Here is a 130,544-nt window from a genome sequence, read left to right as displayed (position 1 = left end):
ACTGAAAAGTGTAGAAGTATTGGCCATTAGGGGGCAGTATGTGACCTGACATCAAGAATGTGAGCTTTCAGATTCAGTTGCTGTTGAGGAACATAGAGAAAAGAATGAGAGAGAAAAATGAGAGATGGAGAGAGAGAGAGAGAGAGAGAGAGAGAGAGAGAGAGAGAATGAGACAGAGAGAGGTTGAAAAGAAGAATAGTGAGTGATGACCTCATGATGAACTGCAAATCTGGAAAGATCCCATCAGAACAGAGCCCAGTGTCTAAATGCCACCATAAACCTGATAATTAGAAAAAGAAATTGTGTACTGCTCTGTCTGTGTGTGTGTGTGTGTGTGTGTGTGTGTGTGCAAAGATACAACGCCTGTGCATTTCAGTCAGCATGTTTTGACAGCAGTCTTTGTCTATCAGGCCATCATGCAAGTTCTTCAGCTGTAGGTCTCATTGAGAGTGGAGCAGCAGGGCCTGGGATGAAGGTGGTCTCTCCCAAAACCAACCTCAAGCATTTTCTGTGCAGATTGAATTAAGACTATTTGAACTTGCCCAGCCAGATCGCCCCACAGAACAATCCACTGGCTCAGGTTCCTGTTGGACTTTTTTTTTTCCCCTTTTCTTTTCCTCTCTCCTCCCTTGCTCTGGCTAACGCGAGCCAGAGCTGGGAGGCACATGATTAGGCTGCAGCTAATTGGGTGCAGACCCGATTTCTTGGACCAAAGCTGAAAGTGCGGGAGCCAAGCATGCTCACATCTACATGCATGTCTCAAAACTCCTTGCCGTTCCTGCAACAGCAAAAAACACCCAGCCTTTTCACAGACGCACACACTCTGAAAGTAAAAAAAAACAAAACTCCACTTTTAGCCCATTGTCCAAGGTAATTAGAGTCACTTTACTGACTGTCAGGCTAGTGGGTTGAGTGGGTGACAGACAGGGCTGGGTGGATGACCACGACACCACAGAGCAGCGAGAGCTCTGATCTTCGAGTTGGGTCACAGAGACCCACGAGCCCTCTGGCTGGCTGCATGCCACTCTTCCCATGTCACTGCTAATATGCCTTGTCAGCAAGCCTCCTGTTTTTATGTTTTTGAGGGTTTTTGATTGGCCACAAGGCGAGCTTATTTTGGCATTGCACACTCAGGGTTATGACTTGTCATATAGATGCAATCCATCATGTTTATGATTTGTGTTGATATACTAGCGTCACACTGAAAAGGAAGAGGGTGGAGTCCATGTATATGTGTGTGCGTGTGTGTGTGGCTAATCATCTGCAGCACCTATGCTCTTATGTAATGGTCCTCTGGACGTTTTGGACTGTGTTTTCATTCTTCACCACCATTCGATAACAAACTCAAATGTGTATGTATCAGAGCAGCTGATTTAGAGGGTAAAATGATCTGGCACGGTACATACACTCGTGTTCAGGGGAAATAGAGTGGCAACTGATGTAAACCTCTCCTCCAGCGTGATGTGATTAAGAAAAAGAGAAAAGGCTTTGAAAAGGTTTTATGGCAACCCAGACCAGTGACAGGGTGAATCCCTGGCACCTTCCACCCTACAGCATTTGATCCACAAGCTCAAGCACAACATCTACCTCATCCACCAAAACAAAAAAAAAAAGAAAGAAAAAAAATGCATATCTCAACTTAACAGACAGAGAGGCCTGGGAAGGGGAGCAAGAAAACGTGATTGAGAGAGAGGAGATGGTAAAGTCTGCGCAACTGCAGAGATATCCTGATAGCTAACGGAGAAGCATGCACTGCCTCTAATCCTGCCAGGAAACTAGAGAGAAGAAGAAAGAGACCGTCCTCAGCCCTGAAAAGCTGCAATAATAAGTACTGCCGGCTGATGCTAGGCTAATCCGCCACAGGCCTCACGGCACACAGGACAAGTGACGGCCTGGGTCTGGATCCACTTAAAGCCTCATGGGGGATCTGAGCAGATGGGCCCTTATCATTGGCGGGGATCACGGCTCAGCACACATTCTTAGACATGGTGGTAATGCCAGTATTGTTAGCTAATGCTAAGTTAACATTAAATTACATGCCAAATTTCTAAAGAAGAGTGTTCGTTATTCCATGCGCTTGGGGTGAAATGTCCAGCCAGCCCCAAGGCATGTTCTTCCCAACATGCAAATCTTTTCTCTGTGACATGACCTGCTCAAGGCTTCTGTTTATCTGCTACTTGCTAAGGAGAGTCTGCTTGAGCCAATGGCTACAGTTAAGATACAGAGTGCTCTGTTAACAATGAAGGTATTCTAGCACTTGTGAATATTCACCAAATCATTACTCTTTCCTGACAAGGAATAAAAAAAAAAAAGAGAGAGATGAAGACCTAGGAGCCGCTGGCTTGGCCTGAGCTCATGCTCTTGACAAGGACCCAAGAAATTCGTTAGCAGACCCTTAATAATAGAGAATTATTTTTACATGTTATTAAAACCTGTCACTCAGGGAAACAGCAGGAATGCTTGGCGTACTGGAGGTTGTGGTGAGTGATGGGGGATGTAGGGGGAGCCAGCAGTGATGGGAGTGGAGAGGCAAAAGTACAGGGGCTGGACGTGGGCCAGGCATCCCTGCGACGCACAGCGGGGTTAGGAGTTCATGGGAAGGAGCTGGGCTGGGCGGGCACTGCCCGGCACACACCTGACCCAGCCGCTGTGGGGTGGTACTTCCCACTGCTGTATATGGCACCTGAATTATTGCAGTGCAGTGCTGGGTCAGGTGTGTGCCAGGCAGTGTGTGCAGTTACAGCAAGGGAATAAGGCCTGGTAGGAGAAGAAGTATTTTTACCCCAGACAACAAAAATAAGAAAGCCATCATGAAAAAGAGCATACATGGAGGAAAAACATATGATTTTAAATTGCATTTGATTTCTTCTTTTTCTCCTCCTCCTCTTAATTATTATTATTATTATTATTATTATTATTATTATTATTATTATTATGTGATAGATAGAGCTACAACTACCAACCACTGTCTTCTGAATGATCTCACTATAAAACACCAGAATGAGTCTTTACTGCAAGTATATGTCACTGTATTTAATCATCCCATAATGCTGTGGACTATCTCCGTGCCTGTTTTTACTGCTTTATGAATACTTTAAAGTCTTTATCAACCTCCCCTGGAAAGGAAATTTCTTTATGTAACTTAAGTGTCACCGTGTTTTCATAGATTCTATCTTTAAAGCATCAGAATGCCAGAAATGTAGTAAAGTCACCTGATGAAACTCCTGCAATGTTCACAGAACAATCTATACTCTATATAATATAAATGAGTTAAACCTGTAAGAGTTAATTCTACACTGGCGATTTCACCATGTCTCATCCTTTGATAAATAATTCTTAGGTTCCACCTTTTGGGTCGACTCACCTCTCACTTGCCTTGCGTTTAAAAGACATGTTAATAATTCTGACAAGAATCTCAAGTTTGCATGACCTTTGACCCTTACTCTATAGATAAAAAGGGAGGGTGCTGAATATGTCTCAGTATCTTTATCTACCAGTGTTTTCCAGCTCAGTCCTCAGGGATCCACAGCACCAAACCACATTTTTGCTCTCCCCCAGCTCCCAGCATAACTGAACATGGACTCAGCGAATTTGACTGCTTGTTTCAGGTGTTTTGGGAGCTGGGACAGTGCAAAAATGTGGCCTGTCTGAAGGTTCTTGAGAAATGGGTTGGGAAACATTGCTTTATACAGAAACCAAACAGTCCCGGAACAGTTTCAAATGCTTATTAATCTTTCATCCTGTAACTTTAAAATATGCTGTAGCTGTCAAATGGTTTTGAGATAATTGCTCCTGAACTTTTGACTTGGAAACCAGCGCTGATTTTCTGACCTCTGATTTTAAGGAATGGCAGTGGTAGTGTGTCTGAATGAAGAGAGCTCTCCACAGGCCAAAACAAAATGAGCAATGTTTATTATAAGCCAAAGATACAGCAAAGAAAGCAAGGTACCTGGGTTTATTTACATTTACATTTATGGCATTTAGCAGACACTCTTATCAAGAGGGACTTACAAAAGTGCTTGGTCATTTACTCATAGAATACATCCTAGCCAGTACAGCAGGTTAGAGTCCAATATACCAATGATCTAGAATACAAAACACATAAGGTCTTTCTTAAATAATGATAAGTGTAATAAACAACAAGTGCTAGAGTTTTTTAAACAACATCAATCAATAAACAATACTCTACAATAAGTACTAATTTAGTCAGTTTATATTTTGAGATGTTGAAAAGCTCTCTATTTTTCTTTCTCAATATCTATCTATCTATCTATCTATCTATCTATCTATCTATCTATCTATCTATCTATCTATCTATCTATCTATCTATCTAGATAGATAGATAGATAGATAGATAGATAGATAGATATCAAGATTGTAGTAAAGTATACAGCTGATGAAGGACCTCTGTTTGAAACATTCTTCTCTGGAAACTTTGTATACTTTACTACCATTTTGAATATCTCTATGTCTCCTACTAGAGTACACTGCAGTTAATCACCTGGAATCTTCTTCAGATTTATATATAACACTAATCCATCTCACCAGGATATATAGCAATGACATCGGAAAATCATTCGGACTGGATAAGTGTGGGCGTATGGTTACAAGGAGAGGGAAGGTGGCTAGAGGAGAGGGGATCACACTACCAAAGGGTAATATAACAGATGTTGAGAACAACTACAAGTACCTTGGAATCTCACAAGCAAATGGGAATCATTACAAGGCCACAAGGAAAGCAGCTACAGCCAAATACCGACAAAGAGTGAGGCAACTTGCCTCACTGAGAAGACAGATGAATGGGACAAAGAAGATCCAAGCTATCGACACCAATGCTCTGCCAGTCATCAGGCACCCCACTGGCATTTTAAACAGGCCTAAGGAGGAGATAGAAGCCACTAGACAAGGAAACCTCTTACAATGCATGGAGGGTTTCAACCCAAATCCAGCACTCTGAGACTGTACACTAAGCGGAAATAGGGCTCCGAGAACAAGTGTGTGTATCCAGGATGAAACAACCAAGATCCAGGAATACACCAAGATAAGGCAGGACTCCAGATGCAAGCTGTGCAAAGATGCCCCTGAGAAAATCCAGCACGTCACAGTGAGATGCAAGATGCTCGCAGGCAAGGGTGCATATGGAACACCATTACCGAGTGGCTGGCATAGTATATGGAAACATCTTTGCTGAGTATGGGCTGGATGTTCCAAGGTCTAAGTGGGATATACCCCCAAACTTGGTGGAAAATGACCATGCTAAGGTCCTGTGGGACTTCCAGATAAAGACAGGATGATAATGGTTAATCAACATAGTAGTGGAGGACAAACAGCAGAAGATGGCTGTAGTGATACATAGTGGTGATCATAAGTGACAGCCACATCAGGAAAAATGAACATGAGAAGCTTGAGAAATAGCAAAGGCTGAAGGAAGAGATAAAAAAGATGTTGGGGATAAACCCCCAAAACGGAAGAATAGCTCCAACAATTACCAAGAACAACATCCGAGATCTTGGTCCAGAAGAGTGCAGTCTTGGGAACAGCTAAGAGACTACTCAGGACTCTCAGGCATCCAGTCCTGTGGTAGAGGGCGAGTGGGGAATTTATATATATATATATGCCAGAACACACTGACCAAACAAGCCCAAATGGTGGATGTAGTATTGTGCCTGTGTGTGATTGTTAGAATGGCTTAAGAATTATCTCCCTGGTTCAACATTTTTGGTAAGGAAAAAAATATGTGCTTTCTCAGAATGGTGACATTGATTGTTTTTCTTGTTTAAGTGCTGAATTTAGTTTTATACCAGTTCTATCCTGACAAAACACAAACTACTTGGTGTATTATCAATCTTTCTAACAATCAAGCCCAACAATAATACATTTCTTATTCTTTTTTATTTACTTTTTAAATGGCTTTGAATCGGGTGGGCTTGGATTGTCTGTGGATTGTATGCTGACATGAAAACTCTCTTACTATTGTGAAATGTGTGTATTGTAAATAATGTTTCATACTGTCAGCAGGCCCTTGTTTATTGGAATCTGTGCAAGAGGACACCTGTTGTGCATCATCGGCACTTTTTACATTCAAGCTGAAAGACTGGGCTCGCTCAGTATGCCCAGAGAAAAACATAATGTCATAGAGGTTTGTGTTGGCTGGGGAATAACAAAATTGAACTAATAATAATAATAATAATAATAATAATAAGAAGAAGAAGAATAAGAATGATAATAATAATAATAATAATAATAATAATAATAATAATAATAAAATAAAGAGCACACAACAATTTTCTCTTGGTGCCACTGTTCGCTTCTCACTATGTTTTTTTATGAGAAGGCCCACATAAAAATGGCATTGGAATAATGATCTAATTATCATAGCGTCATTTGAGCAGGTTAAAGAGAGCAGTGCCCATGGCTTTGGCACAGTGCAGTCAAAGCAGCTGTTTTTTTTTTTTTCTTGCTTCTCAAGCAGCTTAAGTTAAAGATTAAAAGACAAAAATGAGGCAGAGCTGCATAAAACCTTCTTATTTCCATGTTTTTTTTATATAACTTTTTAAATAATGATATATTCCCCATTTTATCATCTGCTTATCTCTGGCAGTGACAAATTAAAGTAGCGTTAAAGTTTGAGCTCGTTGTCACGTTTTGCTAACATAAACTGTGGTACTGTATCTACAGTAACTATGAGTACAGCCCCCAGTAACTATGACTACATTGCACAGTAACTGAAGAGGCTCTCTAGGAGAACACTACTTTTACACCACCAGCAAAATCGAATGCGATGTTGATTTGTTTTGCTAACGTGGTCGCCTGCCTATTTTCTGGCTGGTCATGCACTGTCATGTGTGAAACTGCAAAATATGTTAGCCATTTTTGTTCAACTTTGTGTAAGAGCTTTTCTGTCTGAAGCATACTGTATCTTTAGTGGGGAATATCAAGCATTTCTGATATCCTGGTTGCTGTTTAGAACATGTGTGCTATGAATGACATTTAGCACAGAGACTTGCCTGTTGATGATCCAATGAACACAACGATCTTCAAACATGATTGAGGTAAAAAAAGAAATGCATATAAATGTCTGTTCTGATATATTCTAAGGTCATAGACACTGTTTGCTTGTTTGCTGGAAGCAGAGTGGGCTTTCACATTGCACACACCTGGATTAGAACAGATTAGAGGACCTATGTAATTTGGCACTGTGCATGTGTATGTGTGTGTGTGTGTGTGTGTGTTATTCTCACAGTATCCTCATCGCTACTGTTGTTCTCCAAGCTTTGCCTGGATCTGCTGCCAACATACACATGCTGCAATGGCATCCACAGAGGCTGACTGCCACTCAAGACATGGCTATCAGCAAGCAACAACTGCAATAGTAACAAAGCTTAATTCAAAAAAACCCACTGATAGAAACATACCACAATACCTTTCATACTCTTCAAGGAATAATAAGAACATTTCAATACAACCACCGTCCAATAAATGTTTCTTCTAACAGTGATATTCATGTGCAAAACATAGAGCACACTGTTTAAACATTCTTCAGAAAACCCAAACTTCGAGCTGGTTTGCTGCACCTGTGTGTGATAGTTGGAATGGTTTCAGAATATTTTGTCTGATCCACATGGTTATTTGGGATTTTCTGTTCTTTTTCGTAATATTCTAATGTCTGTATAATTGACGTTTGTTTAGAATGTTGAAATTTGTTGTAAAATGTTGGGCCAATATTTACTGGACTTCTCTGACAGTGTGGCAAAACCTGCATTATATGTGACGTGTCTGATGTGTTTGTGTATGTGCAATGTGTGGCACTGGACATGTGTGAGGTTTGTGTGATGAATGTGCATGTTGTATCTGTCGTGAATTTGATGTTTGTGGTGTGTGTGTGTGTGTGTGTGTGTGTGTGTGTGTGTGATGTGTGATGTGTTTTTTTAGGTGAGTGTAATGTCTAGTGGGAGTGTATATATGTGTGTGTGTGTGTGTGTGTGTGTGTGTGTGTGTGTGTGTGTGTGTGTGGACACTGTGGGTGGGGTGCCAGAATGACCTGTGTTGAAGAACAGATGAGTGAAAGCAAAAGCGAGTCACACACACACACACACACACACACACACACACACACACACCTCCCCCACCACACACAAAGCCTGGACACACACATATACACACGCATGCATGCACAAATGGCTCAGACTGCAGAGCTCGTGCAGCTGCCACTCATTGCCTCAGATGATGAGGCCCGAGGGAGAACTGAAAATCCTACTGCAGACACAGGGACGCTGGCTGGTCCACACACACACACACATACACACACACACACGCACACATCTTGTGCGAGAATGACAGAATTTCTTCTGAATACTTTTCTGTGCACAATAAGTGAGCATATGAGAACTGTACTGCTTTAAGTTAATAAGGCAGAATATATTCAACAAAGAAAAATATATATTAGTTTTTAGTTTTTCATGTTATGTTAACTCCACAAGAGTTTAACAGATTTTAAAGAAGGATCTTGTATTTTTTACAGAACTCAGCCAGTGGATGGCTTGAACCAGGGCAAACTGTGGATGGCTTGAACCAGGGCAGACTCTTGCCTTCAGTAAACCTGAGTATAAATAAACATTAAATTTCCAATCTTCAGACCCTGAATTAAAGCATGAATACAAACAAAGCTGTTACATCTAATTGCTCTCTATGTAAAACCTAGATTTCTTGGATTTCTTTGTTTTAAATGTTTGATTACATTTTTAAGTGAAGTCATTTGTTCATGTTTATTTTTTCAATTACTACAATATGCAATATTTAATGTTGCTTATGGTGAAATCATTTAAACAGCTTTCTTTTTAGATATCAATATCAAAAGACTTTGGCAGCTTGACAGCATACACATAGCATCCTCCATTTAATTTCTTACAGATATTCTGTTCAATTTTATCTTCTTATTTAGTTCAGCCACTGTGGAGATTATGGGCAGAACTGGAAAGAAGTCGTTAGTGTCACGGACAGTCCTGGACTGTCCGCCGAACAATCCCTCAGTATCACTTGAAGCTCTTTTGACGTTTTACAAAGAGTGGTTCTGCCCGAAACTCACATGCATGTATTTGTGTGTGTGACTGAGCTCCAGAGGGAGAGATATAGAGAGAGTACATACTATAAAGATGTTCCCTTGAACAACCTAGCCCATACCAGCCCAAACCTTTCTGTCTGGCCTTTATCATGTGATGTCAAACCTCTGGCACAATTACACCTCCATAAACACACAGAGAGCTGCCAGCGACAGTCTGGATGACATTGAGAGATGTTCATTGGGTCCCAGCAGCGTACAAACTCCAGAGCTCCATCAGTCCTCCCCCACAGACCAGCCAGGCTTTAAACACACATACACACAGTTGACCTTCATCTCTGACCTATGACTCTATGGGGCAACGTTCGTCTTTCTCATTCCTGGTGGGCCACAGCTTTGCACAGTGTAGAGCTCTCTCTTCATTGGCACACCTGAGTGAGTCTATCAGGGCAATGATGATGAACTGCTGAGCTGAATACGGCGAGAACACTAAACTGAAAGTTCACTTTTTGGCCTGGTTAATGATGCAATAGTGTTGAAATGATAGCCAAAGTTTTGGGGGTTCATTGTCATAATGATAAATTTATTATGTACAGACATTTTATCACTTGACTTAACCTGACATTAAAGACGTTTACAAAGAAACTGATGATAGCTCACCTTAATCCTGATTTAGGTTAAATACAATTAAAGTAGCACAGCTATTGTACTAGTGAATTGAACTGAATGATGCCTTGTAAGCTACAGAAAAAGCACAGAAAAAAGCAGTACTTTGCGTGGGGGTCAGCACCATTGATTTAACTAACTTCGAATCTAGGGACTACACCCTAAGGCTTATCTTTATGTCTTCATTAGAAGTGGATTAATTACTTCACTAGTTATAGAATAAAGAGAGGAAAGCCAAGGATTTACAGTAAATGATGTGTCCATGTTTGCATGTGATGTCCCTCAGTGCTCCTGACCAGTGGCACCAGCAGATGAGAAAATGGCCAACATAAGTGGCCATATTTCAGCTGCTGATGGACAGGTGACCCTCGGCCTTGTGGGAATGAGAGCAACCACTGAGGTATTTAGAGGGAGAATCCAGACAGTGTGTTCATGATTAGACCTCTCTCTCTCTCTCTCTCTCTCTCTCTCTCTCTCTCTCTCTCTCTCTCTCTCTCTCTCTCTCTCTCACACACACACGCATGCACACATGCACACACACACAGTTTCACTGTCCTGGGGTGGTGAGAAGCCGAAGGGCCGAGGTTCTGCTGCTCTCCATGGTGTGTTTGTTCTGCTGATTGCTGCTGTTTTGTCTCTAGGCTGTGTTAAACCAGGATACATGAGGGCTCTGCAGAAACTGGAGCCAACTCAAAATCTCTCAGAACAGACTTTAAAAGAGCTCTGAACTTTCTTGTGGAGCACGCCGGGTGACGTCAGCAAAATGCTAATCCCATCAAAGGCGAGCTGGAGTGGTGGAAGGGTGAAGTTGTGGGGTGGTAGGGAGATGGAGTATAAGGCTTTGTTTCACACGTGCTGAAGAGAAAAAAAGCACATATGGTTAGTGCTAGATATGGAGTGTGATGTGGCACACTGAAAAACATATAGAGAGTTTGGATCCTTTGATGATCAGAACTCTCCCTTTCTTTGCATGTATATGCAGAGTGGTGGTTAAGGTACTGGCATTCTAGTCATTTTCACCATCTTCTGAAGTCCAATAACACTAGAAAAGCATTTGACTTTAACGTTGTCAAACATTATATTGTCTGCACAAACATTATTGGAATCCTAGATTTGTAATTTCCTTGTTAAATCTTTCTCTTTCTGATTGATTCTGAACTTTCTGTACCTTGACTTAAAATGCCAGATTACTTTCTTCAGCCTTTTTTGATTTTCTCAACAGAAAATGCTAAACGCCTTCCTTTTTAAAAGCAAACAAAAAGTACATAAGGCCAAAAATGATTACATTCATTATTTAAACCAACATGAGCCTCCAATATAATCAACAGCCTTATTGTATAGTATGTTGATCAGTTAGCTTCTATTCCATATTAACTCCATATACATCTCACTGCATTAGTCTGCATTTCTTAAACTCACTTGGACATCATGTCTCTGAAATCCTACACCTCATACAACACATACACACACTTTTCCATTTTCCACTTTTTTTATATGCTGACATTATTGATCGAGCCCCTTTGTGCTGTAAGTTGACTCATGAAGTTGGCACGATATGTTCTGTTACCCCTGCTGCTCAGACGCATGCCATGCAAACCCTCATTACTGAACTCTGTTATCCCAGTTTCTCAGAAGCAAGCGGTACATGCCCTCATTACTGTGTTCTCTTACCCCTGCTGCTCACATACATGCTGTACAGGCCCCCTTTTGCTGTTCTGTGTGCACCAGATGTGACTTGCCTTGCAGTTCATTCAGCACAGCATATCAGCCCCAAGGCATGGCTGGATGTGCCGAGAGCTTTCTGGCTCTGGCTGCTGTCCAGCCATCCCTGAATGAGCCACAGTAAATCATGCACGTTCTTACTAATGTGCATGTATGGAGCCCGGTAAACAAGAACTCAATTGCCATGGCAACCAAACACAAAGGTGAGTAAAACAACATGGTCAGATTTAGAGCTCAGTATTGACCCACCCCTTTCTGGCCCCACCCACTGCAACATACACACATCCTCCTGGCCCCACCCACATCTTCACACTAAGCAAACTAAAGAGGGTTTGCTGTTGAGGAGAAGCTACACACAGGGGAAGGAGGAAAGAAAACGGATCTTCAAACAGCTCAGGCTTCAATAAACACTCAGGGGTCCTGGCCTCATCTCCACGTCATCTGCAGAGCAGGACAGTGCGTGTTTATAAAAGAGCTTGGAGAAAGAAAGAGATAGAGAGAGAAAGAGAGAAATAAAAAGCACACAGACTTTACACTGTGCAGGCTCACACCATCAATCTCTAGACACAAGGCTTCCAGACTAGCTCTTCTCCTCTCCCCTGCAGACCCCACCAGCTTAAAAAAAAACAAAAAAAAAAAAAACAAGAGAAAGACAGAGAGATAAGGCATTCGTGAATTTCAACCACTTTTATTATTGTTTTCTCTTTGCTCTGTCAGTGAATCTTGATTTGTTGGCTCTACACATTTTCTACAGCTTGAAAAGTGAACGGGTGGTCAGACTCTAAGCATGTTCACACAGACGTCAGGAATGTGCAAATGGATAATTCCCACTTTCCCAACATCTCCAGTGTACTCAAGTGTTTAGTTTTCCTGGGGTGGCAGGTGGCCCGGACGTCTCCCCTCTGCCCGAGTGTGGTGCAAATCCCACGAACCGGAGCAGCTCTGAATCCCCCCTGGAAACTTTGGCCATGGACCTTCCCTCCCAGCTCACGGATGTTCGGTTTCACTGCGAGGGTTTGCAGGGCTGGAGGCCGGGTTCGACAGCCTTTAAATTGTGTGGAGTGTTTGCGGTGGGGACAGACACCGCAGACTGAAAAGAAAGCTTGAGCCGGACACAAGGAGGAGGGAGAGGACGAATGGCTGTTTTTCATCCAGCCCAGACATAATCTCTCTCTTACCTCACAATTAAAATCCTTTACTGAGCAAGACAGCACACTGAGCCACTGGGATGCTGTACACATCAGAGGCATTTTTTCACACTGTCCCGTTTCATTCCCCTGTTCTAGCACATGCAGAGAGGAGCTCTCTGCTTGCTCCACTTCCCAACCTTGAGCAGTGGAATTAGTCAAAAGAATACATTTTCAATTTCTCCAAATAAGCCTTTATTTAGCTCCATAAATGCTCTAAAATTAGAAGGCTACTTTAAACTACTCATTTGGTAACTTTATTAGCTGTTTGTTGCAATTATTATTAATTTATAATGTGCCTAAATATTCCCAGCCTGTGTCTTAAGTAGATACAGCATATAACAATAGTTCTGAATGGCTCTAATATTGTTTTTCCATCAGTTTCCAGTGCATCAAACACAACATCAGTTCTGCAATCTGCATATTCCAGATCACAGAGCAAATAAGGAAATGAATTACAGCCAGGTCTCTGCCATTTTACTCCAGCATTGTAAAATGAATTGCTTACCTTATAAAAAATGAACTGAAATTACTTAATTTCACAAAGTGTAAAATCCTTCAGTATTTGTATATCAGTGTAAATTCAGTATTTATTTTCTATGTTCTTTATGCCATTAACCTTGCTCTCTGAAGCAAATATAACACACACACACACACACACACACACACACACACACACACACACACACACACACACACGTCGAAGAAGACTTGTAAATATCATTAAGGAGCTGTGGAATGTAATGTTCAACGCAGTGGTGCTTTAGTGCTTAAATAATGATCCTGATATGACAACACTAAAACCCCTCACTCTGCAATACAGAGGCTTATGCTCTCGCTAAAGCTCTTTGTGTAAGCATGCAAACGCCAGGGAGTAGTTCGCATTAGGCAAGTTGTTCATCATGATAGCAGATTTAATTAATGTAGTCTGGAAAAATGTTTAGACAGAATGTAAACAATGTAACAACAGTAAAATTGAACAATATTTCTATATTTATAGCCTTGTACTTAGCTAATTATGAAAACTGCACATAAATACAGGTTTATGCTAAAAAAGACAGAACGAAAAAAGAAAATATCAAACAAATTGAATAAAAACACAGACATTCAAAAATAATACATCTCTTTATTAGAATGAAATTGTGAATCCTAAATTGTCTATTACTAACATTTTGAAGTTAGTTTTGCATATAAGTTTGTCTAGCTCCCCATATTTATTTACTGTGGAAGATTCAGAGTTAAAAAAAAAAAAAAAAAAAAAAAAAAAAAAAAAAATATATATATATATATATATATATATATATATATATATATATATATATATATATATATATATATATATATATATATATATATATATAAAGCAGTAGGTGGAGAGCTCTTTATAGCATGAAGACTTTGATCTTATTTGTACCTGCCAGCGTTTGAGTGTGGCCACCGCTTACTTATCAATATATTCACACCCTTAGTGCCGAAAGGCCTTGAGAGGGTCTTGAGTTCAAAATGTCATCAGGATGAATATTGTATATGTAATGAGTAATCAATAATTTACACAAAATGGTACATAATGTACAGCTGTATAAAATATTTATGACCATGTAAATCTTATGGATGGACTGCCTGCTGAGACCAGTCTCGTGGTTGTAAGCCAGCACTGCTGCCCTAGAACTAACAGCCAATCACTGCTCATTAAATTTAATTTTGCATCATTAAAGGCTAAAGCTCCATAAGCTTTGGTAACTTAAAATAATGATCAGCTAGAAAAAATGATAAACTACCTGATTATTAATGTTGTTTGAAAAATCTTCATTTCATAATAATTTGAAAGGAACTAAAAGTTTTGCAAACACATGCAGCTTTAAAATATTAAAATTCCACTTTGTAAATTTGTTAGTCATTTTTAGATCGATTTTAAAGTGCCACTTCTGTATTTTTATTCATCTTTGTTGTTCACAAAAGTCCCCAAAAATCCACATTAAATAGGAAAGCCACTCACACTCTTTACATCTGTTCTGTGTTTCATGTACCCAAAATGCTAATCCCCCTCGCTTTTTTTTTTTGCCTTTGTTTTCCTTCATACAATAGATCTCCTCAGCATCCTTCTGTTTGAAGTTGGCCATGAAAAGGGAAGCCTTCACCCCTCTGTCACTGTTTTCTTTTGCTTTCATTCCCCCTCATTATTTATTTATTTTCTCCCCGACTCCTTCTCACTCATCGCTCTCTCCCTGAGCTGTCCCCTTGCTGGCCTTTGGTGAATGGAGATTATGGATCTCAGTCAACACCTCCCACTCTCCAAGACCCTCAACACTTCTCGTTCTCTTGCTGTCCAGCAGACCTCTGTACAGGACAGTCTGCTCCCAGCTGATGAGGATCTACATGGACAGCAGCCCCAGCTCACATGGTAATAATGATATGATTACACCTGTGGACCAAGTGACATTTTCAACATCCTCAGGACATTCAGAACTGAATGTAGCAGGTTCTAGTTGCAGTTACAGAAGCAAACATTTTACACAGATCACAGAGCCTTTGATAGAACATCCATATATTTCCGGGCAAATTATACATTTGTAACACTATTTTTTCTAAATATTTAGAATAACAATAATAAAAGGGGGAAAAAAAACATGCAGGTTTTCAAGTAAGCCTGGCTCTCTCTGTAAGTATAGATATGTGTATAGTATGCCCAGGAGAGAAAGAGGGCCTATATAGGGAAAATATGACAGCATATTGGTTTTGATGGCAGGATTTTTTAGAATGCAGCATCTAGTCACAGCAAAGCTCCACACATTTGGCTAGTCAACTTACACACACACACACACACACACACACACACACACACACACACACACACACACACACACACACACACACACACACACACACACACACACACACATGCTTGTGAAGACAACACACATGCATTTCAGAGAATCTGACCCATCTCAAAGGACATTTCCTCTACAGACTAGCCATTAAGTCTTGTTTCCATTAAAGCTGATAAGAAGATGAGATAATGCAGTTCGTGCTACCTGACTCATGGTGCCCTTAGCGGAAAGGGGAGTCTGACTGCTCCCTTGAGTTCGCCTGAGCCCTGACTTAGTCCTAGTTTGATTTATACCTCCCTCCTCTCGCCAAATCCAAAGACATATTTCATTCTCTTTCCTTTCTTTCAGGCAGTTCCTCAGAGGAGACACACAGTGTGGACAAACACACACACAGAATGTGTTAGCTGTAAGTGATCACTGATTGGACAGGCAGGTGTTGCTCTTCTTTTCTGACAGGTGTGACATGGCTCCAGGTAAAGAGGATCTATGTTGCAAGTGCTGACAGTGGCATCTGAGGGCATATATCCATACATCTCACCTGGAAGATCCACTAGGCCTACCCTCACACTGCTCCACTCTGGCCAAAGAGAGCAGCAGATGGTGAGCTCTGTCCAAAGTCAAACAGTCCCAAATCCAGACTCCACTAGTGACAGCTCATCGACACAGTGTCACAGCAAACTGCTGTCACACTTTGTCATAATTAATGGCAGACTGAGAACAGTGAACACAGTGGAGAAGAAGGTTCATGGCCACAACACTGACTATCCATTCAGGAAGAGAGCCGTATGAACAAACATGGCTGCGTCTCTGGCTGGTGGAAAGGGGATTAAAGTCGTTCAGGTTCTCAACACAGCACTCTAGTCAGCAAAGCTTTTCGTGTCCTTCATAAAAAAACCTGTGGGATCATACTGACTATATTCTGCAGACCTGTGCAAGGGTAACCTCATACATCAACATCCTCTGGTATTCCTTAGAAAAAAACTTATGTGGGCGTTATTAAAAGGTGATGAACTACAGGTACAAAACTTTGTAAATATATTTTTAATTTGGTGAGTGATTTTGATTTTAGTGCCCTCAGGTGAGTGGTTGGTCCTGCACTGCTCCAACAAAAACAAACACACGGCAGCCTTGCCTGGCCCAGGCGAAATGCGTACTTACCAGTCTTGAATTGGCATGTTACTACAAATAATGTTACCCTCTCTCTCTCTTCTCTCTCAGGCTGGTGCTGTACTGTTGCAGAGCACTGCTGTGGGATGAGTTGCCTAATTCACTCACTCTGTGAAGTGTGGCCAGCTCTCTGAGACTCACTGGCTCCCCATAATCGGGATCGAGGGTCAGGGTCACGCAACTATGTGAGAGATAGCAGAACTATACTAGTCGCCTGTCATATCACATACTCTGCACCCTCTGTTATGAACAAGTTGTTGGCAAATTATTCTGCCGAGGGAGACAGGATACAGCCGTCCTCCATTTTTTCCAGCTTTATCTTCCCTTATTTCTTTCTCTTTGCTCTTATTTTTTTCCATGTTCTGTGCTCTGACTGTCTCATACACCCCCCCCCATATCTTTCCTCTTGTGAGCAACCTCCTCTCCTACCCTTCACTCTCCATCACCAGCGTAACACACACACACACACACACACACACACACACACACACACACACACACACACACACACACACACACACACGCATCTAATGTTCTTTATATTTCCTCATATGGCCCTGTTTATTCATCTTGCTTTTTGAAATGATCCTATTTGAATTGGATTGACTGTATTTATTTGAATTAGCTATGTGTAATTCATGGTTAAACGCATATGTGGGCATATGATCCACAGTGCAGTTGAAAAGTCCTTTTGCTGGAAATAGATACAGGCCACTTGTGTAATAACTGGAGTCATTCATTAAAAGTAAACTAATGCCAGACTGTTTCAACTCCCTTGATCTCATTTTACGGGAGAAATGGGGAAACAGAGAATTCTGACATTCAGCTATGAGCTGAGGACTCGGGTTGAACTCATTTTTGAGTAGTTATATTAATTACTGCTTTTTATAAACATAGTAGTTCACACACACACGCACGTGCACACGCATGCACACGTGCACACACACACACACACACACACACACACACACACACACACACACACACACACACACACACACACACACACACACACACACACACACACACACACACACAAATGATGCACATGGCTTCATGAACCTTCTGGAGTAGATTTTCCGGAAATATTTTGTTCGCTTTTCTGTTCCTCCTCTAACAGTTGGCTGCAATATCATGCCTCTCTCTGTATTGGCCTTTAAAGGCTCCTTGGTGCCTTTTAATCAAAGCTTCCAGAAAAATGTCAGGGAGGAAGTAAAAAAACAACCCGCAACCAAAGATTAAAAAATAAAAAAGTAAAAAAAAAAGTTCTCAGATAGAAGAAAGAAAGTAGGAAAAAAAACCCTTTTCTTCTTTATAAGCACTTTTACAGAAGAACAGGTGAGCCAGCCCAAAAACAACAGGCTCACTTGTGCTGAAGTGTGAGCTCTCCAGTGTCAAAGGGAGTCTAACAACTACTGTGAAGAAGATGTATTCTGAATGTAGCTTCCAGCAGATTGGAAGGCTTTGATCTTTGTGCGAGGGACTTGTCTGTACTGCGAGACCTGTTTTAGGCAAAGCGGTTACCTAAGAACAACCACTTTACAAGTCTGAGTGTTGCCATTTTATTTTACAGCTGACACCCACATTCTGGAGCAATTTGTCATTGTAAAGTATGAATAATCGCATTGGGAACAAAGCTATCGATGTTATTTTAGATTGTGAATGGCTAATTATGTAACGCATTAATGACTGGTGAGCACCACTCTGTCACAGACCTTGTGGATTGATTTTGGAAGATCTCTGACAGAGACGCAATGCTACTTCATAAGTGTTGATGTCACTTGCCTCAGCTTTTCATAGCCACAGTTAGGAAGGCCTTGCCTGTAGTCTTTGTCCTGTAACATAGATACCTGTCTCTAGGGGGAGCTGCAGGATTGCAGGTCCAAACAATTCCTGTCCCATATCAGTATCTGATCAAATGCTGTCTTCCTATCACCATGCAGTGACAACAAAAATAACTTTAAGAAAAGCCTGGCTAAACTGCTCTCATGGAAAAAAAACAAAAAACCCAAACCAAACCAAAACAAAACAATACAAAAAACTACTCTCTTCTTTTTGAATGTATGCTTCCAGCTGACCTGGCTTGTGTTAAAATTACTGTGGTCCAAGCGCGAATAATAAAAAGCTGTCAGCTGTCGACATTTTCAACAATAAAAATGGTAAAACATGATTTATTATTTATTTAGCCATTATGTGAGGGAGAGTTTGAAACTTTTTACACTCAAAAACATGAATGAATCATTCCCATATATAGACTGTCTTTAATTTAATTAACGTTAATGAGGTCGTTTAATGTGTAATGTTCACATTAATAGACATGGATAGTTAAATTCTGTCCTCTGTATATTGCATAATGAATGGAGGAGATCAGAAGATCATTTAGGAATGAAAGATTAGAGGGACAGAATAATTCCCACTGACTGTGCCTGCAGGCTAGAATGGATGAAAGATTTTGCATTTATGGACACATATCTGGATAAATGTTGGTTCAGCCTTTGCTCTCAGGGCAGTTATTGGGGAAGCACACAGAAAGCATCAAATACAGGATAAGGACAAAATCTCGAAACAGATGCAAAGAATCTAGAATTAGTGTGTTTTAATATAATTGTGTTCATTCCTGAATGTGTGTGTGTGTGTGTGTATAGGTGCTTGTCTGTTTATTTTTTAACAAGCAGAGAGCTGATAAACCTCTAATTACCAGGTTACAGTAGGAGTGTGCTCATATTGATGACAGGCAGTGCCCGATGTGTGAGATCCTCAGTGCTCAGGGAGCTCTGACGGAGATCAGCAGGGTGCTGTGAGAGGAAGCTGCCGATAACACCCTCCAAACCTTTCAGTTCCAGTGGTTTGGCTGCACCACTCTGCTCTTTCTGCTCAGTCTCTCTTTATGGACCACCCCCGACACTCTCCCTGCTATCTCAGCCAAGGCCGCTGTTCTCTGTCTCTCTCTGCCTCCTCTGCACCACCCCTCACCTCCACACCCAGCAGTGTCATCAATCCACCCACCCTGCACTTCACTGCCAGCTAAAGTTCTATTAACCCCTTGCCAAGCTCTATATTGCTTTTAAATAATTGACCCCTCCCCCAACACACACACACACACACTATGTGGTAAAAATGTGCTCCATTATTAAAGGAGTGAGGACCTCCATTTTAGCTGGAAGCACCAGCTAAATAATTCATAATGAAAATCGTAGTAAGGACACCTGTTAGACTGCCCCGTGCCTTAACACTCACTGCTCAGAAGGGTGGTGGGGGTGGGGGAAGTAGGTTTCATATACTGACCTCTCCTTAGAGAACACCTTGTGTTCTTTGCTGAACCTTAAAATGACTCTATTAAGTACCTTCGACATTCTTCACTTTTAAGAGCTGGATATATGAAATTAGAAAAGTCTCATTTGAGAACCGTACCTTTTTTCATAGAATCCTTCATGAAAATAAATGAAACAACAATGGGAAAAAAATGGTTTCATATCATATTTTTTTAAAACATTCACCTCCCAAGGACAATCAGATGCTGATCAACCTCTTTTTTTATCCTTCCAAAGCTGATGGCACTGTGTAATTAGTTGAATGGTGACAGATGAGTAGGAGACCTGTTTTTTTGATGGGATTAAGGTCAGGACTCTGAATGGGCCTCTCAGTGACACCTGCTTGTTTCCTGGAACCACTGTCCTGCTGGAAAACAAACTCTTTTCCTAGTTTGAGTCTTCTGGCAACAGAGGAGGACAGGATGTCAAGATGTGCCCTTGTTGCCTAGTTACCAAGGGTAGAGGGGCAGCCTGATGGAAAGGCATGCTGATAGAGATACATTTTATCCTTACAGATAAAATCAAAGCAGGTCATTCACTAAGTTTGCATTAACAAATTGTGTGACTTTTTGAAGTCATCCATCAGGCCTACATCATGTTGCACATATAAGCAGTCATTTACAAAGAATATGAATAGTTAACTGTTGAGTTTCTTTGCTGTGACTTGATGCTCAAAGCATTTCTCAAAACCTTACACACATTTTGTATATTTTTAGATATCTGTACATTGTAGGCAAAATTAAAGATTGACTTAAAAACATTTTCTTCAAAATTAAGTGTTCACACAAAAATGCTGGACTTAGCAAATGAATTTCTACAACAAACTTTTTTTTACAATACACCAAATTGGAAAATTATATTTTTACAGTGTATATTTTATTATTTTTTACTGCATTCATTGAGTGGAGACTATAAACATAATGCATGTAAATAATTTGATCAAATTATTTGTGTATGTGTTATGAATTCACTATATTTCAGACAGTTTGAATTAATTGTACTATGTATAGTCATTGCATAAATGTTTAGTCTAAGGACATGTATAAATACTGGCCATGAGGGAGATAGCATCCTAACATCAAGGTAGCATGAAAAAAGCAAACAAACAAACAAACCACTTAAAACAAACAAACAAACAAACAAACAAGCAGACAGACAGACAGACAGACAGACAGACATTTATCTGGTAACCTTGTGCTCCTATAACAGAATCCTGTAGCTGCCAGTGGCATCCTATAACAGGGTGATTACTGGAACTTACAACAGCAAGAGGGGAAAACTGGACATTACCTCATACTCATTGTTGATGACATGTTCAACTAGTGAAGCCCAAACTTCATTTGAAATTTTGTCTTCTTGGCTAGGGTTTCCCTTACTGGTTCTTATCCTATAACTCTCTCATCCTCTCTTCCTCTGTCATTTATAAATACATCTTTAAATATATTATACTTTTAAGATCTAATTTTAAGATTTAAATGCCTCTTGTTATAGAATGCTGGTGATAGAATTGTATTGGTTAATACAGAACTCTGTATAGGGAGTAAAGGTCATCAGATTGATTTCAGTTTGTTTACTGCCTCAACTCCTGCTATAAAAAAGTTTGACATGTGAAAATTATAGTTTTGATATTAAAAATCCAATTTCTGATATAATCATTCAAATCAGAAATATAATTTTGACATGTGCAAAATCAGAAGTTTATTAGAGTAAAATAAATAAACAAATGAGTGGAAAGACACTTTTGTAATGAGGGCCATTTTAACTTTTATTCCTATTTTTCTTGATATTAATTCAGTTTACATATGTGAAAATTTAATTTCCACTAGTAAAATTTGAATTATTGATATAAATAATGTAATGAAGAAACATAGGACTAAAAGCTAAAACATCTCCATAATGAATTCAATTCTTGATATCAGAAATTAAATTTATACATGTAGGAATTCAATTCTTGAGATCAAAAATGTAACTTGTACATGTGAAAATTTATTTTTTACTAGTTCAGATTTGTTCAAATTAATTCAAATTCAAACTCTTGAAGTGTCTGTTTAAATCTGTCCAATAGTGCCCATTGTTACTGCCCACTGTAAATAATGGTTAAATCATCTGTTTATGAGTATGTGGAGTGAGTGTGGAAAAAAAGGATCCAGCATTAGTTCACCAGATGTGGAAATAAACAATGCAGTACATTTCTGAATGTTTTGGACAGAAATAAACCCACTGATTAAAGGGCTAAAAGCTAAGAGTGGAAAACAATGGGAGTTGCAAAACAGATATCGCAAGTGCTGTTTGTGTTACACAAAAATAATGAGATATACAAATTGTAAAAAATGTTACACCTTAGTTTTATCTAGGATAAGAGGGCCATGTTGTCTATAGGACTACATGCTTGTAAGGTAAATGATATTTGAAGAGTTCTCCTTAAATTGAGAAATGTAGCATTACAATATTCAGTTAATTCAATTATGCTGAAATCTGATGTCCACATTGCAGTTAATATCTATACACATGCAACAGACATTTGGAAGAATTCTTATAGGTGTCCCCCAATGTACACTTCAAAATAACCTCCAGTGCAACATCAGCAAAACCTGATGTTAATATGACAGACCAGTTGGGAGTATGCTACTCACATATATTATTATTGTGTTAATGTGTTTATGAACTGAAGTTGACAAAATGCAACAATGATGTTTGGTACAGAATGGAACTAATTCTGGCTACATATACAGTGTATTGCTTCTATAAAATTATTAACAGTAACATTGAATGTGTTAAATGTAATCCAAAGAAGGCTGCAGATCCTGTAACAGTTTTGGTTGCAGATCCTGTAGCTTTTGTTGCTGTTTTTGAAGGGGAGACAGATGTAACGCAATCTTATATCAAGAAACCTGAAGAGCAAACTCACACCTGTATCTTCTGTGTGAACTCACGTGGACTTGCTACTGTGCTTATCAAAGATCAAACACAGCAACTGGAAATGGCAAAAAAATTGAAACCAAAACCAGTCCTAACTCATGCAAGACTTAAACTCTTGAATTAGTTGAATTAACTAGAAAATTGCATGGAAACTCCTTGCCTTAAACTATTTCAATTTTTACACAAAGTGAAACTAAACAGGTCAAGTTGTATTAAATAGAACCTCAGTTAGATGCAGTAGACAAATCAAGTTTACATTAGTAGTCTTGATTCAAAATCATTATTTCACATAAATTAACTCTTTTCTGAGGTCTTAATTGTATAAAATAACTGTTTTATGGTAAATAAAGAAAATGTATAACAAATAAATATATTGTTTATATAAGTTTTATAAGTAATATAATACATTGTTTTTATAAGTAATGCTTTATTTTAATTATGTTTTTGATTTTGCGATTTCTGTATTAAATACATTATGTTTCAAGAACAGTGGAAGGGAAGAAATTAAACAATATATTTCAATGTTCCAATGTATTTTCTTGACAAAACATTGCAAAATAACACTTCAAATGTATTACTACACCAATAACAATCCTGTCGACCAAAAGGCAAGTAAAATAGGCATCAAAACTGCTTGGTAACAATTCCAAATTGTTTGGAGAAGGAATATGTATGCACGGCATTCAGAAATATCTGCTACATCCTTGTGAATGACTGGACACATGAAGACATATATTAAAACTTTATATGAACCTTTAAAACTTCAACTTCACTACCAAAACTTCTAAAACTTCACCTAAGCACTAATATGCAGTCCTAAGAATAAAGTTCTACGTCTTGTACAGTAGAACCCAAGTGGCTGGACATTCCTATCCCTCATTAAACTTAAATCAGTTCTTACATAATACAAAATGACCAGCACCTGTTCAACATTTCTTTTGTATCATTGGTGACAAAAGGGATTGAAACCATGCAAGACATCTGTGTCGTATTTTATCAAACTTGCCATGGCCTGAAGTGGCTATTAGGGTCAAAGAGGTGACAATAACAATATGGTGAATATAGAGACATGAGGCTGTAGTGAACAAAAAACCCCAGAAATTAAACCCAAAAAGGTAGACTTAACAGCTTTTCTTTACAGTGCAAGCTGGCTTTTAATGTTTGCAATCTGGGTCTTAGTTCACTGTGGCCTAATGTGAGAAATACCTGATGAACTGGAATGTGTTCTTTATAGGCTTGGGATACTTGCTTACGTAAGTCCAGACAGAACACACATAGCTTTTGGCAGGTCTTGAATGTTGTCATGATTCCCTCAGAGCTGATTATCATTTACAGCATTTATCTTATGCTTTTAAGCATAAGGTGACTTACAATTCTGACTGAACACAACTGGAGGGTTAAGGGCCATGCTCAGGTGCCAACAGTGGCAACCTGGCTTGAACTGGCAACCTTCTGATTACTAGTCATGTTCCTTAACCACTGAACTACCATTGCCCTTAACTCTTGGTAAGGCTGGACAGAGACGGATGGACAATGAGTGCGCAGCACCTTCATGCTCAGTGAGGAAGATCCCAATGTAAAGGTGGTGGAATGAGTCATCAGAGTCCTAAAAACATGATAGCACAATCATGACATTTTTCATTAATTAGCCACCAATGATGTTAAGTAATGCAGCCTAATCTCCAGAGAGTCAGACACATGTGAATTGGTTATGACTGATGGAGTAGATTAAACAGGCAGATAGCCCAAAAGAGCTTGGAAAGAGGTGTTGCTATGAAATTTTCTTTGTGTACATTTTTTAATGGTTTGGGTAAAACAAACAAACAAACAAACAAACAAACAAAAAAAACCCTATCCAGCCTCACTGTATTGGGGTGCTGGGAGATAGTGGACATTGGACCTGAAACATCATAAAATCTTACATAAACTGGATGGACAAATTTTACCAGTGTAATTTTATCTTATTCTTCTTAGCATTTGTGCATTGTGCAATATTGTTATCCAATATTTTACAATGTGCATCACTATTGTTATCCAATTTCTATAATTGTTCTAAATTTTCCTATTATTTTTCTGCCAGATTTTCACTGCTATCTTGATCTGCAGATTTTGTCCCAACTCCAGTATATTCTGTATGGGAATGTTGTGCTTACTTTTTGATCCAACATACGGTTTTCATATTATTATTATTATTAGTTACATTTATATGGCGCCTTTCTCAGACTCAAGGACGCTTTACAGACAGTTCAACTTTTACTATCACTCACACCCCGATGAGAAGCAGCAGCCAATTTGCACACAGTGTACTCTCTATCGGAAACCACAGCCCCCTGGGGGACTGCACAATCTTTGTTAAATTCTATATATATTTTTTTCCATAGGAATGAATGGGATACAAAAGTTGCAAGCTGATCTACTGCACTGCACTGCAAGCCGATCTACTGCACAATCTACTGCACGTGCTTGACTGCAAGATACCATGCATCTCAGTGCAGGCCCCTAAGCACAATTTCAATGTTGTTCTGACCTGTAGTCATCTGTTTGTAATTTTTTCATACCTCTTTCCTCCTATAGAGACCCATTCATTTTTTCCCCACCGAATTATTTCCTTTGCCCAACAGCCACCTAACTGCATATACTCACTCAGGGCAGGTCTTTTAATCCACAGCCATACTGACCCACACTTCTCTATGGGTCATTTTTTTCATCCCTTGTTCCTTTTGTAGAGTCCCATTCATTTTCACCCACACCCAAGCCATATTATTTCCTTTGCCTGACAGCCACCAAATGGTGCAGGTCCTAAAACTCTAATCTAAAAGCATACTGATCTGCATTTTTTCATCCCTCGTTCCTTCAATAGATATTCATTTTAAACAACACCTAGCAACCACTTGGAAACCTCCTAAAAACTGGTCAGTAAACACCCTGTACAACTTGGTAACCTCCTAGCAACACCTTAGCAACCAACTCTTATAGCATAGCAACTGCCAAGCAACACCTTAGCCTAGCAAGAAGCTTAAGATGAACAATCACTCTGCATTTTGTTCAGGAAATTCTAGTTGCTTAAAATTATGCTCACGAGGTTTATTAAAGAGAGGAACTATCAGATAATGATGAAAATTCTAAATACCATATACCATCATGGGTATTTTTGATAATCTTCGAAAAAGTAAGAGGTTACTTACAAGCCTGATAAGTCAAAGTCTGTGTGGTTGTCAGCAAGAATAATAGGATACCTTTTGAGGACCAGTGTCTGAATATCAGTTGGCTCTTTAGTCTTTTAGAGAGTAAAATGACAACACAAAAGTTACATAGCTAAAATGACAAGAAATGAATGGTGTATAAGAAAGCTGAACCAACCAAGCACACTTTTGATTGTATTGCACAACCAATATAGTAGCACTTTCTGTGACATGTTGTCATTACCTAAGCTGTGAAAAACAATGTATGAAACAAAGTTTATATAGAAATACAAAAATATAGAAAAGCTTTGTCTCTGTCTTCAATTTTCCACTATTTTACAACACATTTCATCCTGTTATACAAGGGAATTTAATTACGTTATACTCTGATCATTACAGTAATCCAAACGAGATGAGACTGATGTAGGAATCACCTTTTTCAGGCCTGCTAGAATGGTTTACTCTTAGCAAAAAAAGATTAAAAAAGCTACTGTTTGACTATGGTGGAGATATGCTTATCAAACTGGAGTTTTTTTTTTTTTTTTTTTTAACCTTTGGTTTGACATAGGATACAATGTGACCCAATTTTCCAATGTAGTCTTTGGTCAAGTCAGAAGAGCAAAATAAAATAACTTCTGATTTACTCTCATTAAGTTGTACATAATTATTAGCCATACAGATTGGAAAAATTGGAAAAAGCTTCAGGTTTTGCACTTAAAACAGATGTCAAGCTCATTTCATGTTTCCCATTGTAACGAATGCACACACGTAGAAGAAGATCCAGTTGCAGAGGTTTTATTTTAGCAACCAAATTAATATGTGCAGTCAGACAGGTAAGCATGGTCGGGTCGGTCCAGGGTCGATGCACGGGGTAGCGTTCAGGAGGTGTCCGAGGGTCAGGCAGGAGATGATGTTTAGAAAGCAGGCAGGAGTCAGTAACCAGGAAAACACAGAGGATGAGGAAACACTCGGTACATCACATAGGAGCAATACTTTGCGACTAGTATGTGGGGAGGAGAATCTTATAAAGGTGTAGGTAATGAGGGGAATAGAAATCAAGTGTGTGCTAGAATTCCGGTGAGTCAGATCGTGGGTGTGTGTGAGTGGGCATGGCTGAGGATTATTCCTGGGGTTCGTAACAGTACCCCCCACCTGACGGGTGGCATTTGACAGCCGAGAACGGGGAGCCCTAGGCCTACCACGGCCCCAAGGGCACAGACAATTAGGGTGAGACGAATAGAAGTCTGCAAGCAAAGAGGGGTCCAGGACATCAGCCCTGGGAACCCACGATTGCTCCTCGGGTCCATAGCCATCCCAGTCGACGAGATACTGAAGGGTCCCGTTTCGTCTCTGGGAATCCAACAATGTACGGACGGCATAGGCCGGTTCTCTGTTGATCTCGACAGAGGCAGGAGGGTTGACGGGGGTCATAGCTGCAGACACCGGACTGTAGTGCACAGGTTTCAACAGGGACACATGGAAGGTGGGATTCTTCCATGGGGGGGAAGCTGTAGCTTGTAGTTCAAGTTCAAGTTTGGCTTATTTATCACATACATAGTCATATAGTCATACACAGTAGAACTCGCAGTGAAATGAGGAACTGAGGAAAAAAAACAGGGGTGCATAGGGAAATATATATATATATATATATATATATATATATATATATATATATATATATATATATATATATATATATATATATATATATATATATATAAACAATGTATTTATAATATGTTTATATACACAATGTACAATGTATATATGGATATGTATATATGTATGTACACAATGTACAGTTCCAGCTTACAGTTGACATATTTACAGTTACATGGTGGTGGTGGTCTCCACAGTTTATCAGTTTCCCTGATTCAGGGCCCGAATGGCCTGTGGGAAGAAGCTCCTCTTCAGTCTCTCTGTCTTAGTCTTCAGGGAGCAAAAGCGCTTCCCTGACCTCAACAGAGAGAAGAGTCTATTGTTGGGATGGGTGGGGTCCTTCACAATCCTCCTGGCCTTGGTCTGGCACCACTTGTAATAGATGGTCTGCAGGTCAGGAAGTTCCGTATGAGTGATGCACTCTGCTGAATGCAACACCCTTTGGAGTTCTTGTCTGTCCTGCTTGGTGCTGTTCCCAAACCAGACTGTGATGTTCCCCGTGAGGATGCTCTCGATGTAGAAGTTCCGCAGTACCTTGGAGGCCAGTCTGAAGTCTCCTAGGCGTCTGATGTGGTAAAGACGCTGATGAGCCTTCTTTGCCAGGGAGTTGGTATGGCAGGACCAGGACAGGTCCTGCGAGATGTAAACACCAAGGTACCTGAAACTATCCACTCTCTCCACCGTGATTCCACTGATCCTCACAGGTTGGTATTGCTGCTCCTGCTTCTTGCTGCAATCCACGATCAGCTCCTTTGTCTTGCTGACATTTAGGAGGAGATTATTTTCCTGGCACCAGTTTTCCAGGTGTTTAATCTCCTCTGGGTAGGCCCTCTCATCTTTGTCCGAGATCAGGCCCATGACAACGGTATTGTCAGCAAACTTGACAATGATGGTGGAGCTGGAAGTGACTGCGCAGTTGTAGGTGTACAGTGAGTAGAGCAGGGGGCTTAGGACAGAACCCTGAGGAGCTCCAGTGCTGAAGGTGAGGGTGGATGAGACAGTTGCCCACCCGTACTGATTGTGGTCTGTCTGTTAGGAAATTGGAGATCCAGTCGCACAGGGATGTATGCAGTCCTAGATCCTCCAACTTAGTAGTGAGTAGGGAGGGGATGATAGTGTTAAATGCTGAACTGTAGTCGATAAATAGCATTTTAACATAATTACCCCTCCCTTTGTCCAGGTGGGTCAGTGTGGTGTGGAGCAGATGTGCAATTGCATCATCAATGGAGCGGTTGTGGCAGTATGCAAACTGCAGTGGGTCCATGGAGGCTGGCAGTGAAGATGTGATGAAATCTCTGACTAGGTTTTAAAAGCACTTCATCATGACTGATGTGAGGGCAACAGGGTGGTAGTCATTGAGGCTGGAGGATCAAGTTTTCTTTGGGACAGGGACAATGGTGGATCACTTGAAGCTGGATGGGACGCTAACGAGCGTCAGGGAGAGATTGAAGATGTCGGTGAATACCTGGGCTAGCGGGTCTGCGCAGGCTTTGAGGACTCACCCGCAGATACATTCTGGTTCCGCCGCCTTCCTGGTATTCACTCTTTTGAACACTCTCCTTACGTCACTCTCCGTGATGATGAGAGGGCGCTGTTCTATGGTGGGCTCTGTGCAGGCTGTACTGATAGCACCATTAGCGCTGTTAGCATTAGCACTGCTAGATGTAGCCTCGAAGCGAGCGAAGAATGTGTTCAGCTCGTTCGCCAAAGACTTGTCCGCACTCATCAGTCCAGAGGGTGGATTCCTGTAGTCCGCGATTGTCCATAGTCCCTGCCACAGGGATCTAGAGCCACTCTGCTGGAACTGTGTCTCTAGTTTCCTCCTCTAGCGGCACTTCGCCTCCCTCACCACCCTGCGCACTCCATATGCCACAGACTTGTACTCGTCCATGTTCCTGCTGATGATCCCCGCGTTGTCGGCAGCAGTGTAAGAGTTCAGAGCCTCGCGGATGGTTTTGTCCACCCAGGGCTTCTGGTTGGGAAACTTCTTGATGGTGGCTCTTGGAAACGTATCGTCCACCAGTTTCCCAATAAACCCTACTACTGGCTCCATAAACTCGCTGACATCATCAGTGCTGCGCCGGAACATGTCCCAGTCTGCATGACGCAGACTGGGACATGTTCCGGCGCAGCACTGATGATGTAGAGCATTCTGGAGCATTCTGCAGAGCAGCCACCGATTGTTCTGTCCAGCACGTTACCTCCCTCTGAACCGGAGCTTCCCGTTTCAGCCGTTGTTTATATTTTGGTATGAGGAAGATGGCGGCATGGTCTGACTTACCAAATGGTGGATGAGATAATGCCTTGTGGCTGTCCTTGTATGGGGTGTAGCAGTGGTCGAGTGTCATATTTCCCCTGGTGGGGAAGGTTATGTGCTGGTAAAGGTTGGGCACTGCATGCTTGAGGTTAGCGCTGTTGAATTCCCCAACCACGATAAGTGCAGCGTCCCGGTGTTGTGCCTGAAACTGTGAGAGCCTCATGAAGTTCACACAGTGCAGTGTCCATGTTGGCCTGAGGTGGGATGTACATGTTGTTGATGGTGACCGAAGTGAACTCCTGAGAAAGGTAGAAAGGACAAAACTTGAGGGCGAGCAGCTCCAGAAATAAGAGCATCTCTGCTGTATGAGATATGCTTCGTGATCATGGGTAGCAGGAAGAGCGAAAAGAGCGAAGAAGATAGCGAAAAGAGTGAAAAAAGTGCCAGGTGTGGACAGAGCAGCTGTGACGGCAGCCAACCTCACCGGCGCCATCTTTCCATCTTGTAGGATATGGGGTTGATCTTTTGAAGCACCTTGAAGGGACCGATGTACCATGGGCTCAGTTTCTTTCTCGGTAGACTGAGCTTCATGTTTAGAGTCGAGATCCAGGCCCTCTGACCAGGATGCAATATTACATTGGGGTTAGGGTGACGATTGGCAAATGTTTGTCGGGTACGTAAAGCTCTCTGCAAGTGGACGTGGATGACCGCCCATGTACAAGAGCTCTGTTGAAACCATTGATCCAACGTTTGTATGTCAATGGGGGAGTCATCCCGTGGGAAGAGGGCTGGCTGATAGCAATAGACACATTGGAACGGGGTGAGCCGAGTGGAGGAGTGTATGAGTGAATTGCAGGCGTAGTCAGCCCATGGAGGAATTTATGCCAGTCTGTTTGTGAGGTACAGTACTGATGGCAGAACCTTCCCACATCTTGATTAATACATTCGACCTCCCCATTGGACTGGGGATGGTGACCTGAGGAGAGATTCATAGTTATGGCCAACTTCTTACAAAACTACTTCCAGACTTGTGATGCAAATTGCGAACCACAATCAGACACAATCTCCTCTGGTAGACTAAATATGCAAAACACATAAGAGAACATGGCTTCTGCTGTTTCCAAGGCTATAGATAAGTGAGAAAAAGGAATGAGGTGACACATTTTTGAGAAGCTTATAAAGGGGTAGGTAATGAGGGGAATAGGAATCAGGTGTGTGCTAGAATTCCAGTGAGTCAGATAAGGGGGTGTGTACGAGTGGGCGTGGCTGTGCGGGTCTGAGGGTTGTTCCTGGAGTTCTTAACACCCATGCTATGGACAGCAACAACAACTTCCCCTACACTGGACTTAGTAACCACTACAGCCTGTTAGGCCAGCACCAAATTTATTTATAGCAGTTTTTACAACAGCTGTTGTTACAAAGAAGCTTTACAAATGTCCTAGTCCAGGCCCCCAAAATCCCCTAAGAACATACAGTGCATCCGGGAAGTATTTACTGTGCATCATTTTCCACATTTTGTTATGTTACAGCCTTATTTCAAAATGGATTAAATTCATTTTTTCCCCTCAAAATTCTACACACAATATCCCACAATGACAAAGTTTGGAATTTTTGCAAATTTATTAAAAATAAAAAAACAAAAAAAAAATCACATGTACATAAGTATTCACAGCCTTTGCAATGACACTCAAAATTGAGCTCAGTTGTTTCAACAACTTGATTGGAGTACATCTGTGGTAAATCCAGTTGATTGGACATGATTTGGAAGGGCACACACCTGTCTATATAAGGTCCCATAGTTGACAGTACATGTCAGAACACAAACCAAGCCATAAAGTCAAAGGAATTGTCTGTAGACTGTCGAGACAGGATTGTAATCAAGGCACAGATTGGGGGAAGGGTACGGAAACATTTCTGCAGCACTGAAGGTCCCAATGAGCACAGTGGCCTCCACTTTGGAGAACTTTGGAACCACCAGGGCTCTTCCTAGAGCTGGCTGCCCGGCCAATCTGAGTGATCAGGGTAGAAGGGCCTTAGTCAGGGAGGTGACCCAAGGGTCACTCTCACAGAGCTTCAGCGTTGCTCTGTGGAGGGAGGAGAACTTTCCAGAAATACAACCATTTCTGCAGCACTCCACCAATCAAGCCTGTAAGGTAGAGTGGCCAGACAGAAGCCACTCCTCAGTAAAAGGCACAAGACAACCCACTTGGAGTTTGCCAAAAGGCACCTGAAGGGCTCTCAGACCATGAGAAACAACATTCTCTGGTCTGATGAAACAAAGATTGAACTCTGAATGCCAAGCGTCACCAGGCACCACTCATCACCTGGCCAATTCCATCCCTACAGTGAAGCATGGTGGTGGCAACATCATGCTGTGGGGTTGTTTTTGGCAGCAGGAACTGGGAGACTAGTCAGGGTCTAGGGAAAGATGAATACAGCAATGTACAGAGACATCCTTGAAGAAAACCTGCTCCAGAGTGCTCTGGACCTCAGACTGGGGAGAAGTTTCATCTTCCAACAGGACAATGACCCTAAGCACACAGCTATGATAACAAAGCAGTGGCTTCAGGACAACTCTGTGAATGTTCTTGAGTGGCCCAGCCAGAGTCCAGACTTGAACCCGATTGAACATCTCTGGAAAGATCTGAAAATGGCTGTGTCCCTACGCTCCCCATCCAACCTGATGGAGGTTGAGAGGTTCTGCAGAGAAAAATGGGAGAAACTGCCCAAAAATAGGTGTGCCAAGCTTGTAGCATCATACTCAAAAAGAGGCTGTAATTGCTGCCAAAGGTTCTTCACCAAAGTATTGAGCAAAGGCTGTGAATACTTATGTACATGTGATTTTTTATTTATTTATTTTTTAATAAATTTGCAAAAATTCCAAACAAACCTTTCACTTTGTCATTATGGGGTATTGTAGAATTTTGAGGGCAAAAATGAATTTAATCCATTTTGGAATAAGGCTGTAACATAGCAAAATGTGGCAACAGTGAAGTGCTGAGAATACTTTCTGGATGCACTGTAACCAATTAAAATCTATTCATTTTCCAGAAGTCCTAGCCTGGGTTTGATGAGTGTAGTTGTGTCTGAAACTCTTCTGGCACAAAATTGTCAGCCCAGGGTAATGGAGAATTAGGCTGCATGTGTGTAGAGTGGGATGGGTCACAGCAGGGGACATTGAATGTGTTGGGAGGTGCCACAACTGAGACAGATTGAGCCTCAGCAACAACATGACATCAGGATTAGGTGTGCCTTGGCAGAAAGACAGAACAGAGGTATGTTCCAATAATATTCATAATACTAAATACTTTGTAACCTTAACAACATTCTTAAATTTATGAGCGTTTTCCAAAAACCTGGCTAATAACATAGTACTTAAACTCATTTGTAACTTAAGAGTATTCTGACCTATTCATAACTCACTTTGGTAATTACTTTTTAACTTGAAGTTCACATGCAGTTCTACCTTATAAAGTATAGAGACCACCAATTTTCCACTGGATTGCAGTGGTTCTAAAAATGGCAACAGCACATTTACATATATAAAATTCAAAATCATGAAAATTAATATTTATTTTTGACAATGTAATTGCATCACTTACACTAAATCCAATGTAAAAAAAATAAATAAATCAGATACTAGCTTGAAATATGTAGTTAGTATGCTCCTAGTATTAAATTAACTTTAGTTGTCACAACCTCCCACTATGAAGGTCTTTTTAGTTCAATTCTGTGCATAAATTATATTGTTTCATTTTATTCTAGGGTTTAAATGATTTCATTCACACAAAACAAACAATATTACTTGATTGAAGTAAAGGAGATTTATTTGTTGATGTACACATTCAAATGAAATAATTTAAATGCATTTTTCAGTGTAGTAGTAGTAGTAGATTAATAAATGTATTCTTTGCAAAGAAATGTCTACAGTTAGCTTATTAACATTGTTATGACATAACCAATCAAACTGACTGAATAATAATTTACACAGTTAAGTAATTTGGAGTAAGGCCAGACTAGATCCACTGGTGGATTTTTGCACACTCTTGGGCTGTCCCTGGGATAAGCAAATCTGCTGTATCCAAATGTGTACATGCTGTCACTAAAGCACTGCGGGGCCATGCATCAGTATATATTACATTTCCATACACTGGGTTTGCACTTCATGAAATCCAAATAGGTTTTCAAGTAGTTGGAAACATTCCTGGAATTGTTGGTGCAGTGGATGCTACTGATCCCCATGCATATTCCCAGACTCTTTAGCCCTAACTACATCTGCTACAAAGTCTTCTCTGCACTGAATGTTCAAGTCTTATGCAACCACCAAGGCCTCTTTAAGGACATTGTAGTAAAGTTGACTGGGAGTACTCATGACTCCTTCATCTGGGTTAATTCAAAGAGTGTTTCAGATGGCAAGGGATGGTGCATTTGGGGGTGGATCGATGTACTGGGTGACAGCAGATATCCATTCTGAAGCTACTCACTCACTCCTGTCATGAATAAGCAAGGACTTTTTCAGATAGGTTTGGAAACACAAAGGCAAATTATAAGAAATGTTTTTGCCTAAATTTACACAAAAATTATTTGGGATAAGTGACCTGTGTTTGTTGTTGGGTTTTTGTTATAAACATAATATAGATTTTTTTTTTATATCAGTAATTAAATTTCTTATTAGTTTTACAATAATTATTTCCCTAATGATACTTTTGTGGTATAACAATCTATGTAGATCGGTGGTTCAGTTTTTGACTGATGGAACTTTTCCAGTGCAAATGAAGAGGTGGCATAATCAAGGAACTGCTTAAAACTCATTTGTAATTTTGGAGAATAAGAAGGCCTTTTGGAAACACTCTCAAAATTTGGCGTTTTTAAAGTTGTTTGCAAATCACTAAGAAGAACTGTTATCGGGTTTGTAATGTTGAGCAGTAAGGAGGCAGAGGCATGTGCTGAGAGGAGTGAGATTTAATAGGAGCAAATCCAAAATCAGAGTCATTTATACGGTCCAGGGTCACAGATCCGACATGGAGAGTACAAGGAAACATGATTAAACAAAACCAACACACAAAGGCACATACGGGGAGCAGGCTAGGAACTAAGGCTAGGAAACACAAAGGCTAAGATAAACACAAAGACACAGAGTACAAAGAAACAACCATTACGAAACGCATTCAAACAGTCCAAACATTCAAACAATGAAACATTAATTCAAACAATGAACAGCCACGACCAAGGCACACAACAGGGTTTAAATACATGAGCTAGAAATGAGGGACAGGTGTAAGAAATCAAACAATGTGAGGACAAAATGAAACTATGGAACAGAACAAAACACAAGACATGGAAAACACGGAACACAGAAGAGGTAAGGGACTGATCGTGACAGTACCCCTCCACCCAAAACGCGCAACATGGGGCATGCAAAAACAAGGACCACCAAAACAAGACTAGGACAAGACACCAACAGGAGCAGAACGGGCAAGATGCAGAGCAGGGACAGGACCCAGATGAGACACAGGATCAGATAGGCCAGAAACAGGAACCGAACATGGGACATGATGAGGAGCAGGCACCAGAACATCAGCAGACACAGAAACCGGGTAAACAGGAGAAGACTGAACAGGACAAGAACCAGGAGCAGACACAGGAACCAAAGGAACAGGAGTGACAAGCAAAGAAGCAGGAACAGATGTGGAAGCAGAAGCAGAACCAACAGAACCAGACTGAGGACGAAAAAAGTGCAGGGAGGGAGGACGAGGACTACAAGCAGGCAAAACAGACCAAGCCAGGGACAAAGGGACAGGAACAAAAACGGACACAGGTACCGGAATGGACACACGGACAGGCACAGAGACAGAAATAACGGGAGACACAAGAACCGGAATGGGCACAGAAACAGATACAGGGACAGACGACACAACAGGAACCAAAACAAAACCAGGCAACAGAGAAGGCAAAAACAATGGAGCAGTAGGAGCCACAGGAGAGCTTCGAGGAGTGAGCCACGCGGACTGGCTTGGCACGAGGCACAGGGACTTGTGGAATGGTTTCTCCCACTACAGGAACAGGAACTGGTGGGTCCAGGGGTGCAGCTGCGGCGATCAGCGGTGGCAGGTCCGGGGGCTGGGCAGCGGCCATCAGTGGCGGCGGCAGGTCCGGAGGTGCGGCAATGGCCATCAGTGGCGACGGCGGGTCCAGAGGCGTGGCAGTGGCTATCAGTGGCAGCGGCGGGTCTGGAGGTGCGGTTACAGGAACAGACCTGGTAACAGGATTGGCGGCATCCACTATGCTGGGAACAGGACCAGGATCAGGATGGAGGGTGCCGGGAACAGGATCAGGATGTGCAGCATCTCTCGCGCTGGGAACAGGATCAGGACGGGTGGCCTCTCTCGCGCCGGGAACAGGATCAGGACGGGTGGCGTCTCTCGCGCCGAGACTAGGATCAGGACGGGTGGCGTCTCTAATGCTGGGAACAGGACCATACTGGGTGGCTTGTGGAATAGCCACAGACAGTGGTGGGGTGACCCTGGAGGAGACACAGGCACAGAACCCTCTCGGTGGCTCCCAGAGCACACACGGGCTATGGGGAGCTCACATTTGCGCTTGAGTACCAACCGAGGGCTTAGAAACAGGTTATCTGCAGATTCACTCCACCTGCAGGCTGCTCCCCCCTGCAGCGTTGGTCAAGATGGGTAGACTTTTGGCGCTTACCTGGGATCTCATCGTCATCAAAATAAATGTGATGCTGCTTTTTCCGGGAATGCTTGTGTATCCGCAGTGCCAGGGGATTTGCTGTCTCTAGTTTGGTGGCACTGAGATGTAACAAACGCGGACTATGTAGAAACAGCCGGAGTTTCATCCCAGCGAAACTACCTCCCAGAGTCTCGTTCTCTCGCTGCATCCTTGTTGGGCTGTTCATTCTGTAACATTGAGCGGTAAGGAGGCGGATGCATGTGCTGAGAGGAGCGAGATTTAATAGGGGCAAATCCAAAACCAGAGTCGTTTATCCGATACGATCCAGGGTCACAGAGCTGACATGGAGAGTACGAGGAAACATGATTAAACAAAACCAACACACAAAGGCACACATGGGGAGCAGGCTAAACAGAACATGGAAGATGGAAGGGACTGATCATGACAGGGTTATTCTTATTAGGCATGTCAAGTACAAAGGTGTGTAAATTATGGAACTATAATATGCAAGGATGGACTCCGGTAGATCTACAAAACCTACTAATGTGTCCACTTAGTTTACACATACTAGAGGGATGACTAGAGGGATGACCAAGTGAATTTATCTAACAGCCTGAGGTTGGACTGTACCCTCAGAACTCCTTCATGTGGCCAGTGTTATGTGGGGGAGGGTCACCTCCTCTAGAGGCGATCTCTGTGATCTTTTCATTCTGCACTTCACCCACCAGAAGACTAATCTTTTCCAAGAGCTCATATCAAAACACATTTCTCCAGAATTGTTTAGGGGTCCCCACCAGTACTACTCTCTGTTATTGCAGCACAAACCAGTGCTTGCCAGTGTGCTTCGATTTAAGCTTCACCGAAGGTCCACATCCTATAAGCTCATTATAATCTTGTCACAGAGGACCTGATCAGCATTCACTGTATAGTTGGTGTCTCTCTGTTGTAGTCACTGATGAAAGTTGTGCAACCATAAGGAAAAGGCCCCCACTGTCTCTCCAGACAGATGTGTACTATCAATAACTACTTAAATGGGCAATGGGCACTTGATTCCCATAGAACTCCTCTAGAACTAGGTAGGAAAAAATGAAATACGGAATCTTTCTCAGAACTTTATCCTGCACTAGTGCTTCCCTCCTTGCTTCCCCTTCCAGGGCACCCATAATGAATTAATTTTCTGAAAATTGCCCCAACCTTTAGACCTCAACACACACCTAACTTAGGACTTCCTCTTACCACAAGGAACCTGTACCCTTAAATCTGGGGACCCATTGGGAACCTATAAAATATGGAGTCACTGGGGCCATCTGCTGACTTGGAACTAAATCACACCGGCTGGACATAGGCCTCTGACTCACCCTGGTCATGCTGCACATTCCAAAGTTTTTCTCCCAGGTGCAATCCTATGGGACTATGGCAAGACAAATGTACCAAATTTACTTTGTTGGGGGTATGTGTGTAGGAAAATGAGACAAGCCATCTTTAAGTACATAAGTACATTAATAGTCTTATAAATGAAATGCTGACAAATTGAAAATCACTGAAGCTTTTTTTAAGGAAGTCTCCCCAACTTATCAACCTATGTCCCCTTCTATTACCTGGTTACACCTGGAGAGAAGCAAAACCCAGAATGCATTACAGACCAATGCAATACAAGACAATACAATACAACTCAATAAACTTTTATTTTTACTGCAACTCTATGGTAAGAAACACAGGAGAAAAACACCAAACTAATGGCCACTAACTTGGTAAAATGATCACCCTAAAATCAGCACATAAAGGAAGGAACCTCTATTAGTAGGAATCATCCAACTTCAGCATACAAATCCTAAAATATGCTAAGACTATTCTAAAAACAAATTGTGGGTAAATAGCTCTCCTCTCAGTAATTATGTTGCATAGGAAAAGTAGCGATAAATAAATATCACAGCAACTCAAGCCAAACTAAACAAGGTAATACACTACAAATGGGGGGGGGGGGGGGGGGGAAGAATAAAGGGAGCAGGCACATTAAGGTGAAAAGAAAAATAACTTTAATAGAAAACACTAATTAAAGGTTGAGCAGTCTAAACATATGGAATATTTTTGGAAGTTAACTGGGAGGAAACTTATAAGGGGGGAAGCACCAAGCTGCTATCCACCCATGACTTCCCAGGTTGAACACTTTCAGCTGCGCTTGCCACGCCCCACTGCTGCCACTTCTCATCACACTGTGCCTCTATGGTTCACAACCCAAAAGGCCACTTGGAGAGAGAGAAAAATACTCAGTACTTATCTTAGAAAAAGGAAAGCACCAAGTTACATCCCCCCTTGCAAACAATCCAGCTTTGAAACCATGAAGGCTCACCACAACAACCAAAACCAGTTCTGCACAGAATCACCAGCTCCTCTGATTTTCGTATAGCTCACTGGGTCCTAGCAAATACATTCCGGTATGCACCGATGAGGGATTTGCCCAAATTTGTATGCTACTTGTTTTTCTGTTTTTTGCCTTAGTCATTCTCCCAAAAACCTGTTTGCCCAGTATGGCCAAACAATCTGTTCTCTATATGGTGCACCTGTTAGATTCTGTTTTACTGACTCTGCCCATCCTTTCTTCCTGTTTCATAAACTGTTTAAAATGTAATGCAAGGAGAAACTCTTTTAAAAAACATTTATCCCTAAGGACTATACTATAGGTTTAATATATAGCTTTTTAATATTTATATTTATTTATTTTATATTTGAACATCACCTTGGCTGTGAGCACCTTTTGATTCCAGTAACATAAGAAGTTCTATAGCAAATTGGGCCAATAGTATGGCTATTGTAAACAAGCTTTTGTGAGTACTAATGTTTTTTCACATTTATTTTGAAGATAAACCATGCTCAGTTTTGTGGTATAGTGTGAAGATAAACCGTGCTCAGTGCTTTGTCGCTTAGTGTGAAGATAAACCGTGCTCAGTTTTGTTGTATAGTGTGAAAATAAACCGTGCTCAGAGCTTTGTCGTTTAGTGTGAAGATAAACCGTGTTCAGTTTTGTCGTATAGTCTGAAGATAAACCATGGTCAGAGCTTTGTTGTTTAGTGTGAAGATAAACCGTGCTCAGAGCATTGTCGTTTGTTTTCTCAAATGGCTGATTTGTCTCTTAAGTCAAAGTCACTGCTGACAGCACACCTGGCTCCAGAGATACAGTCCCCCTTATCTGCAAAGTGCCAGGTGTGTGTGTGTGTGTGTGTGTGTGTGTGTGTGTGTGTGTGTGTGTGTGTGTGTGTGTGTGTTTGTGTGTGTGAGTTTGTGTATGTGTTGGATCAGAGAGCGTTAACTTGGTGGACACAGACAGGCAGTCAGGTAAAGTTTAGCAAGAGGGGACTGTCAGAAGTTGCAATGCGCTGCAGAAAGGATGAGGGGAGCGTGACAATTGTGCATCTCTCTGCATCATCTTCAGTTCATTCCTGCAGTTGCCAGCTGCGCCGGGCCAGCGTGACATTTTTGGACTTTATCATAATGGGGCTCAGCCGGCACATCCCAGTGCTCCTGTGACATTCTAAAATAGGAGCCACTTCTCCTGAGACGGTAGGACACAACTGTGCTGCCTCATGTACAACCACAGTCTCAGGAAGGGAGGGAGAGAGGGAGACAGAGAAAGAGAGAGAGAGAAAACACATCTTAAGCTCCGGTATGTACCACTTGCACTATGCTCCCAGCAGAGACGTCACAGTTATCATAGGACAGTTTAATGCAAAGGGATGAATCATTTATAAGAAACAAAACATTCAATTTAAAAATATCCCCTAGATGTAAGCATGTGGAACCACATTAAAAAAAAACAACTTTATTTTTTGTGTGACACCATAATAGACAACACAAGGAGAAAGAGTGAAGTTGTTTGTTTTCCCCTAAAATGGAAGGAGAAAACATTTATGATCTCACATCCTCAACATTTCAGTTCATATTCCAGGTCTGTAAGCAGTGTACAACGGGACCTCATGGTAACCTTACATACTAAGAACACTACAGGCTGAGAGTAGCCCTGATGAAGGATGGATTCTTGTGTTGTGTTAATTTTTGCTGTTTGGCCTATGTGATTGTTCATGCTCTGTTCCACTTGGACAAGAGTCTCAGGGACTTCACACCTATTCTTATTTATAGTTAATGTCAGCCAGCCTGCAATATTCATAAGTCTTTCACCTTGAATGCCCAGACCTTATTTTTTCATGCCTGCAAGGAAGTTAGAGACAGTGAAGTCAGGTTCTGTTTGGAAGTTAGATGTGATGGATACAAATATACTGTTTACATTCATTACAATGCCACAGAGAAAAATCCAGTCTGTGGAAGCTGCAGAACTGGGCAGAGATTTGTGTGGCATAAGGAGGGGGTGACTGACATAAAATATTCATTCAGTAGTACTGGGAGCTTCCAGCAGGGGGAAACATCACTGTGACCCCTGTATTTACTCCACAGAGGAGGCTTGTGCATCACAGAGAAGTTACCTTCCAAATTTCATAAACTATTGATCTGCATGCATGCCTTGTGTATACTACTGTACCTGCACACGCAAACAAATGAGCAATGTAATTGCTCCTAACTTGGCAAATACTCAAACAAATAATTGAGGCAGAATAAATTCAGCCTTACAGCACTCATGCCAGATCAACTGTTGAAAATAATCACATAACAGCCTAGACCAGAGATTTGTAACCTCTATCTAATCCAGGTCATTGTTCTGTTCCAGCTTCTCATATATCTAAACCAGGTTATCAAGGGCTGTAGAGGTCTTCATTACAGCATTTTTGGACAGTTCTCATGAGCTATAAATATATATCCTATGTATCCAAATTTGCCACTAGGACGTTGCGGTCAAATTTCAAAATACTGGTATTTTTGAGTTTGAGGTGGACACGAACACAGTAGACAAAGTTAGTGATCATGAGTTTGAACATGAATTTTGTCAATTTTTATATCAATGACATAATTTCTATCTTATAATGTAAATACTGTAAATCATAGTAACATTATGCATGCTTTGTTCATGTAATACATTTGCCAGTTACCAGTGACCAACCAATATTTTCAGTTAGGTGATACAATAATTTGCTTTATGACCTGCCAAGGACTGCTTTAATGTAGTATTAGCAGTCCAAGGTGTTTGAAACTTCGCAAAAACTTGGTCTGGCTGGGGGTCCTTGAGGAAAATCAGAAAATCTCTTCTCTAGGCTGATCTGAGAACCTATTCTAGTAAGAACTAGTGTAAACATTTTTCCATCAATTATTACATCTCTCTTCATTTAAAGTGCTCAAAGCTAACGTTTCAACCCTAGTGTTGTTTTCTCAGCCACCGTGTCCAATGAAATATGAAGTTATGTATATTTTGGTGCTTTTTTATGTATAAAATAGCAACATTAAAGTAACTTTTAAATAAAATCTAAGGGATATGATATGATTGACAGAAGGTCAAGTGAGCGTTGCCTCTCTCTCTTGTTGATGTGAGAAAGGTCTCGAAAGAGACATGTGAACATGCCTTCATTTGAGCAATGCAAACGCACTTGGGAACCCCGCCATAAAACATGTTCCCATCATTCATCATTTGAGCAGCCTTTTGACCAGCTCATGCAGTATAGATATGCTTAACCAAAACTATAACAGTGATAATTATGGAAAGCTCTGATCTAGCTAGCCAATTTGTTACACTTTGTTAACTTGTCCAAGCAGTGTTGCTGGGATTGCTGTAAATGCTTTGCATCTGTTTTCAATTTGGATTCGAAAACATGTCAGAATATAAACATTTAAAGGCTTTTTTTTGCAACATTTTGGTGACAGGCAATTATCCTATACTCTTGGAAATGAACAATGCTCTTCAGTTTCAGATGGAATAATATCACACATGCATTCAGGATGGCTGCTTTTGCAGCTGGCTGAACACTGTGGATCTCTCAACTGCCAGTGAAGAGTGTCTTTGGCTCCTCTGTGGTCAGTGAATAAAGGTGTGGCTTATTTGTAATGTTTTTTGGATTCCATGTGATGAGCATAAAGCCACAACAGGCAGAGTAGGTCTTTTAATGATTTGTTCATTTTTCTTCACATTTGTCTTGCATTGTTTTGAGGACAAACAAATCATTTTTATGATGGAAAGTCCTCCTCTGTGTAGGCTGTTGCTGATCCAAAAAATGTAGTTGCAGCATTTTTCCTGATGGTTTCCAGACACAAATTTGGAAGCTTCAGACAAGATAGCAGAGCAGCACCAGTGAATGGCCTGTGTTTTCTGAGTACTCCTAGTATTTTTTTTGGCAGACTTAATTTTGAGCTTTGCATTTCAATGGTGCTCATATAACACCCAGTCAAAATATGATCAGTGATATATGGCACTGAAAGTGGATGTGGCTAATAACAAGGGGAAATGCTAGTACTCTAATATCACCACCTGGCACAGTGAATCTGACTTCAAGAAAAAGTAACATGCCTTTATTCAACACTCTTGTCAAACTGCACTCACCACCCACTTTATTGGAAACATTTATTAATTAGAAACACATTGTTGGTAAGGACTCTATAGTCTGTCTGTTGCATCAGTTTGTGTTAGTCATGATCCAATTCTTTACCAATGGTCAGTATCTGAACACGTGGTCGCTATTGGCTGGATATTTTTGAGTTGAGTTAGGGTACGAAGAATAGGAAATCTTCAGGTCAGGGGTCATGCACCTCTGCTTTAGAAAGGAGTGGAGCATTAGGACTCATGCTGTAAGGCTAGTCCAAACATTGATCGATTCTTAAGAAGCTGTCATCGCAGGTCATAAAAGAGTGTGTTAGCATTTGAGTGCACCTTTGATTTTGTGACAGGAGGAGACTGGAATAGCTTCAAATTACAGAGACATGTGTGGGAGATTTGTAGGGTTTGTGTTTCACTTGTGTTGCAGAGTACTGGCTAGCTACTAGTCATATGGGTGCCCACACAGTGCTTTTCTTCAGAATTATAAACTCCAACATTGCTCCACCAGTGCAGGAATGAAAAGATATTTCATATTTCATGGACATGTTGACTTCCTGCTACCTTTGTATATTTCCTATGATGTTTTTCTAGAAATCTCATCAGGAAGGGTTACTTACTATGAACTTCATAGACAGAACACCATCTCATCTTAGATTATTTCTGGTTTCTGCTGTAAAAGCAAGTATGTCATCCCCACTAGATCTATCAAAACCTTCAGCAACAAACAAAATGGCAGCCTGAAAGGTTATATTGTTCCTGCCTTCAGAATAACATGTTCTTGCCAAGGTCTATTCCTGTAGGATCCTTGAGTATGTCCCGAGAGATCAGTTGAGGTTAAGAAGTTCATTATCGCAGATAAATCCATCCTCAGTTTCACTTGCACAGCTCCTCCCACTCCCCCTCTCTCGCCTTTTTAATTGGTTCTCCTCATCAGTCATCACAGACAGGTCTTTTTGTCCCACACGCTCTTCATCCAGCTCTTAATGACATGAAGGCTAATTTTACACCCCCAATTGTTCCATTTAATTACTTACTGTCTTCAAGCCCTAAGACTTGATCCAACCCGTAAAGTCCTTGTAGAAATCGAGCACATTATTTTTGATCTTCATTAATAGCCAACCTGTATTACTTTATATGCACTTTCATTGATGTTTAGGCAGCAATGAATACTGTAATGGTAATAAACAGGTGGGCTTTTCCAGTCTAATTTATACATTATTGTGGCCCTGACCTAGTAATCATACACAGAGCATTCTCCATTCAGCTAGGTAATTGCTAAACATTAGTGACAGTGTATGCTCGTGCTCTCAGGAGAGATAATTGACAGCCTCATAGTGGTGTGTCTTAGGTCTGTGGATCCATTTCTTTTAAGTGCATGTGTGTGTGTGTGTGTGTGTGTGTGTGTGTGTGTGTGTGTGTGTGTGTGTGTATTGGAGTTAAGTGATGCTAACACAGCACTGCAGAAGAGAGCCATTATGCTAATCATAAAAAACTATTTTCTGCTATGGGCAGTTGTGAGAAAACACCCCTCTGTAAAGAGGACTGGTAGATTGGAGCTCTTGGGGGTCTTGATGGATGTATGGTACATAGCAGCTGTAAATATGGGACATGGCCAGACCTGATGCTGAGTGTGGAGTAAAGGATCAGTGGAGTGCCACTGACAGACTTAATATTAAGTGAGCGTTAATTAGAAATAAATGACTCAAGCACTGCCCTGCATGCACTAAGGAGACCCAGCCATGCTAACTTCTCATTTATCATCATCTGCTTAGTGACACATACAGACAGGATAAACACCACAGAACTCCTTCATCTCCTCTCTTTTGCTTCTCTCCACTCGTCTCCACTCTCATATATCCTGCTCTCCCTTTCATTTCCTGTGCTATGCTCACTCTGAGCATCCCATCCTTCATGCCCTTACTCTCTCTCTGGCTATGGCATCTTCATCGCCCTCCCTAGCTCTCACTCACTTCCTGTTACCACTCATTTATTTCCTGCACCTCGCAGCTCTCCTAACATTGCCTTGCACTCTCTGTCTTCATAATCTCTCCTCATCTCTCTCTCTCTCCACAGAGAAATAGGAGATAGAGGAAATGCTATGTATAAAAAGAAAGAGAGAAAGTGAGAGAGAAAGAGAGAGAGAGAGAGAGAGAGAGAGAGAGAGAGAGAGAGAGTAAGGGAGTCACACAGAGAAAATGCAATGGCTTGTATGCAAATATGTATTCCATGGCTAAGGATGGCCTGGAAAGATGTGAGCTGTTTGAGATAAGAGTGGTCTAGATGAAACAAACCACAAAACTGTATGAGTAATGGTCTGGGCCCATAGGAGCCTCCTCCTGCTTTTGAATAATTATGTGCCTCATTAGTGAGAAGCAGTAAGATGAGCAATATAAAATTGTAGTGCACCCTAACAATAAGCCTTTTCACAGCAATTAATGGATTGTCTGAAGTTTTTATTTATTTATTTATTTATTTGGTGTATGGCATTGTACGCCTTTCTATAGGCATTTTGTTTTTAGCCAGCTGGTGTGTAATTGATTGCAGGTTTTGGCCAAAGATCTAAGAGCTATAAAGATTCCAGCCGAAAGACACAGGGGATCCAACTAGTGCCAGTAATTGGCTAAAACCAATGGCAGACAGAGACAGAGTGCTGGTGAGAGGTAAAGATGGAGACAGACAATCCAAGACCTGACACACAAACAGAACTCATTTGTGGGACAGGATAATTTGTATCTCTCGTGACTTGCGGCAGTCTTGGAGAAAGAGAAGACCAGTGCTCAGAGCTGCACCAATTCATCTTTCTCACCCTCTAGATCCTTGTTCTTGTTAGGCTGACATGGGACAATTACACAAAGATGAAGGCCACAAAAGTCTCAGAATCTCTAAACTCTCCAAGCCAATGGCACTCTGTCACTATGCATATGGATAATTGCTTGGGTAAATGAAATGGCTTTTGTTCTAACAATGCCGTTTATTGTGGAGTAAATTGTGTGATCCTGCCTCGGTCTGCTTCATTGATAGGTGCAACAACAGTCTCTGAACAAGAATGAGCATACATTAACACACAGATTAGATTATTAATGACTTATTTTTGATATTGGTAACTTTCATTCTGTATAACAATTTAACAGAAATATGAAGGCTGTTCAAATGTATGTTCAGCTCTTTCTATGTGGAAGATGTGAAAAATCCTTTGATCCTAAAATTTGATAGGTTGTGTTATGTCAAATAAGTCTGTTAATGCATTTGGCTACATTATTATTTTTAGAGAAAAGTCCAAAGTTTGCATAAATGTGTTATTCTGAATGTTTCAATTTAATATAAAGTACAATAACTGAATGATTGTAGAACCTTTGTTGTCTTCAATATGTAATCTGTACACAATGGATTTGAAATTAAATAATGATTATTATACTATGGTTAACCTCACTCCTGGAGGAGAAAATGTTTCATTATCTTGTTGTTCACAAAAGCACTAATTCGGAATGAGAAATTCTGAATGATCATTTAAAGACATTAACGGGTTGCTAATAATCTCTTGCTTGCTATCCTGACTCAGTGGTGTTGGAATATCCCTGGAAATGCCTCCCCAAATCAAGACCTTGGTATCTCACTAGAGAACACTTGCAGTTTTTTTCCCCTCTTTCCATAGAAAACATCCAACAACTTATATTGTTCAGAAACTCTACCACCTGCCCTTTGAATCCCAAACCTTCCACACTGCTCCAGTCCATCTCACAAGACCTGCCAACCTTCATCACTTCCATCAGGAATACTAACAAGGGCTTTCAAAACATCAAGGGTCATACTCATCCCGAAGACGTGCTTACTTGACACCTTAGCAATATGCAACTACCAAATAGTATAATTTCTGTTTTTTCTTCCTAAAGTTCTTGAATGTTCTGTGTACAATCACCTGTCCATCTTTATTATATACAATGAACTACAGAATCCTAACCAGTGTAGGTTAAAATACTCCACAGAAATGGAACTTGTAGCTGAGAAGCCTTGGGATTACTGGCACAGCATGGAGATGGTTTGCATCACAGTTTGAGGGCCAGTCATATTAGGTGACATGGAGGGGATGCACATCTACCACATACAGACTCTCTATTGGTGTCCCAGAAGGCTCAGTGCTTAGTCCTCTCCTGCTCTCCAGGAGAACCACTTTAATACTAATGACACTCAATTGATTTTCTCCCTTCCATCCTCTGACACTTAGGTTTCTGCTCCTATCTCTGTATGCCTAGAAGACATCTTTTCATGGAGGGCAGATCATCACTTGAAAATCTCAACAAGGGCGGAGCTGCAATATATCCCTGGAGATGACTCAAGTCAAGACTTTGGCATCTCACTAGAGAATACTTGGATCACTCCATAATGACAAGACATGCAACCTTGAGGATCTACTGGATAACCAACTATCATTCTCTCTTCATATTTCTAATTTCACTCAGTCATGCAGGTTTTTCCTGAACAGCACCAGGAAACACCGACCATTTCTCTCCACTGAAACCACTCAGGTACTTGTTCAGTCATCACAAGACTGGACGTCTGCAACTTGCTCCTGGCAGATGTTCCCCTATGTGCCTTCAGACCCCTACAACCCATTCAGAATATGGCTGCATGGCTTGTTTTCAAACTCCTGAAGTTTTCCTATGTCACCCCCTTGCTGTGATCCCTCAGTTGGCTGTCTGTAGTGGCTCATATCCAATTGAAAACACTGACACTTGCCTTAAAGCCTTAACTGAACCACCTCCCACATACCCAAATACACTAATCAAGCTCCATTCTGCACCACACTACCTTTAAGCCTCCAATACTGCTCAACTCAAAACACCATCCTACCAGACACAAAGAAGACATGCACCAAGACTCTTCTCTGTCTTGGCACCTATGTAGTGGAATGAACTAGCTGGCCATACAGCTGAGTCACTGGCTGTCTTTAAACAAATACTCATCTCTTTAAGGAGTCACTAAGCAGTTAAATATGCATTTATGCATTAAAAACCCATTTTTACTTACTGAGTTTATTACTGTGTTTATTCAGGGATTTAGCTTGATAGTATTCTTAATACTGACCTATCTAATGTATGAGAATATGTATATGATAAAGGTTACAAAGCACTTCTATAAGTCGTTCTAGACAAGGGCATCAACCAAATGCTGTAAATGTGTAGGATCTGGTAGTAGACTGTGCCTTTGGATATTTGCCTTAAAAACTGGTGCTGTGGTTTGAATATTTGCCTTAAAGACTGGTGCTGAGGTTGGAACTTTTGCCTTAAAGACTGATGCTGTGGCTTGAATATTTGTGTTAATACTGTGACTAATACTGTGGTTTGTTGACCACTACTTTTACTAGGCTGGCTTCAAAACACAATCAAGTGGAGTCACCAAACCCAGACCATATTGAGCAATTTTACTTAAAACAAGACTGGAGAGCATCTGAGACAAGCTGGAACTGAAAGTGGACTTGTTAGGTTTTGTAGCCTACTCAGTATGTTGTGTTGTGTGTGAGTCTCAAATATTAAAGAAATCAAATGGAAAACATGGTTCCCTGAAATAGGTGGTATTCAAAACTGAACCTCTATTCCAAATCCAAATTTCGAGTTCTGGATTTTGTAATCCCTTGTACTTGAACAAGTAAGGTAGCTGGTTGGCCACTTTGCCTTCACAACTGACTCCTAAAAAAGGGGGGGGGGTCGAATATATGTAGAACATTGAGGACTGTGATTTGAGTACCACTGTGCTATATGACGTGCCGAATGTAAATGTAAATGCTGTCAAATTAAATCTGACATTCTCCACTTTGACCTCAGAGTCAACTCTCTCTTTTCTCGTATAGTCTGCCTCAGGACAGATCCCAAACATCAAAAATTGTCCTTGTCCACTAGGGACTGCATTAAAGTTGAGTGGGAGTTATGGGTCTGGGTTATTCCAGACTTACAGCAGTCTGCCTGCTAGAGCCCTCACTCCTCAACTGACACCTCACCAATGACAGTAAGGCTTGTCCCTACTGCTGCAGCAAGCCAAGCACAGAATCTAATGTGAACTAAATCAATGCTGTGATGAGATACTGAAGGTCACTGCTGAGGCTTCCAGCTTCACACACTTATCTGTACAAATAGATTGAAAGGTATTAAGATGAGTCATATGAAAACTGAGTGAATATGCTTTAATTAAGAAAGAACTATACTTTATGCTGAGCTAAAGATAATACAAACTCAATATATTTACATTTACATTTATGGCATTTAGCAGTCACTCTTATACAGAGTGACTTACAAAAGTGCTTTGTCATTTACTTATAGAATACATCCTAGCTAGTACAGTAGATTAGAGTCCAAGATACCATTGAGCTAGAATACTGTTGAAATACAGTGATCAATGCTGATGCCTAAAAGTGCAAAATACATAAGCTCTATATGTCCAATTGAATTCTCCAAACAAAGAATTCTCCACCCAAAGAAATTCTTCAACCAAAGAATATGTCCAACCAAATTCTCAATTCTTAGTGTTTTCTTAGTCTCCAGTGTACACTATGTGGTTATTTGAATCTGTGGTGGTATGTGTTAATTTAAAGCAGTGCTGTATGGTGACCCAGCCAGAAGGTCTAGGGTATCACCACAGCCAATGCATACATACAGCCTTTATGCTTCCACAATATCCTTATGTATTGGAATTATTATTGTGAGTCCATTTTCCCTACCATTATTAATATTACATATTATTATTATTAATATTATTAAAAAATAAGTAACAGGTCTTTGCAACATGTCCAGCTTTCTTTACTCAGGGAAATTGGTTAAGGATTTCACCCCCTACCTTTATGCTTAGCATATTGAAGACCAGATGTAGCAGACATTTCAGCCAACATCAGTGTCTTTTACTCATTTAGAAAAATCCAGCAAAACTGAAGTCAGAGCAGCCCTGATCAGCACAGTGCATAAAGATCTGATTAAATGTACAAAGTAAAACATGTAAACACACTTTTGTACACATTTGAATGGCACGACTGTCATTGATCGCTACTTTTCTTCAAAAGCCAAGTATTGTAACCTCCAAACTAAAAAAGCAAGCCTGGCCAAAGGCGAAAAAAGCAGTTTGTGCATGTGGAGCTTTGTACAGAATGTTAATCAAATCTTGTTTCATCTTAATTAGCTCTGTAAATCTGTTCATCTACTACAGCAAATAGTCACTACAGACTGAGCCAATCTATATTTGATCATCTGTGGCACTGTAAATGTTCAAAGAGGAGGCAGGGAAAAAGCTTCCCAAGTTAGTTTGCAGGTTTCATTAAACAGTCCTGAAAAAAACGCGATGTCCATTAAGGCCACAGTGGTAATAGGAAGAATCTCTGTCTTCACCTTGCTGCTGGCCAAGGTAAGTGAATTCAGATGTCCTGTACTGTTTGAATGGCTACTCTCTGAGGCTCTCTGGCCTCGCATAAATAATGCAAGTGCAGGACGAAGATCCTATGAACCAGCTGCTGAGTCAGTGCAGATGGCCTTCAGATTAACAGCTCAGAATTGATGAGTACACTAACCTCTGTTCCGAAGCAATGCCCTTATTGAACTCTCACTTCAAATCAATTTCAAGTTTTCTGTATTACTTGGGCTTGCAGGGCTGCACTCAATAAAGTGCCAAAGAACGGGGAATCGAAAAATCATTCACTGGCATCATCTGGTTTAAAAGCTTGTGGTGCGTTTTGCTGTGTCGGTAATTGAATTAGCTGAGGAATAAATACACACCCAAGCAAATGAATGATGCATCTTGCCCAACCGGCCTACACAGGGCAGGCACACCGTGGTCATAAAACAAAGAGCAGTAGGCGTGAATTTACAGCCAGGCCCCCCTGACTTGCAGAAGCATTGGCCTTCGATTCATGACACAGAAACAAGCTGGAATGATTGATCTGCGTCCTCCTTGTGGTACGCTCTCGGGGTTTCTTTTAGTGCTGCTCTCTGTAAGGACTAAGCATTGTGCTGGGCCCATAAAAAATGGGAATGAATTGCAGTGTTGTCTTCTAGAAATAATAATCCTATCAAACACATTACCCAGAGTCCATTAACACGGGGAGGAGTTATAGAGCATGGAGGAGTTTGGGTAAAGATGAGAGAAATCCCAGAGTGCCGCCTGGCCACTGACACTCTCTTTCTCTAGCCGACATGAGACTTGTGTGTGGGTGGGGGGAAATAAATTTGCGTATATCATTGCTTTAACAACAAGGGTTTCATTAGCACTTCAAGGCAGGAAATTTGCTCTTAACAGATTGTTATTTTGGCAGGGGGTCTGATTTAAATCCCCACAGATGTACTCAAATACATTTTATAGAAAAAAGCCTGACATCATACAGAATCTAAGTAAACAACCTAAAAATGGCTCCCCCCAAAAAACTCCATCATCCACAGCAGTCATTGGTGCAGTGACAAGCCTGTGCAGTGTGGTTGCTTGGCAGTGGGGCTCCTCTCAGCATGTAATATAGCAGTGACCGCCTTCTAGTGCTGAGCTTCTTCCCTTTGATTTATGAAGGTATGCCACAATCATAATCTCTGTACTTTTTCACTCGGCCTCATCTCAGTTCCTGTATCTCTGCCCTCTCTCTCTCCCTCTTTCTCACACATACACATATGCACACCTCTTCTTCCTGCTTGGACGATATTCATCATTATTATCCTGGCGACAGGTTCATTACGAGCACAGCCTGTTAGGAAACAGACAGACATCCGGGGAAGTTTGAGAGAGCACATCTCTGAACTATGACTTCTTGTGCTGTCTGTTGTGTTGAAGCACCAGGGTCAGGGGTATGCTACTCAGATGAGGCAACTGTACTCACTGGTGATAAAACTCTGTCCCCTTGAATCAGAGAATAAAAGTTTAAAACTTGACTTGGGCACATGAATAGTCTTTATATTCTGCAATACCATGCATAGTTAAGTTAGAATAGCTTGATCCTTGTTGTGACTGTTGGACTCTGTCTACCACATGACCTTCCAAGCTGAACTGAATCATGAACATTGTCTACATTTGCGTGGAAATTGCCTTATGCACCATTTGTAATCAGATATCACTGCACGCAGGTTTGAACGACACTTGAAAGGCTCTGCGGATCCACCATGCTGCTCTTGCACACTGTGCACTGGCTGGTACCCTTCTAGCCACAACAGGCATCTCGCCATGTGTAAAACATCCCGCGGTGCTTATCTGGGGCGGCGGTGTGTGGCCAGCGTGGAGGTGGAAGCAGTGTATGTGTGTACTCCTTGCACATTGCCAGGCTCACAGCAGCCTCTATCTGATAACACTCTCTACATCTTGGCTTTGGGGATCAGATTACTGTTTTAGTTTTTGCATACCTGAAGCAGATTAGATTTTGTCTATTCTGCAGTGTGTATTTTTTTTTTTAGCATTTGATTTGAATCATAAACATGGATAAGGTGGTGTGCGTTTTGAAATTCAGTGTTGGAATGTCACTTAGATGCAATTAATACTCTCACTGATCTATGATATAGTCCTTTATTATACATCATTTCGGTTTTCTTTAATAAAAATATTATGTTATTACTATTACTATTACTATATTACTATCAAGACCACTTGCAAGAAACAGCAAAGTCATATCAATGTAGAACTTACCTGACAATAATTGAATTTTACTGATATTACTTTTCAAGTAGTCTGAAAAGCAAATATCATGTTCTAATGGCCCCTTTTATATTTATGTACATGATATATTTTTGAATAATTGCCTGTTGTATCTACAACTGATAATTGCTGTGTGGAAATTGATAGTCTATAGCAGTGTGTATAGGGTCCACTGTATGTGGATTGCATGAATTGTATATGTAATGTAGAAATGGAAACGTAACGGCTATAACTCTAAGCACCTCGGCTGTAAAGTATGTCAATATTAACAGGAGCCTGCTAGAGTGAGGTGGACACAAAACAGACACAGGGAAAGAGAAAAAAGAGGGGAGGAAAGGAGGGAGAGACACAAAGACAGGGACTTGAAGAAGGGAAAAAGAGAGCTTTCAGGAAGCTTGCATGGATGAGAAGATATGACAGAAAATGTTCCTTAGCTAAGGCCACAAAGGAGTGACACAAAGGTAAGCAGGTCATTAGGGTGGCGCGAGAGGTGGCATGACCAGAGATATGAAGGGTGGACAGTGAAGCTGAGAAAAGCATCGAGAGACATGGAGAAAGAGAAGTACTTATGTGCTGCTTGTCAACAGAAATACCGGGACCTGTCGGTTGTTGAATTTCACTTTCAGAGGTGGAAAAGCTTTAAAACATCATTTCTGTTGAGGAGATGGAGACAACACAGACAATTTCAGGTCCAGAACACTCCTTTGTTGTTTGGAAAGGGCTGCATTTGCAGTACATTGTCTTGCATGAACTTCCACGTTCCCCCGTGCACTAATGGCTCTCTCACTGCCGCTTCTGCATGCAGAGTGGCCGTACCAGCTGGTGCAGGGTGGTGGCATGCCCTGTTCCTGCCCCTGGCACAGTCTGGGTTCTGTTTAAGGATATACAGCCTGAGGGACATGAACTGCAAATCACTTCAAACATGTCTGACATTTGCTTCTCTTGGCCGCATATCTCAGCGGTTAACTCTCGCCAGCCCAGGGCTGGTGCTACAGCAGTGGTGCTGGTGTGGGCACATAGGTACAGTGGGAACTACCGTCACCCATCCCTGCCCTATCTGTGCTGACCTGCTCCAACAACAGGGAACCAGAGGGAGAACCACAGTCCTCGCCCTGAGCCCACATCTTCCAGGCATGGACCACATTTGAACGCTGCTTTGGCTTTTTTTTTTTTTTTTTGTGTGTATGTGTGTGTGTGTGTGTGTGTGTGTGTGTGTGTGTGTGTGTGTGTGTGTGTGTGTGTGTGTGTGTGTGTTTGTGTGTGTTGCATGGGTGTGTGAGAGAGAGAGACTCTGCTCCTGTCAGTGACCCATGGGCATGTTAGGTCATAGTGTTAAGGAAATGGTGACCTTTGCCATGCTCTCGGTGCCATAACAGCGCCTGAACAGAATCTTAATAATGTTTGTGCAGCCTGGTTAAGTTTTAGGGAGTAATGAAACAGCTGGAGAGGGAAGGCCAGGCCCCGGGTGGGCCACTGTGACCCGGACACATAATTAGGCAGCTCCTGTTCACGCCACTTGGTTCGAGTGTGGATCTGACTAATCACACACATAACTCTTATTCACAAAATAATATCCAGTAACAGAACATGCTACATATTTACAAGATGTACACTGTTAATAACAATACTACTACTACTACTACTACTACTAATAATAATAATAATAATATTACTATTACTACTACTACTAATAATAATAATGGTAATAATACATATAAATTGATATTCCTCTTCAAGTATGTATTGGCCCTTGAGTCCACTGGACAGAAGAGGACCACAAATCGTACAAGTCAGATGATGACCTGCTAAATCTAATATCCACGTACAAACGTATAGTTCACTGGTTCTCTGCTATTACTAGGACTGGTCAAATCTGATGAAAGTGGTCAGCGGTGTTGTATACATTATTGCAGCCCATATTTGCAGGTGCAGTCTATAAAGATTTCTTGTGACTTGAAAAGCTTTAATATGTAAGTGCTATTTAAGTATGTAAGATCAATGCTTTGTTTTTACTGACATGATGATAAGCATGATTTCTTCATGTAGAACATGAACCAATCACTGCCATGTGATGTCATCAAGCTGTGCGACTCCTACTCCTTCCCTCCCTACTGAGATGAAAACTCCCTCCAAAAATAACCAGTTGTTTTCTCCCCAAACAGGTTTTTTTTTTTATATATATATATATTCTTTATGTATCATAGTTAAGCATTTTAGTTAAGCAATTAATATAATTAATCCAGTTAATTATTTAATTTTGTCTTAGGCAAAAAATGTTACATAGAAGCTAGTTGTAAGTAATGCTAACTAATCTTAGCCTCACCATATTAAAAAAATCACTCAATTTTCCATAGTCAAAGCATTGTAGCTCCACTTGTCATCAAAAACATATTAATCAAAATCATTGAATCACAGAAAATATCGAGTCTGTATTGTTTTCATCTTTCATTTAAATGAGAATTCTTGGTGGTTGTAACACTTTTTAGTCTGCTTGTCTAAATAGTTAAGGTTGCTAAATAACGTCATCAAGTCGGCTAGGGATCATTAGACCAGTGAATTAGTACTGCACTACAGCATATACACACTACTGTTGACAGTTTTTAAGATCTAGCTGTCTGTGCAGGAGAGTGTAGTGTCTGTTTTAGCTAATATTATTTTGCTGGCTAGTGACCATGTATTTGTGTTTGTTAGTTTGCTAAAGAAAAAAAGCTAGTTAGACTGTTATGGATAGCCCTTTTCAGAACTGTAGAGGGAGCTCATGAGCATCTTCTAACAGTAATATTAATCCAGGTTCATCGTAACAATCATGACAAGACTTCAGATGATCAACAGTTTACGGGCCCCATTTTCTGGTTCTCCTCTTCGTGATGCAACATACATTTTCAACAGGAGACAGATCTGGACTGCAGCTATGCCAGTCAAACACATGTGCTCTGTGTTTGTGAAGCCCTGCTGTTCCTGGATCAGCAATATCCATAACACATTCATAGTTCAATAATAGGCAATGATGTTACTGGGTCAGTAACAGTCATTATGTTCCTGGGTCAACAATGGTTCCTGGTTTCAAATAACCAAACATATGCTAGCCATTTCGGTGATTCAGTTTTATAACTTTCTTTAATACATTTTACATAGAATGATTGATAAATACTGTTAGCCTGTCCAAATAACATTCTCACAGTGTAACTCATGAGCTATCTAAGCATTCAGGCTTTAGTTCATGGAATCCCATATTAAGATAGCATTAGCAAAGTCTGCCAAAAACAGCACTATAGTTAGTATGTAGCCAGTTTAACAAGCATCTGTGCATCTGTGTACAAATATAGTCTAACAACTGCATAATTTTTTTCTAATAAGTAATAATGCAGATTAGAGAAAAATAAATGTGTTTTACTCCTATTCCACAAGGCATTCCAGATTCAAGTGGTGACTACAGCTAGTGTTTTATATGTTTTAATATTCACGCTTCTTGCCCTATCCAGGATTAGCATGGTGATGATGGCCCTGAAACAACATTAACAAATCTATCCAGGCTTAACATAGATTTGCTAATCCTGGAACAACATTAGTAAACCTGTCCAAGCTCAACATCATGATTATGGTCCAGGGTCAATATTTGCAATTCACTCTCCTAAGGGATTACTGTGATGAACCTGGATTAAGAATGCAATCAGAAGTAGCTCATGAGTTCCCTCTACAGTTCTGTACATGGTCATCCATAACAACCTGCCCTGCTCTAGCCATAGCAAGATAACTAGCATAAATGTACGGCCCCCAGCTCAGCCAACTACAGATCATAGTTGAAAATAATTTTCAACTATTTGTGTTTATACAATGTACCATCCCATCCCACCATTGGACCCACACCAGTATGCCTAAGAATATGAAGATGCCATGTTCTCTGGCATCCATGCAGTCTTATCACACTTGGACAACAAAGATACTTATGCCAGAATGTTGCTGATTGACTTCATTTTAGCATTCAACAGCATTATACCCAAGAAGCTAGTCAGCAACTAGAACTCACTAGGACTAAGTTGATCTCTCTGCAGTTGGGTTCTAAACCCTTGAGCAACAGGCCGCAGACAGTCAGGATCCAGAAAAGTCTTTCCAGCAAACATCACAGCGATCACTTATTCGAGTTTGCTGAGGACACTATGTTTGTTGGGCTCGCCGCCAATAATGATTAGACCACAGAGATGTGTTGAGATATCTGGAGTTCTGGTGCAAATATAACAATCAATCTCTTAATGTTAGCAGGACAAAAGAAATGGTTTTGGACTTCAGGATGATGGTGGACTTCAGAAAGATGCAGACACTTCACACCCCTCAGTGGTACTACAGTGGTATCCAGCTAAGAAGTTCTTGTGATTGCACATCACTGACAGTCTCTTCTGGCCCCTGAAAACCTCCTTAGTGAAGAAAGCACAGCAGTGTCTCGACATCAGTGAATCGTACACTGAAGTGGGCCAGTATGCACACACCCATGCACACACCCATCCTTCTTCAAGCATGATTGAGAGCATACTGACCCATGGCAAAAAAAACCCCTGCTGTTTCTCAAACAGAGAAAACTCTGCAGAAGTGATAAAGACTGCCAAGTCCATCACTGGGTCAAGCTTCCCTGTAATTAAGGACATATACACCGAACAGTGTATGAGAAAGGCCTGCAGTGTCAGGAAGGATCCCTCTCACTGCTTACATGGACTCTTTATGCCACTCCCATCTGGAAGAAGGCTATGGAGTATTCGGGCCAAGTCCTTCAGATTCAGTTTCTTCCCACAGGCAGTCAGACTGCTAAACGGATCCGCCTGATACACTTTAATACGTTCAAACTGAACCGCTACCTCAGCTCTACCCTTCACTTTCATCTGTTGCACTATACTGTATGCACCCAGCTACTTTATTTAGCCTGTGACTCACTATATTCCACTCATTTTATATGCACAGTCACTTTATCATGCTACTAAAACATATCAGTTTATCAGTGTACTGAATAAGTCATCAGTGCACTAACAACTATGCATGCATGCATCAGCGCACTAGCATTTTATCATCCCCCCCCCGCCTTTTGATTCAGTGCTTAGTTTTTACTGTCCAAGGTTTAAATAGTTGTATAACTCATTGTATACTGTACTGAAGAGTTTATTGTATTTGTATGTGTTTGTATGGTCTACTTTGTATGTTCTGTAAACAAACAGTCAAGCACAGACACAGAACAGAAATGCATTAGACAGATAGAATATAGGTAAACACTATGCATAGTGATTAAGAACAGAGCAACAAGGCAGAGGGATAAGCACTGGGAAAAGAAGGTTTTTTTGTGGAACCTCCCTAGATCAGAGGCTGATAACCTGAGTGAATGGACAATGTTGGTGATGCATTCATGTACAAGACAAAGCTTTAGAAGTTGAGAAGTATTTTGTACTGAATCTAAAAAATACAGCTAGCCAGTGGGGTTTAGCCTGTTTAGTCTGAGCTATTTGAAACATGATCCCTGGTTCATAGGAAGGGCTAGTGTGTGCATATGGCTAGTGTGTGCATAGGCTGTGAAAATACATCACCAATAAACAGACCATACAAACAGAGTCACATACCAGTTAGTGAACTCATAAGCTTTCCAAGATCTCAGCTCTGTTTAGTTTGTTTAATGTAATCTATGTTGGTTGTAGATCTAAACTCTGGCCTGTTTAGTGTGAGGTGCGCAGATTGGAGTTTTGGCTCTATTTAGTGTTTAGTGTAATGTGTGCTGGTGCAGCTTCAGCTCTGTTTAATGTTTAGGATGTTGGTTGTAGTTGTAGTCTGAAGGTGCACTCCAGGTTGGACATGTCAGAAGATCAAACATTAAGAGTGATGGTTGTGAGTGTGGAGATAGGAGGTTGGTATGTGTGGAATGTGTATGTGCACATCTTACAAAAATGCATAGTGGAGCATGAGGCACTTTTATGATAGCATCACCTTGTTGTGTGGAGTATTTGTGCTAGTGCTGCTGGTGGTGGTGGTGGTGGTGGGGGGTTGGGTGATTAACTCTGGTGCATTAGTGTTCTGATGGTGCAGCACATACATGAAGCAGCTCATATATGTGTGCTAGAGGGAGTACATGTTGGAGAAGGCCACGTGTGTGTGTGTGTGTGTGTGTGTGTGTGTGTGTATGTGTGTGTGTGTGTGTGTGTGTGTGTGTGTGTGTGTGTGTGTGTGTGTGTCTGGTGGGGGGGGTGGCTCAGCAGGCTGGGCTGCTGTGTTTGAATGTGCATGTGCACATATGAGCATGTGTGTACATACAGGTGTTTCTCTGAGTATATTCATAATTAAACTCCACTACACAGTCTGAGGTGGGGCTCCATCTAGAGCCTTCACTGCATTTGAGAACGACAGCTCACATATGTATCTGCTTGCTCTGTGTATTAGGTGAGTACAGATGAGCTATGGCACAGGAAACACACACACACACACACAGACTGAGATTTCTCAGTGAGCAAGGGATAATTATTAATCACAGGCAAGCCGTTACTACCCCAAAGCTCCATTAGGCATTCAGCACCACTCCTATTCTCACCTGTGTCTGACAACACCTGTTCCCTTTGCCCAAAGCCTGATCAGTATTCCACACACTCTTGTCTCTCATTCTCCTTTCCTCCTTTTGCTGGGCCCAGACGAGCTGTTGTAAAAATGGAAGGAGCGAAAAAAGATGATTGGGTTCGCCTTGTTTACAGCATTCCTCTACATGCTATTAAAAGGGAAATTTGCTGCCAATCTAATCTCCATCTAATACAATGCAGGTGACCTAAATAAGGCCACACAGCTCAGGCTCCTGTCTGACTTCAGACCACACTGCTGTCCCATTAAAGGAGAAAACTATTTTTCCCACACTGGTTCATATGATTGCCTGTCCCTGACTCCCTGCTGCAAAATCTCATTTACCTGCCTACTCCTATCTGAGGTCATTTTAATTCTTTGGGTGGATTATTACTTGTATTTTTAAGTTAGACGTTTGTTTACATCACAAAGCTTCCTGTTGAAATGATATGGTCTGAGTTTAGCAGTGGGCCAATTAGCAACATAAGAATGTATACGTCTAAGAAGAGTGAGTCCAGGTTTTATTATTGGCTTTTGTTTTAATCTGGCAGCAAAGGAAAGGATTTCCCCTCCACTTTCATCCTCATTAGCAGACATTGTATTTCCAGTCCACAAGTGCATGGTAGGCGAGACGCTGGCAGGCTGAGCTAATTGCTCTCAACAGGAGTCATTTAGATAGCTCTCCACTAGACGGCCCTGCCCACTCACTTTCTCCCTGATGTCCTGCCTCTCCTAGACACCTCTGCAGGACTGCTCGAGCTCGACGGGGGGGGGGGGGGGGACACTCAGAAGGGACAGCGAGGTGCTTTGGAATGCTGCTCATGTTTTCAATTGGCATGTTGCGGCTTCTGCTGTCTCACTGAGATGACTGAGTGTCTCTCCAATTCCTCAGGAAGGCTGAATGCACCTAGGCTGAGAGGGACTGGGCAGTGCGAGGGTGGACGACATGATGGATAGCGGTTGTTAGATACAGTAATTGTGCTCAGTTAATTGCCCCTCCCCTGCTGTAATGCCTCTCAGACCTCCATCTCCCCTGCAGAAGGAGAGCGGTAGGGTTCCCAGGCTAAGCATGGACCTCAGGGAGACAGCTTGTTAATCTGGTTGACGACTGGTCGACGGCACGCCTCTAACAGCTGCTTTTCAGCCGGGCTTTCTTTGGAGAAAGACTAAAATCAGGAGCTTTGCATTAAAAAAATGATAGGAAGAACTGTACCCCAGCTCTATCCCATAGGAAACCCATAGGCAAACAAATTCCCCTTTCTATGGTTTTTAAAATCACCATCTCCTCATGATGTCACACACAGGAAAATGGTAAACCTCATAATCACTTTACTCATAATGGCACAGACCCTAGTGATACTAATGCTAATAATACTGTAGCTTTCAAACACAATCACTCTTCCTCGTACACAGACCACTGAAGCCCTCCACACTGCGTGAAAAACCTGTCTCACTCTCCTGAGTTCTTGAGCAAATCCTAGTTGCTTTGGGTCAAATGTGTTATGTTCTAAAGTGCTAAGACTATAAACCCTTTTTGTTTCCAGAAGAATGTCATGATTGTAAATCTGCAGGAAATTGCACAATCTCAAACTAATTTTTTCAGGAACTTGGACAAATCACATATTAATGGAAATGAAATTATTTAGACTTGCCAAGGGGATTTAGAGGTTGCAGTTATTTTTCCTGACTTCACTCCTGCTTTTATTTTCTCCAAAGGGGACGTGAGTTCATATTTTGCTAATGCAAATGACCTAGTAGAGCTGTAGTCTGCTGACTGATTATTTGCAGTGTATATGGGTGGTGCTGCTGTCTCTGAAGCCTACTGCTGCTACCACTGGGCTCTTGTTTGGCTCTGCTTTCTGTGGGTTTATCTGCCTCAGTGTCTTCATATCCTTTCCATTTGACATCAGAGCAGCTCCATTAGCTCTGGCAGGGGGAGTGAATTACGGGAGCTTGCCATCAGCTGTGTCACACCACTTGGATTCAGCACTGTCTATCGATTCAATCAGGGCCTAAAGAATGGCTACTGGAAAGGGTGTCTGGGGTGCATTTCTTATAACCAAGCTCCAATTTGTCTTTTAAACAGCAGCATATCATGACTCCTGGAGACATCCATTTACTAGGCCTCCATACATGGCTTTCACTCACACGCATAGGAACACACACACACACACACACACACACACACACACACACACACACACAAACACAAAAGATAGTTAATAACCACACTTATGCACATGTGCATATCAGGCTTCTAATTCAATCAGAAACCTATTGTACATTGTAAATATCTGTTGCCTTTGAAGAAATCATTGTTAAGCTGCAGCACCATCCCGTGTGTGTAGCCAAATCCAACATTCCATCTGAGATCATGCTATTTATGCACGTACAGTAAATTATTGTCTGTCCTTCTGTAGCCACACAGAGTCGGCAGCAAACATTCCTGCAGTGTGCCGTAAGAGCTTCTCCCAAAAAGAAATGGAAATGTACAGTCCATTTCCTCGTGTCTGTTGTATCTCTGTGTACAGTCTATGAGTGCTGCATCCTGCCTAACACCACTCATCGTCCACAAGAACCATCACCATCCGTCTCCTCGTGGCTGTGGTGATCCGTCTCCAGACTGAGCGAACGTCGTGAGCTACGGTTGTGTGCGGGCTGTGCGAGGAAGGCTGCACGTGTCAGACATATGGCTGCATGCTTTCCACCATTGCGTGGGCTGTCCCTTCCACTGAGTTCTTATCTCGGCTGCATTCGTAGTTTAAAGAGTGATTGATTTAAAGTGAAGAGGGGAATCTATTGGGAGGCGTGGTGTTGGGAAATGCTTACAGGAAAGTGTATGGTGGGAACATGGCTTGAACATGCATGGCGTGTTCAGGTATGCAGTTGTCTATGCATAATAAAAGACCGCTGGAGGATCGTGAAATGTGCAGTGGAGCCTTTTATTGCGCTTCAGCCCCACCTGACCGGGGCATATTTAATGAACCTTTTAATAGCAGGAAACTATTAGCTCTTTTGAAACTGTGATGGAAATATGTTGTGATGAAATCACATGACTCAGTGTTACAACAAGGTGCTTATAAATAGTATAAAAAAGTACAATAAAAATACATGTAGACATGAAAGGATTACAGTAAGCCAAGTTAAGACATGGCATGTAACAGCAATGCTGATTATTAAAGAGATACCAAAACCCTTAGTGAAAGGAGCAGTAATCTTCCAGTGGCGATAGGTTTCTTTTTGTTTGATCTACTAGTGGGCCGGCCTAGAGATGGCATTTTTGCTCACTGACTGACTGACTGAGTCCCATTGTTGAAATTCATGATTGAGCAACCTAGCTAGCCACATTTGAACTTAGCTAACATTAGCAAGAAAGCACTGAGTCATTCTAGGGGTACGTAATGATATACATCTGAGGGGTTTATTTGCAAAATATCCCCCCACAGGGTGATTTTTGGGATAGCTGCAGGTTAGTATTAGTTGTGTTGTTTTATTTGGGGATGTGTTCTTGCTTGAAATATTGTTGTAGTAGGTTAAATTATGGGAGTGAATGTACTGTGGCCATAATGCTTTGCAGCAATACAGGACATGTCTATCTTGCCTCATTTATCTTGACATTTGCTTACATGAATGTGTGTTAGTTACACATGGGTTACATTTGTATCCAACTTACTAGCGAGCAGGAAGTGCTGCACGCCTGCCATGATTGTTCTGAAATAGCTTACATCCATGTCATTTTCTGATAGATGAGAGGGAGGTATGCTAAAATGGTGTACTTTCATGTCTTTGCAGCTTTGCTTGAAGTATTACTGTAGTGCTTTAAGTTGCATGAAGGGATGTGAGGATCATTTGGCATGTGGACGCATGTGTGTCTAAATACAGGTGGGTTTTTTTTTTGTTTTTTTTTAACAACCATTATGCTGTTATGTAAGAAAGTCAATGTGTATTCTAAGCATAGCCTGTTAAGTTGCAAGGTATCTAGTCAGATTTCTGTCTAGCTAATGTTAGCTAGCAAGCACTGAGTGATTTGCTGATACACAGGTAGACCTATGTGCTACACTTGTTTGCAAATTTGTAAACATTTTGTTTGATTCCTTTCTTGAAACATGTGAAGGGTCTAATCCTAGTATATAAATGATTTCTCAGACATTACATTCAAACACTTTGTGGGAAAAAGCCACGAGTAATTTAAGAGTCTCTACCTTCACTTGGCTGAAATGCAAATGAAATAGATACAAGGCACTGTTCTGTTTAACATTATCTGTGACTGTTTTTAACAGTCGCATGAGTACAAATATTTTGGCACACTATTCCACATATTAACTGTCAAGATAGCAGGACTCTGGGGGTTGAGATGTTTTTCTCAGCAGCAAGACACAGACGACCACTCAAATTCCCTAGGCGATTTCCTAATGTTTCAGATTTTGTACTGTTAACACTTATGTGAAAGACTCTGGTCAGTAAATGGCATGCCAGCAAAGCTAGATTTGCCTAGTTGTCTTGATTACACTTGTCTTCTTTACAATTAAAGTACATTTCCTGGTTGAACAGTACATTCATTTGATGTATACATCTGTACTCCCCTTAAATGTAATTTCTATGTGTAAATCCAGTTAATAGCGAATTGGTTTTGGGCTGTGAGAGAAGTGGGTAAAAAATAATGGCTCACTGCCTTTGGGCTTGGGAGTGATTTTCATCCTGGTGGGGATGGAGTGTGAAAGCACACTAACAGCTGGTGAGCAGCAAATTGGAATAAATAAGCATGCGCTGCTTTAGGCTTTTGATTAACAGTGTTTTAACTGGCCATTAAGAGCACAGAGGCAGCACCAAAGTGCCTCTGCCGCTACACTATTACTTTGATGTCGTGCTGCCATTACCCCTCTGCTTGCAGCACATGGAGAGGAGAGCAGCATCCTGGCTTTCCTAACGAGGTAATGTCCTGCAATTCAGGCCCATCTCACCATGCGTCTCATGCTTGTTTAGCACAAGATGTGAGAGAGAAACCTAGTAAATCAGTCAAATGACTGGTGAGATCCAGGAGAGTGATGCACCACCGTCAGTGCGATTGGAAGAGGAGCATAAATATCATATTTGGAGAAACGAAAGTGCTCTAGGACCAACATCTGGACCATGTGCATGTGTCTCAGGCTGGATATTGCATTCACTGTGGTTCGTTAACTAGTCTGTGAAAAACTTTATCTTGTATGAAAAAAAAAAAGGTTCACAGTAAGCTTCTCAGGAACTGTTCAATACCTGCTGTATGAGCCATTATATCATAGCCTTTAACATCATTTTTCAATAATATAATGACTGGCCTTGAATCGAAATAGAAGCCATATCTGACCATGGTCTGCACTCTGTACCCATCTGATGGATTTACAAATCTGGCTATCACATGGGTTTCTTTTAGCTGAAGTAGTACATGTCAACACATACCTCACTTGACCCTCAGGTGTGAAATGGAGGGGTGTATTTGATTAGTGTGGCCTTGCCCTCTCTGGGAACAGGGTTAAGGGTTGAGGGTAGGGTGGGGGCACTGTTTCACTGAGCTGGGCTAAATCCACACTGGTGTGTGTATGTGACCACTAACCACAACCATGGTTTTCTTTTTGTTTCTACTAGCAGAGTGTCAGTATATATGAACATCAGTTTGCTTTGATATACTGTACCATAGAATATATTACTCTACTTTAGTAAAGGATAATTAAGAATAATTAAGCTCCAAAATATTTAAGCTAAAACAAGGTCACTATAACATGATGCAACATGTTTGCAACACATGGTTAGTGATTATTTCTTAAGGCATCTAAAAATATCATTAGATATTTGCAAGTGATGAATTGGTTTAAGATGGTTTAGCCCTAAAGGATCCAACCCCAAATGTGGGTACTCATAGGTTTATATGTTATTTCTTAAGAATAATCAAATATTAATGCATTTTCTATTACAATTAATACACTTCTACCCAGACAAAATTTATTTATTTCTTTGCCCCTCTGCAATATCTAACACAGCAATGAGTTCAGAACCTGATGTATAAAAACTGTAATTATGCCTTAGATTCATTGGAGCAGGAGGGGACAATAACATGTTACCCTGCTTATCCCCATAATCTTCCCATTTCTCTTGTCGGAGGTGTGGCAGAGTAAAATGTCTTCAGATTAGCCACAGACTCAGGCTTTCTGAAACCCAATCTCATCCTTCCTCTCTCCAGCACACAAATGCTTTGAGCACTTTTCCTTCAGGTACGAGGCCTTGTTCAAGCAGGTGCTTAATTGGAGAGCACACAGCAGCACTGAAGAGTCAACTACAGTGTGGAAAATCACAGTGAGCTCAGAGCTTACAAAGGAGTGCTGAGGTTTGATCCTGGTTTTGGGTGCCTATTAAGAGATTAAGCTTTTTTAGTGTTTTAAACATAGAGCAAAACATTGCATGTAAGCACACTGTGTTGTGTAAACGCAGGCAGCCTCACAGCATATGAGTGAGGTGTATTCCATGCAATGTAGGTTGATTAGACAGCCACCATGCCAGCTAACAGGTACATTAAATAGGTTTGGCTTAACACTCATGTACAACAAAAGAACAGCTATGAAATTACAACAGCTTGTCAAATATAGAAAGCATCTGCACAGACACACAAAAACACATACAAAAAACATTTGCACATGTGCACACACACACACAGGAGGGTGAGCTTAGTCAGAAAGTGTAGTGTTTTCTTTCTGCCACAACGAACACAGTCTACATTGCAGACTCCCTTTATCAGAGCGGTAAGAAACCATTAAAATGCACCAGCACACATGGAGGGAAGAGGACCTATATTACAGAACAAACACATCCGCATGCCCGTCTGTAGTCCGCCTAAACATGCAGGGATGTGGTGAGGTATTACAGGCAAAAGTGCAGGGAACAATGTAGGCACCAAATTGATTTTCCAGCAGCTAGCTAAAGCGAATCCACCATTTCTGACATGCCGCGTTCCTCTCCCAGCAGCCATTCTTATTAACCCCACCGTTCTACGCAGCTTTAAGGAGCTCTACAACTCCAGATAACTCCCAATCCCTCCATGAGCCAGAGGTCATCCTTCATATTAAAGACTTAACCTAAGCACACTTTTCATTTTCATTTATTATTTGTCCATTCAGCCGCATGGTGAATTTTAATGGACGAGGAAAAAAGCTGGGAGAGGCGGCAATGTTTTCGGCCCTGCTCTGGCAGAGTGCGCTGCCTGATTAAAATGCAGCGGTCCTCACCCTTCCCAACTGAAACAGACATACTGATAAAAAACAAAACAACCCCCCCACTCCCCACCAAAAAAAGAAAAACAGGCCAGGACCAAATATTCATGAGCATGGAGCTTTGTGATGTGAAGATGAGCTGGGGAAACAGAGCAGCTCTTTCTGTCTGATGTCCTGCTCCAGCCTCTCCTTTCATGGTACGTTCCATCGCATCATACATCTTAATATGAGGAAGGCAAACAAAGCTTTTGGCTAAGGAAAGAGGATGATGAAATCATTTAAGGCTGTTCTCTGCTCAAGAGTCTTCCTGCTCCTTGAGTAACCCAACACTACACATTTTAGCGCTTACGTAGCGCTAATACAACCCTTTTTAAATGCATGAATGCTTTGTTAATTAGCTGGTGATTTGTGCCAGGTGCGACCTGAAAACTAGAATGAAGGGGCAGTTAGGGAACGCTGCTTTATTTGTTTTTACCACAGCATTTGTGTTGGCAGGGTGTGTCACGGTTCTCAACTCAAATCTTTCAAACCTGTTTCCCCCAGCTCTGTCCCTGCAGTGCTGTGATCTCAGAGTCTGGCTAATCTGCAGCTCACGCCTCATTGCCCGGCACTGTTTGTCCTCTGTCACTCCGCCAGTCTCAATGCTGAAACTGCCTTGCAGCTATAAAGAAGAGTGACTACGCAGCTCCATATTGAACTCGCACCACTGTGCTTCGATGATTCGCAATATTGGCACGGCCCATGATGCCTGCTCGGGGTTGGGGTAAATCATGACAGGTTGCGCATCATTCTCCCTCTGACTGAGTTTCCACTTTGTCTGATCATCTGTATGGAGTTAGTGAGATGAGAAGAGGAGACACAAGGAGCCATTACACTTTTCGTGGCTATAAAGGAGACTGTGAGTAGAATTGAATTAGAAGGGTTTTTTTTCTCTGTTCGTGAGAAAATCAGATTTGTGCAGTGACATGAAGCCTCCATTTTTGATGCTGGCAGTCCTACTTGTTTCAACAGTGAGTGAGAAATCCCATTTTTATTTCTGAGATAACAATGTGTGCCTTTCTTAGCATAATCAGCACTGTGCAGGCATAGCATCTGTGGTACAGGAAACACTAGATGCACACCAGGCACTGAAGCACACCACCACAATATGGACTTGGGAGAAATGAATGGGGGTGGAGAAGTGCTTTTCCACAGGAAGTCCCCTTTAAGCCTAAGTGGCACATATGCATGCTCCTATTTTGTTTGGGCTGTGTGGTTTGCAAAGAGTGATCACTGAGGCAAAACAGTGCTGGTAGAAAGGGGTAGTAGAGAACCTGGAGAAAGAGGAGAGGATTTGTGGGTGTGCAAGCGAATGCATTTCTAAGAGGATAAGACATGCCAGAGTGGAAAAGGGGTCCTGGAGGACAGCACCACAGAGGGCAAGAGAAAAACCCATTCTTACCAGAGGAGATGCAGGAGTTTAGCAACAGTTGGAAACCTGTCGGATCCCCAAGTGCAGAAGTAGTGAATAGCAGATAAATGTTGCTATGTGGTTCTATGAAAATGAAGCACCAGTTTGTTTGTGCGGTCAGCGAAAGAAAAACCTTCTTGATCACCTTAAAAGAAGTCTCCTTTCAGGTTTTGTGGACTCTGGAACCACAGCCAACCTAAAAGTGTTTTCAGAACAGCATATTAAACACATACATGGTTTGTGCACTGCAAACATGCTACCTTCACTTTATTCTCACTCACCTCTACCACCTCCAGGCCTACAAAATTTCTACACGAAATACAAAGACAGACCCTTGCACACAAGAAAAAAGTCTCTGTTAGCATAGGCTAAAATATTTTGATTTAGGTTGGATCCTGGAGAACAATTTACATATGCATTTGCCTAAAATCAGATTAGAAACATAGAATACCATAGAATACCTTAGAATAGCACACTCATCTTTTTTTGTAAAACCCATAGAAAACTGCCTAAAGAGAATCAGATAAGGCTCCCTGCAAGAGGTAAAAGGACATGAATGTGGATGTAGGCTGAAATGAGGTGATAATGTAGAGGAGAAAGGGCTAATGCCTAAAGAGAATGTCAGCAGATGCAGGGTGAAGCCCACCCTGCTCACCAATGCAGCCCTCCAACCCAGAGCCTTGTTCAGTTTCACTGGCTATGATTAAACCCCCACAGACAGCATTTCTCTCCCCTGCAGCTTTAGTCCTCAACCTTCTCATGGTTGTTATTGCAAACTCCGTGGTGCCACTAGGCTCAGCCCACCTGCAGACGTGTGTGGAAATCGCAGACAGCCACTGTTCTAAATGTAAATGGCTTTGGTAATTGCTGTCTTTTAGGGTGGAACTTTTCATCGACCCCTTTTGAAATATGACCTTCGCCCAATATGAACTCTATGCTCTAAATGTTTTGTGAATTCTTGAAGTACTTGTTAATCTTGATCAGGTGGATCCTCAGCAATGTAAACTCACTCTCTATTAAACTTGAGTGTTAATCTGTGTTTTTCTACTTTGTTTATAAACTCCCTGAAAGGTAACTTAAAATACAAATAATTGTGTTCTGGTGTTAAAGCTCTGCGTTTTTTCCTCCCTCAAAAAGTTATTTTTTAAAAATTCTTGCTGCCCTGAAGGGTAATATTTAAAAAAAAGCAAACTAACTCCTAGTATGTTATATCAAATTCAGACATTTTTTTTTCTTTACCCTTCCAGTATGATATGACAAAAAAACCCCAGAGGCGCTAATGCCTAACAGTTAAAATACTATATCAGCTTCAACCACAAGGGAGGCCAGTCAGTTCAATGGACTCAATCAGCAGAGGCAATGAAAACCGAAAGCTCACCATCATAAAGTTATAGGTGAGTTAAACTGAGTTGCTTTTTTATTCAATGTAATTATAATGAGATGCTATGGATTAAGTATTTAGTTTAGTTTAAATATGTAAAAACAATTTTTCTTCTGCTGATTCCATCAGATGTTGTCTGTAATAGCTAACCAAAGCAGTTTGGTTATCTAGGCTCAGAAGTTTAAATGCATACACGAGTCCTGTGGTGGTGTTTCTGCATCATTTGATATTAACAGTTTGCAAAGTAACATAGCAACAGTAAAACAACAAATTTATTCTCCAATTTAGTCAGAGTTGAACATGATTAGAAAGATGGTTCATGGACACACAATCCTTGTACAGAGTTTACAAAGAGCAGTTCAATTTAAAGGTTTAAATTTTGCTTCAGAATAATCAAATGATACATCTGTCATAAATTGACATTTTATAGACTACTAATATCAAATTATTAATTGGAACAAATACAAGGTAACAAATTGTGTCACCATCTGGCACAATATAATTTCCTTATTAGTAAAAAAAAAAAAAAAAAAAGACTGGCAAGCCTTAGCTGAAACAGAACAGCTAAAAATAGCAGAGCCAGAATACAGACAGACCTGATGTGCAAATGCAATGGGCAGCCCTAAGAGCGGCCCAGGAGTCTGCCAAACAGTCAGCATTACAACAACAGTTGTCCAAGAGGAGGTAAAACTGGGTAAAGAAACTCACACCTCTGAATGGCCACCTTGCAGAAGAAATTGACCAGCTGCTAGCCAGCGGCTCCCACTGGGGCTGGCTAGCACAAGGCAGGACAGTACTGGTCATGAAAAACTATAACAAGGGATAAACACCATCCAACTAATCCAGTAATCCAATGGTGTCTACAGCATGGTAGCTCTTGTCAGGAATACTAGCTTTCAAGCTGAATCAGCATGCAAAAGGATGTGAGCACAAGAGGTTCATCACTAGCTACTGAAACAGAACTGACTACAAGGTATTAAGAACCAGACGGGCTGGTTGCCTGATTGTTGCCTGGACTGTCTATAAGAAAGAATGTGATTAAGTGTCACACGAGTGCCTAACCCTTATAAAGTCAATAAGACAACAAGGACCTTCATCTAGGACTCAGAGTAATACTGGAAGACAGTGTTAGAGGTTGCTTAGTGACCATAAATGTGGTATATACTAAGGAGATTCATTGTCCCCAAAATATAACATACCGGGAGGAGCCAAGGCTCCTACTTTGCCATCTGTGTGTTACGGTGCCAACACCCCGCTGACAGCTACCAGCACTTGGTGGTACACATGAACTTTGTTTATGTTGATATTGTGTTTCCGGTCACATGTTATTATGTATTGTATTATTTAATCCTGTTTAGTTTCCATAACCATTGTTGGTCATTGTTGCTGCATTGGCTCTTTTATGTTCATTTTCATTCATGTCGTAAACTGCTTTAGTTGGAGACTCGCATTTACTTCTCATTGTTTCTTTTTGTCTGCACGTTGTTCACCCGTGACCCTGAGGAGACATTTCCTGTCATTTTCAGAAAGCCCAGCTTTGTCAAGGAACATTTTTTAAAAAGGTCACTTCGTTGGATTGTCCAAATGTAATAACTGTGCATGCATACATACAAAAGGTTTCATGCACCATTGAAATCAAATTGCATTGTCTGCTGCTTTGTCTAGCATTAGCACAGAAACAGAAATAACACAACTTTAGGCATTTACTCACATAGGCTCTATTTCCTTTTCCACATCTTATTTCAAAACCTAAACCTTGGACAAAGATGATGTATGTTCTTGGCCATTAAAAATGACTGAGCTATCATACAAAAATAAACAAATAAAGGAAAAACTATAAGGGAAAATTAGTTTTATTGTCTAAATTCAAAGCTCTCTGCCAGCTGGTTTCACAGCTAGAAAGCAGCTCCATTGGTATACCACAGGACACAAATGAGTGATGCCTTTGTGTGTAGCCTTCTTCACTGTTGATCAGCCAGTAGGTGAAGGCTATGTCTGCAGACTCCTCTCCTATGATACAGTAGATAGATTCTCACTTCAGCCATGACTGATGAAAATTAACAAACTGTTCTGCTTAGCAGGGACTTCAGGCTCTGTATGTCTCTGCCAAAAGACATCAGTCAGTATTTGCTTTGAGAAGTATACTCAGTAAAACAGTGGGTTGAAGAATGCAGACACCTTGAAGGTAAGGTTTTGTTATCATAGAACCCACAAAAAAGCCTTCCAGCTTCCATCCATGTTCTAGGTGATTTCACAGCCCCACTGCTCTGTCTACATCAACATATTTGGGATGACAGAGGTAATGGATACCAACATATGAATCTCTTTTGTTTGAGTCTGCTGCATTTCTCCAACTTTGCACTGTGAAGTAGCTTGTGGTGGATGAGAACCTTTTGCTTTTCATGTGTTTTTGCTTTTGTTTATGACATTTCTCGGTACCGTTCTTGTTGGCTCTTTGACTTTGGACCATTCCACTGACCATGAGTTTGCATTTGCCCTTAATAAATCTCACCACTCTCAACATATTCATACGACTCATGTTTGCGCTTTTACTTTAAGCCTGATTTCTATGTTACATAGGTCTTGTTTCACTTAATTTTACTTATTTATTTATTTTTATTATAGAGGGCAGGAGTTGGGGAACCAAGTCTGGAATTAAATTGTGAACAAACAAATTACACTGAGTAGAACACTAACAATTGTTGCTCAAAAATCACTGTGTGGACAAAATAACCAGTTATACAAAACCAAGGATATAATCCAAACTCATGGGTAACAGACAAATCAATGGTCATGAACAGACATACCAATGCAATGGACACACTACATGCTTTTCAAAGTTGTCAGAGTGCTGTACTTCAAACTACACAACTTGCTATCTTGTAATTGCAATGGTCATGATTAGGCAGACAGACTAAGTCAAGGGAGTCAAAAATGCAATCTGCAAGATAGTGGCAAGACTTCAAAAAAAGACTTCAAAAAAAGTTACAGAGGGGCTTGTACACTGGTACTAATTGCTAAGGGATAACAACAGAATACCAAGATGCCATCTGCCTAGGTGATAGTTATTCAGTGTTCTTCAAGTCTGAGAACTTTGTTAATGAATGGTTAGGAGACAGAAGTGTTATCATTGCCAAATATTCGTAGTGGCTAATGGTTGTAATACCTTCCATTCATGACTTGTGAATGTGAATCAAATTATGTGCACTACATACATAACTTGGTCAAGATTTGTGCCCCTCTTAACCTGGCTATAAAGCTGAGGGTACTAGAGGAGAAGTGTACTTAACTGTGACTGTACTAAGACTGCAGTAATCTATATATGGCCTTAAACTACCATCTTTCTGTTCAATTAAAAAGAATCCCGCTGCAGCCTGAGATGTAGACGGTCAGATAAAACCTTCAGTTAGTGCTTCCCTCACATATTCCTCCATGAGTGGGTAATAGGGAGTTCTTTTGATTATTTATAAAACATCATGTTGTCATAGGTATAGTGATGGTACTTTGCACCACTTTACTACCCACTGATTGGTTTTCATTCTGAGCCATGCAGAGCTATGGGAGGGTAACAATAGCACCAAAGAATTTGCCATTAACAGCCTTCTGTCTTTCTGCAAAGTTTCCCATGGCTTGTGATTCCACTAGTTCTTGAAATGAATAACTGCTAAGTGTTAATGTAACATTGTGGGCACTGTAACTGTCTATACTCCAAACAGGGTAAATTACAGGAAGTCTGACAAACTCTGACACTGGACTCTAATGTGTCCTGAATGGCAATAATAGCATAAACCCAGTTGTTTCCTGCTGTTTCTTTCCTCTGTACTTAACATTTCCTTGGCTATTGTATCTGCTGGACTAGTAGAGCTTTTGGGTTTGCAGATCATCAGGGGTTTTGTTTAATGGTGTCAGGCTCTCAACAAGATAGCCAATGGCATATACTGAGCCAGGCTGAAATTCAAAGCTAATTCCATCGGAAAAACCTCTCTTAATCCACATCTGAAGGCCCTTATCCTTTCCAGCCACTCTGCACTGCCAGAATGTGGAACATTCTGCAGTATTCAGAAGCCTGATTTCTGCTCTTTGAGGATTTGTTTGCCAGTGTCTTGACCAGACTCAGGATGAATAAACAGTCTTTCAAACTGTGGTGGCCCAAGACAAAACAAAGAGAGAATCATGGAAATTTGATCTTAATCTGTAGCATAACAAGAAGGAGAGGTGTCAGAGAGTGATGCCCTGCATTAGAAATGCTTACAGTCTTGTAATTGGGAATCTTTAAGTCGCTATTGTTTGCACACTACTTGGCTGATCAGTGACAGTGGGTCACGCATTACAAGATCTTTCACCATCCAACTGTCTGGCCTCCAAACTACATTTTGTCACATGAGAAGGAACATACAGAATAACACAATACCATGCATGAAACTTAAGATAAGTTAGTTACAACACTTTTCACACTACAGGACTTGAAATCACCAACAGATAGACTGCTAGATATTTTTCTGGAGTGTGTAAGCAATCAACAAGTTTTCGATGTCATCTTTGAATAATTTCCAAGCCCCAAGCGAACACAAATTTGCCTCTAATCTGGGGCTTTTTTCTGCAACTTCCAGAACCTGTTGGTGAGTTGAAAATCAGGGATAAAATTTGTGTGATCTCGGCATAAGACAAAGGAAACACTCAAAAATGCAATTGAGGAGGTAGAGGCAAGACTTTACAAAGACTGAGTTACAGAGGAACTTGTATAATCTTGTGCTAATTGATAACAAAGGACAGGTACAGAATTGCCTGGAGCTAGTGAGACAGTAATGCAATTTCAGTAATGTATTTTATAATGTGAACTTTGTGCTATCTGTTCTATGTAAAACAGTGTGGGATTTTGAGCTGAAAAGGAAACGTGTCATATAAAAGATTATTATTGTTGTTGTGACTATTGTTGCTGTAGTTGTTTTTCATCTGTGAAAATGTGATGGACAACATTCAGTATTCATGGTGGCTACTACTGATTTTAGCTTACATAGTTTATGTCTATTGTTATAGATAATAGAATAAGAATAAACATGTCTTTAAGATTTCTACCTTTGGGGGTATGTAAGGAGTCTTTTTGCCAAACTCGTGCTTTACTCAAGAAATCTTCTCTGAAGGTGACTGTGCATAGAGTTGAAATTTCTATATGAAGGCGGATTTTGTGGTGGGCCTTATAAATATCTTCTGAGAACACTGCATCATGAATGGTGAATGAATTCTGAGTGGAGTGATTCAATGAAATGCTTGTAGTCGTCTTGAGAATCTGGAATGCACCTACTACTAGACTCCTGGGATTCATGGGAACATGGCAATCAGTTTTACAAATTCAGCTCTGCTTGGGCTACTGGCTTTTACATAAAACTTCTGTAGGAGATGAGAGTTTCAAAGACTCCCTATCCTAAAGCCAGTAGATGTCAGTTAGAATGTTAGACATTTTTAAAGGGTATGGCATCATTAGCTCTAATCAAAGGGACTCAAAATTACCACCTTTATTCTATAAATGTTTTTATTTGAGTCAGATTCTGCCCTGCAATCTTTCCCGGTGTAAATAAAAAAGGATAACCTTTATAAATATCACTGATATCTTTTAGTGTATAGCATTTCCTGTAAGCACTTGCTGGATACACATACTGCACACACATCAGTCTGTACTGGCAAGTAAAAGACTGACACATTGAAATTGGGGTGAGAAATTATCACACTGGTGCAAGCCAGTAGAAATAAAAACTCATTTGGTTCCATGATGTGCCTTTTTCAAATGACTATACTGTACATGTCATACATTATTACAAAGTTTCCTTTCTTGGTATCATGGAAGGCTGTGGGGTAGAAAGAGATAAAATACATTCATATAAGAATATTGGATGCTTTAAATGCATTTGGGGTTTGAATGAAATGTTTGCAATACACATTTTGCATCATACTTCACATTTTTGATAACTGAATATCAATGAATGACAGCAGATTGGTAAAATGAGTTAAGCTTTTTCATAAAATATGCTCTCTGCCTATACGAACATTTATAGCACTGGTCCAGATGATGAGTAACATTTTTATAGGATACTGACTCCTCATGTTCCTGACTTATCTGTCCCAGTCATTAGGGACATTTGCGTGCAGCCATTCACAGTCCTTCTGGGGCTCATTTGGACCAGGCAGCTAACTGTTTAGTCCAGGCAGCTCTTTGTTTATGTCTCTGATTGCATCTGCTCTCTCTCTTATTCTTGGCACAATGTTGCCTCTGCTGTATCCTAAAGTCATCCATGCAGTCATGTTCTTGCATTGCACGGTTGGATCCTTCCTGAATTTCATGCAGTTGTGAGCCTGAGCCTTCCTTGAACTGGAGCTGGTGTAGCTGCAGCTGCAGATTAAGCTACTGTCTGCCACAGGAGTTTAAAGGGGGATGATTCAGAAGAGCTGTCTGTTTTCACCTTTTCCACCAGTGCTTGTTTAACACTGTTCTAGAGCATCTAAGTGCTCCATATAGCACCCTTTACAGGACATGTAGTGCATTCACTCAGTCGCCTGCTGGATGTGCAGGAGCTGAGGGTTGACCATATAGAGGTATACTGTTATAGTTCTAATGCTGGCCAACCCGAGCCTGTTTTTTGTGACTCCTGTGGGCTTCTGCACACTCTTTGAATAATGTATTACGAAGTCGAGCCAAAACATTATTGACTGCTCTCTTCCTGTGGTTGGCCAATTCACAAAACATTTGGTTGATGGAAAGAGCAAAGCCATCTGGACTAAAAAGACAAATAATTATGATTAAAGAACCATCATATGGACCCCCTTAGCAAGGACACTTATTAGCTACAATGTTTCCAGCTGCTGAACTCCATAGAATGTAAAGGAGGCCTGCAATAATGCTAGACTTCCGTCTTTCCTTTTATTTAAAGCCCCCATTTATTTAATGATACCTGATGTTTCCTGTCAGAAAAACAGGAAAACAATTTTTGTTTAATCCTTCTGTATTTGAAGCATCCAACTCCTCTAACATGACATTTTGGGGATCAATAATGCCGGTGTGTGTAAGACATAGTATGATTGCCCCCAGGGGCTGAGTTAGCTCTTCTTGCATGAACTGCTAACATCAGTTCTCGCTATGCAGTCCTGAAGACTCACTGTAGCATCTCAGATAGAAACCTTCTGATTCAGCACTTCCATCTGGAGAGCACCAGATCCCCCAGGTGTAGCTGTGGATTATCGACACATGGGATGAAAAAGGTACATCTCGCATGTTTCAGCAGGGGTTGTGTGGTTTTTCAAATGCACATGCCAGTTGCATTTCCTGACCTGAGCTCATAGACATTCATTTATTTGTGGCTTACCAGTTAAGTGGAGTGGAGTCACTCTGCCTTCAGTTGGACTGTGGAGAGCAGTTCTGTGAGCCTTAAGGCCAGGCTGAGTGGATTCCCTTCATGGTGATTCTTTTCCTTTTGGCTTTTGGATTAGACATACACTCCAGTTTCTCAAGTCGTTCAGTTGATCAATGTGACAAAATTCACGCAGATTCACTTTTCCAATGCAAATGAACCAACATCCAGCCCTGGGGTTAGTCAGTAAGATTATCAGAACAGGTGTGTGTGCCATGGCAGTGGAGTAACACCCACCTGCAGGGGTCTTAATGCGCAGCTCAGTCTGTGGGATGCATAGGAAACATCAGCAGAAGGAGGTGTTGCTTCAGAGGGAGCAGGAGTGTGTTTATTATGAGTTTGCAGCTCCTGTGCTATGCAGGAATTGTGAACTTTTTGTAATTTCCATGTTACATTTACAGCAGATTTATTGGCACTTTGTTCCCACACATAGAATGTTTGTTGCAGAGTGTGAATTAAAAAAAGAAGTGAGAATCACACAAATGTTCTTTCTCCAAATTGCCATTAATGCCTCTATCTCTTCATCACCTCTGCCTTTAACCTCAAAGAAAGCTGAAATATAAGAACATCCTGATTAGCAAACACTCATGCATATACTTTGGGACATGCATGAAATATATTCTTGAGTTTCTTTGTGTAAAATCCCTCTAATCTGCAGCCCCAAGATCCGGCTTATAAGTCAGCATCATAGGAGCCAATCTCTTCTGACACTCTGCATGTCTGCACAGAACATAAAAATAGGGTATGGCTGCCTTGCCTGCCTTACATATGCTTTCTTAGGCCATCATCACCTGCTATACATTAGCCCACGAGTCCTCTGTGAGGTACAAAACATCCAGTTCTACAGAAACAGTGGAAAGTCAGAGCTCCATGGATCACTTTAGAAGTGTGTACTATACATTTCCCTTTTACAGGAGCCGTCTCAGACTGCTCCAGTCACTCTTCTCAATCATGCTAGTGTGAAAGGTGCCTCTGATAGTTCTTCAGAAGGGCTAGGCTAAATCAGATTCCTCAGAGAAGTCCTTAGACAAGAAATGTGTGTTAAAATAGTCATAACCATATGGTAAAATAATATGTATAGTATACTGAATTCCTTCTATATTCTCTAAAACTACTCCTCATTCTTACTTGTTGGTCTGGCAGCCATGTAGTATTTGTGTAGTATTGCTATAGTGAGTGTCAAAATTAGTATCTCTCTCTCTCTCTCTCTCTCTCTCTCTCTCTCTCTCTCTCTCTCTCTCTCTCTCTCTCTCTCTCATAGCCAGTCTGGGTCAGTATCACAGCTATACAGTAAGTAGTGTCATTTACCATTACCCATGTTGCTGCAGGTAACAGTAAACTGTAGAGGTTAAATGTATGTGACATAAGGTAGAGTGAAGTAGTCTCAAGTCCCAAATCTCTGAGAGAAACTGTGGACACACTTCTACAATGGGAAAACCTAACATCAAGTGTACTTCATGGATTATGGTAATAATTCTGCCATGTTTAATATGCTTATTATGTATAAAAACATTGCCCTGTAAATACTACTCTGGTAATAATTGCCTTTAACAAGGCAGAAAATCAGAGGGTTTTGTAAACAGGAGCTGCAGTGCACTACAATGACACCGTTTTTGTTGTTTTGGCTGCAGAATTGGACATGAAATAAAGTGTGAAGTTAAAATGCAGACTGCCAGATTTAATTTGAGTGTATGAAACTCCATATTTGGAAAACCAAGCAGGAATCACAATCCTTTTTACTTATACTTCCTTCATTTCAGGGGACCAAAAATGGTGCATGGATACCTGACCCAATGGTCACACAGGGCTAGCAGGAATAGATAGTTGTTTGACAGTTGAAAACAGGAAGAGCTGGTTGTAAAACTGTAAACAGGTAAACCTACCAGCCTCTGAAACATTTCATCACAGAGGATACTGTGGAACGTTGCCAGTGCTGGGAGGTTACAGATGACTGATTGTATACGGCTAGGCAAATCAGGTGAGAAAATGTGAAAGCCAGAAAACTTAGAAACAGGCAGGGAAACAATAATGGCTTAGTACACACCAAGAAGTACTGAGCAAGACTGATGCAAAGAACAATACACACAAAAGGGGTGTAAATACTCAGGGAATTAATGCGGAAATAACAACAGGTGGAACTAAGACAGGGGAATTAGAATGAACAAGGTTGACAGGAGGGTCATGGGAATCATATTCTATAGAGGCGTTGACAGGAGTACTGGGAGGGGTGGACATGACACCAACAAGTGTGTGTATTTTCTTTGTGCAGAGTCATGAACAACTCAGCAGTTGTGTAAATGTTATCCACATAAACAATATGTTCCTCCCTCAGTGGTACAGGTGAGAAGACCTACATTACTGTCAAACTAGTACGCTCCACCAGTGTAAATATCTCAGGTAGGGTTAGAGCTCTACATTACTGTCAAATTGGTAGGCTCCATCAGTGTAAATATCTCAGGCAGGCTTAGAATGTTTTATGTTATTGGTGAGAGCTGATGAACCAATGAAAAATTTTATATCAAACCTGTGTCGTTTCACTGAAATATGCCAGTTAAAAACATTCTTCCATGATATGAGATAATGGACTTTTCTATATTGTTGGATTTAACTGAATATAGTACTCCTATTAGAAATCTTGTAGCACTCAGTTGAGAAGGTTGCATATCTGGAAAAGCTGATGGCAATTCGGGTTGTCACACCAACCTCATTATAACTAGAGTGTAAAGAAGAGTTGATCATCTGATAATTACAGGACATAACATGAGAAAAAATATACCGTCACTGTCTGCTGTTTGACCTCCAGTAATCAGTGATTCATTGTCAGCTAAACACAAAGATTAATTTAATCAAGATTAACATTGACAAATTCCCATGTTCCTAATAAACAAATCTCATATGCACATGAAACAAATCTCAGACTCTTGATCATCAAAGCTATTACCATTCCAATTACATTATGTGCATTAATGAATGCAAAGAAAAGCATCCTCTCCCTGCCAGGCCCAGACATCCCTCATTGTACTGACCAAGAACATAAATTTTCACAACTGACCTATCAAAAGTACCCAAATACTGGTATTGCCCCACCTTAGGAAGCAGTTGTAGTTGTATACCTGGTATGACACTGATTTACAATCCTGAATAGCGACTGACTGTTGTGACCACTGATCAGCAGTGACCTCTGTGACGTGACCACCCTTACATCAGTGAGACCAAAGAAATCCACAGCAGTGGGGAGAACAAGGCTCTTAGAGCAGATTGGTCTTCATGGCCAGGTCCGTGAGGGTCAGTTGCCTAGGGAAATAGTAGAACTGCGACATTCTTTGTGAAAATGTAGTCAGCTGAGGCAGTGTGATGCTCTGGGCAATGTTCTGCTGGGAAACCTTGAGTCCTGGCATTCGTGTGGATGTAACTTTGATATGTACCACCTACCTCAACATTGCTGAAGACCAAGTACACCCCTTCACAGCAATGGTATTCCCTAATGTCAGTGGGCTCTTTCAGCAGGATAATGCCCAATGCCACACTGCTCAATTTGTTCAGGAATGAGGACTATGACAAGGAGTTTAAGGTGTTAATAGGCCAGTGCTTTTCATGTTATGGCTGATTGGTATATTTGAAAACTTTAAACAAACACAGGCTACATTTGTTACTGATGCTGTTGCAGTACAACATTCATGGTAACCATTCACGTAATGAAAACCATTACAAAAAGGCAAGGAAAGAGAGGAAAATAAGTGATTCTTACTAAGTGGAAATGTAATCCTGCTAGTAATCATCATATTTTTAAAATATAGCAGTAATCTAATCACTGACCTTTTTTCAGAAACTATAATGGAATACAGTTCCTTTTTTGCATGTTGGTTATGTACCATCATTACATGCCTTTAACAAGGACTGATTGTCTCCATCTATCAAACCATTTTTGCAAAGGGTGAGATTGGTAAGAGTGGTGTGAGAGACTGAGAAGAGGCTGATTTTCTTGAGGGAGTTAGATGATTTAATCATTCTTAACTCTCTGTTAGCCCACCCTGCTCCCTCTCCCACCTTCACACACACACACACACACACACACACACACACCCTTCTGCCAGGAGCTGAGATGGATGTGTGGTGTATGGATGGATAAAGGTCAGGTCCATCTCCTAACACTCTCCTCTCCTTTTCTAAAACTGATGGACTGAGTTTGGTTTCTCCCTTTTGCAGAAAAAAAGGTAAAATCTTCCCACTGTGTTGCTTCCCAGCACATGAGCCAGGGAGCATTTAAATGAATCCAGTCTCCACGGTGTCAAACGCTTGGTGAACATTAAGGACAATGGCCTCTTTTTTTCTGCAAAGGTTCTCACTCTCCTCCCTCATTCGCTTTTGATTAATATCCCAGAAAAAATTTAATCACATAATGTCTCGTTCACTGTGATTATGATTGTAGGGCCCGTTAAACAACCACTAAACGCGTTCCTCTGTATCCCAGGATTCTATTATCCTCATAATAAGAAGCCTGAACATAAGTAACTATAACTTTAATGTCTTTGTGCATGTTAAGTTCCTAAATCAAGAGGCCCATAGCGGTGTGATGGAGCCCAGCCCTTTTGTGCTCCTTGGCCGCTTCATGTGTGGAGAGGTTTGTCTCCTTATTCAGGGAACTGAGCCACAGCTGCAGATAAATGAGCCTCCCTCGCTTTGAAGGACGTAAGGAGGCTCTGGGACATGTGCTGTCTCCACAGTGTGCTGGCCAGCGTGGGCCCATATGCTCAGCCGGGATTCTCAGTCATGTAGAAATGTGGAGAGAGGAGGACGTGGTGCGCTTCACAGGAGGAGCAAGGCAGAGGGAAAGAGGTTGATCCTCACACAGGGAGGTTTGTTTTCATGTTTTATGTCCAGGTGGCATGGGTATGAGTATATGTACTCTGTATTTTATGAATGCTTTTAGTGAGGTATGTCATGTGATTTCATCTGTGTTTTATCTTAAGTTGGAACCATGCTGTTCTATAGACCCATACTTTTCCAAATACAGACTAGAACCAGGATTCACAAACATATGCAGGTGATGGAACAGAGAGACTCTTGCACGCCTCTTACACCCCCCCCCACCCCACACAAGAAGGAGGGAACTTTGCTCAAGCATTCCCTACTTGGTTGTGGGATTAGGAAATGTTGCTGTGCCATTGTGACAGACTAAGTATAGGGAGGTGTTTGAGATGCGTGTGTGTGTGTGTGTGTGTGTGTGCGCGTGCGTGTGTGCGTGTGTGTGTGTGTGTGTGTGTGTGTGTGTGTGTGTGTGTGTGTGTGTGTGTGTGTGTGTGTGTGTGTGTGTGTGTTTGGATGCAGGTGAGCAGGAGCAGGCCAATCCCAGCATGCTCTGCCTGAGTGTTGGCAGTGCAGGAATGCAGAGGCACTGAAGCCTGCTTCACTTGTCTTTCCATTATCATTATCAGGACGTGAAGTGAGGCCTGGACTGCCATAAATATGCCTTAAGGTTTTATCCAATTATTCGCTTCAAAGCTTCATATTTTCATTTCTATTAAAGATGAATTCAAAAGTGCCTGAGATGTAATTTGAAACTCGTGGTCTAAAACATTGTGAGTGGATCGTTTCTTAAAAGTTAATCCGTGTAAGATTGAGTGAGAGAGGGAGAAGGTGAGGGAGGGAGAGAGAGAGAGAGAGAGGGAAAGGGTGTGAGAGAGAGAAAGAGAGGGTTAAGGTGAGAGAAGAAAAGAGGGAAAAGGTGAGAAAGAAAAGGTGAGAGGGAGAAAGCAAGAGGGAGAAGGTGAGAGAGATACACAGCAGAAGGGTGAATAAGAAAATGGAGAGAGAGAGATTTGAGGATAGAAACAGAGTAGGATAGAGTAGGATACTAAGACTGAGAGAGTGAGAGAGAAAAAGAGAGAGAGAGAGAGAGAGAGAGAGAGAGAGAGAGAGAGAGAGAGGCAGCCCTGCAGCAGTCTTCCCCTGGGGGGCAGTTCTCTTGTAGGCATGCTTTCTGCACTTACTCAAGCGTGTCCTGTAAGGACTTACAGCTGCCTGCTCTCACAGTTTTTACCCCCCACCCCCACCCCAATCTCCCCACCTAACTGCAGACCTCCTGTTACTCAGAACTTACCCTGCTCAAAGCAAACCCCACATTCCAGACCCCCTCATAAAAGATATGGGGGATTTCTACATCAGGGACTCTTTTAATCAGTGTTTGAGAAAAAAAACAAACACACACACACACACACACACACACACACACACACACACACACACACACACACACACACATGCACGCACACACTAACCCACTCCCTATTATTTTGGAGTTAGTCACACTCCTGTCACTTTAGGGCAGTTCAAGAGGCTTAGTAAAACATGTTTGAATAGGGCAATATAACGCCTCCTTGCATACCCTAATTCATTTTGAATGTCAGGCCAAAAGCAGTGGCTTTCTGTCTCTGCCAGACTGTATTCCACAGTGAATACAGCCACTGAAATACACCAATAAAAGCAACAGAGTGTCTCCAGTGTGTGTTGCTGGGTGTACTAACTACTCCACACACTTTGAACATTTTTAATAGGCTTTTCTTTCAAGGACTTAATGACAAAAGTTCTTTAGCAAGGGTTCACTAGGGGGGAAATTAAACAGAGGAGATCGATATTGTGGAGCGGTAAATAGGTCTAAATTGCTCTGTAATACATTACCATTCAGACATGGACCAACCATCTCTCCAGCCCAAGAGCTTTCCAGGTTAAGGTCAGTGTGTGTGACCTGTGTGCTCGTAAGTGTGTTTGTGTGTGTGTGTGTGTGTGTGTGTGTGTGTGTGTGTGTGTGTGTGTGTGTGTGTGTGTGAAATATGATGTCAGGTACTAAAGCACTGTGAAGCTGTAACTAAGAGAGGAACAGCATAAATGTATCTGAGATTATCATCAAATATGGGCAGAGCCACTGAGTGATGCGTTCATTCCAAATACAAGTCAGGCTGATGTGATAGGGTAGGAGCCCAGAGCAGCACCCCCTACACACACACACACGCACGCACGCACACTCTCTCTCTCTCTCTCTCTCTCTCTCTCTCTCTCTCTCTCTCTCTCTCTCTCTCTCTCTCTCTCTCTCTATCGATCTCATCAGACTCCCGACAGTAAATCAATCTGCAACAGTTCCTAATAAAGCCATGGGCTGCTCCTCCTCTTCCTTCCAGTCCCTCTCTCTAAAACAAGCCACTCCTCCATGCCTTCCACTGGGGCTTGTTTGGACACACCAGGGAAGGGACAGACAGCAGCTGTGGGACTCAAAACATACTGAGATCCTCCACATGGGATGACCCAGTATAGAACATCGCATTGTGACAGGCCTTAGAGATACGAGGAAGGATCACAAGTCTACATGTATGTATGGGTTAGAAGAAAAGTGACTTCTCCTTCTCGTTCAATGTACACAGTCAAACAGGGGGAAAAACCTCTCTCAAGCAGTACAGGCAGCCAATTACAGTATTGCTGAATTATGTGAGGAGAGAACAGTTTGAGAGTAATTCTCTGTGGAAAATAACTAGGAAGGTGCAGTGTGATGTTTTCACGGGCTGGGTGTGAGTGAGGTTACACCAATAATAAGTATTTTAAAATTATTTTGCATTTGTATTTGCTGGATTTCTAAGACACCCAACATGTAAGTAATTTTTTGTTGTGTTTTATGACCTGTTTGCAGTTGTCTGTGGTTAGTCCTAGTCAGTATCAGTGTTTGTTTATTTATTTATTTTCTGGCAGTATATGTATCCATTCTGAGGCCTTAGAGTTCAAAGGGCAAATGAATGCAACAGCAATTCTTTGCTGACATGCCGCTAAAAAGCCACTAATTCTCTGTCCTCGGGAGTAGGGCGTGGCCTTCACATCAGGCCATGTTCTTCTGGTCTCGGGATAACGCGCAGCAGATAATCTCTCTTATCTACTTAGGAAGTGCACCGCGGGCCAAACCCTACAGCTCAATACTGTGAACCTGTATGGTAGTGAAAATTTTCGAATAAGGCTATTTCAGTTTTTTAAGGGGTTTTTGTTTGGTAGGTTTATAGGTTGGAAACCTGTGCCTAAATCGAGATCTTTGATCTCAACTTACAGCAATGTGACGTGTGTCTACAGGTCATCATTGTGTTGGGGTGTTACGACGATATTTAAAAATGACAAATTGATATGTTAATAATACACTACGATAATATTGTAAATAATCCAGCGGCAGTATTTAAGGCAGATGTTTGCTTGTTAAACCTGGAAATTTACTCGGCTTGAAATACTTCCGGAAATACTGAGACGAGTTGCAAACTTTCAGTACAAGATCGCGCATCATAGGCTAATAAACTCTAGCCATATACACTGCTATTTAACTAGCATATATTAACTAGACAAACTTCAGTTATTCGCTTTGACATTTACGCACTACACACACAACCCCCCCCCCCCCCCTAAAAGTAACCTTCCGTAGCGCTCTCATTTAAACTCTGCTGCGACTACTCAGACCTCAAGGCATAATCGGCGGATTCGATTTCTCTTAAAGGGACAGCGTACATATTTTACAAACGTTTTCCAGATATGTCGATAATATCGTTATCGTGAATTCTTTTGCCCACTATTATCGTGCCATGAGAATCTGATATTGTAACAGTCCCAACTCTGTGATAGCATTAAGTCATCTTCAGTTAATTGAGCTCCACAAAATTCCCCATTAATCTTGTAAAATATATCTCTTCGACTCTCTAAGTGGTCACCTGACTACATCAAATTTAATTCAATATGCTCTTGGACGCTGATGTATGGAAACTGCTTTTTTTTCGAGGCAGCAGTAACATTTTAGTCAATAACCTTCACATGTGCTTGCAGACCTGAGAGGAACTGATCTCATGCTCCCCCTTTGAAGAAGAAACTAGAGGTGATGTATCAAAGAATAGGTTCGTATCTTTGATCAGTGTCAGGGCTTTTCCTCCCAACATTGGATAAATACATCCATGCTGGGAGTCACTCTGGAGGGGGCGCTGTGCCCCAAGTCACTGAGACCATGCTGCAATGAGTCTGGGGATCAAAAGGAATTCAGACGGAATTTATTCCTTAACAAGATCAATTATGCCTAATTGCTCTCTTTAGTGTGTGTACATGAGCAGTGAACGCTGGTCGGCAGAACTGTGGTGTTCTCTTACCACAAACACACATTCCAGTTACCCTACTGTACACGCCAGCAGTCACTGTAACATTGCCGTTTACAAGATTTGGTCACGGTTGAGGTACTTTCCATATTTCCAAAGCTGGGGTTGTGTGTGTGTGTGTGGGGGGGGGGGGTGCATTAACCCAAAAGCTCAGTTTGTAGAATGACTTGGCTCTGTGCCTTAAAAGAGGTAAACTGGAGTTGAGTATTCCCTCTTGTTCAGTCTGACTGGCGCATGTGGATTAAGTAGATGTCTGATTATGTGGGCTGCTTTCTACTGGCGCTCATGGCTTGCAATCAAACAGCCTGATATTTGAAACAAAGCAGGCGGGCGGGCTGGAGACCCAGACAGGAGCACTGAGCTGAGCAGTGACATGGGGAAGGGGAAGAAACTCCAAAACAGTCTGGCAGAACATTATGCTTTGGCTGTTCATTGATTTGCTGTTTACTGAACATTTGAACATTTAGGTTTTGAATTGGTTGGGCTAATAGCTTAACTTAACCCATTTATGATTTAGTTTTGTTAAAGCAAATCAAGTAAACAGTAGAAAACAAAGCCAAATATATATAAAATTAGCATGAGTTCTCAAACTGTTCAAATCTTTGGGGATATTTCAGTGGTTTTCCAGTTTCCAGTTTTTCTGCACATCTTGCATCCACCTGTGTATAAAAAACAATGCTGATGTTTTCACAGCACCAGATTATCCAGTGGGGAGAATTGAATCATTGGACTAAAAAAGGTGCCATATGGACCTAGCAAACATTAATAGTAATCGTCAAAGGAAAGCAATCCCCGTAGAGGGCTCTGATGTTGGGGAGGGCCATTTAGAAATGGTTCATCGTTGTAATGCTGATAGTTTGCAGAATACAAATCTCATTGTCCCTCTGTCTGTATTACCTCATGTTGTAGTAAATAAAATACAAGTTGAGAATCTGTCAGCTCCGGTAACAACAGCGGATGATGTGTTCTATGTCACTATTCCACACGTGAGGTTTAATGAAAACAAACCACAATCAAAAAGTCATATTTAATGCGCTTCCAGCCCCCCAGGTGCTTTAGTCATGTGTTTACATCTCTTCTATAATTGCTACTGCTTCTCAAACTTGTCTTCACTAAGCATTTAGTCATCAATCACTTACAGGAAGCAATGGCTCTGTGTGTGTATGTGGGTTTTTTTGGGGTTTTTTTTGGAGGGGGTTGTGGTTTCTGCACTTTGGGCCACAGTAATGCCTGATTTAATCAAACCTGGTGCTCTCCTTAGTCCGGCAGCGTTTGAAGACTGAGTCACAGCTGAGGCAACAACTGTCATCCAGACTCAGACTCTGCAGCATCGATGGGAGTGACGGCAGGCACATTTCTGGACGCCTGAACGAGATTGATTTAATGAAACCCAAACAGAGCAGAGACAGGCTGCCTGACAGCTTGCAACAAGGTGAACGCTAGCCCTGCTCGTTTCTGCCTGCTGATATGAGAGTGACTCATTCATTGCTGACATGCGTTAAAACACTTGTTGACATTGAGCTTATTGAACACTTTACAGATGGTGTGAGCCCTACTATACCTGGGATTGTCTGTCCTCTCCCTGCTTACTGTAGTTACAGTTTTGTGCAAATTATTTTTAGTTAAGATTTGGTAATTAATTACCTGTTTTGACACTTGGCCAGGTCTGTCTGCAGTTCAAGGGTGTTGTCAGAGTTGTTAAAAAGAGAAACAAATAGACTCATTATGTATTTCTTCTTCCTAGGGAAAATTTAAAAAACAGGATGAAATTCCAACTGACTATTAGTCACTGATTAGAAAGAGTTTAATTAGATTATATTATTTCAGATAACACCTTTTATAAGATGTTTGTGGACTAAAGTGCCACTCCATTCCACAGTACTATATAAGACTGTCATGTCCACAAAGCTTTTATGTATGAGGACTTTTAACTGCTGTATGAGGTTAACAATGCAATCAGTATCTATACTTTACTTTCAATATACTTTAATTAGAAAAACTAGCCATGACTTCAGCTGTTTGTCTGGTGAAGACAGTGTGGATTGATGTGGCTTTGGAGGGAATTACTCAGTGGAGAGAAATGTGCTGAATGTCTCTGGGGCTCGTCACTGGGAAAGAGCATCAGCTTCAGCTCTTTGTGTGTTTTGTTCTGCTGAGCAGCGCCGTTAGTTCCATGTGAACCTGTGAGGGCTTGTTAGGCATTACATCTCCCGTCTTCTCTTTGATTTCCTGGCTGTGACACTGGAAAGATAAACATCTCCAGGGTGACCTGTGTTCCTCTGTAATGTGCATGAAAAGAGCACTCTCATACAACACACAAGCATAAAGGATGTTTCCCAGGAGGTTGTGGCTGGCACGTCTTTAAGGCCTGCAGATCCAACAGTCACACCTGCAGCTCTGCTGAAATGTAGTGAATTTCAGTAATTTACTTTGTTATGCAGTTTCGGGACTGATCTTGTGTCCATATGCACAAATGGTTCACTACTTAGAGAATGTCAGACTGAATGTGAAGAGTAGAATGTGAAAGCTAATCAAAATGATTTGTACCATGCTATGCCTCACTAATCCATGAACCGGAAGGCCACATAAAGCGCTGTAGTGCAGTGAGTGAGGCTGGGATTACAATGTGTAATTACATTGTGGAATTACACTCGGTCCTATGGTGCTTCCTGGCTCACACTTATGGCCATCTCATGAGGAGCTTGGGAAAGGTCGTGACCTTTGTGTCCATGAGTTGTTGTTGGTATAGACGATGCCACTGGTCATGAGAACCTGACAATCCAAATGTATCTCTTTAGCTCTCTGTAGGAAATGTTGGACTGCTCTGGTTTTGGTTTAAGTGTATATGTGTGTGTTGGGGTAGGTGGCGGCATGAGAGTGAGTTCAGGGTGCCGGGCGCAGTTTTCCCACCCAACAGGCCATCAGCCTTTCCCCTCTCTCCCCTGCATGCACACACTCCTCCACAGACTTGAAGGATGTGCTGATTTATGGCTGTGTAGATTTTTTTTTTGTGGGGGGAATCAAAAGGATCTCCAGCATGTGTTTCTTATTTATCGCCAACGAGAATGAAAAATGAACTCATCCTCTCACCCCTTGCTAACGCACCCTCCCCCCACCCACTCTGTGTGAGGAGCATCTGGGATGAATTAGGGTCACCATCCAGCACCGTCACAGGGAGCGCAGATGACCACAGTTCCTGGGCGGGGGGGTTGGGGTTTGACAGGGTGAAGAGTAGCATGAAGAGCAGCATGAGGAGCAGGTCGCCTCACTAGCGCCTGCTGGAGCCTCCTTTAGCCACTGTCTGTCTCACTGACAGCCCACTGTCTGTACAACCACACCTGACGAGGGCAAACAGAAACAGCACTGGGCTTAACAAGCTCCGCTGGGACTGAGGATGTGGATACAGGTTTAAGAAGCCAGTCCCGAAGATTCAACCACATTCTTTATACCACAAGTGGTGTGTACTTTCCCTTAAAATGCCTTTAGTGTTCAGTTAGGCGTGACTGCATGCCAAATATTTGTATGCAGTGTACTTAACACAGACTTTGTCTTTACTTTAATTATCAGGAAATTTGCATTTTGCTTGCTGCGTTGTCAGTGAACATTGTTAGAGTAAGCGCAGTGCGAGTCAAAGGTGGTGTTTTATGCATATTAGTTATGGATGATGACATACTCCTCTCCATAACCCAGGAGCAGCTCCACACATCCTTAACCGTCAGCGCTTCACTAAGTGTCTGATCCGCCATTAAAAAAAGTATTACTGCAGGCAAATTCCAGTTCCCAGACTTCCTCTGTGCAAGATGCTCTCACTGAAATTAATTATGATGCTGCAGTGAGATTAGTGCAACTGAAGGCTAGCAGTACAGAAGAAAGAAGATGTTTTAAACATTGCTATTCTGAGGGACCAGTCTGGATGGGGAATGCAGTCTCTGTGGCATGGCTGTGGGGGTGCTCTTGGTTGTAGCAAGAGTATGTATGTGTGTTTGTGTGTGTGTGTGTGTGTGTGTGTGTGTGTGTGTGTGTGTGTGTGTGTGTGTGTGATAGAGAGAGGGCATGGATGGACTGTATAATGAAAATTTGTGTGTGTGGGTGTGTGTGTGTGTGTGTGTGTGTGTGATCAGGGATGGGCTGTAGGTTTGGTAGCCCACTCTTCTTTCCCTTATCAGGCATGTGTGATCACTGGTGTGCTCTGGAGGGAGGATGCTATTAATAAGAGTTCAGCTCTCCTCTACTGCTCTGTTTCAGCTTTCTCTAGCCACAGGCACACACACACAGGCACACACACACAGGCACGCACACACACAAACTCACTCACTACTGGAGAAAACAGCCTATCTATATTCTAGCACCACATACACTCAGACAGACAAAACAAGTCTAATACCAAACTGGGCATTAATCAGACTGTACGTTTCTCAGCAGCTTATCACTCATCATCATCATCATCATCATCATCAACCTATTACTGTAAATCTATAGTGCTTGGTGGAGAGGATACACAGACTTTGTGATGCACAGCGTCTAGAGTTCAGGCCGGGATTGGCATGATGTGTTTTCCTCTGCTGAGTTAATCCTTGCAGTATTTCATGGTGCACAACTATGGTGAAGAAAAAAGGAAATCCAGACCATGTAGTTCCTCCTCGGTGTGTGTTAAAAGCACACTCTGCTCCGGACTGTGGCACGGTGAGACTGCAGTCCATGTGTGTGTTTGTGAAAGTGCCCAAAACTGACTGATATCAATGGACATTATTAATACAGAATCTGGGTCATACACCTGCCATGTCCTCAGCAGAGATAAGGTTTCAGGCCCAAACCTCCCGGCAGCCCAAATAATCTGTGGGGTTATCGCCCACTCTCAGTGCTATGCTGACAGAGCGGAAGAGCTGTAGCTCCAGTGTTATGGCTGTACGCTCTGCGGACCTCACCTCGTCTGAGCCCCGCACCGCTCCAGCACAGGATCCCAGCGAGGTGTGAGCTCGGCAGTGGTGTGGCGGGCAGACCCAGCTGAGCCTGCACCCAGCACTATCTGAGCTGGGTCAGACTCCTGTGATCTCCTCTTATCTGGCTTTTCTGTCACATCCAGCTGGGTTGGTGGAATTTCAAAATAGTCTACATCGGAATGGTCCAGGCAGGACATGCCAAGGAGCTCTGTGCCTCTCCGAAAGAGGGGTGGCTGGAGAAGATTGAAGCTCACCTGTGCAGGTGGAATATTGAACACTCATCCTGTGCTCCAGCGCTGGAGCCTAGTATTTCAAACCCTGGCATTTTTACCCAGCAATCCTCAGAAGCCCAGTAGGCTGCAGGGCTCTGTTTTTGACATCATGGCTGTCTGACTGCCCGTGAATCCAGCTTTCTCTTGACAGATAGCAGATATCATTTGAAAGAGAGAGAGAGAGAGAGGCAGAGATGGAGATGAATAAGTCAAGAGAAAGATGGAAACAGTGAGTGGGTGAGCGAGTGCGTGGGTGAGTGAGGGAGTGAGTGGGTGAGTGAATGGGTGGATGGGTGAGTGAGGGAGTGGGCGGGTGAGCAAGTGGGTGGGTGAGTGAGTGAGTGAGTGAGTGAGTGAGTGCGTGAGTGCATGACTGAAAGGGTGTGTCCAGGTGCATACATATGTGTGTTTATCATATACAATGGCACCTCTGTCAGCAGTGGTAACCAATATAGTGGTAGTGGCAACTGCTAACCACAGTACTCCCCTATTTGTTATTTGGAGTGACATAATTTTAGGTCATAATGAACACACTTCAACTAAAGCTGATGCGTGTCAATGCATGCATCAGTGTGCCTGTGGGTGTAGGTATGTATTTGTGCATGTGTTTCTTCTGTGTCTAGCTGTAAGGGTGTGTAAGCTTCTCCCTTTGTTTCATGCACCCTCTAGTGAGTCCAGCACCCCCTGCAGGCCTGTGTACATGCAGCAGGAGCACAGGGCTCATGACGTCCCTGCTGATTTTCTCACTTGGACAGTATGTCCAGGAAGATACTGACTGGGATTCCTATTAAAACTGTCATACTAATAAATATCTAAGTAACTCTGGATAAGGGTGTCTGCCAAATGCTAAAAAAGTAACCATAAATGTAGTAAAGATGAACAAAAGTGTAAAAAAGTATGGGCAGCAGGAGCCACAGGCCTTTCACACCACTGACAGAGCATCTTTTCCCAGAGTTCTGCTTCTGTTCTACTGAAAGAATTCTAGTGTGAATGGAGTGCACTTGTATCTCATACTATTCTCCTATCTACTATTTTTTGATACAGTATTTTTAAGCAGGGAGTGTATTGCTCTAATTTGATTCAGTTGGTGTGAGGGATTATTATTACACTCCCTACCTCTCTCACACACCCTGTGAGATTACACCCAGAGCTCCTCGAAACTGCTGCGTGCAGCCGGTTTTAGGATAAGTCGTGGCCCAACTGAACCTCTCTGCTCTCCTGTGCCGGCTCCAGCTACAAACTCTGTGTTCCCTTACTGTGCAAAGACACTGCTGTGGAAACACCACACAAACACACATGCACCCACATGCATGCACACACACACGCACACACACGTGCACGCATGCAACACACACACACACACACAAGCACATACACACGCACAAATACACGTATACACACATACTTATCTCCATGTTTGTCCTTCGTACTGCTGAAACTTACTTTTCCATGATGCCTCCATGGGCCTGATGCGTGCTCTCTCATTCTCAGTATGTTTCATAACATCATTATATTTAGATATTGTTGTGCTCTTTGCCTATAGGGGGAGCCCCAACATCACTTTGGACTGCCCTTCTCCTGAGATGTGCGCATGTGATTAAATGTGTGCATGTGTGTGTGCGCGTTTGTGGGTGCACACGTGTGTGTTCCCAAGCAATGCCTCTGCATGTGAATGTTTGGCCATGGACAACTAAAAACAGACCAGCTTTGACTGAATGATTCTAAACACACACATGCGCGTGCATGTGCGCCCGCACACACACACACACAAACACGCACACATATGTACACATGCAAAAATAACCAGAAAAATAGAGTGTTCTCCATTTGAAAGGTCTGCCAGGACAATAGTCCTCAGAGGCCTGACATCAGTCTCATAATCCAAGTCTTCTGATCTGACCATGAAACCCACAATGAGTGCTGAGGAGAGGCACAACACACCGGAGTCATCTCACTCTTTCTTTTTATACTTTATATAATAGTGTGTTCCTTGACAGTAATAAGGAAAATATCTCCTGCTTTATGGCCTAGAGATTTAGCAAGATTAATTTCTAAACTGGTCTGCTTTGTCCACATCACTAATGCTACAGTTTCCCAAGTGGAATGATAGGTCAGCAGTAGTAAAATTGTGTAAGAGGCTTTTGACTGGTTTTTCTTGCAGACAGTCGAATAGGCTGGTGGATGTGGTCTGGACAGGCGGTCTACATTGTCAGCAGTTCATCAGCCTTTTTGCACTGTTGACTGATGATGGGACCACTATCCGCCAAAAGACTTTAGGCATCATCTTAAAAATGGTACAGAGAAATATGTCTGAACTCCTGGCTGCTGTCAGACTGATCAGCTGTAAGACAATGAGACATTAGATATTTGAAAGTCCGGTCAACAGGTATGGCTGAAGACTACATCCGGGAGATTCACACTCCTTTTAAGAAATGATTAGCTGGTTATAAGGACAGCAGCGAAGCCCATGTCTGTCCATCAGTGTTTGTTTGCCTTCCTTTGCAAACTTGAAATCTGAAGACTTTGTGCGGACCATTGGAGTTCATATCAATAATTTTCCTGGGATATTAAAATAAGTCTTTTTTGAAAGGGCCTCACTTGTATATAGCCTGCTCTGTTTTGCCCTCCAATTTTTCCATTATTCTATGCTGTTGCTAAGCAAACAAACAAACTTTCATCCCAGAAGTTTGCTATAAATTGAGTTATGAATGCTTAAGGTTAGAACAAAGCCATGACAACCAAACAGCATCAGTGAGGACCTCAGCACACAGAATCCATCATTTCTGTCTCTGCACCGGCAGATGACTTCAGATGGATACTGCGACTTCAGATGGATGTTATGGAACAGAATACATTATGTTTCATACATTTAAATAATCTGTTTCTGTAGTGTTGCTTTTTGTTTGTTCTTAGTATTTATCTTACAGTTCTCCCCTTGTTCTCCAGGCACCAGAGAGTGCTGTGCCTATGAGGTATGGGGTCAGGTGTCAAAGGGACTTTGGGACGTTATAACAGTGGGCTGATTGTGTGTGTATACAGTCATTCTCCACTCACACTGAGGGGCTGTTTTGCCTGCAGCTCAGGGACCTTGAAATTCCTTTTGTTTTTACAAATGTTATTTTGGAACTGATCCAAATTACATGTAAGCATATATATAGACTGTGCTTGTAGCCATACATGCTTTTAATAAGTCAGGCTTATGGCATTTTTTTGCAAAATGCCATGTAATCTTTTAGACATTGTAATTTTTAGAATACACTACTCAGTTCAGAGGATCAGCCAATGAATCGCTGTAATTTCATAAATAGCACACAGGTGAAAAGACTCTTGGAGAATCCTTGGCTGTACGCCTGCCATGCTGCCGTGCCTGAAGGTGTTACTGAAGTGCGTCACTATCCTTCACACCTCCACTAAAGAAAATAATTGCAAATCTGCTCAGAGTCTTCCTCCTCACACATACTTCCTCTCTATAAACATGCAAACACATACACACCACAGCCACACACACACACACACACACACGCTACCCTTATTAAGATATATAATAGATGTATATGTGTGTGTATATAATAGATGTATATACACACACACACACACACACACACACACACACACACACACACACAAACACACATATGAAGTATCCTAAACAGGACCAAACCTGATAATGTGTCCTTGCCGCTGGCTAATTGTTGGAGCAGGCCAAATCTCTATCTGCAGCGAGAAGGCAAGGAGCCTGAAGCTCATTACTGAAGAAAGAAATGGCTGCTTTATCTGCTACACAATCTAGCCCAATTAAATGGGAGCTATTTTTAAATGGGTTCTTACGCACTGTAACAAAGGCACAATGACTGTAACCTCTCCTCTCCTCTCCTGAGCTTGAGCAGACAGTTTGCGATAGGGAGTTACATTAGTATTTGCACATGCTCAGAAACCTTAAGTGCCTTTCTTTCACAACCAGTGAGTATAAGTAGCCCCCAGTTCATTTGTTTAGCTGGGTTTGTGTGCTGTGGTGACAAGCCACAGACCACCTCGCTGGCCAGACAGAGCTGTGCTTAGTCAACGTGGAGTCACTGAGACTGTGCAGAGCAGTGGGGTAAGAGTTTTGGACTGTCGAGGGTGGTCCCAATGTATCAGGACCTAATGTGCACAGCAGTATGAGAGATGACTCCTGCCCTTAGCTTAGTTAAAGCTGCTTGACCCCTGTATTAAAGCATCCTGTACCACTTATGTTTCTAATTAGCTCATTATTTAGACGACAGGCGACCCTCGTAAGGGTGCTTATGAAAAACCGCTGAATCCGTTTTTCTCTGTAAGTTCCTCGTTCAGCAGGAACCATGTTTCTACCACATCTTCTACATATATAAGTCTAATGATGTCATGTCATTAAATGTCACATTTTGTGAGCTTCAGTGATGTGATTTTTATTGAATTGGAAGGTTTAGAGCTGCATTCCTCACTCTCTTTTCTTCCATCTGCTTCTCTTTGTCCCCTCTCTTTCTCTCTGTCTACCTCCCTCCCTCACTCTCCATCTTAATCTCACGTTTTCCTTTCCCCTCTCTCCTTCTCTTTCCCTTTGTTTACCTCTCTCACTCTTCCCCATTCCTTTCGTTCTTTCTGTTTTCTCTCTCTCTGTGTTAACAGGGGTCTTCTCTCTTCTTTGCCCCTCCCTTCTCAGCGGTGAGAAGGAGATATCTGGCTTCTGCCCAATTTGGAGACACTGTTGTAATTGCTTTTTGTTGGTGCAAAGAAAAAAAACTCCAAAAATTGAATCCCTGGGATGTTCCCCCCATTTCCCCCACTCCCCTCCCCTCCCCGCCCGTCTCTGGGCGAGAGTGAAGGGCAGTGTGCTGTGTCTTTGGGAGAACTCATTAACCGCGTTGACGTTCACCCGCTTCTCTTTAGCCTGCTCACAGTCAGTCGACTCAGTTTTTGCTTTTCATTTTTCACGCTTTTGCCCTTTTGTCCGCTGCTGCATATGCCTTCCCCTCTCATCTTTCTCCCTCTCTGTTCCTTCACTAGGGCGGGCTCGTCTCAGCGCTGGTTTGTCTCATCACTGGCTCATCTCGTCGCTATGTCATCTCAGCGCTTGCATGTCCCAGTGCTAGCTCACAGGGCTCCGGAGACCCTGCCGACAACAGCGTAATTCTCCGAGCAGCACACAACACTGGGGGTATGCTTAGCTCCGAGCTCAGGGCCAGAGCGCCTCAGTTTGTCGATGGGTTTCTGCAGCGACCGTTTAAATAAATGCTAATTCTCTTTTTGCTTTGTCAGGGGACCATGGAGCACATTGTATGTTCTGTGCTTCTTACTGAATCACTGAAAGCATTTAAATGTATTTACCAATTGCCGTACCAACAATTTAAAATAGTGTTTTGCAAAAGTATCTTTTGCAAGACGATTTACAGATATATATTTTCGTGCTGTTTTGTGTTAAAGAAATAAACTGCAGGGTCCCCCCAAAAAAGATGATGTGATTCTCTAAATTAATGAAACATTCATATATCCCATAAGCTTCAGGCTCTTCAAACAAGGTGGGTAAGAAAAATAAATGAAAAGGCCTGAACAAAGCTAGGTTTAAAGAATTATGCAGTGAGTGCGGTTCTGGAAAAGGTCCATATTGAAAACCCCACGCCTCAAGCAAGTATCTTACTGTAAATAAACACATCTGACTCAGTTTGTGCGAGTTACGGACTCCCCCAAAGCAGCCACTTGCCTCTCCTCCAACTCGCATCATGTCTCATCCCTCACAGGCCAGACTGAGGGACTGTACATCAAACAGCACAACTCCATGACTCCAAACCACTATTGCGCTCTTCTCGACTTCTCTCCTCAATGCATTCAGTTGAATGCATGTCAGAAATCTTTTTGTGGTCTGTGCTTGTGAACTTGATGTGGGGTCTGAATAAACGTTTTTTTTTTTTCTTTAAGCAATTCGTGTTTGTCAGTGTTGCTCCAGAGTGCAGCTGACTAGAAGAAGTCTAACGTGCATATTCATGACCTGTCTATATTTACACCCATTGTCTTTTTAGACTCTTTTTTTACACAGGCTTTTTTGCTAAAGTTGAAAATCAAGTGTGTTATGTATGATGTGCTTGTCCAACCAAACCAGCCTGTGGTGCATCCCAGTGAAACTAGAATGTGTAGCATTTCATACAGAATTGCAGGAATGAGGGTGCCAAGCTCAGACCGTGTAGGAACACCTGTCCATATGTTAGTGATAAAAAAACCCCAAAACCTTTTGGCACATTGTACTGGCACAAACTCTGAAATGTGAGCTGCATCAAGAAGCTCTGTCATCGTTCTGACTCCTGACCTGAAAAGCTCTCGCCCACCTTAAAGTAGCTAAGCTGCCCACCCTGAAACAGTGAGGCAGGAGAGGAAGGACAAATCCAGCCTGTGTGAAAGGCTATGAACCAGTTACCACTAGCAGAGTCACATCAGTTACTGCTGCAAAGAACAAAGAGCATTCGAAATACTTGCAATTAATATAATTCAGTGATTATTGTTGTTTGTTTGAGGAATTATCTTTCCACAGGGCAGTATAGAGTCAGGTCAGCCTGCCGCCACCGGTAAATGCTGGAGAGTGATGTTGAGCAAATCTGTATGGTTTTAAATCAGACATTTGAGTTTGTGAAGTGAGAGATTCCTTTGCTATTATAGTCACTGCACACAACAAAACAAAAATGAAACAGAGTTTCCCCAGATGTGTGTGAGTGTGTGCATGCATGTGTGTGTTGGATCTTCCTCATCTGACACTGAGTTATTCTTCATCAGCCTGTCAGCTAAATCTACTCACCCTCCTCTGCCTCTCTACTGAAGGGTTTATGTTCCACTATAATCTTCATTCCTGCAGTCTGCCTTCGAACTGAAACACAGCTTCACTTACTCACTTGCACATTCCCTCTCTCTCCCTCTCTCTTTTCTCACCCCTGGCACACACACAAATGCATCATTTACTGTATTTGCTCTATCCTTAAAATTAAGAATCACACCAGCAACTCTAGAATTCACCAAACAATGTCCATCTCATTAAATCATTTTGACTAGGGGCTTAATTGCCTGCTTTATTTCTGTTTCAGAGGTCAGTCTCTGTGGGACAGTGTGGTGGGCACCACTCACGAAAAGCTTTTATATCAACAGTAGTTCAGCGCTAGTTCCACATCGCTCCCAGGGAAAGTCACCTTGACAGCTGCTTTTGATTTCATCCAAACACTCATTTGGCTTTCACAACCAAAGCAGAGTCCTGTGCTGTGGAGAGACAGAGAATTTCATGGGCTGTATGTGTGGCACTGACAGTCCCAAACACGCAGCACAAGACCCCCCCCCCCACCCCATTCCAACACCACAGTAAATACTGAGACTAAGTTCCCCCATTCCATAAAGCCAGTGAACACTGAGACCTCCATCCCAATACACCAGTGAACACTGAGATTGAGACCCCTATCCCAACACACCATTGCATACTAAGACCTCCCATTCTAACAAACCAGTGCACACTGAGATCCCACCATTCCAACACTGTCCTTTCCATAGCCCAACCTATTTACCAATTTGTGTGTTTTTGTTAGAGTGAGAGGTAAAGAGAAAGAGAGCTATATTTAGTGAAAGAGCTGTTTGTTGAGGACCAGATGTCTCCTTGATGATAGTAAAAACTGAAATTTTGACACTCTTGATAATTTTGACTGGACCCCATGAGGACCATATTTTTTGTTGTCTGTGTGTGTGTATGTGTGTGTGTGTTTGTGTGTGGGTGTGTGTGTGTGGCTGTATGTGTGTGTGTGTGTGTGTGTGTGTGTGCGCACATGCACGTGCATTTGTGTGTGTTTTTGTATGCACCTGTGTTTGCATGTTTGTGTTGTATGTTCTGTTTCTCTTTTAGAAGGAGCACTAAGGTGTGAGTTTTCTTTACACAGACCACAGGCATTGCCTCTGTTAGTCTGAGGACAGCAGAGATGGGATCATTGTCCCTGCACTGCACAGGGCCTTCAAGCTTCAGATTGTGGGAGAGATTTCCTTTTGTGGATACCACTGTGCTGTTTTTCTTTTTTTTAGCATCAAAGTATATTCCTGATTTGGATAACTGACATGATTTCTCCACAACAATGCGCATTAGCCTACTTTTCTATTCATCACACAAACAGCCTGTCAGAATCTAAGGATCCTCATCAAACATTGCCGTGATGAAAAGGCCTCGTGCTGGATTAGCAGTGCATTGCCTTTCTTCCTTCACTTCCCATGTAGGTGGAGTTTATAACCCTTTCATGAGTGAGGGGTTCTGTGGTTCTAGAATTCTCTGTGCAGTTCTAGAATTTAGCAATTAACTCCTTTGTTAGCAAATGGTGTCTGTCCATGCTTCATTGAACCACATCCATTTGGTTTCAGTGGTGCCTGCTACCCTTAGGAGCTGGTAATTTTCCAACACTTCTAAGTGCTGTTTCATGAGCAACTTCATAAGCATCATTCTGATGCATCTGTAGTTTCAGAGCAGAACCTCTTTCCTCAGGAGGTGGATAAATGCTTTCATGTTGAACTGAAGGAGATAAAAAGACAAAAGTTTCATGGTAGAACAGAAAGTATATGAGGTTAAGCAGCAGAAAACAGGAGTAGAAACAATATTCTGTGATTTTGAAAGGGTTCAATACCCCGAACAACACTGCTAGTGCTTGATGTCTGCATAACACAATCATTTCATTCTCTTACTATAGCGCAGCACTGAATGACCTACGGTATACACTCCTGCTATTTCTAAGCTCAATTCTCAGAACTCTCTGCAGTCGCATGAAGTGACATCGGATTAAACAAGAGCAGAGTTGCTTGTGTGTGTGTGTGTGTGTGTGTGTACTGGGCTACTCATCGATCTCTGGCTGTATGGGTCCTTCATTAAGGGCTTCTGAAATTTAAATCAGCATTTTTTATGTATGTGTGCCAATTTTATCGAAACCAGAGAAAATTCCATCAGAAACGTGGATGAGAACTTCGACCTGTTTTCTAATGGTGCCAAGAGCCAGGAATCTTATTTCATCTAAACTCATAGAGAGAGAGAGAGAGAGAGAGAGAGAGAGAAAGAAAGAAAGAAAGAAAGAAAGAGAGAGAGAGAGACACACAGACAGAGAGAGAGAGCGCCATTGATTTCATTAGGAGGACGTGTGGAGTGTATTATTGGATGATAAGTGCTTCATAGGAGGTCAACAAGGAATCAATATGAAATGATATTAGCAGCTCCGTATTCATGTGTGCGTGGAGCCCTCAGGGATTCTGCTGAAACTCGCATAGCAATTTGTTCCTGTGGGATGATGAGAACAAAAGAGGGACTAAACATGGCTGTGTCTGTCACTTTGAGGCTGGAGTGAAGGTCTGAACAGGCACCAGATGGAGAGAGAGAACAGAAGAAAGAGAGATTATGCTGCTACTGTTGTCCAGTGACTCTGGTGAACTCCAGAAGACAATGTGATTCTGCCCCCCCCACTTCTCTCAAGATCTGAGAAAGCAAAAGTACTGTTACTACTGTCTCCCCCAACAGTGGTTTATTGTTATATATTCATATAACAAAAGAAAGGTTTGGAGTACAAAGGAAATCTAGACCTACTCAACCAGATTAAAAAGTAGAGCACTGTTTAACTTCATCAACAGCCTGTAGGAAAACAGCAAAATAATGTGTATGGAAGCACTGTACCAGTGTACAAGCTTATATGTGGTCCATATTTGGGGGAATGGGGCCTGAGGTTTTGTTTATGAAACAGAATGATGTTTTACTGTATCCGTCTGAAACCAGAGACGGCGGTACAACTGAGCGTCTATGCCATGTCTTTGAAAGTTTAGCGCTCCAGAACCCAGCTGAGAATGATCAAACATCTAAGGGTATTTACACGACATGTGCAGTGACATTTGCATGCACTGCATATGACAAAGAGCGCAGTAGAGAGAATGAGCATATGAGGCAGCATTCTCAGCCTGTGTTGCCTGTCTCTGATTAATTAAAAGTTTTTGTAAGGAAAAACCTCACAAGAAATGTAGATATGATTATGGTAATGATCGTAATACTTATATATGAATAGGTTTATTAAAAATGACATCCTATTGATGGCTGTACAAACAAAGGCTAATAAAAGTCTTTCATCTGAGGGCTGGTTGACACGTCTCTGCTGGCATTCTCGTGAATCTTCAGCACAGGGTGGATCACTGCATTCTGGCAGCACCAATTTCCTTCTTAAACTAAATCTTTTCTGTGAAGACTGGGGACATTTAGTTGGATGTGTCTGTCCAAAAACATGCAAATTTCCCAAAACATTCTTTAGGATTTGCTTGTCATTCCTAGGATCTAGGAATGGAGGACAGCGGAGTGAAGATGTTTGTGAAAGGTTCTTACCTCCGGAGGAGCCGTGAAGTCTGTTTAAAGCATTGCGGGTGAGTGACATGGTAGTCATGGCTGGGGGAGGCCCCTGGACCTGGCGGGGTGGTTCAGAGGTGGATGTACACATCAGCCTAATCCCCCATTGTCCTGTGCAGAGACCTGCTCCCTGGAGGGGCTCCAACTGCAGCAAATATGCAGCTTAACTGTGTCGGGATAGAGGAGTGCTATTGTGAAGAAGAGGATATGGCCCTCGTGCCCAAAGCTTTGCCCCAGCCACTGTCTCCCAACACAGAAATGCAGCTTTGTTTCGCTCGTAAGCCTCGTCTGCGCAAAGCCTCAGCCTGCTGAATCGCTCCCGGCCAGGGCGGAACAGTGTCGCATGTCTCATCAAGCAGAGCAGATTTCTGCAACGCGAACAGATGCTTGTGTTCCAAGCTGATTCCTCAGCTAAGAGACAATTTGAAGGCCAATAGCAAAATGCAAAGCCATTAAGTTCTTTTGACTTCAACAGTTTGAAAGGAACTTGCTGGGCAGAGTATTGATAATCCATTCTAATTCTGATGATGGATGCTAGGCATGTCTAGTGCCCATTCCCCTGCTATTAAACAACAACAACAACAACAACAAACATTTAAACTTAGACTAAATGAAAGCTATGTATTTTTTTGTTTTCTTTCTGGTATTCTTCAATGTGCTTTCAGCTTTTACCTGCCAGTCAGCTCATTCATAGTGATATTGTCTATTGTGTTCCCTCTTGTTTTGAAATGTTTATTTTATAATGCATTTTTGTTTTATTCAAATGAATGACAAAGAAAACCTAATTTAAAGCCTGCAGAGCAGAAGTCTGGTAAACAAGCAGAAAATGTTATTCAACAATCTCTGCTTCCTTTCTTCAAATCTAAGAGCAGAGGGTAGAGCGGTCTTGAAAGAAAGTGCTAAAATCGAACCAAAATGGCTTTCACGACCTTTAGGCTCTGTGACTGGATGTTTAGTTTAGTATTCATTTTCATTGGCTCTTTCAGCTAGTTAGCATGTGTTCTATTTCATCACTTTTTAAAGCCTCATTAGCACTTCTAATGCACAGGTTTGAGGTATTAAAAAAGCAGTTTGTGTGAGTTGTGCTCGAGTTAAGCAGCACCCAGACTAATATAGTACCCAGACTAACCCAGCATCCAGACTAACATAGTACCCAGGTTAACCTAGCATTCAGACTAACACAGTGCCCAGACTAATGCTGTGCCCAGACTAACACAGCGCCCAGACTAACACAGCACTGAGGATAACTACAGCATCCATTGGACATCGGCCACCACCACGGACGGACTCCCCGTGCTCTTCTACCATGGCTCAGACACAGACCACAACATCATCAGGACAGAGACAGTGGAGCAGAGAGAGTAGAAGAAAATGAATGAGCACACAGACCGACTTCCTTTAGGGTCAGTGTGAGGATCTGCTGCAAGTGTTTTCGCGGCAGAGATGTGTTTGATGCAGGGCTGTCTACACAAGCATGAAAATAGGACATCCAGTGTAGCATGCGTGAAGGTGGTGGGGAGGAGGTGGAGGGGGTTGGGGGAGGAGGGAGGAGGTGAGCGATGGGGTCCGCTGCCTAATAGTTGAACACAGCAGCTGCTCCATGCTCACTGCTCTTGCATGTATATTCAAAATGCATTAGCCAGTATGCTTGTGAACAGGACAGAACTGAACTGTAGAAAAGGCAAAGCTAGATGTTGCGCTGTGATGATTTTCCTCCACACTGAGCCTCAGAGACCCTGGCCAAAAGAGTGTCATCAGCTCTTTAGGGCCTGTTGCTTTATATGATGCAAAAAAGTTTCCCAGAGATCCTTCCATTTTGGGAAGAAAATTTCGAAATCGCTCGAGTGTGAACAGTCCTAAAAGTTGCAAGAAGGAAATGAGCATGGTGGCTAATGTAATGCAATATTATTCAGATGCAGAGAAACAGAACCTTTGAGACTATTTGGTCTCAGGTCGTGTTCCATGGAGGGTTTCCCTCACTCCCTCCTCCTTGATTGTATCTTGCCTAATTATCTGTGTGGGTAACGAGTTCATTACTGTTGTGCTGGTGGCTCTGCTGCCCTTTCACCCAGAGGAGGAAGATTAACAGCTTGAGATCTCCCACACGCGGTAAATACTGAATGCCTGCCACGTCTGACAGGCAGCGTCCCCGTAGCTGGAGATTAATTTCAAATTTACCAAATTCATACTTGTCCCTTGGCAGGCTATGATGGCCTCTTCCTCTCCCTCTCTCTCTCTCTCTCTCTCTCTCTCTCTCTCTGAAGAGGTTTTAAAATAGGCTGATGTAATAACGGTATCTTAAAACTCAATGTCTCTCTGCTTCTCTGTGTTCCGTTCTGACATGATGGGGCCTCTTCACACGGTTCTTCCCTTCCCTGGTGCACTAGAGGATTGGTGCGATCTTCACTTGATGATCAGCAGTGGGTGGAGTGGGGTTTTATCTGCTGCTTTGCTGCACAAGGCACACACACACTCACCAGCTCTGATCTACGGTTCCCTACTTGCATTTCAGCTGGCTGCTGCTCTCCTCATACCCACCATATTCATTTCTGTTTTTTACATTTAGCAGACACTCATGAGTGACTTACAAGCATGTTATAGATGCAGGCAAATATAGTGTTAGGATTGGTATTATAGGTAGAGCAAAGAACACTTGTCCAGATGGGGTTTGAACATACCCATACCACTATACTAACCATGTCCTATGTAATGCAGACACACGTGCACATGCGCATACAATCTTTTCCATATTAAGGTTTATTTAAAACTTATTTATTGTAGGACTACAAGTCTGTAGATTTTCTGAGAAAGATTTGATTAAAATGAAGTTGTATTTTCTTTTAACAGGTGTTCATTGTTTATGCTGAGGTTCAAAGCAGATGTTTCTCTTGTTCTTTTGCATGTTCCTTTCAGTACCACATCAAGACTCATCAGCTTGCTTTGCATTTGAAGTCTTTTGTCCACTTAACATTTCCGTACACTAACCATGTCAGCTGCATCCATCTATATTATGCAATGTACAAATCCTTACTGGTTGCACCCACACACAATCTATAGCCTCAAAACATGAAGCACAGCTCTTAGGCACGTTTTAACACAGCTCTGGCAGGAGGTAGAAATATTGCTCGCTGTTTGAAGAGTGCTGATGCGTAGACAAAGTGCCAGAGAAGAGAGCACTATTTTTGGCCATGTAGAGATAAGCTTGCTTGGTGCCTTCCCAGCTGCCTTCCAGAGGGGTGCAGGTCAGCCAGCAGCGATTGTGAACTGAGCAGAGAGCTCTGATGTGCAGCAGGTCGGCGCCCTCAACTCTCCCACACCCAGTGCCTCACAAGACCCCTGACTGCTGGTTCTCCGGGGCCCCAGATATGACTCACAAAATGATACGGAGATGTGAGACACAGGATCAGCGTGCTGTGTGATTGGGCTGTCAGAAGAATTGCTTTTCGGACAGCCCTGAGATGTATCCATTCAGAAAGAAGCGTGTTGTATGTTATATCTGCTATAATGTGGCCCTGAATGTCTGCGGTCACTGTAGCTTTCGCCCTGCCTGTGGTGAAGAGCTGTACAGGCATGGAGTGTTAGCCGTGCTCACTGCCAGACACTCCCACCCAGAGCACATCAGCCTCCTCCTCACTAAACCGCTGAATACCTCTTAATAATAATAATAACTTTATTTATATAGCACCTTTCATTCAGTAGATAATGCTGTACGAAGTTGCTTACTGCATTTACACACATTAGCACATTACACACAAGACACTCCAAATGAAAATGATCACCACAGCATAGTGAAAGTAAAATTATTTCCATCTTTTCCTTGACTTGTAAATGTAACTGCACCTTTGCTTATTCTAGGCTACATCTAGTAACTTCACATGTGCTTGGCATTTGTCGAAGCTGTACAGGCAGCCCACAGACCAACAGTCTTGATTCTAAAGCAGGGCTGTAATGCTTCAGTGTGAGTGACCAAACCCACATGTTCAGCTCTACATATGTCCCACCTCCTCCCAATGGCATGACTGTGTTTAACTCATCTTGGTGGGACACTCAGGCACCAGCACAACTGAAGTAGACTGTCTGCTCTTAATCCACAGGCTAAACTCACTCTGAACTGCTAAAAGCTTTGTGGTGTGTGAGAGGGTGTGAGGGGGTGGTTTACAGTGTATCAATCTGCAATTGTAAGAGCGTAGCTGATTACACCACTATGGAAATTGTATGGAGAGACGAGCACCATCTTTGCCATTAACAGACATCCAAGGTCACACTTAGAATATTTAGAAGCAAGAAGAATGGTTGCAACAATGTAATGTTTATTCTAATGAACATAGAAATGTATTAAAGTTAATTAACAATAACAATTAATTTTCCATTGACAAGTGTATTTTTACTTTGTATTATTACATTTCAAATGTTTCAGTTTTATTTATTCAGTTAAAGTCAAAGATAAAAATGGAAAGGGGACGTAAGGACCAGCAGGACTGTGGGTCACCATGGGGAAGCAGACTCTGTAGGGAAAAGTTCCAGAACCTCTCACACCACACAGCCAGGTAATCCAAAAACAGCACAGAGTCCTGGTATGTCACCTTCAGGGGACACTAGCCTCCAGAGTAGGCCACTCAGCTCCTACTATCTTAATAGGAACAATAGACCAAAATCCAGTTAGTGAGCCACTGAAATAGATTCCCAAAAGTGAGCGAGGAAAGGTGCTGTGCTAGCTGAGAGCGGGACCACACAATCAGTGGATTACACTTCCAGCACCTGAAGCACTCTCATCCATTGGTCACAGTGTGGAACACATGCAGATACACTGTGAGCATCTGGTCATTTACTTGACATGCTGCGAATAATAGGGAAAAGAAGTTTAAAAAAATACATTTCGGCACATGAGTAAACTACTGTAAATGGGCACAGTAGTCTATGATAAGTGCAAAGGACAAATAACAAATGAGGTGCAATCATGAGTCTGCTCATCCTGATAATGAAAAATCATGGAACAGAGCAGCAGGGACTGCAAGCTCAAATGAAATGCATAGGGAGACATGATTGGGAAACACCAATAAGCAAGGGAAAGCACTGAATGGTCTGCACCGGTCAACATTTACTGAAACCAGCTACAAATAAGCACAAGTAAGTGAGAAAATGCATGAAGTGTGGGGAAAAAAATCCTTATGTAGAGGGAAAGCGCACATTTTGCTAGGCTGTGTTTTGATGGAGCGCTGGGCTCCATATGGTAATGTACTGCATGTGTGCATATTTCAGCTGCATGGAAGTGTGATCTGAGTCCCTGTTCCACAGATAATCTCCCATCAGACCCACCTGTAAACTCTGTGATGCTCTGGGCCTCTGCATGTCGTGTGTATGCAGGACTATGAGAGGAAAACTGGACTGCGATGCCCAGGCAACTTCATGTTAAAGAAGTGAAGCCTTGCCAAATCGATATGTACACAGAGAAGCTATGAACTGCCTGATTGATGAGTCACGCTAAACTACATTACTACAAAATTCATCTGAAATTGTAAATCCCATCCTGTGATCAGCATGAATCTGTCATGGTTTGTGCTCTGGATTCGTATTCATTCCACTGCTGGTGAGTGTTCCACTTTCCCTGACCGAGACATTTTGTCACCTGAATCTGGGAAACACTGGCGATAAATTTGCTTGGATTTTTCTTCTTTCCCCAGTTCAGCATGAGGAATAAGAAAGGCGGCGGTGAGGGGGTGGTTTTTTTTTTTTATCAGCCCAAACCCTGGGGTGAAGCTAGTGTCCCTCACTTCTGCTTCCCTATAGCCAATGATTCATCAGTGGCGGAAAATAATGACCATGGATGATTACACTAGTGTCCTGAGCTCGTGCCAGGTGTGACCTGAGGAGACGGATGGGGAGATTATTCTAGGGCTGTAGAGGGTAGGAGAACTGGGCGTGTGAAATCCAAAGAGGAATCTGTCTCTGACTCTGTCTACAGATATCTGCATGAAGCAGTTTGTCATAGCTCCACTCTGCCCTTTGGGCGGAGAAGGGAACAGAAGTATTCTTTGGCTGTTGCATTGCGAAGGGTAGCTGGCCTGCTGGGTAGCGGGGCTGAGGGCAGGGGCCGGGGGGGCTGGGGTGCTTGGGCAAGTAGGGTGGGGGAAGTGGGTGGGGTAACTTGAGCTGGATACATGACCGGGGAACCATGGGGGAGAACTGTAAATCAGACCTTGCTAGCAAAGGCCAGACGGTAGAGTGGCTTTCACGGTGCAAAGTCTCTGTGTGTGTGTGTGTGTGTGTGTGTGTGTGTGTGTGTGTGTGTGTGTGCATTCATGATGTTGATGCATGAACTCCAAAGCCGTTGTGTGTCTGGCCCCTGCACTCGGAAAACAAAGGGATCCTTTGCCGTGGATGCACTGCTGGTCAACGTGCCTCAGTGGAAAAGGAACGGATTGACTCTTCTCATAGTTCTTGGGGGAGTCGCTTCATGCCGGCTGAATGAATGCTCTTTGTGAGAGTGTATCCGTGCCTCTGGTGCTCTGTCTGTCAGCCCCATCACCCTGCAGCCCATCATTCCCGGAGCCTCATCACTGAAATGGCTTTTTAATGTAACTGAGCGTGGATAATTCTTCTACACATTACAGCAATCAATAGAGGATGGACACACTCCATCTAGACCATATAATTACAGGCCTCCAATAAGGAGGTGGTGTAATGTCAGAGGCACTGTCACCAATAGTGCAGCACTCAGGAGCGTAGCTGTTTTATGCTCTTAAACTCTCATTAGTTTACTCAGCACACTGCCAGCAGGCACCTCATCAGAGCAGGTGTTTCCCAAGAAGCCCACAGTGCAGAAAGGTTCCTTGGCTCCACTTTCCATTTTGCTCGCGCCTCCCCCCTGGCCGAGTTCTGAGGGCAGCAGGTACCATCTTCAGATTGACTCGTGACCTGGCTGATCTGTGGTATATGAGTGAGAAAGCCAGTGCCGTGTCGAAAAGAGCCTGTAATGCACTGTGCCGCACCCAGCAAAAGAAAGGCAACACATGCTTGTGTTCAGTCCACACCTTTGATGTTTTGTGTGTGTGTGCGCATGTGTGTGTGTGTATTCAGTTCAGTTGTCTTTGTGCAGCACTTTTCACAATAGGTATTGTCACAAAGCTGCTTTGTTGAGCTCAGTGGCCCGGCCCTGCTGAGCTAAAGGCGACAGTTGTGAAAGACAGAGAGAGAGAGAGAGAGAGAGAGAGAGAGAGAGAGAGAGAAATACAGAGAGTGAGCGAGTAAAAAACCATCCCTGCAATACGATAGAGGCAGAACTGTGGGGATTCAGGAGGATGAAAAGCTTGAGTCTCTCCTCTGGGCACCAGCAAGCACCGACTGAACAAAGCTTAACCAGGACTAATTATGGACGTAAAACCCAATACACGATGACAGAAAGAGAGGTAAGGAGAGAGAGGAGTCGGTCTCCCCTGTCAATGGCAGAAAAGGATTGTGGGTAGGAGGGTGAATGCAGGCTGATGAAGACACTAAGGCATAGACAGGTTACTTTGTGTGGATGTTTATGGTGCAAAATGGAAGATGCAGAATATGCTATTGGATGGTATACAAGAAATGACATTCTAAATCTTTGTCTTAACTGAAACTGAGGCTTAGGGGTCTTAAACATCAAATTATACAAGTAATGGGGTTTTGCCTCTGCTACTCAGTGGAAAGTGAATGTTGGGGCCCATATGGTAATTTGGTTTCATCCAAACATTAGCAACATTTGTACATTTGTACACAGTCACATTCACATAACTGCTCCATAAGAACACAAACAAGATCTGTGGTGATGACTGAATCATTTATTGTTAATTCCATTTCTGATGAGCTTTTAATGATTGCTTAGATTTAAAAATAATTATCTTTAACATTATGTAGTAGTGTCATGGAGTTTTACAGATGTAAGTGTTTATCATTATGCATTAGTAAACACACTAACCTCCATGTACACAAGTGTATACATGTTTGACTGTGTGGGCATGGGTGTGTACAAATAGGTGTGTCTGTGTGTGGGCATATAATTGTGTGTGCAAACATGTATGTATCTGCTTGGATGTCTGCATGTTTGTATGAAGTGATTGACACTTCATGTCACGGATGTGATGCTCTTTGGCCCTGGATAGCAGCAGCAGTTCCATCGCATGCATGCACACAGTCAGCAGTCAGAAAGACACACACCCAGCACTTTACCCACTTCAGTGTTGTATTGCACACTGCGGTTCTTTGTGGCTTCTTTACAACAATAGGGAAGGAAAGTGCCACTTCCAGTGTAAAGAATCATTTCCTTAAGGACAGTCATACAACCAAAACAAAGACAAAAACAGAGAACAATATATATGACAGAATGGCACGGAAACATGGAGAATACAGACACAAGACTTTGCAAAGTCTGACCAAAAACAGGAAAGTGTTTGTGTCAAGGTTAATTGATGATGAAATGAGCTGTCAGGGCTTGGCAGGGGGGTGGTGTAGCGTTCCGTGGATGGAATCCAAGGGTATTTCTTTTCCCATGAAAAGTGAGTTTTTGGATGCAGGGCTTCTTCCTGTAATGCAGGGTCTTCTCCAGTAGGATGACACACTGTTTCACACTTTCAGAGGAAACAATTGCCAGCAGCACACCGGCTGCCTCATTTAAACGCAGCAAATAAAAGGTTGTTTTACGGAGATGCAAATTTCACTACCACTCTAGGAGAAAGTGTGAGTGGCAGCTATAAATGAAGGGTCAAACCGAGCTGCTGTAATCTATCTGAAGAAATGAATCAAGTGAGGCCCAACACAAGGAAACATGAAAGGAAACTGCAGAGGGAATTTCATAAAGCGGCCATGGTCCATATTATTTATTGAAGTCCTGTGATAAAGCAGAATTATTAAAAATGCAGCTAAATTCAGAAATAAAGGGTCTCTGTGAGGCATTGGGTGACCACATTATATTCCCCAAAGCACAGCACTGTGTTGGATGCCAGAATCTTGTTGCAAGACATGAGTGTTTTATTGTGGACTGTGCTGGTGGTGTGGGCTGCGGGCATGGCAGCATGCTCTGGGCCTGAGAAAAACTCACTTCTTCTGGCACATTTATTGGCCTTTTTCTTGGACCCCTGGGCGATTTACTGCATTGACTGACTTCCTCTGTCTTACACAGACGGCTGTCTTGCACAGATGTGCCTATACGCAGATAATGTTGCACCTTCCCATACACATCTGTCTCTGCTCTAACAGACTCTTTACTCTCTCCTTAACTCCAGAGCTCTCTTTCCTTCTCTTTCTGATCACAGTGCATCTAGCAGAGGTTCCAACTCCAGGATCTGCAGTGGGTGTGCAGTGACATGAGAGCAGCTAATGCAGGTAAGCTGCGGAGCCTGAGCACATTTCAGCCAGATGCCATCATTACCTGCACCTCACTGTGAACAGGGCCTTCACCACAAACCATCACATTTGTACAGCTCATCCCTACTCTGGCCAATGATTGCGTTTACAAGTGCAGTGCCTTTTTTTACTTCCTAGGGTCTGACTTCTTTCATTTAGTGAGTGTGTGAAAGAGAGAGAGAGAGAGAGAGAGAGAGAGGCAGAGAGAGAGAGAGAGAGAGAGACACACACACACACACACACACACACACACACACACACACACACACACACACACAGAAAGCTAGAGTACACAAGCCCTCATGTGTCTTAGAGGAGATTTAGAGTCCCCAAACTCACCACATACCTGCTGCCCACAAGGGGCAGATCTTTTAGCCCCTTTTCACACAGCAGAGGCGCACACTCCCAACACATATGCACGCACACACACACACACACACACACACACACACACACACACACACACACACACACACACAGAGACACACACACACACCTCAGCATTCATTCTGGTAGTGAATGTTTATGTATAACTCTCTTCGCTTCATGATATCTAAGCAGAGTAGTAATATGAATCTGTAGCTTTGTGAAACCATAGTGATGTCTCTTTTTTACTATTTTTTTAACATTATATTTATTTTTCTTAAATTTATTTAACTTTTACAAGTGAATGATCATAACATGACCTAGCTATGCACAAAAACTAAAAACATAGAAACGCACACAAAAAATACTGCTACAGTTAGAACAAATGGGAGACAGTTCTTTGGAAGGCCTCAGCTAACAAACATAGATTCAAATGCAACAGGGTTGAGCAGTGGTGGTAATGGGGGTGAATGAGTAGGCCAGTGTTAAGTAGGCTGTTGCATAAGCTTAAAAAAGAAAGAAGGAAAGAGGATACAGAACACTGCAGCTCAAACAAACTGAAATCAGGTTACCTCATAACCTTCTTCTGCTTTGATGTCTACATTTGAAATAAAGGATGAGGACAAATTCCAAATCTCTTAAAATTTAGGTTGCTTGTCTTTCAATATACATGTTATTTTTTCCCATTGACTAACAAGAAGCCATAATCCTTAGCCATTGTAGAGTGCTAGCCATGCCTCCCTGTTCTCTTCTGAAATAAAGCTATTATGTGATTCACTTCTAAAATACATATATCATTTAGATTATGATCGCTGCTTTCAATAACAAGACTGTCAGGGAAATTCCCAAAAAATACAGACTTCAAAGGTAACTACAGAAGGCATCTGAAACATAAATTGAGACACGTCTTTCCAAAGAAACACACCACTACTCCACTATAATAGAACTGCACTTGCAACTTTGTGGCTGAACATTGGTTGGATGTTTCAGGGATATTCCCATTGAATGTGTTAAGCCTTGCTGGAGTGATGTACATTCTTGTAATTCAGTTCTATTTTTGGCTGTTTATGGTTTGTGTTTGAGCATCTAGACATATGTTCTTTTGAACATCTGAGGGGATATCAACTTCCAATTCTTCTCTCCAAGAAGATTCAGAAGATTCTCTAGAACAAGATGTGAACATATACAATAAATATATTAGACCTGAAAATTGAGAGGCTGGATTCGTTTGGAATGCTGAACTTTGTTGCCATATTTGTGAAATACATTAACATATTTTATTCATATAAATCCTCCATCTTCTGTAACCCTTTTCCAGCTATGTATGTACTTCACACCATACAATAAACCTATTTATCATGGAATTACATTCTTGAATTTTTAAGAGCTTTAATGTCTACTGAGTATAGATACAAATTAAAACATTTTGACAGAGACATTGTTTGTCACCAAGCTGGAACAAACTCAGAAGAGAAGTAATACATAAACTGTGCTACCTGTAGCATTGATGCAAAAATTACATGAAAATGTTAGTACTGTAAGTGATCACAAGGCACTTTTAAAACATGATTAAAATCATACATTTTGCAAAATTATGGTGATAACTACTGCCAGTTTAGAAAATACTGCTACTTAATGATGGCTGAATTTTCATTAGTTAACTTTCAGCACTGTGGGCCACGCCCCCACTAACGTTACTCAGGTAACCAAGATGAGTAGGCCACACCCCCACTAAGGTTGCTCACGTAACCAGGACCTTCTTTTTGAGCCTGCGTGAGTGCTGTTAATATGTAAAGACTTTGGACATGGTCTGAAAAAACAATGTCCGACGTGGTGTCCGACCTGAGAGATCTGACTTGAACGAATACTTCATGATTTACCGGATGACTCACAGCAGCAGAAGAACACTATATTTTAACAGATATTTATCAAATGCATCTTACGTAGCACAGAGTTAAGACATGACTTTTTACAGGTCAAATCACAGTTTGTGCTCTCCAAGAGCATGAAAACTCCATGGGACTAAATCTGTAGCCATACCCCATATCCATAATGATAAAGTAAGGATATTTCCCTCTACTGCATGTAAATGGGCAGTAATTGTCATCTGCTAGGGCTGTGGCACCATTACACTGTCATTCAGCTCGTTATCGTCGGGGGGAATTCTAGTCATGGAAAATTGTCCACTTCAAAAGACCTATCTGTTGTTAAACTACTTTGTGATTGATCCCTACCATTAGATTTATGAGTGGTGTACATTCTTAGCATAAGGCTAATTTGTGTGTTGGCTAATGATGTACTTCCTCTCTCTGTGTTTTCCTCTCTCTCGCTACAGTTGTCACTCACAATGCCTTGCCTCTGCGTGCCCACACTCTCGCAATCCACTAAAACACAAAGTGTGGAGATTAACGTACATCGATGGTGGATGTACTTTTTAATACTACCCCAAACGTATACATTTATGTTTATAAAAATATGAATTTTACAGATATGAGCAAAACTTGAAAAAAACAAGTGGTTATATTATTAGTTATAAAATATAACTAATTATAGATTTCAAAACAGTACTAGCCATAAAATTAAACTGAAAATCTCTGCCAATATTACTACTAATACACCATTGTGCAGACACACACTGTGTCACACAAATACCTCTGCTGTGTACACCTACTCTTACACACACACATATACTTTTCCTTGCAGGTGTGCTGGACCTTGTGCCAGGTGCTGTGTGTGTCTCAGACAGACAATGTTGCAAGCCAGCCTGGATGCTGTGGTAACACAGGTTACATTAAAACAGCTGTCATTGTTTCACCTGAAGAGAACTCAAGAATTTTACAGAAGCCTGTAGGAAACTTGTATAATCCAGTGGCCCTTGGATAATGTGGTGCTTGTTTGTATGACACAATGTCCTATTGCTCTTCTCCCGAAGAAGAAACACTTCAATCCATTCAGCATCTATGAGTCGCAACCGAGCTTTCAAATACATCAAGACCAACTGTCACCGTCTACACACACACATGTACTCTCATCTTGGAGAGCCCACTGGCTTAGCATGAAGCGAAACACTGCAGATAGCAGACAGGTGGGTGAGACATCAGGGCACAGTGCGGCTGCCTAGCTGTCGAAGGGAAGCTACATGTTCCGACATCACTGACAGTTACCGCAAGTGGAGCTGAGATGGAGCAGACGCTATTACAGGCCAAGGAGCTGCTCTGTGAGAGGGTTCCATCTGTCAGGAGATGAAATTCCAGGTTTCAGGACACCTGACAGATAAGCACGCACATTCATACAGAACCCATGTGCAGAGTAATTACATAATTATATTGCCTCATTGAGCTTCGCGTGAGAATCATGTGCCGAGGCCCCTCCACTAAAGCCTGGAAGAGAATCTGCAATGACAGAGGGTGGATTTGATTGACAAGCTGTCATCTTATCCTTATTTCACATCAGTTTCAGTAAGCATGAGGGTGTGTAGGCTGCATGTCTGGTGGTGATGGTGGTTTAGTGGTAGAGGAGAAAGTGGTTGTTATGTGTCACAGATCCATGCCTCCGTAGTGGTTAATTCCTCATGGGCAGCGAGAGAGGGCAGGGTGAGAGATGTGTTTAGATTAGTGGGCGGTAACCCTAATCGAAGTGTGCCCATTCCTTACTGTGAGAGGGTCAGTGGGTCAGCCTGAATAATGATCTAGTATGAAATGCAACCTCAAGGGGACGATCTTCTGCTTAGGAAGCTCTTAACATTGAAACAAAAGTGAATGCAAACTCCTGTCACCAGTACAATACTCATATTGATTAATTGGATAAAGTCTTACAATAGCATCTATTGTGATTGTTTTAATTTTTTTCAGCATTGTTAAGCATTCTCAGAACCCACCTTATGGTAACTGAATGGTGCAGTGTAAGCCCTGCTAGAATGAAACCCTATTTCCACAGAGAAGATCCCTCGCTCAGACTCTAAGTACATTTGGAACGGCTGCTCACTGTGAAATGTTCTGTATTATCTCTGCTGTGTTTCCTTGCAGGCCCTAAGGGGAAGGGGATGTTACACATGGAAATAGAGTCATTCTGGACCAACACAAAGCCCCTGTCTGAGCACCTTTCAACAGCCCATTCAATTAATACTTTTCAAATGTCATCTCCTATTAAGCTGTGAGGTGACCTGCCCGCCCACAGGTATCAGTGTCAGTACCAGGGGGGCGTCTAGAAGTTCAGTGTCAGGGTAAAATCCAGGAGTCCAGCATCAGAGGGAAACTACGGGACCAGCATTAGAGGAAACCCATACATCAAGGGGAGGTGCAGGAGTCCAGCATCAGGTGGGGAACCCTGGAATCCAGCATTAGGGGGTAGCAAAGGAATCCAGCATCAGAGGGAACCCAGGAGTCCAGCATCAATGGGGAGCACAGGAGTAAAGCAATGAGGGGAGCGCCAGGAGTCCAGTAGCATGGGGAAACCCCAGGAGACCAGCATCAGGGAGGAGCACAGGAGTCCAGTGTCAGGAAGGTGGCTTTAGAGGAGAACCACACATAAGCATGTACACAGCAATCATTCCAAAGAGCAGTTTTGATTAGTACAGCTCTCAGATAGAAATGCTTCATATACTAACCAAGAACATGGAAATTAGTCTATATGAATAGGTTGATGGGGTTCTTTTTTAAATGTTTTAATATTTATGAAATATGCTTAGATAATCTTTTACATCCACTATTTGCTCCCCTTCTCTGAAGGGTTAGAAAGTCCTGACTGCACAGCATTAACTTTAAGCTCTGAAAAACATAAAATGCAAGATAGTCATATTAACATATGCATGCACGCATCAGAAACATTAAAGCAGTGATTCACCAGTGCTGCCATTTCATCCTCAGAGAGAAGTAAGCAGGGTGAGAAGGTCCTTCAGGTTGTGCACTTACCACCACCTCGTTGGTGCATTTCTGCAGAGTATCATTTTATATCCAATAATGAGTAGCCATTTTCCAATTTTGTATCTAAAATAGACTTAATGTTTAAAGTATGCTTAACAATGCTAAATTATAACTTTAATGACAGGAATTGTTATGCAACCTCTCCAGCCACCCAGTCACCTAGTTATTATTCAGTTCCAAATTCCCTTTGGTGCAACTTTGTGTTAAAAGCTAATGGCCATCAATTATAGGTCTGCAATCTGCATGCTGTCATTCACATCAAAGAGTCTACACACTGTGTGGTGGAGGAATAAACATCAACACATCATTAGAACTTCTAATGAGGAACTGCAGCCTACATCAGGTAGTGTTCTTCTAGTTCTGTGCAATGTTTGTTCAAATCTGGTGGGAACAATCTGGAATGGACGTTGGGTTTGAGTATGAGGCTGTGGGATTTCTTCCTAGATTTCTCCTTGGATGACCGTCTTCATGCTGAGCAGACAATTTAGTAGAGTGGAGCTCAGCACTGGATTTCAGCACAGGACTGTTTTACTGCAGCTATTGATTGCTTTAACTCTGGCTGTGTTTATTGGTGGACCTTTGGATGATTGGTTGGCCCAGATCTGTTCTAGGGCATTTCATTTTGTTTACTTTGCACTGCCATATTTTATACCAACCATTGATCCAATGGCGAGAGCTTTTGCACCAGCCCTGAAATCCCTTAATGATTCCATTCAGTGAGTGGCTGTGTGACATGGTCACTTCCACAGACTCCCTGGAGAGCTATCAGCATAATGGTTGTGGCCCTGGAATTCCACAGGGACAGCACTCAATCGCTGTGGAAGGCATCAGGGCCTGACAAGCTGAACACTCCCTACCCAGCTATCGGTGGCAATTAGCAGCACTCTCCCCCTCTCCTGAGTGTCAGCAAACTGCTGATGCCTGGTGCAGTTGCTTTTGTGTGTGAGTGTGTGTCTGTGTGAGAAGGGGAGATTCTAATCCTGTTAAGGCTTGAGTTTGCATGACAAAATCACACACACTATGAGGATCTATGAGTAAACGAGCCCACACAGCCAATGGCGTGTATGGTGTTCAAATTTAGCTTTAATGTGTTGTGTGGGAGGTGTGGTAGTAGTGTGGACAGATTTTCTCTCATCATTAGTACAGGGAAAAGCCTGTCCTTTCACCTACAGGCTGTTGGGCAAAACACACTCTGTCTGGCCATGTGACCAGTGTCCCTTCTTTCAGAGACACCATGCTCACATTCTGCAGTGCAAAAGAAGGAATTTTGATAATGGACAGAATCTCTGAAGTTTCCAGTGCTTTGGTTACAACAATTGGCAAAACAGTTGCTGGCCACACTTTGAAATAAAATAGAAAAATTATATGTAGATTTTTTGCAATAATTGTGTGGAAAAACAGAAATGAAATGATCAGTTACATATCTCCAGATTTTGCTCTCTGTCTATATTTTGTGTCTGTGTGTGTGTGTGTGTGTGTGTGTGTGTGCGTGTGTGTGTGTGTGTGTGTTGTGTTGTGTTTCCAGCCGCTTGTTTGTCTTTGATTCCTTTTGGCATTGTAAAAAAGCTGCAGGAGACTTTCACTCCAATTTGCCATCGTTTGTCACTACTTGCCCCCATGACACTGACACAAACAGACAGACACTGACAGAGAGAGACACACAGACAGACAGGCAAAGAGACAGACACTGACAGAGAGAGACACACAGACAGAAAGACATGAACACAGACACACACGCAAACAGACAAACACTAACACAGGCAGACACTGGCACAGGCACACATAGATAGACAGAGAGACAAATGCACACATACCTAGACATGATTAGTGAAACATTCAGACTAAAACTTCTGTTAAGGAAGCCATTTTCTACAGCTGGGTATAAATTCATAGCTAGTGTTCTCTCACCTATGTTCTCTGGGTTGTACTGAGTGTTCTCAAAAAAAAAAAACTTCTGCTGACAAAGGTCTGATTGAATTACACAGCCGATTGGCTGTTCAGAAGGCATCAGGCTTATTCACCTGCAAATAGTTCGCAGAAAAAAAATCATCTAATTAAACTGATTTTTCTCTAGATGAAATACTGTGTCGAAATTAATAAGCAGTGCAGAACATTCCACATTTCCTGCTTACGCACCACAGATCCAAGTGGGCAGGACTTCATCTGTTTTCATTACATATTGATTGTGTGTCTTTGCTCATTTTACCTTCATTTTCTCCTCTCTGGCCTAATCTCACATGTGCATTGGTCCTTATCTTGAAATCTATTAGTGCATATAAAAGGTCCATAAAAGCCCATTTTAATTTACCCTGATGTGAGCAGATAACACACTGTTTTTTTGAAAAAGTCTCAACCTGTGCTGAGCACTGGGATGGTTACGTTCTTGCTCTCTTCTTTTGGGACAATGTGATGGTGAAAATGAGCTGGAGCCAATCTGTGTCCGGCAGCTGGCACGCTCCGTGCCCACCACGACACGCAGGCTGGAGGCTGCCAGGCGGGAGTGTGTGGGCGCGAGGGCCGGCTGCCATCTGGAGCCCAGTGTTCTGCTGCCCTCCGCTCTGACACCAGTGCCCCCAGACATGCAGGAGGCAGCCCTGCACCCACCGAGCATGGCACGACCCTGGGCCGAGATGGATGGCACCCGCCCCTGGAACTGTCACCCTTGGCCGAGGATTCCCAGCACCCGCCAAAGGGTGCAGAGCGGGTTCATTTCCGCAGGGATAGCTGGAGATCGGGTTCACTTCTGCATGGATAGCTGTGACTAATGTGTGGGTCTCTTTGGAAGAAGACTCTCTCTCTCTCTCATACACACACATGCACATACAGTGGAATATGAGACATGCTTAAGGTCAACAAGGTACTGCTTAAGACCCACCAATTGAATGTATTAATTCTGACTGTTATTGGGATTCTGTCTCTGGTTGTTAGGGGACATGTTCCCCCAGAGACCCAGCAAGCAGACACACAAGCCAACTAAATCAGCCTGTTCCCTATGTATTTATTGACCGATGTAAAAATGATACTCATGCTACTTTGCTTCTAGTAGCGGATGGACCGGATATAAATGTGGGCATAACATACTTAAAAAAAGTATTAATTAAACAAAGATAGTAAAAAATTGTAGAATCAGAGTTGGGCACAAAACTAAACACAAATACTGTACACTGATGCCATACACTGCAATACTCTGATCCTATAACGCAGCTGAACGAAAGAAGGAAATATAAACAATGCAGGACAATACACAGCAAGTAATGCATGGAAACCTAACCTAATCTCACAAAGAATTTGAATAATTGATAACGGGTGACGGATTAGACCAAACGTGTTGGATTTCATATGAATGAAGTGTTAAGGAAAGCTGTGAGTATAAATGCAGGATTAATTTATTGCAGAACTCAGCCATAAGGGACAGGCGATCTAATTCCATGGTAGCTGTTACAGTCCCACTGTGTAGGTATTACTAGTGATTGTGTTTCTCTAGGGAAGGTGCAGCTTATGCTGTGCCCTATTAAACATGGAGCTCACTTGGGAAGAGGCTTAGACACTGAGTTGGAGCATACAGGTGTATGCAGCTCTAAGCAAAGGAAGGCCGAGGTAGAGGATAAAGTCGAGGTAGAGGCTTAGATAAGGAGTGAAGTAGATATTGAAGGTACAGCCTGAGGTAGAGGTAAAACAGTTGGTGAGGCTGAGGAAAAGAGTAGAAGGTGATGTAGAGGTGGAAGGTGAGGTAGAGGATGACATTGAGGCTAAAAAAGAAGTAGAGTGTGATGTAGAGGCTGATGTTGAGGTTAAGGTAGCAGTAGAGGCTTAGGTACAGGTAGAGGCTGAGGTAGCAGATGAGGGTGAGGTACAGGCTCATGTAGTGGTACAGGTAGGGTTAAGGTAGAGGCTGAGGTAGTGGTAGAGGTGAGGTAAAGGTACAGGCTCATGTAGTGGCACAGGTAGGGTTGAGGTAGAGGCTGAGAGAGTAATAGAGGGTGAGGTAGAGGCTGAGGTGGCAGCAGAGGGTGAGGTAGCAGTACAGGATCATGTAGTGGTACAAGTAGGATTGAGGTAGTGGCTGAGGTAGTGGTTAGCCGTGGAGACTGACGTAGAGGAGGCACCCAAACAACTGAGTAAGAAGACAGTATAAAGTGAAATGATTATTACATGTGCACTGCAGCCTCTCAATCCAGCCTTCCTGTTCACTCCACCTGTCACAACATCAATAATTCAGTGAACCACAGAGTGCTTTCCCCCTCTATCTCCTTCTGGTTCTGCTCAGATTCCTCTGCTTGTCCATTTGTCATCCAAAGTGTTGACTGTGTTTCTGAAATTACAGGCCCCCTGCCCCCCCCCCCCCCACACACACACACACTTTATTTAATTTCAACAATACCAAGAAATGCACAAACAATGCCAGGCAATACATTTATGGAACTGTTTTTTTTTTTTTGTATTTATAGCCTTATTCACTATGTCTGTGTTTCCAGAGTAAACGCCAGAATGTGTTGAATGACACCATGCTGGCATTAGATTCATAGCTACAGTGACGGCATGACCTCAGCGCGGCTGGAGAGTTGATTATAGCTGAACCACACATCAGGTGCTCAAGTGGGAGACAAGGAGAATCTGCAAAATTCATATATACGATTAAAATTGAAACACACCTAAAATTAAACGTGATCATTGGCAAATATTCAGATAGCATTAGTTATTTTTATTTTTTGTATTGCTATTTCAATGCATTATTCTTTTTAAAAAATAATTAAATAAATACAGTTTAAAAATAGCCTTGAACATTAGTTGTTTCAACTTAAGTACATCATTCTAAATGACTCTCAGGTCACCAGTGTTTGAACTTCTGGTTTAAACACACTTAAGAGTGCAGTTATCTGTATAACAAATAAGTGGTGCCCTTTCTTTATAATTGCTATACTTTGGTATACTATATTTTAATATAGCCTTTCAAAGCAAAAGGCTACTTGAGATACAGCTGAAACAAAGATGTTATATGACTTTTTCTTGCATGTGAAATCCACCTTTGTATTTATTTCTGATTTGGTTACATTGGTAACCGGTGTAACTTTAAAAGGAAAAAAAATATGATGCAACACTATGTTATTTAATTCTTATTAATAATGTTTTGGCATTAATGCCAACCTACATAGAACACTGAGGCAGAATATTGGCTGCCTTCAGTGTTTAAACCTCTGCGTAACTTAATAGCAGCTCAAAAGACCAAAACGCTTTTAACAGAAATCAATGCATATACTCCACATTGTATTTGAATGTGATTTATGAATTCACTGCTCTGGCTGTCTGAACCACATGGTCCCTTCATATTTGGATGGCTTTTACAGACATGTTTTCATCACCACACTAAATGCCTATTACTGTCTGCCTGGAGTGAGTTCAAAGTTCAGGCTGATGCATGCTTTATGTATTAGAACCTAAGTGCGTATGAAGATCATTTCAGATCGGTGTTTAGTTATGTATGAAATGCTAATGGAAAGTCTATGTTAAGGTACACCAGGCGATGTGGTGCTGGGCCTCCCAGAGAGACTCTCTGCATGGCTGCTGAGTATATAATTGCTGGCCTTTCAGAAGTGCCAACACTGCTCTGAATTCCTAAGATTTAATTCACTCTGCTGATAATGAAGTTAAAAGTCAAGCACTAAACAGAAGACATTAAGAATTCCCCATGAATATGTGCATATTTGACACGTATAAGCATGTGGAACTGGTCAGTGGTGATGGTGTGTGGATCAGGATGCATGTGCACAGTTCCCCTGTGATCCTGGTAGATATCCAACGTGACTAATGTGCTCTTAAATGCTAACACCATCTATTCCGTGCCTCTTCACCTGCGTATGATTAAAGCATACATTCCCTTCCATTACCCAGGAGAGCTTGGCTGCTCTCTGACCCCCCCCCCATCCCCTCCCCCAGCCCAGGATGCTCCACCCACTTACAGAGCGCACTGCTGCATGTAGGAGCTGATGAAGGGCGAAGCTCAGCAGGTATGGAGCAGAACGCCAAAGCACAGAGGGGCATGGAGCGACAGAGGGGGCTGCCGGGGGCTGGCGAGGGCTGTTGCAGGCCCGCCTCTACGCCACTGCTGCTGTCTGTGGAATACAAAGCGGGCATTGTGCCACCACTGTGTCACCACAATGGCGTTCTTAAAGATGCCCCATAAAGCAGCAGAATGCTACAAGAGCGGCCTGTCTGAAAAGTGAAGTCTTTTTAACAATGAGTGCAACACCCAGCTGTCGCTGACCTCTGAGTTTTAGTCTGGGCGTGCGTGTGTGTGTTTGTGTGTGTGAGAGAGAATTCAGACTGTCAGTTTTCCATAGCTCTAGCTAGTTGTTCCTGCCTCCATCCCACCACCCCTCCCTTTCTCATCAGTATTGCAGCCAGCCGGCTCCCTGACTGAGCACAGCTCCAGCTCTGGCTGCACTACACACAGGCTTAGGAGGAGAGGCCACTGCAGGAACCCCTTCGTTTGCCAGGATCATGGGGCCGGCGTGGCCTCCTGAGGCCCTGTGGTGTGAGAAAGCTCCACGGGCCGCCAATCCTTCCCTTCCCCATCTCCCAGTGCCAGGCCCCCGAATAAATGCAATGTCCAAATCAAAGCCTTGCTTGTTGCAGAGATACTGCAACCACTAAAGCACCGCTACCCTCCTCACAGTCTGGGCCCAATGCTGCTTCTACTCCTGAACTTGTGCTGGCTTTAGAGTTCTGATTAACAGAGTTTCAGCAAAATAATCACTGACTCGTCGACCAGAAATAGGTTGCTTCTCTCATGAGGAAGCAACAAACTGAAGGCCTGAGGTTGCAGAGCCTGGAAGGAGAAATGCCCCACGGGCACAGTGGAGGTAATACCAGTGTCAGCTCATGACCTGCAAGTGCACTGCATAGGTAAGGCTTCAGCTAAACATGAAAAACCTAAACCATGAATACAGCATTCTTAGAGTAGCATGACTCTGATGACTCTGCACTCAGCTTTTGTTTAGAAGCCATGGCCATTTTGTAAGCTTTCCTCAGCATAGCATCACATGCTGATGGTGCACAACAGGGTAGAAATCCCATAATTATTTTGGATGCTTAGTGTCTGTGGGATCTCAAGATATCATGCAGGCCTTGATTGCATGTAGAAGACAAGTCCTTTTAGCATGTAGATGGCATGTCCTGTTGACAAGTAGATGCCATGTCCTGGGACCCTACCAATGGAATGTCTTGTTAACATGTAAGTGGTGTGCCCTGTTAACATGTAGATATCATGTCCTATCAGTATGTAGATGTCATATTCTGTTAGCAAGTAGATGCTATGTCCTGCTGGAATGTAGATGGCATGTCCTGTGAGGGTGGAGGAAGCAGAACTAGAAAAACCTCAACCAGGACAGCCCCGAGCAAATTTCTGAAGCTTTTTGAAAGGAAGATACTCTGAGGACTTCACCGGATAACAAATCACCCTCCTGGACAGAGAAGCAGAGATTTATTAGCTTCTGAAACATTTATACTATATTGTTTCATAGCAAACGTGGTCCACTGGAAAAGGGAGGATGGGAAAGGTGAGTGATGGGGTAAAAGAGAGATGGGCTAACACAAGGGCAAGGCACACCAAACCATCTGGGGAAAAAGCTTGTCTGAAAACTGTCTACCAGGCCCCCAGCCCCGAATATATTCCTATGAGTAATGTCAGAGCGCTCAGACCTCTAATAATGAGGGAGTCATTTTGCCATTGCCATCACGCGCCATATGCTTCCCCAGGACATTTTACTGCGATTTATTGTCCAGGAAAAGGTAATATGCACATAATATAGATTGGAATGTCTGTGCTTTTAATACACTTCCCAGAAAGGGACTCAGCAAAGTATCAGCTTCGCTGAGCTTCCAATCAGGGTTGCTCTCTTCCATATGGGCATCTGGACAGGTGACACAGGCCTGCACTGCACACACACCCTGATGCATTTTTAATGCCATGTAAAATGGAGCAGCAGGTGTCAGCCTATCTCCTTAGATCTGGCACACACACACACACACACACACACACACACACACACACAAATAGACAAGCTTTGGAGGGTTTTTCATCATGAGTTAATTGGCCCATCTGCAGGCATGACAAGGTGGGGTTGCTTGGCTGAGTTATATCGCTGGAGCCCATCACTGCCATGTCTCCATGAATTTGAAGAGACCCCATATTCACACACACACACACACACACACACACACACACGTATACTAATCCCCTTAGTAGTCTTGGTAGGATACATCACAGGGGTAATATAGCAGTGAGGTACTTGGTATTTCTATGGGCCAAATTATCTTAACACCTAATACTGTGTACTGTAAGTAATATCTTGTCCAGAATTAAGCTCTTTACAAAATACTTTCATGAGTTTATTATAATATCATGTGAAAGAGATCATGACTGAAGTCAGGAATGAAATGTATCTGGAAATAACTCAAAAATGAAATCATTTGCATAATTCACAATAACGCAACCACATTTATCTGATCTAATAGTGCATTATGCTCTCATGGACAAACATTATGAGAAAAAGGAGTCTAAATGGCAAATAATTTACACTCACTATTATTTGGTGACTATTATAATCTTAAAATGTTTCAGTACTAAAAATATCGGCCACTTCATTACAAATACATAACTTCTTTCTACACACACAAACCACTACATTAGGTACACATATAATGGATGTGCACCTAAATGTACAGTTACAGTCTCTTGGCATACATCATTCACTATTTTTTTTAGACCATTCTCAACACAAATTAATGGCATCATAGTGGGTGATGAGCTGTTTATTTGGCACTGCAGCTTTAACTGGGCATTGCAGGGCAAGTGTGGTGCACCTAAAAATTATGTTTCTAATCATGAAGCTCGTAAAACTGAAGTGTAAGACACAGTGTAAAAGCTTACCTTATGCACCTTGCATGGCAGGCCACTAAAGCTGTGGTTGAGTTTGAGTTTGTGGCCATGGCTGATGTAGCAGTCAGTCTGGTGCCACAGTGACACACAGCTTGCCCACACACATCGGCAGAGAGATTTCAAGCATGAGTATGAATAAATCAATCCACTTGGACTAATGCAATATACAAGCAAGCGTGGAAATACAAGGAAAAGTCAACAGATGCAAAGAAAACAATGACATTACAACTAGTTAATAAACACAACAGTGTAGAATGAGGAAGCCACCACAGATTGCAATTGACAGAACAGTTTCTTGAGTTTCTCTGAGCACAGCTTCTTTCAAAACCTTATGGCATTAAACTATTACATTTCATAACATCTTCTCACATAAATAAACAGTAATGCCATTGTCTTCAGGAGTATCAGACTGCACATCAATTTCTTTAATGATATTTCTTAATGATAGTAAAAGTTATATCATAACTTTTAATGTAAGGCCTACACACAAAAAAATCCCAAAACTCTGATCTCTCTCTCTCTCTCTCTCTCTCTCTCTCTCTCTCTCTCTCTCTCTCTCTCTCTGTATGTCTGTGTGTGTGTTCTCCCACTATAGTCCAGTCTCTTTCTTTTTAGCTTCTCTCAGGCCTGGACCCTGTCACCACAGAGTGTCACTGGGCCTGCACTTTCATATCTGTCAATATAAAAGGTGGCCCCTGTCCCTTATCAATTCTCCCAGGAGCTGTGGAGGTGGCCAGGAGAGAGGTCGATGTAATGAGCTCAATATGGAAGAGGAGGAGAGCAAAAGGAGGAGAGCGGGAAGCCATTCCTTCCTGCCTGACAGCCTCTCCGTTTGGCCAGCATGCCGATACTGAGCCTCATCTCCAGTCAGGCGCTTGTCCTAATTGCCTCATTTGTAAAATTGGCCCAATCAGAGCCATTCTCCCTGCTCTTTCAGCGCCGATGACTCAGACAGAAATCTATGAGACATGCAGGATGATGGTGTGAAAGCGAACATCGTTTGAAAGGCAGCACTTATCTTCACTTAGGGCTGCCAGTAAAGTTTGGTTCTGCAGAGAAGCAGCAGTGTAGGCCCTCAGTCCTGACTCCAAAAACACACAGAAACAAACACTGAATGACTGCGGTAAAAAAAAAACACTTTCCCAAGCTTGCAGTCTTCATTGCTTGATTAATCATACTTCAGCTTGTGTTTATCTGTGTCCTGCCTCTTAAAATATATATAGATAGATAAAAAGAAAATATTTGACCCTTAATTGAAGGGGACCATAGTGCAGAGATCATAGCACTGGCTGAAGCACAGGAAGAGGTCCAGAGGATGCGCTGAGCAGCAGCGTGTCGAGAATCTGATCCTGAACTCTGGGATCTGGCAGTGAACAGGAAATATGGAGGAGCTTAGAGACATGACAGACACATAATTCAGAATATCCTCGGGGGAGAGGCTAAAGAATAAACACCCACAGAGTCAGAGGAGAGGAACATGACTTATGAGAATATACAGAGAGTTTATCAGTGGTCAGGACCTGGCTGGCGACGGCTTATGAAATGTGTGAATGGCCAAGATCAAACAGAGATTCATTAGCCCTGTAGGAAAGTGGAGGGCACAGTGAGAAAATGCAGATCTGGCAGTCCAGCCAATCCAGCTCCCTCAGGACTGGGGCATTTCTGCCCAAACTCCCTTTCAGCTGCAGAGCCTCACACATTACTGAAGATTGACCAGGGATGAGGAAATGCTGTTTTCATTTGGTGCTATCTATGGGACAACACTAGCTGGACCGCATTCAAGTATATGACTCATGCACACCATACAATTATCCATGCTACTGTCAAACAGGCTTTCTGTGAAACAGTGGGACATGCTAGTCTGCCCACATGATCCTTATGCCACATTAACTTGAGCTGACACTCAAACACATAATCTTGACCTCTCAGCTGGTTCCTTATTGCGCTGGGAGCACCTCCTGGGGTCTGCAAGAACAAAACACTCCCCACATTTTCATTAGCTTACCACAGAGGGCTTGTCATGCCTGCTGGTCACCTGGGAGTCTGGCTCTCCAGCCCGGCCCCTCTGCAGTCTGGACTGAACCCGCATCGCCTGTGCCAGCCTGGGCTCTGCCTGCGTGGTTTCTCCTCATTCTCGCTTGTGTGCTACCAGCCAGGCCGTCTGAGGGGCTGTCAGGCTACCCGAGGGTGGTGGAGACTCTCCCATGCTGGCGCTAAGAGCAGGCCCAGACTACCCGCACTGACCTCACACTGTAGGAGTATACGGGGTGGTAAGTGGGTGCATAGTTGCTAAAGAAAGTGCATAGTTAGACACCGTGGGCATAGCTACTACTGAGCACACTCAAGCTGTTTCCTCTGTGTCTTAAAATATATTTTGAATATTGAATATTTGGCATAGTTGCAATTAGCTTCCCCCTAAAGATCCACAATACCTTAATTAGTTTAGTATTGCTTTGAAACTCCTTATTATCCCACAATGATAAATTATGTCAAATTTAACTGACCTTTTGATTATCAAGTGCATGTATTCTTTGTACTCTCACAAGTCGAACATATCCAGTTTTATTCTCATTTCCGAAGCAGGAGCAGCAGAGGATTTAATTAGATCTTTTAAAATATGTCCTATTATCAATTGCTAATGTGTCAAAATGCCATGTTTTAATGATCATTATTGACCCTGTTATACAGTTTTATTTAAACATCTTAGCAAGCTAATGAGATTAGCCACTATTTTATAAAGGCCTGCTGGCTATTTTGTTTTACAAAAATAATAAAAACAAACCTATTTATGTTTAGGTTTGATTTCAGTTCATTGACAGATTGCAGCCCCAAAAAGTAGCTGTAATGAAATGGAAGATATCAGTCACACTCCTGGCCCCAAACAAACATACAACAACAACAACAACAACAAAATAGAAAGGAAAATATCCACAGCTAAAATTCAAGCCCACCTAAATAAGTAAACTAAGGCCAATTTCCTGTTCTCACCTTGACTGAAATAAATGTTCGTCACACCAAGGTGCTCGCAAACTGTGTTTCTGCTGGCACTGTAGCTGTTTGACAGATTTTGTTACTCTTCGTTCTGGTAAAAGCCTCCACTAAGAAGCCTTTATCTTTATGTCATCATGGTGAGCATAAAGTCTTAGTTTTGACTAAAATCAGGTTAATTATGGCTTTTAAGTGAAAGCACTGAGCGTTAATAGAGCACTGAATCCATTTGGAGTGTTATGTGAACTTTTCACTGACATTGCTCAGGTAAATTGTTCTTTCCATTATAGTTTTATCAGGGTGACACGGAGGAATTTCCAACCATTCTACTGTAGTTACTGCTGAAAACAGAAGTGGATTGTCTTCTAATGATCCTCCAAATCCTTAATTACCCTAACATACAGCTTCCCATGAAAACACACTGGCAGGTAGCACATGGTGAAAGTGCAAATACCTTTAATTTGTTTTAAATCAAGCTTATTTGTCTTCTGAAAGGGGCTTGTATGCACTCTGCCTCATCAGAAGTGCAAATTGACATGCAGCACTAGGTCTGTGCTTTCTTTAATGTGGCACGTTGGTGGTGCTCTAATATCTGAGGCGTCTTGTAATGACAAGCCTGAAGGCAAACACAGGGCACGTTCACCTGCAGGGCGGCGTGTGGGCAGAATGCATTTTCCACACTAGCTAGCATATCCAACTGCTTTAGAGTTGTTAAAGCATTTCTTGCCACCTGGAGAATGCTGCATCCCAGTTATTAGTGCGGTCACAAAGAGGCCCAGCGGCCCGAGCAACTTCCATTTACTCCTTCCTTCAGGAGTTCATGTTTCCCCTCAACTTGACAACAGACTCACCATTTTCAGGGCAGTGAGGGATCAGGGAGCTGGGAGAGTAGATGTGCATGTCTTGCTCTCTGTCTGTTTCCCACTCAAGCCGCATGGCAATGTGTGGAAATAGTGCCAGTACTACACAGACACTGGCAGCCAGAAAAGCTTCTTTGGGTAGTTTACTAACAAAACTCCTTAGGGGTTACCAGGGGATATCAACATAAAGTGGGCAGCACAGGGCTCTTGAGTTGCACATTGAAGGAAGACTGCAATTCTCACATTACTTTCATATCCCCCATTGACAGCACATAGACATTGTTATTCAGAGCATCTTACGTGTTGATCAGAAAGACAGGGAACTGAACCCTTGACCTTGGTATGGTTAGCGCCTTGCTCTACCAGGTAAGATACAGGATTTGTATCAAGAAAGTGTTATAATTCCAGATGAGTGATCTGATTCAGAGGCAACAAATGCTAGCTCTGGATGCTGGATCAAAATCAATATCATATTATCATACTCATATATCAATAGCAGCTCAGAATAACATTAATGCTGGGGAGTAGGGTGTGGCTGTCTAAGCAATATTTTGCAGGTTCCTGTAGTCAGATTAAATAAGGGTTTTATGAAATGAGCTATCAGCACATGGGCTTCCAACAGCCCAGCCACTGCCTGGCTGGATGTGAGGATGACTGTAAACAGTCATTATAATAGAAAAGAAAACATTTTGTTTTGCTTTGTGTAGATTCCAAATTTGTATGGATTAGGAAACATTGCGCATCAACGCCACAGGAAGACATTACTTTCTATTCATAACAGTTTTAGGGCAAACTGTCAATTATGAGAACTTGCCAGCAAACTTCTACATAATGCTACTACATAATACTTATCTTAAGCACATAAATTAAATGCTTCTAGTTTTAAATTCTATCAAAAATAATGGTTCTTCTTTGCAAGGAAAGTTCAGATAAGGTTGCTTAGATAAAGTTTAGATAAAACAAATTCATGTAATTCTCAGACATTTTCAAGCAGTAACAATTCCAACTCTAAGATCCTAAACCCCAGGCCTAGGGAGCCTTTCTATCCACATTATATTTACACACCATGTGTCTGTCTGTGCTTTTGCCAATTATCCTCTCCAATTTCTATTTAACATTTTATTCGATCCCAAAGTTGTTCCATTCTTGAACTGACAAAATATTTGTCATGGTTACTGTCCTCTCCTCACACTTGTACCATTCCGACACATGATTTAAAGGTTTCCTAAAAAGCCCTGGGCTGATTCTCAGGGGATGTTAAGCAGATGCCAGTGCAGTTTGAGAAGAGCAGGAAGCCTGTACGCCAGGACCTCAGTCTAAACAGCACACCCCCTCTCCCTGCAGGCGCGTCTTGCTGGCCGCCTGGCCGGCTGGGCCGTGTCATGCACCCAAAACATCTGGAGCCTCGTGCACAGCTCGTTCCCATGCTCACGCAGAATTTCAGTGCCACAAAAAACGGATGGTGGCGAGTGTCAGGGTCTTTATTATTCAGGAGTAACACTCCACTCCATGCAGCTGTGTGTGTGTGTGTGTGTG

At 42.1% G+C, this 130,544-nt stretch overlaps 1 long non-coding RNA gene across 6 annotated transcripts; it reads left to right on the top strand.

Annotated features, from left to right (window-relative positions):
• Positions 1–62,665: 62,665 nt before the first annotated feature.
• Positions 62,666–112,649, top strand: LOC145653917 (uncharacterized). Of its 6 annotated transcripts, none has more exons than XR_014120163.1 (5): positions 62,666–62,802; positions 63,126–63,215; positions 96,198–96,348; positions 110,844–110,913; positions 112,391–112,649. It is a non-coding gene; the product is annotated as an uncharacterized LOC145653917 (long non-coding RNA). The 6 variants fall into 6 exon arrangements; XR_014120166.1 differs by lacking the exon at positions 96,198–96,348 and adding an exon at positions 69,269–69,415; XR_014120164.1 differs by adding an exon at positions 69,269–69,415 and having other exon boundaries at positions 110,844–112,649.
• Positions 112,650–130,544: the final 17,895 nt, after the last annotated feature.

Source organism: Electrophorus electricus, chromosome 26, assembly GCF_041902795.1.
Source record: "Electrophorus electricus isolate QZ-2024a chromosome 26, ASM4190279v1, whole genome shotgun sequence".
Classification (NCBI taxonomy): Eukaryota; Metazoa; Chordata; class Actinopteri; order Gymnotiformes; family Gymnotidae; genus Electrophorus; species Electrophorus electricus.
The sequence above is the reverse complement of the archived record's forward strand: the minus strand, read 5'-3'. Positions and strand labels throughout refer to the sequence as shown.